The sequence below is a fragment of the Ostrea edulis genome, chromosome 8, assembly GCF_947568905.1.
Source record: "Ostrea edulis chromosome 8, xbOstEdul1.1, whole genome shotgun sequence".
Classification (NCBI taxonomy): domain Eukaryota; kingdom Metazoa; phylum Mollusca; class Bivalvia; order Ostreida; family Ostreidae; genus Ostrea; species Ostrea edulis.
This window is the reverse complement of record NC_079171.1, coordinates 10,292,935-10,437,113: the sequence shown is the minus strand read 5'-3', so window position 1 is coordinate 10,437,113 and position 144,179 is coordinate 10,292,935. Positions and strand designations below refer to the sequence as shown.

Below are 144,179 nucleotides of genomic sequence, written 5' to 3'. Positions count from 1 at the left end.
ATATATACCAACAACAACAGGGTTCGAATTGACTGGCTACCTAACATGGCTATGTCAACAAATGAAATCATTTAAAGCTGGGAGTCTCCGGGTCGTATGGGGCTTTAATGAATATTTGAAGGTATATTTGGACACTAGTATAGTAGGAAAATATGTTAAGAATTTTTTAATATTAAATTTATGAGACAGCATCTCAAAAATACAACAATATAAGGCCTCAACCATGCACAGCTTTTTGTGCACCGTAAATCGAAGATTTTTTACAAGAGGTGGATCTGTAGCTCTCTGTTCCGTCATTTTTTTTTCCAGAGAGCTACAGTTCTGCAGCTAAGTCCTTCCCTCTTATGCAGCAACTTTGAAATGAAATTTCTTGACTGTGAACATATATAGTCAATTTTAAAGATACAATTCCTGTCATGCTGAGTGTGTGTTGCACTTAATTCAGCATTGCACAGAGTTTGCCATTATTTTCAATAAAGACGCCAAAACACCTGTTGATAGTAATGTTTACTTTCTCTCTAAAGAGGGATAATCGCGGTTTTTAGAGTGTTCCCAACCTGTTAAATTGGGCATTTTCATACAACTGATTTCATTATCTATCATTTGAGATTTTGATTTTATAAAATATCCTACTATACATATGCCTACTTACATATCTATTTCCTTGAAAGATGGTATTTCTTTCTTCAGCAAGCCTACGTCTTCTACTTTGGATTGAGCCGTTAACCAGCGGAGACCTTTTAAGTTGACTTTCAGCAAACTTTCATGATTAAGATTGCCCAGAGTGCCAAGGTCATTTGCCATATCCTCGTGATCTGCGATTTCTTCGTCAAAAAAAGTGAGCTAAAGAAGACATGAGTTCAATTACGATATTAGACAGTTGTTTATATTCATAACGTATTCCAAGTTTATGAACTAAACTTCTAGTCCAGTCACAAGTCCTAGAAGGGATGTAATTCTCAGTTGAACTGGGAGAACTGCGATTTGGCGAGACAGTACTGTCACTCGATGACTGAGAAGATTCTCTGACTAAACTGGTTGGTTGAGAATCGCATTCAGTCGAAGACTGAGAACTAGAACTTTCCGTCATGTTTACAAAACGTAAATAACATTGTAGCAGAGCAATACCGAAATCAATTGGGCTATATTAATATAACCAAAATATAGCCAAAGAAAACCAAAAATACACCATTAAATACAGACTCCACCCGAGATGACGACTTTAAGCGTGATAGCATTTTCACAACTTCAAACTATGAAATGTTGTTTTTTTTATCATGTATGCGATTTAAGGTAGTTCAGCTGAGCACATGCACAACTGCGCAGAATGCTATAACAAAATATCCACTGGTTTAATACTAATCCCTGAGGTGCAAACATATTGCACATTTATTACTGAATCCTACCCAGTTGAAAAATTCGTTGTCAAGTCAATTTTTGAAAAGGTTTGGCAGGGACTATATATTTAGGCAGAAGAATTTACTAAAGTTTTAAATCTTCATAATTTCAGTCAATATATCTTCTTTTTTTTGTACCTCTAGGGTGGCAGAGTACAGTTTTTTTGGTTTTTCAACATGTGGGAAGGGGGTATACATCTAAGTCAGGTTATGACAGGTTAATGAAAAATCATACTACCCTGTTTTCTCAATATTTGTATTTCATATTAGGGTAGTTATTAAATTAGGGCCCTATATTAAATGTCATCCATACATGCAGGTGTTGCTGCACAAAACATGCCCTGAGTAGGTGCCCCCTTCTTGCTCTGATTTTCTGTCATTTGGGCTAAATCCGCACCACCCCCACACCACCACAGTACCAAGTGAGGGGATATAGATGCTGTGCACAATCAAGAACCCTGTCTGACCTTCTTAAAAATCTACCTTTTATATGGGGCCATCCACCTCCCTCTGAGCTACCTACCTTTTCCTGGACCCTCTAGGTTTTAGTCTGAATTTCTTCAGCTGCTGACCACGTGTCTTAGTTTCGCATTTGCACCCATCTATATACTAGGCATCATGGTGAGTGACACCTACATGTTGCATATCATTTTTTTCACTAAGCACTCAGCTATACACTTGAAATGTATCCTAAAATTATTCTACACATTTTTACACATGTAATATCACTTCAAATATGGGGTTTCTCCATTGTTTAAGAAACTTGACCAGGCCTATAGTGCGAAACTGTCCCCTGCTACCTTTAAAAATCCAGAGATCCCTTCTGATGGACGTCATCTCATATTTTTGAGAAATTTGACTTGTTCCGAGTGAAACTACACCAACCCTGTCACGTCGACTGCCCTAAATCTGTTCGCAATAAACTTTTTTATAAACCCTACATATCTGTGTCTGATGTTGTCATTTTTGAGTGCTGAGAGTGTTCACGATAAGAGCCCTGTGCCTAACAAATTCTGTTACATGTAAATTGTATCTATGGTATAAGTGACCTAACATGTAGTGCTACATGCTGTACATGTAATCATGAGAGCCTGTGTAGAAGAAGATGGACTACAGAAAGATGAAAGGACAGAACTGCTCTAAAAATCTAGAAAATTTCCAACTTCACTGCCTATATGTTTACATATTCTACATGAATGGACCTGAAATAGGCTCTGATTAAGTGACTTACTCTCCAACAAAACTTTCAATCCATTTCATCTTCCTAAATTCTTTTCTAAGCCCTCCTGATGGTGAAAACAAAAGTAGTATGCACAACAGCTAATGGTCAAAGGGAGGTAATTATCAAACAGACCAGAACTAGTGCTCTCACTCAAACTGATTAATATGCTTATCTGAAGGCCTGACTCTGGGAAATGTGTTTTGAAAAGGACAAGTAATGGACATTCTACCTTATCCAGGGGTCAACATTTACGTTTGTCCGCTTGTCCGGTACCAGTGGAAAAACATTTCGGACAAGTGAATATTGATGGGCACTTGTCCGATTGGACAAGTGCTTTTTTATGTAAAGAAGTCTCCAAACAATTTTGTGAGAAGTTTATCGGTAGTTAAGAGTCGGAAGTACATGTATAATGCATGGAAAATGAACTTCGATTGCTTTGTAAACTAGCTGAGTTAAACTCAATTGGGATTGGTGTTCACTTATTGCGTACTACTTTCAATCACTCATTGCAATCTCTTACCAGATAGCGTTACGCTACGCTCCACAATGTAGCGCGCCCTCTGGTGAGAGAATGCATCCATGGATCTTACGAAGTTATTGATTCAAGATGGGAAGTCTAGATAAAATTTCGTTTTTTGCGTTTGTTGTTTTTATCAAGAGAATAAGATAAAAAAAAAATCAATCAAGCAGGTATAAAAATAGACTATATATTAAGTAAATTAAATACAGTTTTCAAGTTGACGATATAATATCCTTTTTAAAAAAAATTCCGGACAAGTGAAGTTGAAGTTCGGACAAGTAAATATCTTTGTCTCTTGTCCAAATGGACAAGTAGGAAAAAAAGTTAATGTTGAGCCCTGCTTATCTCTTGAACAATATTTATACAACAAGATACCTCCCTAACTCACAACTCTAAACAAGAGGCCCACAGGCCTTATCGGTCACCTGAATACTAGTGAAAAAGTATCACTACTTCCATAGGCTATGAAATTTAGAAAAAATTTCCTGTGCTGAATATCTAAGCTAAATTCTAATGTTCAGCAACAGTATAAAACAAGATGTGTTCTTAAAACTTCACTGCCTTCGAAAGTGCATACACTGATGAAAGGCTTTAAATAATAGGTGTATTAACATTAAAACATCAAAACATATGACTAAATTGAACTCATCCTTAAGTCATAACCCTGGGTTTTGATTGAAATTCACCATTTTCTGTCCAGCCTTTTCTGCTATTCCTAAGTATGCATTTAGATTTAATACAGTATCAGCAAACTTAAACATAAAAACTATATACAAAGTGTTGCACCACCCTGGGGTCAGAACCCTTACTCTGGGGATCATCAAATTTACAATTTTGGTAAAAGACTACCTGCTCTATCCATTTTCTTTCAATTTAGTATCAACAGCACTAAAGAAGATGTTATTTAAGTGTTTTACACAGAAACACTACATAACAAGTTTGGCCCTGTCCTGGGGTCAGAACCCCTATCCCGGGGATCACGAAATTTACAATTTTGGTAGAGCCCTTCCTGCTCTCCATCACCATGCATTTAGTTTTTCTTACACATGTGCGGTTCTTGAGAAGAAGATTTTTGAAAATTGGTCAATTTTCGGCAGTTTTTGCCCCGCCCCTAAGGCCCCAGGAATCCTGAAATTTAGTTTATGTCCCCCTTGTTCCAAAGATGCTTCATACCAAATATGAAAAGAATTGGAATGATTGTTATCAAGAAGAAGTTAAAAATGTCTATTGTTCACACATTTAATAACTGACCATTTTGGCCCCTGACCCCGATACCAAAACACCTACCTCTGGGATCATCAAATTTATAATTTTTGTAAAGGACTACCTGCTCTTTCTAAATATCTATTTAGTTTCAATATAGTATCAACAGCACTAAAGAATATGTTATTTAAGTGTTTTACACATGAACACTATATACCAAGTTTGGCCCTGCCCTGGGGTCAGAACCCCTACCCCGGGGATCATGAAATTTACAATTTTGGTAGAGGTCTTCCTGCTCTCCATCATCACGCATTTGGTTTTTCTTACATGTGTACGGTTCTTGAGAAGATTTTTGAAAAATGGTCAATTTTGGGCAGTTTTTGCCCCGCCACTAAGGCCCCAGTGGTGCAGGAATCCTGAAATTTACAATTTATGTCCTCCTTGTTCCAAAGATGCTTCATACCAAATATGAAAAGAATTGGAATGATAATTATCAAGAAGAAGTTAAAAATGTCTATTGTTCACACATTTAATAACTGACCATTTTGGCCCTTGACCCTGATACCAAAACCCCTACCCCTGGGATCATCAAATTTATAATTTTTGTAAAGGACTACCTGCTCTTTCTAAATATCTATTTAGTTTCAATATAGTGTCAACAGCACTAAAGAATATGTTATTTAAGTGTTTTACACATGAACACTATATACCAAGTTTGGCCCTGCCCTGGGGTCAGAACCCCTACCCCGGGGATCATGAAATTTACAATTTTGGTAGAGGCCTTCCTGCTCTCCATCACCATGCATTTAGTTTTTCTTACACATGTGCAGTTCTTAAGAAGATTTTTGAAAATTGGTCAATTTTGGGCAGTTTTTACCCCACCCCTAAGGCCCCAGGGGTGCTGGAGAGCTGAAATTTACAATTTATGTTCCCCCTGTCCCAAAGATACTTCATACCAAATTTGAAAAGAATTAGACTGGTAGTTATCAAGAAGAAGTTAAAAATGTTCAATTGTTAACACACAACGGACGACGACGGACGACAACCGATTGCAATAGGTCACCTGAGTTTACTCAGGAGACCTAAAAATACAAGCATCTCCCCCATCTGCACAGCACTTGTAAGAAATTCAAGAATTAAACATGAGGACAACAAACACCTATTGAAGAAACCGAGGCAAAAAACTAAGCTATTTCAAGCCAGGACATACCTATTTCCCTCAGCATTCTGACGCCCGAGCTGGTGCCCTCCGAGACGTTGATGCACCTGCTAGTTCGAGTACATGTGACCAAAACACAGAGTGGGACCGTATAAGTCTTGATGAATACTGGGATGCTGTGTGTATGTCCACTGAAGATCTCATCCTCCCAACCAAACTGCGACCTGCCAAGCCTGTAAAATCATGTACATGGAATGATGCAGAGGAAATCAACAGCGAGGAAAACATCATTGCTAACGTACATTCCTTAGGCCTACTTCTACAAAATTCTACAGTTCACCAGTGTGCCAGACCTTCAATCACTCTATCAATTTCTAAGAGGCTAGGACTATGTGTGACTGTCAGAGCCATTTGCTTAAACTGCCATTTCCACTCACCAGACATGCAGCTCTACACAACTGTCAAGAAGACTTGAGGACCGGAATCAAGTGCCCTCAATGATGGACTGGTACTGGCTCTCACCAAGTCTAAGATGGGAGTGTCTGATGCACGTTTCCTTATGTGCTGCCTCAACATAAATCCACCTGACAGCCGTGGTCTGCAGCGGAAACTCAATCAGATGTGTGACAGAGTGGAGGAAATCAACGTAGCCTCGATGATCGACAATCAGCGGTATGTCTGACGTGTCAACCAATTTCTCGGTCGAGGAAACGAAGTCCACATCGAGACTGACACCTCTTACAACAACAGGCCACAGCCAGGATTCGAGGCAGCAACCCAGAGCTTCGGTGGAAAACAACACCTCCCGAAAACTGGTTTTGGCCCTCCAAACTGCCAATAAGTTATGCTGCAAGAGGAATTGTGAAAATCATGAACAATGCAAAGAGAACTAGAACTCTGAAGACACCATTGCTTCCAGTGAATCAAAATTGTTAAGAAAAAATTTGGACTTTATTCAAAATCATAACATACTTCAACCTTGTTCCATTACCAGTGATGCCAGTGCTCAGATCCAAAAGACCATAAGGGACTATTCTAGAGAGAATGAAGTACCAATTCAGCACTGCTTCATCCACAAGCTAAGAACCCTGCAAAAAATGTACGAAACATCCGACTAAAAACCATGTTACCCACTGGACAGGACAGAGATGCCTACATGCAGAGACTGGCCACCTGTATCTGAGCCCGGATCCGATGCGAGCTCGTCAAGATTAGGAAACTGTGCCGGACCGACCAGTCTTTCCAGCACCATGCCGAGAATGCAGTCCCTAATGTTCTGCCATGTTTCTCAGGCCTACACGACAACTGTATGAAAATGTCATTTACCTGCACAGCCCATCTCACGGGCTACAGCACCAAGTTCCTTCCACACGGAAAACATCTGGACCTTGACTATGCAGACATGGACAGTATTCAGTCTGTCATCTGTAAACAATTCTGGAGAGAAGGTCTGCCAACTCGCCACAACCAACAAATGTGAGAATCTTCACCAGCGGGTCTTCACTTATGCTCCCAAGAACACAACTGGGGCCAGGAACTTTAACGCCATGTGTCACTCAGCAGTCCACTCAGCATCCCATGGGTCTGGCAGAAGTGTTGTCCTGTTGGCTAAGGAGGTGGGCCTGAAATAGAAATCCAGTGGATCATTTTACAAGAACATGTTCAAGAAAGATCAACAGAACAGGTATCACCGTGAGCGCAAACAAACCAACCAATACCGAGCATCTCGTTACCTGACGAGACGACGAAAAACCAACAAAAAACTCAGAGAACTGTCCCTGTACAACAATGCAAGACACTCCACCTCCAACGAACACTCTTATGGTGTAAATGTGTTACCTCACTGAAAGAGACACGGTCTGTGTGCTCCATGACCAATGCATTGCCCCTCGGCGACACAAGACTTCCGCGAATTGTTTACCGACTGCGGTTCCATGGACAAATGTGATAACTTTATGCACTGTTTGTTATGGCATAAGTGTGATATGTGCATGTGTGTGTCAAAATTATCCATGTTATTAATTTAGAAAATAAATCTGTGAACTGTAACCTTAATTTGTTTTCCTCTAAAACTTGGACGATAAATGCCATAGCCATCCTTGTTGACAGCACCTATCCATAAATGACAAAATGGTCTTAACTGTGTTTTTTGTGTAAAAATGTCTTTAAAATGACTTGTTTCTCTGTCTGTAAGTGCTATTTCATAAATATGTGCCATGGTGTTGTGAATAAGTGTGGTGGTTATGATATTCTGTATTGGAGACCTGTATGAGTAAAATCGGTTAATTACATGTACAACATGTAAATCTACATGTAATCTATATATAAAGTATAGAGGGTATATAAAGTACCTAAAATACCCTTATTTTAACCACTAAGCTGATTTACATGTGACTTTTTGTTACTATGAAACTTGACCAGATTCTGGTTTTCCATACTATATGGCTTAGCTTACCCCCTTGACTTAGTTGACAGCTACTGTGACACTTATGAAATACTTGTATTGAAAAAAAACATGGTATCCAATATGTGATACATTTAACTTTCTAAAATTCATAAATTGGCTGAATTCTAGGGGTTTGAAAAAAATATCATTTTCTTAAAGGTGGCAGAGGACAGTTTTTTTGGGGGGGCGGGGGTTCAACATGTGGGAAGGGGGTATACATCTAAGTCAGGTTATGACAGATTAATGATCAGGATATGGGGCTCACGGCGGATGTGACCGGTCAACAGAGGATGCTTACTCCTCCTAGGCACCTGATCCCACCTCTGGTGTGTCCAGGGGTCCGAGTTTGCCCAACTATCTATTTTGTACTGCTTGTAGGAGTTATGAGATTGATCACTGTTCGTTATCTTCACCTTGCATTAATGAAAAATCATACTACCCTGTTTTCTCAATATTTGTATTTCATATTAGGGTAGTTATTAAATTAGGGCCCTATATTAAATGTCATCCATACATGCAGGTGTTGCTGCACAAAACATGCCCTGAGTAGGTGCCCCCTTCTTGCTCTGATTTTCTGTCATTTGGGCTAAATCCGCACCACCCCCACACCACCACAGTACCAAGCGAGGGGATATAGATGCTGTGCACAATCAAGAACCCTGTCTGACCTTCTTAAAAATCTACCTTTTATATGGGGCCATCCACCTTCCCTCTGAGCTACCTACCATTTCCTGGACCCTCTAGGTTTTAGTCTAAATTTCTTCAGCTGCTGACCACGTGTCTTAGTTTCGTATTTGCACCCATCTATATACTAGGCATCATGGTGACACCTACATGTTGAATATCATAATTTTTACTAAGCATTCAGCTACACTTGAAATGTATCCTAAAATTATTCTACACATTTTTACACATGTAATATCACTTCAAATATGGGGTTTCTCCATTTTTTAAGAAACTTGATCGCGCCTATAGTGCGAAACTGTCCCCTGCTACCTAGGCCTACGTGTATTTCATTTTTCATGGCAAAAGTCATTGAGACTTGGAACTATAGTTCAAATGTTGTAATTTATTAATTCGGTTGATATATATATTTTTCCAAACAGAACACAGTGATTCTTAAAAAAAAAAGATAACATACTTTAAATTTTGTATTAAAATTCAGTATCTTGTCCTATAATTTAAAAATTTGATTTATAACCTATGGGGGCATACTTCTGCCTCCTATTTGCAAGTTATTTTTCTATAGATTATGTCGACATGTAAGATAATTATGTCAACATATGTGCATGCATGCAACATAAATACAAATATATTTATTGATGCATATTTATTTATTGGCACAAACACATTTAGATTTCTAGATGTTCCGTCCCATTATCAATCTTATCTTAGTCGATTCGATCGTCCCATTACCGATCCGTCCCTAGACTATCCGTTCCCTAGTTAATACATCCCCTAGTCAATCCGGCCCAGAAAAAATAACTATGTCTACGTTTTTGAACTATTTTTCCAAGTGTTATTTACAGTACTGAATTGGTTTAATTCATCTGCATATTTCCTCTTCATTGTGTGTGCCTCTGACGTCTTCTGACATCAGGTGGTAATCCTTTTGATATGCTCTCTGGTATTCATGGCTTGACTGCAGACTATAAGATAACATACTTCATGATGAAACAACCATAACGTTATTAAAGCAAGGAAATATAAATAAAATGGTAAACCTTTGTTGCAGGTACGATTGCCATTTTTTCACTTTTCAAACTCTAATGCTTGTTGCCATGTACAGGGTCGCACCTCCCGGTGACAGTACTGGTATGGAAACTCCATTGTCAGAATGACGGGCGTGCCACTTTGAAGATTGGCTTTACGTAGCTCACTACACTAAAGCTTATACTCTGTATGACACCACGTCACAAGATGGTGATTTAAATGTTTTGTGAAATTATTTGTATTAATCGATTTGTTTGTCTATCATCGTAGCTTAGTGGTTATAGCATTGGGCTGGTGAACCGCAGATCTCAAGTTGAAATCCCCCAGACGTTTTCAATCATGTGTTGAAATAATTTGTTTGAAAATCATGTTTTTTTCCAAATTTGTATATTTTTTGCCTTTTTGGCAAATATACTTATTGTATATCATCTTTTATAATTTAATCAATTGGTACTAATTTGAGAAACTATTTCTGGGTGTAGTGAGCCACCTTGAGGTAATCCTTTATTTTGGTAGATCAAAAAATATTCCTACGCTCTGAGCAATTTTTTGAACTTCTGGAGTTTTGTTAATTTAAAAAAACTTCTAATAGTTAGCAGTGTTTGAAATTAACCATAGACCGAGAGACAATGCCTATATGTCAAATGACACTGGTCTATGCCAATTGTAAGTTAGATAGACCAAATTGTGTATGCCGATTTCTAGATTTAAGCAATTATATCCCATAGGACCCAGCATGGTCAGACAACATCTGATAAACGTTATGAGGAAAGGAAATTCTATGCCAATTTGATGATGTCTATGTCATCTTGTTTTGGCATAGACCTGTGGTCTATACCAGTTTTAAACCAATTTCTAACACTGAGTTAGGTTACTGTAAGCTCGCAATTAATGATCGAAGATTGCAAAACAATGCAGTTACATTACAATTGTGTATATAAACTCTAAAATTGTTTTCACTCAGATATGTTTTCATAATGATTAATGGACACACTTTTACATTGATTGCTGTACTAACTTAAATAACAAAGTCTTTACCATAATTAATGAGCACACTTTTTCATAACCAATTGTACTGCATGGTTATTGCACTTCAAACAACAATTATAAAGCCTAAGGGTTGAATTGTACAATTTTATTTACATACCGAACTCCCATAGTTATTTTAATAGTTTGATAACTAACTGCAATATGCATGCAAAACTTCCCTTTTTTTTCTTAATTAAGTAATTAATTATTTATTATATCTTTGATAAAAAAATTTGGAGGAGCCGGATCGACTAGGCAAAATGGGACAAATCGACCAGGGCACAGACCATCTAAGGACTATAGGGATGGACCGACCGTGGGATGGATCAACCTGACGCCACACATTTACAATAATTGGCTAAGGCCCATTGAACATCATTAGATAATGTTTACATAAATATGTCAACATGAAGAAAAATGTAATCAGATTTTCCAAAATTATCAAATATCACCCACATGTCTTGCAACATGGTAGATGCAACTTATATGCTGCGGTGGCCTAGTGGTTAGAGTGTTCTCCCCACATGAGGAAGGCCAGGGTTTGAATCCAGGTCAAGACAGACGTAAGTCGTTAAAACAGGTAGTGACAGTTCCATCGCCAAATGCTCGGCATCGCAGGTGTGAATGTCACAGGTCCTCGGAGATTACCTTAAAAATGGATGCCCCATATGTCACAGTAGGTGTGGCACGCTAAAGAACCCTCACTGCTCAATGGCCGTAAGCACCAAGCATATAAGGCCTAAATTTGAAGCCCTTCAATGGTCTTGGTGACGTCTCCAAATGAGTGAAACATTTTCGAGAGGGACGTAAACAAGATACAATCAATCGATTTGCAACTTATTTATGTTGACGGTGCAACTTATTCTGATGGAGACCAGCAGTTCCTTCCAGACACGGTCAAAAACACCCACGATAACAAGACCAGAGGTTGGCTATGTGACTAGCCTCATCTGCATGGTCCAGGTTGTTTTGAAGGAAAGGACAATTGTGTGTCCGCCAATAGAACATTCCAGGACACCTGGTACTGATCTAGTAGCTCTCTGAAAACAACTGAAAAGACTCAGCTACTAAACAATTCCATTTACAGCATTAGCGCTACTTAATTGTATAGTATAGGGGACTGGTGTTTCATATTACAAATGTAACAGGAAGGGAGAAAATGCAACGGACCAGACCAGGATTTGAACCCGGGCCCCCTGAATTCTCTAGTCAGGTGCTCTACCAACTGAGCTAACTGGCCACCGGCGATCGAACACAGCTGACCGCTACATTCCTCCCTCCTTAAATGTCTTCACACCTGAAGACATCAACCCAGGATCTTTATCCCTTGGCAGGCATTTTCACCTGTCAGTTCTAGGGACTGGTCTACGGCACCAATTTGAAATTAGAATAGGAGAGAGGAAAAAATCTTTGGCTGGACCGGGAATCCAACCCGGGACCCCTGCATTACTAGTCAGGTGCTCTAACCACTGAGCTATCCAGGCCGATATCCACAGTCCATTTAGCCCTCTTTACTACATTCCTCCCTCCTTAAGTTGTCTTCGCCCTCGAAGACACACACAACCCAGGTTCTTTTCGCCCTTGACAGGACCTTCACCTGCAAGACCAGGGGTGGTCAACGGCACCAAATGTAACAGGAAGGGAGAGAATGCAACAGACCAGACCGGGATTCGATCGCCGGTGGCCAGTTAGCTCAGTTGGTAGAGCACCTGACTAGAGATTCAGGGGGCCCGGGTTCGAATCCCAGTCTGGTCCGTTGCATTTTCTCCCTTCCTGTTACACTCAAATGATATAATGTCCTGTAATGTTAATATAATGTTCACTATAACAAAGTAAACTATCACCACATGCTATCTGTCAACATGTATGTAAACGAAGTAGTTGAACTGCTAGAATATCATACATAAACATTTCAATATCAAACGCTCAATATGACAAATTTTACTAGCAAAATGGTTCTGAATCAGATATTTGAATATATCGTAAATACACGTTTTAAACGCTCAACACAACAAATTCAATAATATTGAATATATATACCATAAATACACATTTGAATATCTAACGCTCAACACGACATATTCAATGGCATAATGGTTCAAATGTTGGAATATCATAAATACATGTGTAGCGGTCAGCCGGGTTCGATTGCCAGTGACCAGATATCTCAGTTGGTAGAGCACCTGACTAGAGATTCAGGGGGCCTGGGTTCGAATCCCGGTCTGGTCCGTTGCATTTTCTCCCTGTTACATTTGGTGCTGTGACCAGCCCCTGGAACTCACAGGTGAAAATGCCTGCCAGGGGTTGATGTCTTCTGGTATGAAGACATTTAAGGATGGAGGAATGTAGCGGTCAGCCAGTTTCGATCGCTGGTGGCCAGATATCTCAGTTGGTAGAGCACCTGACTAGAGATTCATGGGGCCTGGTCTGGTCCGTTGTTCTCCCCGTTACACATGTGTAAATACTAAATTCTCAACACAACATTTTTCAAAATATGACAAGAAGTATACAGTATATCATCACGTTTGCAAATATTGCAAAAATGCTGGATTTACCTGCGATGCTAATATCATGTAACCGAGGTATTACATGATGTAATGGTAAACACAAGGCATAAAAATAATGCCTTACCTTAAATGTGGCAAAGCTTCAACCAAAAAACATAGAAAACAGGTAAACATCTTGACAGGTACAGTGCAGTAGGCCGACTGCTGGACAGGTAGGTAGACAAGGCTGTGTGAGCTGGAGCTGGAAATTGAAAACTTTCAAATTTATTATATTCAGTAACCCCCTATGCAGTTTTAGTAAAAAGTAATCTGGGGAAAAAAAATTAAAATCCTAACTCATGGACTTGAACTCACAATTAAAGGCATAATTAAAACAGAAATTAGCAACTTCTCCCAATTTGATATTATGGCAAAACATTGCAGATACAATATTTTTAGATGTTTCACTTCAAGGTAAAATGAAAATGAAGTTTCAAAAGGTGACACATAAGTCAATTTAAACTATTTCAGAAAATGTTTACAATTAATTTGCCTATTTTTTTTGTTAATATATTTTTTGTTAATATAAGTATATTTGTTGATCAAAACTTGTTACACATGTATGCTAGGTTAAATTCCAATTTATGATAGGAGTGAAATAAACTTAAATCAACAACAACTTCATTATCAAACCAATAAATAGGAATTATGAATTTATAGGTGGGACCGTCACATATTTAAAGTTGTAAACATGCCACTGTAGGAGTTGCTTATCCCTGTTTATATATGTATCTGTCGCAATCTACAGATCAGCAGTCGATCGACACATCAACTGACTGAGCTATACCCAGCTTAAGGCAAAATTTTAAAGGAATATAGTATTACAAATATTGCTGATGTTTACATTTTCATTCATGTTTAAAAGATCAGTCAGCCATTATGATGCTGTAGTATACTTCTTAAAGATCTGGGTTAGAATAGGTCCTTAGTACCCCCTTGCTTGTCATAAGAGGCGACTAAATGGGGTGGTCCTTCGGATGATATCGCAAAAACCAAAGTCCTGTATCACAGCAGGTGTGGCACCATAGAGATGGTGATGTCTCCATATGAATGAAAATATTCTCAAGCGGGACATCAAACAATATACATTCATCCTTTCAGAAATGGTTTCAACTACAGATGGACAGACTGACAGAAAGTACCAAAACAATATGCCAAATATAATATATTTACAGTATAGGACTGCCAGAAAATGGCCATTTTCTGGAAGGAGTTATAAACTTGATGAAAAGTTGTACAGAAACATGACAGACACCTGACAACAAACAGTAGAAACACTAAAATCAGCATCATAAAATAACAAAATATTTTTAAAGAACATAATACTTGTAAGTTCAGGTGAACTGAATATGTGGTTTTGTTTTACTAACATTGATCGATACCATGGACACTTTTGGCCATGAGTCCCCCAGCAGCAGGAAACATTAAGCCATTTAAAATTTACGATTAACAAAATAAGTACTAGTATACCATTTTTCTATTTTGTGTGCAAACCATTTGACAACTAACATTTAAAGTAGTTCCATCCTCATGGAACATCAATAGATTTAAGCATGATAAGAACATAAATTTTGTTCAGTCCTTTCTGATAGGTATTGTAAAAAAAAATCTTGTTAAACATCTAAAAATTCTAAGTTATATCCTATATGATATATGGTTCAAAATATTGAATCCAAGGGCAATAACTCTGTTTTCATTCATTCCTTTATCAAGTCCATTATGTGATAGATTTTATTTATTTTTCAGAAACATTCTTAAAAAATATTTTTGAAAAGAAATAGTTTCATGAAATTGATATGAATAATATCATATATATTATTACCACTTTTTATAAAATTTTGAAAATGCTATTTAAGGATAATTACAATTTTCTGATGTTGATATTTACGATTCTGTTTAGGCCACATTTAAAAGAATTCTGTTTTCCCTCCCCCGGCTCTACATATTATGTAGTTTGTATAACAGCTAGACCTGCAGGTAATGTTTTTTTTTCAACTGGATGTTTGCTAATAATATGGATGTATATGCTTCGACATGATCACACTATCTAAATAGATTTTTTATGCTATCATCAAATTGAATGCATTTAGATCATGAACCCTTTTGCTTTCAAGTGCTACTGTCCAAGAGTAGACTTGTATCATATTATGCTGCATTATGTATGTCTCACATCTTAAAAAGTGCAATAACCTATATATTTTCTTTGACAATTTATTAGTTTTAACCAAATACAAATAAATTCTATACTTTTATCAGGCAAGTATGGAGTTACCTTAAGGATTCTTTAATTACTAGGTTTTGTTTAAGTGTACACCTTGACAAATATTTGTAGTGTAGAAAAGTGATGAATATTGGACTATGTGAACAGATGTGGATTACTAAGTTTCCTCAATTTAAAAATAATCTGCATGGTATTGTAATCCATTTCCTCATTATATTTCATAATTATGTTTTTTAATATCTATTTATCAATGCAAAAAAGCTTTCCCACATTTTTTAAAAAATTCTTATATGATTTTCATATTCTATAAATAGTCTCTAAATATTTAAACTAACAATTGCTTTATAACGTAAACCCTTTTTCAAATATATTGATACCTAAATTTGCACAAATTCAGTGATATATATAATTACTTTAACATTTGATCTCCAATCAAATCTAATATTAGGTATCAACTAATTGGAAGTTTCCATCAACTGTATTATCTGCTCTTAGGCAGGGGTTTCACCCAGAACCTCTGGGCTCATTGTAGCTCATTTTAAAGTATCCATGTACAGTTACATAATTGCATGGTACATTATAATGAGTAATATAAAATGTGTACTGTACAGAAACTTTACAAACATTGGTAAAAACCTTATCTTCTCACAATATAACTTTAACAAGATTAGTTAAACTTTCACATGACTAATAAATCTTTCCTTCTTAAAATCATTCTCAAACAGTACACATTATGATTCCTTTAACTTAAATTGCTAATCTAATATTAAATAGATGTTTTGGCATGGCACGAATTGCCTCACCTGCAGTAAATTCAAATGTAGGAAATTCATCAAAGTATAGCATTGAATGTGGTATTCAGATTGTATGTTACACACATTTAGTGCAATGAAGATTTCAACAATAAGCCTTCATATGTTTTAACAGTCATAAAATAAATTAATTAATTTTTCTAGGTTAAAGGGGCACCACTCCATCAAAACCAATGAAAAGGAACAAAACTCAAACTTGATCTGTAACTCAGTAATACACATCTGCATGCAGGCATACAAAAAATCAGTTCAATATCTCACAGCATATAGAAAAAAGTCTAAAAAATTTAAGTTCAAGGGGCACTACTCCATCAAAAATCAACGAACCGGAGCAAAACTCACACTTGATCTGTAACTCGACATCAATATACACCTGCATACAAAACATCAGTTCAATATCTCAAGGCATTTAGAAAAATTTCAGAAAACTGGTCCTAACATTAATTTTTCAAACAGGGCACAACTCCATCAACAAGAGACCCACAAGCCTTATCGGTCAACTGATTAATTGTCTACTTAAAAGTATCTCTAGTCCCAAGGGATATGAAATCTAAAAACAAAATCCTGTTCTGAATATCTAAGCTAAATTCTAATAGCAACAGTATAAAATAAAATGTGTTCTTAAATCCTCAATGCCCTCAAAAGTGTATACACTGATGAAAGGCTTTACATAATACAAGAGGTCCAAGGGCCACATCGCTCACCTGAGTCACCTTGGCCCATATTTAAAGATTTTCCCTATATATTCGCATATACAACTTTGATCCCTATTGTGGCCCCATCCTACCACCAGGGGCCATGATTTTACAAACTTGAATCTGCACTATGTCAGGAAGCTTTCATGTAAATTTGTACTTTCCTAGCCCAGTGGTTCTTGAGAAGATTTTTAAAGATTTTCCCTATTTATTCCCATGTGAAACTTTGATCCCCTATTGAGGCCCCAACCTACCCCTGGGGGCCATGATTTGAACAAAATTGAATCTGCACTGTGTCAGGAAGTTTTCATGTAAATTTCAGCTCCTCTGGCTCAGTGGTTCTTGAGAAGATTTTTAAATGATGCCACCCTATTTTTGCATTTTTGTGATTATCTCCCCTTCGAAGGGGGCATGGTCCTTCGTTTGAGCAAACTTGAAAGCCCTTCACCCAAGGATGTTTTTGGCCAATTATGGTTGGAATTGGCCCAGTGGTTCTGGAGAAGAAGACGAAAATGTGAAAAGTTTACAGATGGACAGACAGATGACAGAAAATAGGCGATCAGAAAAGCTCACTTGAGCTTTCAGCTCAGATGAGTTAATAATATGCTAGATGAAATCCCTTGCAAACGCGGGAAATCACAATTAAATAATATTGCATAAAGGAAGGACCATATGCATGCTTGAATTGTTGTGCACATGAAATGAATAAACACTATATACTACGTTTGGCCCCACCTTGGGGTCAGAACCTACCCTGGGGATCATGAAATTTACAATTTGGTAGAAACCTTCCTGCTTTATATCTTTATGCATTTAGTTTTTCGTTAGTACGTGTGGTTCTAGAGAAGAAGATTTTTGAAAATTGGTCAGTTTTGGGCAGTTCTTACCCTGTCTCTAAGGTCCCAGGGGTGCATGCAGGTATCCTGAAATTTACAACTTATGTCTCCCTTGTTCCAAAGATGATTCATACCAAATTTGAAAATAATTAGAATGATAGTTATCAAGAAAAAGTTAAAAATGTCTATTGTTCACCCAATTTAACAACTGACCATTTTGGCCCTACTCTGATACCAAAACCCCTACCTCTGGGATCATCAAATTTACAATTTTGGTAAAGGACTACCTGTTCTTTCTAAATATCTATTTAGTTTCAATAAAGTATCAATAGCACTAAAGAAAATGTTATTTAAGTGTTTTACACATTAAACACTATATGCCAATTTTGGTCAAAACCCCTACCCTGGGGATCATGAAATTTACAATTTTGGTAGAGGCCTTCCTGCTCTACATCATCATGCATTTAGTTTTTCTTACACATGTGCGGTTCTTGAGAAGAAGTTTTTTTTTAAATTGGTCAATTTGGGCAGTTTTTACCCCGTCCCTAAGGCCCCAGGGGTGCTGGAGTCCTGAAATTTACAATTTATGTCCCCCTTGTCCCAAAGACGCTTCAAACCAAATTTGAAAAGAATTGCACTGGTAGTTACCAAGAAGAAGTTAAAAATGTTCAATTGTTAACACACGATGGACGACAAACAATTGCAATAAAAAAGTCCAGAAAACTGGTTGTAAGAGTAATTTTTCTAAGTTAAGGGGGCACAACTCCATCAAAAATCTAGGAACCAGAACAAAACTCAAACTAAATCTGTAACTCATCAATTTACACCTGCACACTAAAAATCAATTCAATATCTCTAGGCATTTAGAAAAAAAAAGTCCGAAAGAAGGACGGAAAAGGGTAAACTATATGCCCCAACCATGTTGTGGCGGGGGGCATAAAAAATGATTGTACAGGAAGTTGTTTTTGTTTATGGTTACAAGCCATAGTAGTCATGCAAGTATGAAGAATGTAGTGATATACCAATAATGCACAGTGATTCCTATGCTATCTGTGTATGTAATATCAAAAGCAATTTAACTGCCATTTTGTATCAAAGTTATACGACTGGTAAAGTATGCTTAAGGTAGCTCATTACACCAAAATTTTTATTAATGGTTCTTTAAAACACCTCTTATGAAGCATGATTTCTCTATCAAAAGAGTGAAACAAGCAATTTCGTTGTTTTCTCCCAGGCACGAAAAATTACGATATCTAATCCAACATGACATTAAATACATCTATAACAAACTCCCTACGTTGCAGTAACAAATGGCCTAAAGTCTTTGTCATAACATTTTTGATGAAGTTTAACATACATGGTCTATCAATAAAATGAATTCACATCTAAAGCCTGGTTTACATAAATTTGTCCTTTGATATTCCCATAGATTCTGTCCATATACAATGCTGTCTGGTTTCCATGCGATGGCTGGTGGCAAATGCGAGATTTTCATCCGGAATTACGAACTCTGTGGCCTCTATGATATTGTTAAGTTTAAAGTTTTCAAAATTTTAAGAATCGTAAGTGCATAGCCTGTGCACATGACGTACAATGTATTCCACAATCTCTCCATGGTCATTTCACAGAATTGCCCTGATCATGGAAATTTTTATTTTCTCATAATTTGCAGTATTCCATTATAGTTTATAATAAACTACATCCAATTTGCATATCCAGTGTAAGCAGTATGTCTAACTGGCAGGACCTATTGTCTTGTTGGTTGGAAGTTTTCAAGAACTGACTTCGCACAGCCTATAGCACGAGAGTCGTGAGGGCTCCATACAATTTCCAAGAGAGAATTGTGGATATCTAGCAGAGACTATTACATAAAATGCACAATGTTAAAATAATTTCCATATAGTCAATGTATGGATTAACCTGACCTCTTTGGAGGAGCTGCAAACAATGTCATGATAACAGATGTCCATATTTAATGTAAACATGAACACCATGGCCTCTTACAATGCTCTATAAATCTCATGGACATTCATACATAAATTAATCGGACGGTCATCGTAGTTAACGTAAACCAGGCTTTAATCACATTTCTTACATATATAGAATAATCTGGATTAAAGACAAAATAGACAAAAAGACTGGAATTCTATTATGAATAAATGCTGATTTGATGGTTACACTTGTATAACTATTGCATTAGGCGAGTACTTCATGTACAGTGTATGCACTGTACAGATATATCATATAACATACAAAACAAATTAAATACCGACTATTTTTTTAGGTCCATGGTGATCCATTGTAGACATCCATTGTAGTCCATCCAGCTATAGTTTACCTTCCTCCACTGGCTGCTTGTGATTGTTGTTCATGGTCAACTACTATGTACTTCTTGTTGTAGTCTATGGTCAAATCTGTGCAATTAGTGGATGTAGTCTTTGGTCAACTCTGGTCACTGCTTGAAGTCCATGATCATCTCCTGGAGGCTTGTGACTGTAGTTTGTGTTTACCTCAGGACATAAATGAAGCACTGTTTCTGCGAGGTGATGTAGGTTGGTTAGGGTAGTACCTTTTCAATCTTTCTCGGTTCTTTCTTGTGTTGGGTACAATTACATGAATGTGGGTTTTTTGTGTATATAAGGTGAAAATCTGTCCTAGCTTGAGTGGTCATGTTGCTGAGAAGATATTTTAGATAGTGCTGTTTCTGTAAGGGGATGTGATGAGTTTTAGATAAGAGTCTGAAATGTGAGTGTGGTGTGTGGACCAGTGTAGAACAAAGGTACTACAGTACCCGCAACGTTATTCTTGACATTCCTATCGTGCTCTATCGTGCGTGTATCCTATCGTATCGTGCGTGTATCCTATCGTATCGTGCGTGTATCCTATCCTATTGTGTATCAGGTTTTCTGTTTTCTATCATGTTTTGCATTTATCAGGTCTATCGTGTTTTGCGTGTATCAGGTTTTCCGTTTATCGTGAAAATCGTTTATGGTGTAGCTTCGGAAACTATCGGGATCGTATATAAAATCTAATGAAAAAGTATGATACTTTCCGAAACCTTTATTCGTTTTGTTAAAGAAGCTATTTTTAGGAATCGAGGAAAGACGGTATATTTGAAGGAGGACATAAAGTTGTCGATTTTAAGGCAGAAGAAGAGCTACATGTATTTGTCTGTCCAGAGAGAGTGAAAATTTATCACAATTTAATTCTAAGTAGTCTGGAAAGTAGGCAGTGGTCTGTCAAGAAAACCGAGGACAGTAAATCTGAAAGCTCCTTCATCTGAAGTTCATAAACATTTGTTTGTCTAGAAACAATTATTGGTAATTAACACTAACAGAAAAATAGGGAGTTCCGATTTGAAAGGAAAAATCAGTAAATTACATTGTTTATCACATACATGTATATTTTAATAATGGTTCTTTTTCTTCCGATTTTTTTCACTTGTATGCTACTTATACAGCAACTGCTGAACTTGTGCGCGTCCTTATATCTGATTTTGTGTATCACCCGTGTTTTGACAGCTAACATTCTCAGAGACATTGTATTTCACCCATTAGAAGATTAAGTTTTAAAAGGGTGCAAGGGTGTTGCATCCCCCAAAATTCTGCTCAAATGGGCACAATTCCGCTGTCATCGTTGTTTTGTTTTTACTTTGTACATGTACCAATAGTCGTACGTGTAGATACTGGAAATTTATGTTGGTTTTGATGATTATTTGAATTTTTTACACACTAAGAGTTTCAAAATTGTGAATTTAAAACAAGCGGGGTTTTGTTTATGCTTTTTAAACAGTTTATTTATGTTTTGTTAACAAAATATCAATTCAAATAACTATGTTCCAATTACTTATGACTATCAATTATCATTCATAGTGTAAAAATATCTAACAGGTGTAGTGCGGTTGATTTTTTTATGAAAATAACTTGAGATGTTGAATGAGCCGTGAACTTAGAGCTTGATGCAAAATAACCCCCTCCTCGCTACACACAAAATATTACTTGGTTTTATTTCATATTCAAGGTAATATACATTAGCATAAGAGAGCTACGGAAGCATGATACCACTACATTATATTACATTCAGTGAATTCCCTGTATAATTTATATATTAAACATTAGGTGACGTACAATATAAGTTTTAGAATCATTGGCTGAGAAAATTCATATAGATATCAAATAATGAATTCAATGCCGTATGCATTTTAGTTTTTTTATTTTAGCTGTGATGGCATAAAAAACATAAATAATAATAATAATAAAAAGTACGACCTTGGGTGAAAGAAATTATATGGTACAAAATCGATCAATGTTTTAAACAAATGTTACCGCGACGGGAACAGGTAACTGATAGTCATCCCGCGATGAGAACGCGGTTTTCCTGAGTTACCTATAGATTTTTCCAACTGCAAGAACGCAGAAAACAAAAAATCTGCATTGTCCGTAATGTAGGTATATAATGAACATTGAAATCCTTCAATATTATTATCAACATAATGTAATTATGTTGTAGGTATCAAAATTTCGTTCTGTCTAACTCGTTTCTAAATTTACAACATTCCTATCAGGTTTTCCGTTTATCATGAAGATCGTTTATCATGTTTTGCGTTTATATCAGGTTTATCGTGAAGATCGTTTATCAGGTTTTGCGTTTATCCTATCGTATCATGCGTGTATCCTATCGTATCGTGCATGTATCCTATCCTATCGTGCGTGTATCGTGCTCTATTGTTTATCATGTCAAGAATAACGTTGCGGATATACTGTACCACTCCACCTACACCCAGATTTCAAACATCTACAAAACTTAATGAGGGCATGTAGATGTGTTGCTGAATGACTTTTGTTACAGGATGTTTTTGTGCTGCTGTAAAAATAGTTATTGTAGTATCTTTTGTGAGAAATTTTTGTATTTTCTTTTTGAGAAAAAAAATCTTCTGAACTTATGGTTAACAGTGTTTTATAGTACAATGAAAACATAAAGGTATAAATAGAAAAACTTTATATCTGAAAGAATGGTGTGAAAATAATGTATATACAGTTAACTCATTGTTAGATGAGAATGGAGATATCATGAATTATAATCAATTCATGGAAATGTATAAAGTAAAATCTCATTTTCTGGTTTAAGACAAGCATTGAAGAAAGCAATGAGAGTTAATGGAATAAACCAGTTTATAAAAGTTCAAGAACCTACTATTCCTCTACATATAGCCCCTTTCATGTATTTTAAAAGAAACAAGAAAAAACTACCAAATTTTTAATTATTGTGAAGAAAAACCTACAGGTCAAAAGAAGTGGGATATACAATTTGATATCTCTCAAGAAGAGTGGAATACAATTAATAAAAATGTTTTTACTATTACAAAGGATACAAATATCTACAAATGTAGAGGTACAATATCGTATAAATCATAAAATTTTAATCACAAATCATTTTTGTTAAAAATAAAGAAAATAGACAACGATTTATGTTCGTTTTGTGCAAAACAAAAGGAATCAATAGAGCATGTTGTGTATGACTGTGAAAATGTTGTTTTATTTTTCAAGAATGTGCAGTCCTGGTTTAGGGATTTTTTTTCAGTAAATATTGTTGTTGATAAAAAAAACTTTTTGCTGGGTAGCTCAGAAAATGAAATGATCAATTTGATTAATTATTATTTAAAATACTTTGTGTATAGTTGCAAATGTAGAGGCAATTCGCCTTTGTTAAATAACTTTGTTACCACTTGGACAAATGTGTACAAAGTAGAAAAGCATGCAAAAATTATTATGTAGATGTTTTTAGAAGAAATGGAATACATTAGCCTATGTATATCATTGGAAGTTATTATCAATGTCATAACAGTACATCATACATTGACTTGGGTGGTAATGTGTTGCTGAAAAGAATAGTGCCGTTTTGTATGGAGACATGGTGATATACATGTTTCAGATACACAAATTGGAAATGTAAGTTGTGTTCCTTTGGGTAAATATACAATAGCTTGGCATTTGTTTTGCTGAAAAGACTGTTTATATAGTGCTGTTTGTGTAAGGGGATGTAAGAGTCTGAAATGTGTGTGTGGTGTGTGGACCAGTGTAGAACAAAGGTACTACCACTCCACCTACACCCAGATTTCAAACCTTTACAAAACTTAATGAGGGCATGTAGATGTGTTGCTAAGACTGCTGTTGAAAGATATGCCACTGAGAAAAAAGTATTTTTTGTCACCATTAAGATCTTTGCGATAAAGAATATCTGTGATGCTTTTAACATGTAGTTGTTTTCTTGTGTTTGTTAGACAAAAAGTGTGCTGCTTTGAATCAACTTGCTTCTTAGAACAAAGGTACTACCACTCCAACAACACCCCATGTTTAAACTTTCATGAAACTTGTAGATGTAGAGCTGAAATACATGTTCACTTTGTCAACTTTTTAAATGATGACTCCATAATGTAATTTTTTACTGAGCAATGTTTCCAAGATTGTGGAAATACACCTCTCTTTTCCTTCTTCTGCAGTTTAAAAGTTTCACTCTGATCAGGAATTTTTGTTTAGACACTTCATAGTCCTTAAGAAATTCTGGATATTGCTGAATAAAGCTCTTCATTTTATTTTTGACTGTAAAATAAAAGCAAATAGTTCTTGCTCTGATATACTCCCAGCTAAATATGAAATGCCATAATAAACAACCTGTAATAACTTTAAATTTCTAATAAAGTATATGATATGAAGGTTTTTATGAATAATATTATCTAAAATCTCAGCTTGCATTGTCCTTCGATTTTTCATCCAAAATCACAACTAGTCTTCCATTTTCATATATCTTAACACTGCTTTAGTTTTATTTAAATCCAGGTTGTAAAACTAAAATCATCTAAAAATCACTAATTTTTTGATAGACACAAATATTGACCAAAACAAAAAACACAAGAGGCCAAAGGGCCACATCGCTCACCTGAGTTACCTTGGCCCATATCTGAAGACTTTCCATATATATTTTCATGTAAAACCTTAGTCCGTATTGTGGCCCCAACCTATACCCCTTGAGGCCATGATTTTTACAAACTTGAATCTGCACTATGTCAGGAAGCTTTCATGTAAATCTCAGCTCCTTTGTCCCAGTGGTTCTTGAGAGGATGATTTTTAAAGATTTTTCTATTTATTCCCAATTTCCCATGTAAAACTTTGATTCCCTACTGAGGCCCCAACCTACCCCCGGGGGCCATGATTGAACAAATTTGAATTTGCACTATGTCGGGAAGTTTTCATGTAAACCTCATCTCTTCTGGCTCGTTGGTTCTTGAGAAGATGATTTTTAAATATTTTTTCTATTTATTCTCATGTAAAACTTTGATCCCCTATTGTGACCCCAACCTACCCCTGGGGGCCATGATTTGAACAAAATTGAATCTGCACTATGTCAGGAAGCTTTCATGTGAATTTCAGCTCTTCTGGCTCATTGGATCTTGAAAAGAAGATTTCTAAAGATTTTCCCTATATATTTCAATGTAAAACTTTGATCCCCTATTGTGGCCCCAACCTACCCGGAGGCCATGATTTGAAGAAACTTTAATCTGCACTATGTCAGGAAGTTTTCATGAAAATTTCAGTTCCTTTGGCCCAGTGGTTCTTGAGAAGGATTTTTAAATGATGCAACCCTATTTTTGAGATTATCTTCTCTTTGAAGGGAGCATGACCCTTCATTTGAACAAACTTGAAAGCCCTTTACCCAAAGATGTTTTTGGCCAAGTTTGTTTATAATTGGCCCAGTGGTTCTTGAGAAGAAGATGAAAATGTCAAAAGTTTACAACGACGCCAACAGACAACGGACAAATTTTGATCAGAAAAGCTCACTTGAGCCTTTGGCTCAGGTGCGCTAAAAACAACAAAAACATATTGAAGTTGAAATGTTTAAATTTGGGGGGCACTGGTTACAAGTGAGGAAAGGGTCAATATGGTAATTTGTTATGCCTAAAAACAAGAACAAATTGTATATCATTTAATTTAAGTAAATTCATTCATATGTGAAAAACTAATATTAAAAAGTTTCTTACTGTTTAGTGCTCCCTTATTTCCTTTTTGTGTTCCATCATTTATTTCCTCTGTGAAAAACTGTTACAAGTCTGTCCTCTTTTTCCGTCCAAGTGTGCCGCTGACCTGCATGTGGAGAAGACAGTTTCTTACAATACAAACTTTAAGGATTATTTTCATTTGAAGAAATTCCCAAATGCTTCAAGCAGCACAATATTGCTTGCATACCAATATAGCAAAAGTACAATGTGACTTTTCTATACAATTTACACATAAATTAGAGTTTCTCCATTGATTCTTCATAACACTGTAATGGTTTCAAGGGGGTACTCTACAGTGTCATAATGGTTGACTTCCTTTCAAACCATGAGTGAAAATATGATTATCAGCAATATAAATTTTGTCCATTCATTTCAAAGTTCATCGCCTAGCTCGCATTAGCATGCTGTTTGCTGATCTGTATGTAGACTGCAGGTTCGAAACTAGCTGCAGAAACGTAGCTCTCTGAAAAAATATTTTGACGGAACGGAGAGCTACATATCCGCCCCTTAGAAAAACCTTCGATTTACGGCGCACAAAAAGCTGTGCACGGTTGAGGCCTGATATTGTTGTATTCTTGTGTTGCTGTCTCATAAATTTAGTATCAAAAAATTCTCAACATATTTTCTTACTATACTTGTGTCCAAACACACTTTCAAATATTCATTAAAGGTCATAGGAGACGATTTTCAAAAAAAAAATTGTTTTGCACAAAAATGTGTTAAATTCTTCTTTAATTACTTAACATATGTAAATATGTCATTCACAAAAAATCGTAAGGTAACCGGCGCTACAGACCGTCAAATACTGCTGTGGTGTGAAGTATCAAAATAGTAAGGTGACTTATCTCCCTTTTTTGATGACGTCAAAAGAGACCAGCCTGACGCAAATGTGTATTTGTTTATACTAACAACTGTGGGTTTAGCCGTCAAAATGTTCAATGTGATTACATTCAACTATAATGTAGCAAGTCAGGTATTTCTATATATACTTTTGTCTAAATGATCCTACGTTTAGAAAGATCTGGTACGTGTGAAATCTACACAGAGAACACAGAACTGGAGGTTGTTTGACAATCATTTTACGTGATTACGGGGGTTGATGAGGATCAGTTTCATTATTGTATATACTCTACTTTGGCAAAAACTAATGGGTTTATGAAATTAAATCTTCGACCAGATGCAGTTGTAACTATTTTCGACTACAGACCAACTGCAAGCACGGCTAAGATGAGAAAATCCTGCAAAACGTTGACTGATGACGGTAGTGCAGATATTCATAATTTAGTATAAACATGATCTGATTTGTTTAAAAATGAAATAGTCATATGAAGCTCTTCTGATCAGAATCTTTAAGTACATGTAAATAAATTGAAGATGAATAGGTCTAACTTTATATGTTGAAAGTTGCATTATCAGACCCCCCCCCCCCACTCTTTTCTGTTTGAAAAAGAATGTTCAAAGCAAATGGTGGAGCGATATTGAAATTACAAGTTTTTATATTAGGTGAAATAAACCAATTTTTACAGTCATGCAACAGTTGGGGGATGATTTTTCTTCTTCTTCAAACGAAGCACTAATTTGCACGTTGGTTTCCTTATTGGGGTCAAAATTTAAAACAAAAAATAACGTTAATTAAAGGCCAAGGATTTTGAACAACCGGTCAGTTTTCCTCAGGGCGGGACTAATTTTAGGCAGGTGTGAAGCCCCAATCCCAAGGGAACCCTGCTAGCTTGTATATACCTTCCCAAATACACAGGATGTTTTCTGTGTTACCTGCATTACCTGTACGTTTTTGTAAATTCATGGTAGTCATTTTTCTTGACGTGCAGGTTAATCGAAACGTTGATAATTAAATCCAATGAATCAACACATAAAATTAAAGCTCGATAAATTTATTTTGTGTAAATGAGAACTTTGGCCATTGATAAATTAGGCAGATTATTCTTTTTTCTAAGTTTTCACATATCCGTTTAACTGCCTTCGTCGGATACCCAGTATCCGACGATGTATGACTGCAAACATACAGTTTCCAACCGGGGTTCCTGCGTACTGTGGAGATTTTCTGGCTATGTACAGCTTATGAACCAATCATCGTCCCACACCCCACAATGACTCAACATATTCCAAAACTGTTTAGAAAGTTTTATTCTGTTTGAATTAGTTTTTCTGGACCGCACACCTGAATTCTTTGGCTACCTAAAGTTGTCTGTTTGACTTGTCCATAACTCATGGCCTACAAAAACAGTCAGGACATTCGGATTTTTCGACAAATACTTCAATAACTGGTCCAGACGAAGAATTTGTTCTTCCTCTGGCTTCCATGCAGTTTCAACCATTATACGCAAGAAAGAGCCCTTATAGCCAATCTGATTAAAATAAGATCTTTGATTTGCTCCGTTATTTTTATGTCGCTATACACAAAAGAATGTTGTAAAATTGTAAAAGAATGTTAAAGCCATTTATATTTAATATTATATTTACCTGCTAAACTAAAATAGCTGCACACAATACTTGTAAAAATCAATAAATTCAAAATACGGCGCTCACGATGTGTGCAAAGGAAATTCTGATCTGGCTATAAAATATATCCAAGTCAGGGTGGGACTTGGACACATAAAACCAAAGGGGGATGAGGGGTGCCCACCTTTTTTGTCAGTCAGCCTTCAATTTGACAACAACAACAACCCCCACCCCACCCCCCCCCCCTGGAAAAAAACCTGCATCACCGTGTCTGCAAGGGTTAGAAATAGCGCAAGTAATAACTATCTATATTTCTCTTATTGTCATCAGAGAATGTACTCTGAAACTATCATACATTTATCATTAACCAGTCAGTATTATTTCAACCTATTCGTAATAAATAGGACCTTGATCGATCTTCTTGTTCGTCCTCCGATGAAAAATCGTCGATGTGGCTGGTATTTGCATTAATTATGAGTTCAAAGTGATATCCTTGTATAACAAACTATGGTTCCCCATTCAAAAACTCCCCCAGTTGCAAATAAATTGTTTATGGGTGTGCTTCTGTTTTGATTCACAAATCTGAGTGTGGTCTCTTAATTATGACGTCACAAATTCAGGAAATCAGGAACGATAATCGGGTAACGATTTTCTATTCCAACTAACTTTGCATCTCAATTTCTTAGAGTTCATATCGTTATTAATCTTAAAAAGGCATTTTTATGAGGAGGCTATGAAATAAAGTTGATAATTATGGAGAGAAAAGGTATTGTTAAAAACCGTCTCCTATGACCTTTAAAGCCCCATACGACCAGAAAACTCCCAGCTTCAAATGATTTCGTTTGTTGACGTAGCCATGTGAGGTAGCCGGGTCAATTTGAACCCTGTTGTGTTGGTATATATTCATAAAATTCGTTTTAAGTTATATATTCGTTCTTCATTTATTATCAAAACGAATAATTTATAGAAATTGAAAAATATAGTTTTTCTAAAGGTAAAATAAGCTCTTGATTAATGAAAATGCTACAGAAGTTCTTAACACTCGTGTGGCCATGTGACAGGGATGGAGATCGGATCAGACTAATGACAGCCGCATTGCCGTGAGTTTAGCTATTTGAATAATCATTATTTAAAGGAACTAGGATGATATACTATCTAAAATATTTAGCTAAAATATTTGTGGGGATATTAGTTCACATCTAGACATTATTGTGCAAGTATGGAAATGAACTGGGATTCGAACTGACTGGCTACCTAACATGGCTACGTCAACAAATGAAATCATTTGAAGCTGGGAGTTTTCGGGTCGTATGGGGCTTTAATGAATATTTGAAGGTATGTTTGGACACAAGTATAGTAGGAAAATATGTTAAGATTTTTTTTACTACTAAATTTATGAGACAGCAACACAAGAATACAACGATATAAGGCCTCAACCATGCACAGCTTTTTGTGCACCGTAAATCGAAGATTTTTCTAAGGGGTGGATCTGTAGCTCTCTATTCTGTCAAAATAATTTTTCAGAGAGCTACAGTTCTGCAGCTATTTCGAATCCAGCAGGGGTTTTAAATTTTTTCCCAGATTACTTTCTACTAAAACTCCATTTTCTGACTAACTAAAGTAAATAGATATCTTTGTACATATCCTCCACTTTTCATCTATATCAAACCCTGGTGTATTTTTATAAGTATATATTTGAAAGTAAAACTTGTTCCCCTATTGTGGCCCTGGGGTCATCACTTGAACAACTTTGAATCGATGCTACATCAGGAAGGTTTCATGTAAGTTTCATGTTTTCTAGTCCAGCGATTCTTGAGAAGATTTAAAATCATCTCACCTCGTTTTTACTTATTTTTGACTATATCCACTTAAAAGGGGGTATGACCCTTCCTTTGAAAAATAAAATAAACAAGAGATGTTTGTAAAACACATATGCCCCCCATGGTGCAAAATTGAAAAGGATTATACACACACACATCATTTAATTGAGAGTAGTATCATCAATTCAAAATATTGAGCACACAATATCTTCCTATGTCAAGAGTGGATTGACCATGTGACCTAAAAATCAATAGGGGTCATCAACTCCTGAAGATGTACCAGTGTACCAAGTTTGATGTCTGTCAAGCAAAGGGTTCTCAAGATATTGAACGGACAGTATATTCCTATGTCCAATTTGACCCGTGACTTTTGACCATGTGACCTTAAAATAATTAGTAGTCATCTTCTCCTGAAGATGTACCAGTGTTCCAAGTTTGATGTCTGTCAAGCAAAGGGTTCTCAAGATATTGAGCGGACAGTATATTCCTATGTACAGTTTAACCCTTGACCTTTGACCATGTGACCTCAAAATCAATAGTGGTAGTCTTCTCCTGAAGTCGTATCAGTGTACCAAGTTTGATGTCTGTCAAGAAAAGGGTTCTCAAGATACTGAGCAGACAGTATATTCCCATGTCAAGTTTGACCCTTGACCTTTGACCATGTGACCTCAAAATCAATAGGGGTCATCAACTCCTGAAGATGTACCAGTGTACCAAGTTTGATGTCTGTCAAGCAAAGGGTTCTCTAGACATTGAATGGTCAGTATATTCCTATGCCCATTTTGACCCTTGACCTTTGACCATATGACCTCAAAATCAATAGGGGTCATCTACTCCTTAGGATGTACCAGTGTGCCAAGTTTGATGTCTTTCAAGCAAAGGGTTCTCAAGATATTGAGCGGACATTATATTCCTATGTCCAGAGTAGATTGACCCTTGACCTTTGACCTGAAAAACAATAGGGATCCTCTTCTACTCATAACTAACCCACATATGAAATATCTTTATCATCAAGTGAATGGTTCTCAAGATATTGAGCGGACAACACATGGTCTACAGACCGACCGACAGACAGACAGACCGACAGGTGTAAAACAATATGCCCCCTCTTTTTCAAAGGAGGGCATAAATATTGAAGCTTCTTCAGTCAAGGATGCTCTCTACCAAGTTTGGTAGAAATTGACCCAATGGTTTTGGAGAAGTTGAGAATGTGCAAAGATTACAGATTAACCTCTCAATGGACAACAGACAGAATGATCTATATAGACAATGAGCGATTAAAAAAGCTAGCTCAGGCAAGCTAATTAAAATGAAACAAATGAAATTGTTAAACAAATAGCTTACTTTTAGGCTTACAGGTAAAATGAAGCTCACTGCTTATTTCTTTAATGGCTTCAGGATCAACATCAATTGATGAACCTCATTCACTCTCCTCATCTAGTAGTCCCTTTCTTGGTTTCTGAATTTAAATATGAACTAAAATTGTAACTACACAAACTGGAATTATAGTAAAATTACCTGACAACTTGAAAGAAAACATGAGGAGTGTGGTTCCAAAAAAATTTCTTGATAAGTTATTCATGTACATGTACTCAACTTGTTGTTCATTTATATGACCTTTTCTCAGTACTTTCCTTGGACCATGAAGACCTTTCTTGTCACTATCATATATACTTGCATTTAAGTCAAGTAAGTATGATTCTGAATATATGTCAAAGTTATCATTGCATACTACTACTGAAAAAAATTTCTTGCTGCAAAATCGCAAAATTAGAAAATTTCAACAATATTTTAAGTTATTAATTTTATGGACCAAGCTAGTCACTCAATGTCATTTAAATGCATTCTTTCCCCATGAAAAATATTTGTGAATAATTACATGCTGTCTTCTGAGTATAAACAAGGATAAATTCAATATAAGAGTACAAGTCTTAACTCTATCATTCCCTACCAACACACTTGCAAAGAGAGTATTAAAGTATTAATTACTACCATGTGTTTGTGTGCTATCTGAAATAGTGAGATGAAATTAATAAGAGGCCCATGGGCCACATTGTTCACTTAGGTCATCTTGGCCCTGTCATTGTTCATGTGTTGTGATTTTTTAAAGATTTCTTTTATCAATCTTTATTCTTATAAAAAAATTTGACCTCATATTGCTTCCCAAACATAGCCCAGGGTTCGAAATTAACTCATGTCCGTAAGTCCGAGACTAGTAGAAAACATGTCGGACTAGTGAACTCTCTATAGCACTAGTCCGTACGGACTAGTGAAAATCCGGAAATCAATTTTGAATTGGTAAAGATTTTAGCAAGATTTGTCTGAGTCTCTTAGATGTTTGAACTTATGGTTGATTACCTGCATGGTCAGGTGTTTGCATGACTATGACAGTCTGATCTTCCAAACACATGGAGTGCGTTTGAGACCGCCGTTCTTCGAACGAGCACACATTGTCAAATTCCTGCCGATTCCGAACGCCGAGTACACATCACGAGAACGTGTTCTAGGTGCAAGAATTGCAAGTAGTGTGGTCTGAGAACATGCACGTTTGTATGCACATGTTCTCGTCATTCGCGACTCTAACACAGTAGTTCATAACACTATAGCTCATGACTTGGTCAATCGAGTGAATTTTATTGACTTTATTGATAAAATTTCGAACTCCTGTGACTCTAAGGTCTGAATACCAAAACAACAGGAACGTCGATCTCGAACGCACTTATGGACGTTTATCAAAGGATTAACTCAATATGGTGGTCTCTTTTTCTTCTATAGGTGTCAGAAATTGAACTGTTTGCAACTGTGATGTGTTTAGTTTGATTAAAATGAAGATCATTTTTTGATATACTGGACGGACTAGTGAAATGCTTTGCGGACTAGTGAACATCAATAGTGACTAGTCCGAACGGACTAGTGCTTGAAAAAGTTAATTTCGAACCCTGTAGCCCCAAACGCCAGATCACAACATAACTGAAAATGAATTCACATGATACTGGATGCCTCAACACCAATATGACTAACTTGATCTTGCTGTTCTGGATAAGACCAAGGTCACAATATCATGGTATGATATGAAAGACCTTGCCATATGAAATCTATATATATAGAATATGAAAGCTTTATCTTAAATATTTCAGGAGATATTAAATACCCTGGTAGGTAAGATTTTTTCTTATTAAAAGTAGACAACTTCCAAGTCAAGGTCACAAATACATCAAGGTCTGCAAGCCTTAATTACCTTGAATAGTTCAGAAGATATTGAATAGGTCAGGGATTTTTTTTTTAAAGTACAGTCAAACCTGTATTAAGAGACTGTCCAATGAAGAATGGAAAAAAGGTCACATATAACAGGCGGTCTCTTAATACAGGTTGCCTATTTCCGCAGTTAATGGATAAAATTTCGCAAATAATTTGTACAATGGAGAAAATTACTACATCTATTTGGAATTTATCATTAAGAATATCAAGTACGGTTTTAATAGTTGTAAAATAAAATTAATAATACACTGTAGTTAAAAATCTAGAAAACAATGTGTTGTATCATGATTTATTATTCATCAAAAATTACATTTAATCTGTTTAAAAATGATAAACATGCATTTCATATTACACATTTACATGAGATTTAAATCTCATTCATGAACTGCATGTAAATTTTCTAAAACTTATAAACACTTTGTTGTAAAGAGTATTTATGTATAGCCGTCCCGTGGGGATTCGGATTAGAATAGGTCCTCAGTACCTCTTGCCTGTTGTAGAAGGCGACTAAATGAAGGACCTTCAGATGAGACTGCAAAAACCGAGGTCCCATGTCACACCAGGTGTGGCATGATAAAGATCCCTCCCTGCTCAAAGGCCATAAGCGCCGAGCATAGGCTGAAATTTTGCAGCCCTTCACCAGCTCTGGTGACGTCTCCATATGAGTGAAATATTCTCGACAGGGACGTTAAACAATATTTAATCAATCAATCATGTATAGCCTACTTGTACAGTGTAACTAAAAAATGCAATACTTGTGGTAAGAAAGCAAATGATGAAGTGTTGTGTCTCCTTTTGTACAATACATGCTGGGAATATGTTATTCAATTTGAGAAACATTAAATAAATCAACATATCCATTGTAAATGCACAGCAAATCTTTTAAGCTTTGAACTAATGCAGGCAACTGTCTTGAACTCGGACGTGTCAAATATTCGGGACATCTCGAAGTGAGCCACTAGTTCTGGTCATTATTCTGGAAATTAATTCAGAGGGCCTACTAAACAAGATCACCGCCAAACTATGCGTTATAAAATGAAAGTGTTAGGGGCGATAATTCCCAGAATAGTCGTGCATTTGAAAATGAAAGTGTAGGGGCGATAATTCCCAGAATAGTCGGCTCAACCAAAATCAAAAGTATTAATCGCGTTGTAATGGAAAAATGTACAGTCGTTAAATAAAGGTAAAATTTCGTGAAAATACACGAAAAGGTTTTAAAAATCATGGTCATTGGTCACATCAAGACAGGTGGTCGTTTAATACAGGTACAATATATAGAGCAACTTCTTGGGGGGGGACTTTTTATGGTCACATACGACAGTGAGTCGCTTAATACAGTGGGTTGCTATGGCAGTTTTGACTGTAGGTCAAACTCCAATGTCAAAAGATCAAACACCATTGTGTACAAGGTCTTGCCATAAAGAATATATATACAAACTAGATGCGATCTCGTTGCGAGCAACGAGTGGGTCTTCCGTCCAATTTTAGATGTGATGAGATAAGAATTTGACCGAGATTTTTGTTCATAAATAATGATACAAAAATAATGTATAGACGTACAACTTATCTTCGGTAATGTTTTACAAATATTGATCATTTAAGTGTTATAAATTAAAGACTCTCTGCCCCTCTCGACCATTAATGAAAGGGGTCAGCCTTTTTCGAGAAAAAAGTTAATAATATTATTTACTGCAATACAAAATCGACTGATCAGGCGAGTCATGTCGCCCGGAGGCCTTTTTTTTTATATATCATTCTAGATATATCTCGCAAAACTGAACAAATTTTGTTCTACATGTCCTATCAAAATTTTCTTGAGAAAAGTTATTGATTGCAACATTTATCAGACTGTTAAGGAGAGTCATAAGGCCCATGGGCCTTTTTCTTGATATCGTTTGAAAGATCTTGCAAAACTGAACAACTTTTGTTCTACATGTCTTATCAAAAGTTTCTCCAGAAAAAAGTTATTGATTGTGACACTAATCAAACTGTTCAGGTGAGCCATGAGGCCTGTTCGCCTTTTACATGATGTTGTTCAAAAGATCTTGCAAAACTGAACAACTTTTGTTCTAGATGTCTTATCAAAAGTTTCTTGACAAAAATATCATAGATTGCAACGATAACCCAACTGTTCAGGTGAGCCATGAGACCCGCAGGCCAATTTCTTAACATCGTTAGTTAACGCTTGCGAAACTGAACAACTTTTGTTCTACATGTCTTGTCAAAAGTTTCCCGAGAAAAAAGTTATTAATGTTATTAATTATGATACAAATCCGACTGTTCAGGCGAGCCATGACGCCCAGAGGTCTATTTTTTGATATCATTAGATAGATCTTGCAAAACTGAACAACTTTTATTCTACATGTCTTATCAAAAGTTTCGTGAGAAAAAAGTTAATCATTGTAACAGAAATTCAATGGTTCAGGCGAGCCATGAGGCCCATGGGCCCATTTCTTGATATGGCACGAAAGATCTCAATAAACTGTACAACTTTTGTTGTATATGTCTAAGCAAAATATTTACGAGTTAAAAATTCTGATTTAAAACGTGGAAAAAAATTGGGCACTTTTTTAAACTCCATTTTCGACCCCTACTGAGCTTCCATACTAGGCACTTCCGGAAATTTTGAAAATCCAGGTGCACAACTACAACATGTCGTCTAACATCACTGAAAATTTCAGCACTCTAGCTTTTATCGTTTTTGAGATTTTGGCCACACAAAATGATCATCTAAAAATCGATAAAAGGGGGATAACAGTCTTCACACTTAACTTTTTAACTTACAGGCCCAGTGGGCCTGCAAGTTGGAAAATTTACAGGCCCACCATCAATTCTACAGGCCCGAATTTGGAAGTCATATTAAAAAACTTATCTTGATTTGAAAACCACATTAAAAACTTCATGCTGTACTAAATGTTTGTTATCATGTCAATCATACTAGTGCAAGGGAAAAAAAGACATTTTCGTCAAACCTCAACCAGGAACGATTTATCAACCATTGCTTTTGAAATTTTCTTTCCCTTTTCAGTTCATAGTTCTGTTTAGAGTTTTTCTTCTCTTCTGACGTTGGGGTCGTTTTTTGTCTTTTCCCCGGTTTGGCACCCTCGACATATTTCAAGAAGTTCATGTTACAGGGAAGTTTTCATACTATCGGTTTGTCATTGATAATCTGTTAATATTTTCATCTTGTTTTTCCGTTTGGAAACGGCATAGGAACAAACGCGTAAACGACTTTGACATTACATCTGGTTCCCTGTAATCGGAAGTGCGTAATTTAGGTCGGGACTGTTTCTTCGGGATCAGTTCATGTTTTTATTATGTAACATAATGACTTGATTTCACAGAGTGAGACACGTATTTTTACAATAACGATTTCGAATAAAATAATATGATTTTGAAAAGAGGGGTATTTATTTTCCACAGGCCCGACGGGCGCTTGAAGTTCAACGTTTTACACGCCCAACTGTTATTTTACACGCCTCGGGCATCGGACTACCGGCTAATTTCGAAGACTGGGATAACTTTCGACCGGAAGTGAATTTTCAAAAATAAAAAAATATGTATCAGGTTTAGATCATGATACATCATCCCTAAAATTTTCAAAGAAATCCATCCAGCCATCTCTGAGAAATCGTCTGCACAAAATGTGTAAAGAGAAAAATATTAATAATAATAAAAGAAGTGAAAAATCAACAACAGAATAATAGAAGGGTCTTCCGTTGGAGACGGAAGACCCTAAATATGAAGCCCTATCTAACATAGTTCCAAATATATTTAATATGTCATGTTTTCTTAAAAGTAGGTCAAACTCCAAGTTCAAGGTCACAAGGTCAAAAATCATGACATGAAAGGAAAGGTCTTGCCATAAGAAATACAAATACAAGATATGAAAGATCTACTTTAAATAGCTAAGGACATTGTACTACAGTGGAGCCTCGTTAATCCGGACACTTTGGTTCCCAGCAAAATCGTCCGGATTATTGAAGCGTCCGGATAACTGAATTACATATTTTCTATCTTAAATTTACATAATAAGTAACCACTTACTTTATTGATGCGTAGTGAATTAAATACATTCTTTCATTGGATTTAACCATTTGCATTAGTAAATAAATTACGATAACAGGGATTTTTTTAGGGTCTGTAGAGGGCCAAAATTTGGCCCCATTCCCAATGCTGAAAACCAGGTGTTTTTCCCAAAATGATGCCTAAAAATTCCATATAATGGATGCTTTGATGAAAATATGCCATGAGGGGCCATCCAACCTTAGTGCGACTCTGTTGCAAAATAATTGACAGTTTTTTCTCTGCCAAAGACCAGAAATTAAAGCATGCTTAAGCCAGCCACATTGATAATAAAATATCAAATGGTTAATTTTTTTGCTTATTTTTCTTATTTATCTGTATGAAACAAATTTCCCAATTTCAATCAAATATCTCTGTTTTTCCCAAACTTGAAGGCCCTGGCCCCTGAATTCAAGGGGTAAAAAATCCCTGGATAATGTCAACATTTCCATGCATTAAAAGAAAAAAAAACCATTTACATGCATTTCAAAGCTCTAAAATTGAAATATACATGTACAGTGTATTTGCCTATATGCTTACATTGTACATAATTGCATATTAGCACTACAAATAAATATACAAAACAGTGTCCTGCATGCACTAAAACAGAAAATGAAGCACTATATGTAACTATAAATAATATTTCATCACACTTTTACTTCTTAAAGGGGCCGGTCATTCCGTCTGTCACAATTCACGGATTCAGTGGTCTGTTAAAACTATCTTCATCGTCGAATGTTGATTTAAGAATTTCATCTTTATCATGTCAGTTGACAACATTCTTTGACCAAAATTCCATCTGCCAGAATTTATATTTCTGATTCTATAATTATCCAGGCCAATATTGGAAGAACAAAATCATGATATCGTAATATTAAGGCGTACTACTGCTTTGATCTACCATACGCACCAAGCATTTTCATCACGCGATATTAATGAAACAAAACTCAGATGAAACCAACATTACGGGTACATACAAAATTTAATTGTCATTTTCCTTAAAATGGTAATGTTCTCACTTCTACCCAGAGTCGAAAAATTTAAAAGCAATGAAGCTCTACAACATCACAACAAGAATCAATCATACATAGGTACACTCTCACATGCCTGACATTTTAAACACTAAAAATTTACTACATGTACATATACATGCATGTGCATGCACATACATGCATATTTCACGCCAATCAACAGTATAAAATCCAGAATCTAGAAGTACATTCTGCACTCTTTAGATTTAAACAAGAATTCTGAGAGTATTGCATGGCAATACATAGTCCCCTACCGCTTGCAAAAATTACTGTACCACAAAATTATTCAAAGTTCATTATGTATGTAGGTTATGGTAAAAGGGAAAATTGGGGAACCAGGATAGGAAATCAACTATTTGAGTAGAGACTAGACCAGGGGAAAAAAAGAGAAATTTATAATTAGGTTTATAATTAAGTCTTTAAACTACTAGATATTAATACCTTATTTTGTTTACTAAATCCACATAACCTTGTATCTACAAAACAAACCTGTCTATACATCAGAGACTGTTTTAATGTTAGAAATAAGTTTTCAACAGTTTGATATTTTGTAATGTATCAATATATATGTGTATCTATGTATGGCTAACAACACATTCTTATATAATGTGCTTTAGTGCCAATAAAGAATTGAATTGAATTGAATTAAAGGACGTACATCTCATGTTTTCAAAGTATACAAAATTATATGCATTTTGTCTTCTTTATATGCTTATAGTAATTAATTCTAATAGTTCGTTCACCGAAATTTTGCGATAAATTAACCACAAAACAGACTTAAATCTAAGCCCTGATTTCAAAAGTCTAGTTAATTAGGCAGGTAGCAGAGCTGCCAACATTATAAAATGGAAAATAGTAAGGTGGGGGTCAGGGGGCTGCCTAGACCCCCTGCCGCTGGAGATTTTTTTATGAATAAACATGTAACCTGAGCAATTTTAGGCACATTTCAATTCCAAATTTAATGAATTTAGACATACTAATTGTTATACATTTTACAATTTTACTGCAAAAGATCAAATACATCTTTTATTGATTTTACTTTCTAAAACTTGGGTAAAAAATAGTTACATTAGTATATTGCATAATTTTACAGTTACTGTGTCAGTTATTCTGGCAAGTTTTTATATATTATATATATAATTTTAGTTACTGAATCAGTTATTCTGGCAAGTTTTTTTTATGTCATTTTCGCTGCCGTGAGAAATGTTGAAGATTTGAAACGAATACCGTATTTTGCCGAATATAATACGCAGTGGTGTTTAATATGCACCCCCCACTTTGAGCCTAAAAGTTGGTGAAAAAACGCACTTCGGGTGTATAATACGCAGCAAAAATTTTGACCAAGCGGTAATCTTTATTTTATACTTGGTGTTAATTTTCACTTAATATTTTTGCAGAAATAATGAATTCTAAACAACGCACAATAATTTGCAAACTTTTTGAGATGAGGTCTACATCGCGGTAATCTTCAATGAGAATCTTCAGGGAAATATCAACCCGGACAAGCCTGTTCATTTCAGCAAAGCACGAGATTTTGTAGCATTAAAGTCTTAACTGACTCGATATTTCCTTTGTTGAAAAATAGCCGATGTTATAAAAATAAAATGAAACAATTAAACTATCGCTTATTTTACTGTAATCAACACACCATGGTAGGTACAAAGATGCAAACTATCAACTCCTCGTTAACTACGATGACTATTAAAATGTGTGGAAAAAAAATTTGTTAGGTATTTCTTTACCCGGAGGGGGTATCTAACAAAAGCAGTGTACACAACAATGGCTTCGTAAAACACACGCTTTTATGCAAGAATAGTTATTTCAAAGATTCAAATAAGTATTTCATTAAAAATTAGGCCTATTCATAAAACTTACAGTAAACAAACTTTTAGCAAGTGACAAAATTATTTTCCAACAATTTTAGCACGTGTCAAGGCATTATTGTGTACACATGCTTTCAATAATGGCGGCATGCGATGTAATGAATAGTCAGATCCAATGCAATTTGATTGGCTGTTTGTTTCGTGATAATTGAGTTATTTAGATATTGTACGTATAGATATCACATTTTTATCACATTTTCTGTAATTTTACGTTTCTGTAGTAATTTTCTTGAGGTCGAATTTTCTACTTAATAAATAGGTGAACGTGAAAAGGCGTACAGTATCCGAAGCCTTGGTCTTTGAGTGAAATATTACACTACTTAATCGCCGAGTTTCATCTGGAAAAAAAGGTCAAAAACCTATTGTGGTATATAATACGCACCCCTTTCTGACACAAAAATATTCTCTAAAAAAAGTGTGTATTATATTCGGCAAAATACGGTAGATGATTACAGTGTACTTGCATATTGTTCTTTGAATTTCTAGCTCATTAGGCTTTCTTCTTTGGGGGAGTATTGTTGTTATTTCCATCAACACATGCTTTACATTCAGTAGCAGCTGCCATATTGTTTATTTTAAAGCATTAAAATGATCTAGACTCTATATAGATATAGACTATGCAAACAAACGTAGTAACGACTATAGCTTGCTTATTATAAAAGTAAAAACCAATGACGGACAGCTCTAAAAATTTCAAAATGTCAAATAAGCGAAAATCGAAAGATGTACAGTGAAATCGTAAGTCATATTTTCGGCCCTAAAATCGTAAGCCTTACGCCAAAATCGTGAGGGTTGGCAGCTCTGAGGTAGCCACGTGGTACAGTGACGTCACATGCGCCCTTCGGATTGTGAAAGTACTATGAGGTATTACTAAAAACTCAGATTTTAGGGGCCTAATTTATTCACCATGGGCAACATTTAAATCGAAGTTGACAAATTTCCTGAGTTTTATATCTTATCGCCACCAGTGCATACAAATAGCTCAATGTAAATACCCAAATATAGCGAGGAAAGCAAGTATGAAATCAGCAATATTGCGAGTAAATAATGTTCATAGGGGTCACTGTCTACAAACTGTTCAGTAATGTTATTCCTTTATACATCTGTAATTGGCGCTGTTTTTCTAAAATAAACAGTGCAATCATTATTTATTTTTGGATTAGACCAATTATAATATGTTACATTGTTGACAACTATGCCCTAGGCCAAGCTACTAGCTGTCACAGGTGCATTTCACAAAGAAAGAAAAAGAAAAACAAGAGATGTTTGTAAAACACATATGCCCCCCATGGTGCAAAATTGAAAAGGGTTATACACACACACAAATATAATTGAGAGTAGTATCATCAATTCAAAATATTGAGCACACAATATCTTCCTATGTCAAGAGTGGATTGACCATGTGACCTAAAAATCAATAGGGGTCATCAACTCCTGAAGATGTACTAGTGTACCAAGTTTGATGTCTGTCAAGCAAAGGGTTCTCAAGATATTGAACGGACAGTATATTCCTATGTCCAGTTTGACCCTTGACCATGTGACCTCAAATTCATTAGTAGTCATCTTCTCCTGATGATGTACCAGTGTACCAAGGTCGATGTCTGTCAAGCAATGGGTTCTCAAGATGTTGACCGGACAGTATATTCTTATGTCCAGAGTAGATTGACCCTTGACCTTTGACCATGTGACCTCAAAATCAATATGGGTCATTTTCTTCTAAAGATATACCAGTGTACCAAGTTTGATGTCTGTCAAGCAAAGGATTCTTGAGACATTCAGTGGTCAATATATTCCTATGTCCAGATTGACCCTTGACCTTTGACCATGTGATCTCAAAACCAATAGGTGTCATCTTCTCCTGATGATGTACCAGTGTACCAAGTCTGATGTCTGTCAAGCAAAGGGTTCTCAAGATATTGAGCGGACAGTATATTCCTATGTCCAGAGTAGATTGACCCTTGACCTTTAACCTTTTGACCTAAAAAACAATCGGGGTCCTCTTCTTTTTATAACCAACCCACATATGAAATATCATTACAATCAAGTGAATGGTTCTCAAGATATTGAGCAGACAACTCATGGTTTACCACATGGGGTTAAGACCAGCAGTTTGACCTTGACCTTTGACCACGTGACCTGAAAATCCATAGGGATCATCTACTCTCTAAGGAAAGCCTCTGTATCAATTTTGGCTATTATAAAGCAAAGGGGTCAAAATATATTGAGTGGACAACACATAGGCTTAAGACCAGAGGTTTGACCTTGACCTTTGACCATGTGACCTGAAGGTCAATAGGGATCATCTACTCTCCAAGGGCAACCCTTGTACCAAGTTTGGTAGTTATCATGCATAGGGGTCAAAAGTTATTGAGTGGACAACACATGGTCTACCTCATGGGGTAAAGACCAGCAGTTTGACCTTGACCTTTGACCATGTGACCTGAAAATCTATAAGGATCATCTACTCTCCAGGGGCAACCCCTGTACCAAGTTTGGTTGTTATTAAGCAAAGGGGTCGAAAGATATTGAGTGGACAACACATGGTCTACAGACCGACCGACCGACAGTTGCAAAACAATATGCCCTCTTTTTTTCAAAGGGGGGCATAAAAACACAAATCAATAACTATAATCAAATTTAAAGTGGAAATCACATTATTTTATTTTAATAAAGCAATCTTATTATTATTTTTGAATTGCGATCAGGACCTCGATAGGAAGCGGGAGCACAGCATTATACTGATGCACTCTTGAAAGATTTTATGAGTTCAATGAGGAAATAATTTTATAATTATAATTTTAGGAACTACAATAGTCTATTATTTTTACAATTAAAAGTTCAATTATTTTGTATCATTAAATTTTTCGTAAATTTACCAGTTGGTAGAAACTGAGAGCACAAGATACATTGTATATGTTGTTACAAGGTGAAGGTCAGTTGATCCGAGTGTGTATTGAATTTGAAGACCAAAACAGAATGTATGCTGTAGGCCTACCAGTGCTTATAAGCTTCCATATATCCATTTTCTTGCAGCTTATCTGGGTCTCTGTTCAAGTGGTTTTTGAAAAAGTGATTGGGTGTTTGTTTTGATTTGAATTTCATCGCTTTCAAACTCCAAAACTACGCAAAATATTTCATATAAAACACATTTAAAGTAGTTTAAGGCATGAAAAGAATTAATTTTGATGAAAAAGTTTAGAAACATGCGTTGAGTCCTTTAACCATATCAATAAACTGTGACATGTAGGTGATCAAGAATAATTTAGCTATATTGTTGTATTACTATGCTAGAAGTTTTAATGAGTGTAGTACTCTTTTCTACAGAGATAAGAAACTAGGATGTAAACTAACAATTCATGCTATTTTTCTATGTTCAAGGGCCATAACTTAATGAAAAATCAACAGACCGAGACAAAATTCGAACTTGATCTGTAACTTGTTATGGCAAAGTAAGGTACTAATTATCAAATGAATATCAACTGAAATGCAAACTGAACTTGTATTCCTCTGAGAGGAAGCCTTTGACTAAATATCAGGGCAATATCTGTATCTGTAAATGAAAAAGTCCGGAAAACTGTTTGACCTATTTTTTCCAAAACACAGATCAAGGATGGACCAATCCAGCTGAAATGCACATTGAACTTGTATTCCTCTGAGAGGAGGCCTTTGACTAAATATCAGGGCAATACCTGTATCCGTATGAAAAAAAGCCCGAAAAACTGTTTGACCTATTTTTAGCTGAAAAGTAGTTCAAGGATGGACCAATCCAGCTGAAAAGCAATCTGAACTTGTATTCCTCCGACAAGAAGCCTGTGACTAAATTTCAGCACAATATCTGTATTCGTAATGAAAAAAAGGCCCGGAAAACTGCTTGTCCTATTTTTAGCCCCAAAGTAGGTCAAGGACGGACCAATCCAGCTGAAATGCAAACTGAACTTGTAATCCACCAAGAGAAAACCTGTGACTTAATTTCAGGGCAATATCTGTATCCACAATGAAAAAAAGCTCGGAAAACTGTTTGACCTACTTTAAGTCCTAATGTACGTCACGAACAGATGAACCAATTCAGCTGAAATGCAAAGTGAACTTGTATTCCTCTGAAAGGAAACTTATGAGTAAATTTCAGGGCAATATCTATCTGTAAGAAAAAAAGTCTGGAAAACTGTTTGACCTACTTATAGCCTTAAAGTAGGTCAAGGATGGACCAATCCAGCTGAAATGCAAACTCACTCTTTCAAAGTTGTATATGCATCTGTTACGGGAAAAAGTCCGGAAAACATGACCCCGGACGGACAGCCAGCCAGTCAGACAGACACATGGACAGCATCATAACATAATACGTCCCGTTCAGTGACCGTCATATAAAAATGTGTAGATCTATAATGGTGGGTGTTTTCTGTAATCAAAACAGTGCCCTTTGTAACATTCTGAAATACTGTATAATGGTATTTTCTGAGGATGTCCATTTTTTGCAGATATAAAAAAATCTGCAAAAATTACAAATGCAATATATATATATTATTACTACAGTAACTTGATCCAAAGAGTCGGATCACGTTGAGTTGACAGGCGCAGATCATCAGATCACACGAGACGCGAAGCGTCGAGTTTGATCTGATGATCTGCACCTGTCAACAAGACGTGATCCGACTCTTCAGATCAAGTTACTGTAGTAACAAGATGTACCGTGAGCAATGTTCACTAAGAATACCCTCCGCTCACCCCAATCTCCCAAAGGGTGTTGTAAATAGGTATAAATTACCTCTTTCCTGAGTGTAAGAATATGGTATGCCTTTGTAGAAGAAAATGGAAGATATAGTCCGAACACAAATCCATGGCATAAACCTATAATTTTGACCTTGAGATCAAAGGTCAAGGTCATAAAAAGGTCATGAATGTACATGACACATAGTCTCTTGGTGATACACCCATGTCTTATGGTATGACTATGTCAAAACCCTATAATCAATTTTGACCTTGAGGTCAAAGTTCAAGGTCATATACAGGTCATAAAGGTACTCCACACATCGTCTCATGGTGATACACTCATGTGTCAAATATGATATGCCTGTGTCAAAGAACAAAGAAGTCATGGCCCTGACACGAATCCATTGTAAAAACCTTTAATTTTGACCTTGAGGTCAAGGTCATATGGAGGTCATGAAGGTACATGACACATCGTCTCATGGTGATACACTTATGTGTCAAATATGGTATGCCTATGTCAAAGAACAAAGAAGTTAAGGCCTGGACACGAATCCATTGTAAAAAACCTTTAATTTTGACCTTGAGGTCAAGGGTCAAGATCATATAGAGGTCGTGAAGGTACTCGACACATTGTCTCATGGTGATCCACCTGTGTGCCAAATATGGTATGTCTAAGTCAAAGAACAAAGAAGTTATGGACCGGACACAAATCTGCAGACAGACAGACAGACAGACGGACGGACAGAAAGACAGACAGAGTGATTCCTATATACCCCCCCAGAACTTCGTTCGGGGGGGTATAATGATAAATTTATCATATACCCCCTTATGCATTTTAAATCCACATTTATAAGATAATAAATGTAATCCAAATTATCAAAAACACAGACATACCATGAAATTATGTTTTGTGTACGCAGTTTCGTTTGTGACGCGGTCAATATTTTCCACAAATAACGTTGCGCTGATGCATTGTGACGGCATCGGTTTCAGAGGATACTGATACGGAATCAGAAAACCAGTATGGTTATCCGGAAAACCAGATCACACGCTGTGAAATCCACAGTATCAAAGAACGATACATTGATGGGTATAATATATATATATATCTCGATACATATAAGTATATAGATAGGTATAATGCAACCACATAAATTGAACATGCATAATTTTAGAGATCCATGCAATTGCAAAAATGTCCACAACAGAAAATACCCATTATACAGTATTGCAATTATTAATTTACCTTTGTGAATTGAAGTGTACAGGAATCTTTTTTATTTCGTTTCCTTTCTGCATCTAGAAAAGATATATTTTCCCCTCATCAATAAAATAGCAATACATAAACAAACAATGACAACATAATCATTGGAATTTTTTGTAAAAATTCAATGACATATTGTCTTTGCATGTTCTCACTTTACATACATGTAACCTTAGGTTGTATGGGTTTCAGCTCAATTAAATTGGTATATGAAAATAATCACTTACATGCATATAAATTCTTGCAACTTCTTTACCAATAAAGACAATTAATTAATGTACATGCAGTTGTGTAAGTATATTCAATAACATTACCATTTGTTGACAAATCCTTTTTCATACTAAAATAGTCACAATCTTTTTCCACTTCTATCATGTCTATATCATTCTCATTATCTGAAAACAAAAACCTGTTTTTTGTGATGAATCCTATAAACTGCACTAAGCATCCTAAATTCATGATTACAAAATCTGTAAGACAAATAATTTTAAATCAATGAAAGGTGTCAAGTAAGTCTGAAATAGAAGGGGGGGGGGTGGATTGCAACAAAACTTTCCTGATACAGAAACATTGATCTGTATAGAAACATTAACATACAGCTTTTCAGTTTAATAAAATTGTAGTTTTAAGGCAGTGATTGCAAGGTATCACGTGGTTTCTTCATGTATCTAAAAAGAGACTATTTTCGTATCCGGAATACGTCAATCGCTTAAGCATCAGTAATATTGACAGACGATGGAAACAATTTAAGACTTAATTGTCAGCTATAACCAGACACAGGGTAAAGTGAAAATATGTTTAGAAATATACAAAAAAAAAATTAATGAAAAATCCCTTATGTTTTAATTATCTTTTAAATAAGAGTCATAAGGCCCTAAGTCTCCATGATACATCCCCCCCCCCCGTTAATTTTCAGTCTTACAACACATAAATTTAATTCACAAACCACTAGGCCTATTAAAATCATAATATTATACAATAATATAAATTCTATAACATGTATATGATGTTAGTGCACATAAGTCTAAAATGCTGGCTTTGTAAAATTCAAGGGAAACTAGGGGTGGGACGATACAGCATAAAGCCGATACGATATGTATCACGATACCATAGACACGATACGATATATATCGCGATACTTTTCATGTTAGTAAAAGACTGTAAAAAGAGTTTCAAACTTTCAAATTTAATAAGGGAAAAACAAATTCACATCATAGTTTTGACTAGAAATGAAATAGCACCATAGTTACTTGACTACCTTTGATTTATCTGTGGTTCGAACCCCATTTTTCTCATAAACAGGTAGCCCGAATGAGTCCCAAACCGCAGATTTAGCGCCAGTTGTATTACTAAGAACAAGGTACGGTTGTATACATAAAAAGGCCCAAAAAATTTCTCTCTATAAAATGTGTCTGGAATTAACCTTAATCAGCGTTTTAAGAAAGTAAAATAAATGCCAGGTATACTATGTCAACAAAATCAGAATGATAGTCCTAAATGGATAGCATTATGACATCATGAATAAGACATTTCCCGCCTTTTCTCAAAATAAGCCTGAAAACTGTCAAATGTCATACAAATTATTGCTCAGGAAAAGATGTGCGCATTTGTCGAGCAAAATGAAAATGATATATATTGTGTATTATTTTGAGATGAAAAACATGCTTCAATATGAATTTGCTCGACGCATGCGCTGTATGTTTTTTAAAAGGAAAACCACCTGAATTTGTGGATATTTTCATTGAAAATGGCATTTTTGCAATTTTATGCCAACTTCAAGCTCTCGTCATATGACACAAATCATTTTGCTGATCAAACTGAGTGAATTTTGGGTTTGCTAAACTATTCCTTAATTGAATGCCAGGATTTGAGCTCAAGTGAAATCATCAATATTTTGGGCCAGATGACTATAGAAACTGTACCTACTTCTTTGACGAAGTCCTGCTTCGCCGCCATTTTTGACAATCATATCGTACTTTTACTTTCACTTTCGAGTGTAAAATAACTGAATTCTTCCGTTCAGATTTTTTTGGATTAAATGGAAGTATCGTTATTTCAGTGGGTGTATCGATACGTAGATCGTCAGAAAAAATATCGCGATGCATCGGTGCACCGATGTATCGTCCCAACCCTAAGGGAAACCCTCAGGCGGAGAAAACACAGGATATGTAAATGCATCATTTTGTGCACAAAATATTATATTACATATATACACACATGAAACAATGTAGTGTATTTGGGGGGGGGGGGGGTTATTATTCTATATTTAAGCTCGCGGGCTAGAATGCCCATTTATCTATCTCTCTCTTCCCGCGTGTTCCGACTAGTTGGACACCATATCAAGAGTTCAGCAGTATTAATCTGTATATTGTTAGTTTATTGTTGGATCAGTGATTTATTATATATGATTCCCACCTAATACGATTTGGTTGTTTTTACTGTTTGGGGAAATCACTTCATTGGCGTCGCCGATAGGATATATGGCGATCTTTTGAGACCAAAGCGATGCCTATATAGGGAACACCACGCTGTTTGGCCACATGTAATCAATTTTGATTTAATTCAATTTGATTTTTAAAGCATTAAATGAGTCGTTATGAATTTAGTATGAGTAAATTTATGCAATTTCACATATTCATTTTCCTGTTGATCTGATCTTGTGCTAGGCCCATAGTACAGCAGTATGTATTTGCATTTGTTTAAAGTTGTCAGGCAGGAACAATATCAGTATGAGCCAAAAGCAATGGTCATTTAGTTTGGGTAGGGGGAGTCCCAGGCTCATGAGTGGCATGGGTGTCCTGGAGGGTAATGTGGCTAGACCGGGTGGTTTGGCAGTACTGTGGTTGGGGAAGTAGATATGTCCATCACCCAAGGGAATCGAATTCGATCTCTGCTATGGGGACAACTGGGAATGAACAAAGCCAAGGGCTGGGAGCTGCACAAGGAAATGATCAGGTCATGACCATGTTGGGGGCATTAGAGACCACTCAGACCATGATGGCATCCAATTTAGCTCAAATGACCCAAATACTTGCGGATTTGTCAGATCTTTCAGGGGGTAACCGCTCCCAGGAACCCAGTTCCAAGGAGGATATCGGTACTAGTAGTAATACTGTGAGCAGCCCAAATATGACTAGCTCGAGTAGTATTACAGGGAATCTTGGGTCGGATGTTCCCATTTATGCGACCAGTATCCCAAGCAACACTTGGGTTGCCCCCTACCAGAGCAGTACAGCTTTCTCACAGGGGTTCAATCAAGACAAGGGACTACACAAGACCCACCCAGAGTCCCTGTTTCTAGTGGGTTTGGCAGTAACCCGGGTGTAGTATCTCCCAGTCAAAGTGTTAGTGGGGGGACACAGTGGCGAGACAGTAGGGGGGTTGTGCCCTGGGGGAAGCCCCTCTACAGTAATGTGAGTGTATCAACCCCTGATATGTTGGGCCACCCTATGCACCCAGGAGCACATGTGCACACAAGTACGGAATCCCTCAAGGCCCAGAGCCACCCATGTTCTGCCCTGGGGCAGGGATATAGGGGTCAGCCCACTAGTGGGTCTGTGTCTGTAGTCACTTTCAGAAATCCAGCAGCTGGACTGGGTTCAGTAGGCAGTGAAGTTCCATTTGCACCAGAGATGGGGCGATTACATTGTAAATGTAATTGATTACGATTACGATTACTTTGAAAATCTATGATTACGATTACGATTACGATTACACATATTTTGAAAGTAATTGATTACAATTACGATTACTGTGAAAAGTAATCATGATTATATGCTTTTGAACAAGAAAAACAACAAATATTTACTGGTTTTATTAATAAGAGGGTATACTAGTTCAGATTATTAAGTTTAATTTAAACAAATTTAGACCTTAGTTGAATACATGCAAATACTGTTAGTATAATATCATATAGATATGGATAAATCTTATGATGGCACACATAACATACATAAGCTCTAACTGTTATCTATTAAATAATTATTTTAATATAAATATAAAGTAATCATTGTAATCATTATTGTAATCATAAATTACGATTACTTTGCCAAAGTAATTGATTACGATTACGATTACTTTGCTTCAAAAACAAATGTAATCAATTACGATTACGATTACTTAAAAAAATGTAATCGATTGTAATCAATTACGATTACTGATTACGATTACCCCATCTCTGATTTGCACCCCCATCAGTTAGGGAAAGTACTTCTCTGGGGACCTCAGAGAAGTTCTCTGGATCAACGCCCACATGGTCATCTCGTAGTGATTCATCTAAGCCAAGGCGCAATATTCCAGCTGAGGCTAAAAGCCTCAAGTATACTAGTGGCCTTGAGTGGGGTTTGTTCTATGCCAAGTTTAGAACATTAGCTCGCTACTATGGGTGGAATGATGATGACAGCTTATTGGCCCTCAGCGTCTCTGTTGAGGGGCCTGCACTAAGGTATTTTCATCTCCTCTCATCACGTGGGGAGGACATGACATTCCACGAAATAACTGCCCGATTCAAACAGCGTTTTAGTAAAGGCACCCTGCAGGCAGCCTCGCAGGTCGAATTCAACTCCATGATTCAGGCGGCCAAGGAGAGTCTAGAGCAGTGGGGGGACCGCGTCATGGAAACTGCACAGTGTGCTCTAGGGGCAAGGGTCCCTGGTCAAGTGCTCCAGGAGCAGGCAGTCCTGCGATTCGCGATGGGATGTTTAGATGTGCGAGCAGGCCCGAGGTTGATCGACAACCCCCGTTAATATTGATGAGGCTGTTCAGCAAATAAAGACATACCAACTTAGTCGCCAGGCCTTAGCCCACCATCGTAAAGGGGTGCGTTCTATTTCATGTGACAGTCGGTCATCAGGTGGGGAGCAGTCTAGGTCTCCTTCACCAGCTCAACGTAGAGCTTCTTATGAAAGTTGGGGTCAGGCGAGCTCACCCAAATCTGGAGAGGTGCCCCGGGATAGATCAATGCGTGGTAGTGAGAGTAAGGTCACTCAAAGTAGGCAGGGAGTTTTCCCCGAGCCCTCATCGGCGCCAACAGGGGTCTGTACTTGTCATCTGCATGGCTAGCAAAGATGACGCATGCGGATGGGGTTCAATGTTTTGAGTGTCATCAGTCTGGGCATTATCATCGCAAGTGCCCTAACCGACCTAGGTCCGGGTCCCCAGCTCCACCAAACTCCCGCCAAGAGAAGGAGGCATAGGGTAAACGTGCGTTTTTCAAAATCCCCAACCGTTGGGGCTGCAACTAGAGTTACACCATCTGTGAGGTCTGGGGTGGTTGGATGTGGGGAAAGTGCATGGTGAGTACCCGTGTTACGGCACGATTGGTCGCCTGGCGACGATACGTGCGGCACATTTGGTTGCTGACGACCATTCGTGCCGCACATTTCGTCACCAGCGACCAAACATGCCGCATGTATCATCGCCCAGCAACCGAATGTGCCGTGAGGGTGGACACTAATGGTCTTCAATTTTAGGCCATACCCTAGCAAGAATGGTCGCCATCCAAGCCCCCTGTCCCAAACATCAACTTTGCTTTTGTTTTGCAAAAAGGGTGTGTGTTCATGTGTGTCTGTATTCGTTTGTGTGTGTCTGTGTATTTGAGTGACAGTGTGAGTGTGTGCGTGCATACACGTGCATGTGTGTATATATTTGTGTGCATGCATGCATATGTGTGTGCATTCATGTGCAATAAAGTTTGTTTTGCATTACACACAGACATACCTGCACACATTTGTGACTCAGGTCAAGTACGATACAAAGTCAACAAACAAAAAAGCTGGGCATTTCTGGATGGAATTTGATGTGAATTTATTCTGCAAACACACGAGTTGCAACATTTTAGCAACACAATACTCTTCCATACCATCCTTGTGGCATGTCATTTTTACATTTATTCCTCTGAACAGATAACTCACAAATCTTATAAGACATCTTATATAAGATATAAAATATCTTAATATGTTTTTTATACAAGATATCTTATATAGTATATAATATATCTCATAAATTGTATAAGATGTCTTATTAACGTTTTTTGATTTAAGATATCTCATTAACTCTTATAAGATATTTTATAACTGTTATAAGGTATCTTATAAAAGAAATTTTACAATATATCTCATATATTTTATAAGATATCTTGTAAAACATATAAGATATCTTATATGTTTTATAAGATATTTCTTAAACTTTATAAAATATTTTCTATTTCTATAAAATATCTAATAAATGAATTTTTATAAGATATCTTATAAACTATATAAAGTATCATATTGTTGTGTAATACAGTAAAATATCTGTATCTCGAATATGGTTTATCTCGAATACCCCGCTTGAGTCGAAGTCGACCGCCGGTCCCGGCCGTTTTCCCTATATAAATGATTAAAAAAACTTATATATGATATTTCGAAAACGCTAATCTCGAATACTCCGATTATGTCGAAGTATTTTCAAGGTCCCATACCCTAAATTCACCTGGTTTATCTCGAAGTACAGTCAATTTTATGCTCTGCTTACCATACCTGGCGTCGTTAAGTCACACATTCACACCCGCGGCTACATCAATTATAATCAATTATAATTAATGACCGCTAATCCACGCTCGCCTTTTCCGGGTAAACCCAGGTCGCAATAAATGATTCAACAGCTTGGGTGATTAGTGAAGCCTTTCAACATTACGGCTAAAGTTCACCGCCAATTATGAACTAACACACCCGATTCCAGGGATGTTGTTTTGAATGACACACGCTCTATCATTAACATGTGGGTTAGATAAACGCACAAAATCATCGAAGTACGCTTGAAGGTAATGCTCTTAGTATAGATAATGCATTTAATAGTATACGCTTCATCATTAAAACTAGTACAGAGAAAACACGAAAATTTATTTAATAAACATTTAAAAGTTTGATTTTTTTAAAAATCCGTCTTTTTTGTTTCTTACGTGATAGGTTCTTTCATTACAGCGCAATAACTATACATCCCAGTCGAGCCTGGACATCAGTAAACTTAAAGTAAGCATTCAGGCACGATCATCTTAATTTTGAAACACATTGTGAATTCAATTGGATGTTTATATATATTAAAAAAAAATAAAATGTTTGTCTTTGAAATTCCACAATATTAATTTATCAACTTGTATTAAACTATAAGAAACGGCAACAGGGTTTTTGTTTATAATGCAAATCCCATACTATGCATCAAATATCCTCCTTCAAAAAAATATCCCAGATCGATTTTGGATATCTCGAACCCCCGGATATCTCGAAGTTTTTTCGAGGTCCCTCGGACTTCGAGATAGAGATATTTTACTGTACTTGTACTTAGAGTGAAATCTGTGACCTAGTTTGTTCTAAAGTTCAATGTTTATCACGTAATAGAAAGATGACGAACTGTCTTTCAAGAATGTACCAGAAAATTTATTCTGATTATATGAATGCAATGTGAATTTAGCCGATAAGCTCTGGTTAGACAAGCACTTTAGGCATTTTGGATTATGCTATAACTGGAACTAGGACTTAGGAATTTTGTTGGAAATTAACAGCTGATTTGTGATTTGTTTTGTATACAGATTCAACTCGGCACGCACATTGTTAATTGTTCACCTATTGTAAGTTAGTACTTTGTTATTATTATAATTTTCTTTCAATAATTGCAAATAAATATCATACTTGTTTGACTGCCTTTGTTAGTAAATTCTGCTGCTGGGTAATTCTGACCCATAACAATATGAATTTACTTTTATAACATGTATAAGATATCTTATAAAACATATTTGATATCCCGTATATTTCATAAGATATCTCATAAAGTTGATGAGATATCTTAAAAAATTCATTTATGAGATATCTTCTTATAAAACATATGAGATATTTTAGATATTTTATAAGATAGCTTAAAAAAATAAATTTATAAGATATCTTCTATCTTTTACAGATATATCATAAACTTTATAAGATATCTTGTTTAATATACAAGATATTTTATAAAGTTTATGAGATATCTTACAGTCCCTGAAACGTTCTACTTTACCATTTTTCCGTTCGCTCACCGCTCGTTCACCGTTCGTTCAGCTTGCTTTCACCGTGCGCTCTCCGTTCACAGTTTTATCTTCCGTGCGGAGGGTGTCGTTATTGCCGAAGGGCTCATGAGCGATGGCATGAATTCTTTGAGGAGGTAGATGATATAGAGCCGCTTACCTCTCTATTCTCAGAGAGTAAAATTTCAAGACAGCTCTATGCCCTTTGTCAAAGAGAAATTGGAGTCTCTATAGCTCCGTCTGTGAACCGGTTTCTTGCAGCTGGGCCGCTCTAGCAGGCATACTCAGGGGTGAACCTCAAAGACGGACGGTTACCGCAAGTATGTATGACTGTTGTGTGCGACTCTCATTCGGCGCTGCAATGTTTGGTTGAGGGCACCATCCAGGATGAAAATCTTGCCGTGCGACAGCTGTCGGGGGACAGTGCGGTTTCCACAGGGAATGGGTCGGATTTCAAGGGTATTTCATTAGCTTCGTACGACCCAGAAGAACTTGCAGCAAAGCAGCACGCTGATCCAGCTTTTCGTTTCCTCATGGACTTTCTAAAATCAAGGTTAACACCGAGGGAAAATGAACTAGTCTTGTCAGGGCCTGAGGAAAAATGCTATTACCTAGAAAGTAGTCAATTCAAGTTAGACGATAAAGGCGTGATATGGAAAGTAAATGCCCCTGACCCAGACCGACTCCTGGTCCCGAGGAGTTTACGTAATGAGGTTTTGTCTTTATTGCACAATATCCCGAGCTTGGGGCACCAAAGGGTGCAACGCACAAAGGGCAGGGCTCGGGATAACTTCTATTGGTGCACTGATATCAAAACCTATGTGTTTAGGTGTGACATTTGCTGTTGGAACAAACGTGGTTCTCTGCCCTTGCGATCTGGGCTCAAAAGTTATCAAGCGGGAACCCCAATGGAAAAGGTTCATTTGGACTTTCTGGGACCACTCCCTCGCACTGAATCGGGTAATGAGTATATGCTCATGATGGTGGATAGTTTCACCAAGTGGGTCGAGTGTGTGCCATTGCTCTCCCAGACCGCTGAGGTGACCGCGAGCGGCAATAAAGGAATTTTTTGTGCGGTTCGGGTATCCCATTTGAGATTTTCACCGACCTGGGCTGAAACTTTGAGAGCGAGTTGTTCCGAAAGGTCTATGACCTGCTTGTCATGCACAAGTCACAGACTACGTCATACAGACTCTCGGGCAATAGGCAGGTGGAGCGTTATAACCACACGCTTATGGATGCGGTCGGTGCTATGTGGACAACCACGTTAAGGCTTGGGACAGTCACTTGGGTTTGTTGGCTGGGGCACTGTGCTCCGCAATCAACCGTCATACGGGGTATACCCCCAATCGTCTCATGTTAGGGCGAGAAGTGAACAGCCCTGCCACCCTTGTGTTTAGGCCTCCCCCAGGGGAATCCTTGGTAAATGGGGGGAGGGGTAGTTGACAAATATGTTTCGGGACTTGAGGGATCACTCAGGTTGTCCCATGAAGTAGCACGGAAAAAATTGTGTGCTGCTCAAAAGTTGATGAAAAGAGATTATGACCTCCATCTTCATGAAAGGAAATATAAGGTCAGGGATTTGGTGTATTGGCGGTGGAATGTTGGTAAGGTCGAGTCTGTATGGTTGGGCCCTGGCATGGTGGCTAAAGTAAAGTCTGACACAACTTATTTAATCTGGAGACGTCGCCAAAATAATATTATGCACCATGATAGGCTCAAGTCGTGCAACTTGCAGCAGATCCCAAAATGGATTCGAGACTATAAGGATCATGAGTACAAGGAATCTGTAAGTGGGGAAGCTCAGAATCGGTTGCCGAACAACGCCCCTAAAGCCTCTGAAAAAACGGGAAAAGGGGCTAGTACCAGCGATGGTGCACCTTACCTGAGGACACGAAGTCGAACTGGGGTGGATCGACTTGGAGCGGACTCGTTGAATAAACCCTAGGACTCGGCAGATCAGAGGCGAAAGAGGCCTGGTGCAGTCGCGATATTGGTACTGCCTGTGCAAGTACACAAACCTCTGTGGTTTCATGGTGCAGTGTGAAACTTGCAAAGACTGGTTTCATCCGGCATGCGTGGGGGAGACGGAAAATAACATCAATCAATTTACAAGTTATCACCGCCCTGATTGCAAATTGGTGGGGGTGTAAGGAGGGAGCCATACTGGGGGGTGGTCGTAAGCAGGGATTAGGCAGAGATAAGTCCTCCACTGTAAGTGCGGGGGCATTGTTATTTAAGTTTGTTGGAATGTTTCAGGGAAAGGAAAGAGAAAAGAAAAGGAGGCGCCAGCGGGGTTTTCGTCACTACCTTTAATGACGGTGGACCAGCAGTCCGGCATATACATGATGTACACTGCCCAGCTGGCATTGAGGACCCAGCGAGGATGGTCGAGTTCTTCAGGACCATTACCCGCTTTCTCCATCTGCCCCAGGAGGGCAGGGATGATGAGCGGGCACTCGATGAGTTAGGGGCGGTTGTCCAGAGGGGCTTCGGGCCTGTATTTGCTGGTTTTGGCACCAGATGGCATGACATGGCCAATAACCTGGCCGAGTACCTTGGGATGGATCCCCTGACGGCTCTTGACCTAGAGTGGTTACAGCATGTGAGGATATTGGCTCACCCACGCGTCATAGCAGACCTGCTGAATCGCTTGCAGCCAGACATGCGCCAGCCTTGGCAGGATAGACCATACCAGCAAGATGCTGTAACCTAGCCTGCGTGAGGCGCAACAGGTCCTCGACTTCAGTCCCGACTGCACAACGGGCATCCCCGCAGCCATCGGGCAACAGAGTTTACCCATTCCACAGGAGGACTGGGAGTGTGTTGACATCCCGAGTCCTGTTCATCCCATCCAACGGGAGGACTGGGAGTCAGAGTGTGTTGACATCCTGAGTCCTGCCCATGAATGCAAGGCACCTCCAGTCCCAGCAAGGATCCAAGTCATTGATGCTCACTGGCATCCCACCCGAATGTCAGTGAGGATGGACTTGGTTTCCCTTATGGAGGGATTTGCATACCTCCAGATTTCTAAGGATATTCCTGTCCAGGTCATTGGGTGTGTGCTGTCTATGTTGATGGCCCAACACCACCTGCTGATTTATCCCAAGAGCCTGGTTAGGTAACTGCTGTTGGCTTGCACCCGACACACGTTGCAGCGGTAACGTCTGACACCATTGAGTTGCTTGTGAATCGGTGTATGGAGAGTGACTGGGTGATTGGGGAGGTGGGCCTCGATTACTTTAAGGGGTCAAACTGGGGTCACCAGGTGGGTACTGAGTGAGTTTTGCCGGCTGGTCACTCCTCTCACCCCCTTGGTGCTCCATCTCTGGGGGGCTGCTTCTGACCCAATGGGTCGGGAGCCACTACTGGACTGCCAGAACATCTTGGATTGGACTCGTACCCCCGTGGGTGCCACTGTACCTATATTCTTTTACTGGGGGTCCCTCCCAGGTGGAAGAGTGGATAGCTACAGGGAGGGTTGTATTTTTTGGGGTCAGCGGGCTCATCCAGCACTTCTCCCAGGAGCAACTCCAGGGAGTAAGTCGGATCCCCGCTGATCGCTTATTGGTCGAGACGAACAGCCCACAACTCAGAGTTGGCCAGAGATGACTCCTGGCCAAATCGGGGTAGTTTACCAAAGGGTGGCTGAGGTGCGCCAAATAGGTTTTGGACTGTTGGCAGGACTGGTAATACGAAATTTCCGTATCCTGTTCAGGCAACAGTTGTGGAACATTCCATTCCCCTGATGCTCATTCCATTTGATTATGTGAGCTGCTTAAGTGTTCCAGCGTTCCTGGGTCCAGGAAGGACTAGGCCTGCATGTTGCTGAGGATCGCCTGGCATGAAGCAGTCATTCCAGAGGAATTGGACTTAATGTCTAACTTTTTATCAATCATACCTGAGTTTTATAATTTGGACAGTTAATGTTAAATAAAATTATTGTATTTAGATACCTTGTAAATCACAAGAGGTTTATTATCATTATATTTCATGTAAATGCTTTATATAGATATTGTGTAATGCAAATGGCCTCCACCTTGTTGGGATTGGGACATTCCTCCACAAAATGGGGGGGGGATGTAGTGTATTGGGGGGGGGGGTATTCTATATTTAAGCTCACGGGCTCGAATGCCCATTTATCTCTCTCTCTCTTCCCGCGTGTTCTGACTAGTTGAACACCATATCAAGAGTTCAGCAGTATTAATGTGTAAATTGTAAGTTTATTGTTGGATCAGTGATTTATTATATATGATTCCTACCTACAGTGATTTGGTTGTTTTTACTGTTTGGGGAAATCACTTTAATAACAATATTAAAGGTGCAAGCAGTAACTCTGGAGCAAGCGTTTCTCAGCTTATAGGCAAAGTTTTATTGACTTATAAGCATAGATATTCTGAGTGATCTTAACCTTTCCAAAATGACCTGATTAGTGACCTTGGTCCAAAAGATCAATAACTGTAGAAATATTGTTGAAATGAAGGGTTTTTCCCCATATATAAGACATATGTTCTAGGTGACCTTGACATTTTTGAAAAATTAACTTGAGAGACCTTTGTCTGAGAGCCTTTTGCCTGTTACTTATTTGTGTGATATAATATATGATCATTACCTATTCAAAAATTGTTGACTATTGAAATGAGGATCTTTTTAATTTGATTTAGTAATGCAGTTCTTTATTTATGGAGGATTGTAAACAGCCCTAGGGCAAAGAATATGCTCTCCTGGAATAGGAAGATTTTCCTTGAATAAGGTATGCATTCAAAGTAACCATAACTTTTCAAAATGACCCTACTCCAAAAGTTCCTGTCCCAAGAGAAACAGTGGAGGGGGGGGGGCATAAAAAAATTGCATTTCAAATCTCAAATATAAAACATGATTTTTCACAATATCAAATATAAAACATGATACATGATTTTTCACAATATTATGAAGTTTAAACTTGGCTTGTCAAAAATCAGAAGAAAATTTTTTGCAAGCATGGCACAAGTTTTCTCAATCAAAAGACTGCATATACACTTATAGAAATATTGTGAAAAACAGAAACATATTTACCTGATCAGGATATGGGGCTCACGGCGGGTGTGACCGGTCAACAGGGGATGCTTACTCCTCCTAGGCACCTGATCCCACCTCTGGTGTGTCCAGGGGTCCGTGTTTGCCCAACTATCTATTTTGTATTGATTGTAGGAGTTATGAGATTGATCACTGCATGTTCGTTATCTTCACCTTGCATTCTTACCTGAACATGAATCGATCTTTGAGAGGAACTTTCCTATAGTCATCAGTTGACTTATAGCAGGAGGACAATGGTATACATTTTCATTGGTACATCTTGAATGCCGTTTCTGTATAAAAAAGTCTCTGTCCTCCTCAGAAACGCATACATGGGTGTTGATTTTTTTCTTGAAAGATATTCAAATTAAAAAAAAAACTTGTAGATCTTAATTATTTACAAAATCTTTTACCATGGCGAGTAGAAATTTGAAAATGGCGACCAGAAATATTTCTAGGTCGCCATTTTGCGACCTGATAGCAGATGTGACTTGGAGTACTGATATATATTTCTATGTAAAACTATGATCCCCTATTGTGGCCCCACCCTACCCCTGGGGTCCATGATTTTAGAATTCTAGAATCTGTACTATGTCAGGAAGCTGTTCGCTTCAAACAAGTGATTTGACTGTTATACTAACTCTCCATAGAACTATTACTAACGTCTAAGTATGTAAATTCCATAAAATAAACTATATCACTAAGTTTCCGTTCAAATGATGACTTCCATGGCGCAATATTCTATCTCCCGAAATTGAAGAGTTCCAATAGTTTTTTTTTAAATTAGCGAAAGACAAGATGGAATGTGTAGATACAATGTATCAGTAACTTGATAAGAACTAGACCAGACTAGGGCTGTCACGGTTTCAAAATTTTTTGAGTCGAGTCAGTTCAGGATTTTAATTTGGGATCAGGTATTGGGTCTATATCGCTGTTTCAAAATCTTAATACATTGTACAAATGTATATGCATTTAAACTCTCCAACACAATTTTTTTATCTGAATAATATCTTAATAGCTAAAACCTATGATAACAGACATGTTGTCTTGCTGGAAACAATCATTTACAGTTAAGTATATCAACCTTAAATGTCTACCTGTGACATTTCTGTTTTCATTTTTCCTGGTTACAGGACCTTCCAGTCTATCCCAAAAGCACCGGACCATCAGATACAACCAATGAGAATTGATTTGGACCGATGTACTGGTTGGTAAAATCGGTCAGTATGTCCGAAGGTTGTACAACATCGGTTGGGTTTCAAATCTTATTTTCCATATTTTATCGTTTAGACGCTTTCACATGAAAAATCACCGAAGCTCATTTTAGAGAGTTTATTATTTGTTTTGTTTTGTTAAAAAAGAATGTGGTATGCTATTGTTTACAAAATTTTGGAAAGAAATGGATATCAATCTAAGTTTATTATATCTTTCACATTTCAAACAATTTTTGGGGTAAAGTTAAAATTTAATTGTGACTATATATATGCATATTGAAAATTAAGATTTATTTTACAGAATCAATATTTCACTTGTTTAAATTGTTTGTTTACATAAAAAGACTCGAGTCTTTGTTTACATAACACAGATTTAAGGCTAAAATATTGCTTTTATTCTTGCATTCAGAAGGTCAAATTTTGGCTGTCAACATTAAATAAGTTATAAATATTTTTAATATTTAACATCAAAAATGAAAAAATATTTTTATCAAAATTTGTGAACCAGTCCCTTTAACAAACCTTATTTAGGAACGTACATGTGGTTGTTTAGAATGAGAGACTACATTTTATCAACTAGATAAAGCCAAGGGGGTTGACCTTGCCTGGCACTTGCTTTTAAAAACAATAAAGCAGCCAAGAATTTCACAAAGACAACAGCTAAGGCAGAAAGAAAAATTGTAATATCTGTAGACTTGGCCAATTATTCTACAGTTATGATGGATGGGTCAACATATCAATGAGGATGAATATTTTGAAGACTAACTCTGTCTGAAGAACTGAATTGGATGAAAGCTTGTAATTTCACAAGAGAAGAATCAAGTTCTGTAATTCATTTTATGATAATGATTTTTTTTTTTTTTTTTTTTTTTTTACAAAATAACAATGAATCACTATATCATGTATATCATTATGATCAATATTAATGATAAAAGTTTTGGACTGGTGAAAATTCATTTAGTCCTGTGTAGTGACATAGTGTTTTCGATTATCTGTTCGAAAGTCCTACATGTAGTTTTATTATACTTTCATGTAAAATACTCGAACCTGATTGGTCGAGAAACATTTGAAAAAACATATTGTTACCCTCTGAGAACAGAAAGCACGCGCCCCAGGGTGATAGTATCTAGCAACGGGTAACAGTACTTGACAACGGGTGATATTATAAAAAATTATCACATGCGTCAAATTTATGCGCATACGGTTCGCCGTAGATTGCTAGACGACGTCGTTTGAGCGTTTGTAATAAACGCAAGTACCCGCATCGAAATACGAAATATCGCACGACAGTGATTGATCAAATGTCAACAGACGTAAGTTTTTCTGCTTTCCAGTTTACATAACATTCAGTATAATAAAACAAATATTGCATGTATTTGAGGGTAACATTGAAATTTTCACACCTCGAGAACCCATTGTGAACCTCGGCTACGCCTCGGTTGACAATGGTTTTCTCGGGGTGAAAATTTTCAATGTTACCCTCAAATACATGCAATATTTATATAATGATGATTTTTCTTTTTTGCAAAGACTGACCTTCAGAACCATTACCATAGGTCCTGTGAAAGTCACAATCAGTTACTGCAGTAATAAGTTTGTTTATCCTACGTGAAATATTTCATGAACTACGAGTCTGCGACTCTTCTGTTTTCAGAGGTAAATTTGCGAGAAATACATTGAGCAGGTGTTTTGGTGTGTTCACGATTGTGCGTGCGAATATGGGTGCAAGGAGGTATGTGTATTATTTACATGTGAAATTGTTAACTACTAGTATTTGTAAATTTGATATGAACTGTTTTTGATACCATTTCACATGGAATTTATGAAGTCATGGAAGTTAGAGATGATGCGTGCGAGATTATATGTGCGTGACTGTATGCATTGCGTAAACACAACAGATGAATAAACTTCGTAATATTCCCTAGTTTGAGCTCCGCCTATATTTTAAATACTGGAACACATCAGAATACTAACCATCACAATCAGTTATTGGGATAAGTACGCACCCTGTGCCATAGTCGCATTAAATCAAACAAGAGGCCCATGGGCCACATCACTCACCTCAGTCACCTTGGTCCATATCAGAAGACTTTCTATATATATTTGCATATAAAACCTTAGTCCTTATTATGGCCCCTGGGGGCCGTAGTTTTTGCAAACTTGAATCTACACTATGTCAGAAAGCATGTAAATGTGAACTTCTTTGGCCCAATGGTTCATGAGAAGAAAATATTTAAAGATTGTTCCTATATATTTGTATGTAAAACTTTGATCCCCCCTTGTGGCCCCATCCTACCCCCAGGGGCCATGATTTGAACAAACTTGAATCTGCACTATGTCAGAAAGCTTTCATGTAAATATCAGCTTTTCTGGCTCAGTGGTTCTTGAGAAGATTTTTAAAGATTTGCTCTATATATTTGTATGTAAAACTTTGAACCCCTATTGTGGGCCCATCCTACCCCCAGGGGCCAGGATTTTAACAATTTAGAATCTGCATTATGTCAGAAAGCTTTCATGTAAATATCAGCTTTTCTGGCTCAGTGGTTCTTGAAAAGAAGATTTTTAAAGATTTTCCCTATATATTTGTATGTAAAACTTTGATCCCCTATTGTGGCCCCATCTGACCCCCGGGGGCCATGATTTTAACAATTTAAAATTTGCACTACCTAATAAAGCTTATCTATAAATTTCATTTTTTCTGGCCCAGTGGTTCTTGAGAAGAAGATTTTTTAATGACCCTACCCTATTTTTACCTTTTCTTGATTATCTCCCCTTGGAAGGTGGCCTAGCCCTTTATTTTAACAATTTAGAATTCCCTTTACCCAAGGATGCTTTATGCCAACTTTGGTTGAAATTGGCCCAGTGGTTTTTGAGAAGAAGTCAGAAATGTTAAAAGTTTACAGACGGACGGACGGACGGCGGAATACGGGTGATCAGAAAAGCTCACTTGAGCTTTTAGCTCAGGTGAGCTAAAAATGGTGCACAGAATATTGAAACACTGCGCCGTTGTGGCGCATATCATTGATATACCTAGTCTGAGCTTTTCCCCACTGACTTCGTAGATATACAAATTTTTCAACTTTTGAGCTAATCTCCCACTTAATCTATATCGATTAAGTGCTTGAAAAATCTTCATCGCTGTTAATACTTTAGTAATAGTGTCTAATCAAACAGTAAAAAGTTATCTGATTGGTTAATACCGTTAAAGTGAAATTTTAATGCGCATGGACTGGAGATGCCACAGAATAAAAATTCTTAAGCCTGACAAAGGACAAACTGACTTTAATTTTTGCCTGAATGATAAGCCAGTACTGGCAGTAGACACTGTAGGAGCAGAAGGAGACGATGATGCACAAACGTCAAAACAGACAATCACGATGAGAATCCTTACTTTAGCAAAACGTAAATTTAACACTAATAATAAAACTAAAGTTACCTATGGCAATGCAGTTTAATTTAGTGTTTTGATTATAATTTACTGATCTCTCAGATTCATCATTTTAAAATGTCGCATAAAAATTTCAATATGACGCATTCATTTTAGAAATGTCACATTGACACTAGCTGGTAATGCGCCATTGTCACATTTAGCAATTTGCTTATCCCAATCACTGCACATTGACAAATCATATGGTGAAACATCAAAGACTAGCCAAGAATCAGAATCCAAAGTTATGTGCTAAAAGGAAATTCTCTCTTATCTCACTTTTATATACTTACCATCCTTTGTTGGCATCCAAGTCGTGTGAATTGAACTGGCTCTGATCTAAATAAATAAAAACAAAATGTATAGAAAATTGTTCCCCTTATAGCGAGATGAATATTTTAATATTGATATGCCTATAAAGTAAATTAATGCAGTCTTCAGGACATTAGGATATCGGTGATTATTGCAGGGTTGTGGATAATCACTCGCCCACTCACAAGTAATATTTGCTGTGGGCGACTAAAAATATTAAAAATCACCTTGCCCACATGATGACCAAATTTTCTCCCAGAACATTTTCATTTTATGATGTACTTTCCTATTGAATTCGATAAAAGTCATACTAAACAAGATTGTGTTGTGTGCAAAGCAGACACTAAGCACAGTTACGTCAAGCATATAAGTGACCTAGAAGAGCCATGTATAAACAATGGGGTTTCAAAACCCCAGGAAAGAAATACTAACAGGAACCATTACTTCCATGAATGTGAAAACAACAATCTAGATCATTTTTGCAGAAAACGCTTAATAATCGGCCATGACTGTTGGACACGGCATGCGGAATGTTTTCACTTTTGTCACTAAAAAAAATTCTTATTTGGTCTTTACTGGTAATTGACATACAATGTGGGCCCTTTGATCAAATTGTGGGCACATAAACTTATAAAAATCAGGGACCCACAAGCCCCCATGGTTTAAAATGTTTACCACAACCCTGTTATTGTCTGTATGTTTGTTTGAAGTTGAAAACTTCATGTATAAATCCCTAAAAATCACCAGCTTCAAATTAACTTCAAATCAATGAATGCATTTCCTCTGACTTACGGTATTTCCATTGGCACAAATTTTATTTGCTAATGACTATATGCTTATGTGTACAATGAAGAATCTCAGTATGTTTTTTTTACTGATGGAGAGTTTCATGCTTAAGTCTGTCAACGTTCTTATATCATTAAATTTCTCAGTTGCAACAAATGAATCAATGCAATATTGATCTTTGAAAAAAATACACCATTTATTACAGCAATACAGAAGTAAAATATATGTTCATTATTTATGCACACACATGTACATGCAGTGTATTACCTTCCAATTAGAAATTTCTTTTGGATATTATACATTTTAGATATAAAGTTATGAATAATGATATTCTTTAATATCATCATTAACATAATTGATAAAAGTACAATTCTTGTTGTAGCTAGGGGGTGAAACAATGCATCATGATGCGGCCGAATCGCGATGTAGTAGTCTCGATTCGATGTTCGATTTATTCGGGGTCTGTTTCGGTTCGATACAGTTCTAAAATCATTGCACACATTGCTCTTGATAACACGGTTTCTGATTAGCCAATGGAATTGAAAATTGCCCAATCAACATACGAGTAAACTTTGCTGTATCAAAATGGATGCAGTCTAGTTGAAAAATGCACCCCCAATGTTTAAATCCTGAGTATGGCGACATTTCGGCTTTAGGACAAGTGATAAAAGTGTTGCTTTATGTTAAACGCTTTTATATTATGTAGAATTTATTTGCAGAGAGCAATAAATACAACGAAACATAAGAAAATCTTAGCATTATAAAGAATTTGGTACATGCTATTGTATCGAATCGAAAATCATCGAATCGAGACTAAGTATCAAAAATCGAATCGAAAATGTACTGTATCATTTCACCCCTAGTTGTAGCTATCAAAATTTCGTTCTGTCTAAATTGCTTCTAAATTCACAACATTTCTATCAGGTTTTCCGTGTATCATGAAGATCATTTATCGTGTTTTGCATACATCAGGTCAATCGTGGAGTTTGTTTATCATGTTTTGTGTATATTGTGAAGATTGTTTATCGTGTTTTGCGTTTATCAGATTTATTGTTTATCGTATCATGCGTGTATCCTATCCTATCGTGCGTATATATATATCCTATCCTATCATGCGTACATATATCCTATTCTATCATGCATGTATCGTGTTCTATCATTTATCCAGTCTTCACGAAAACTCAGTGGTCCAAAGACCGAGGCCAGTGAATTTTACGATCGGGTCAGTAAAAATTAAAGATCAGGAAGTCCGATGGGCTTGTAGACTTTTTGTAAGTCACATTAAATATAATGTTGGATTTAGATATTCTAAATGTCTTAATTGCTTAAATTTACTATCAAAATAAAAATAAATTAAAAAACAGCACATAAAGAAAGTGTTTAATGTTTATTTCGTAAAGAACGATAACTATACTTGTCATTGTCAAGATAACTTGTACGTTGATCATGTGAATATTAAATGAACAACTTGTTGAAACAACAAAAATGGCCACATTCTGTATCGCACAGTATACCGGTAATTGCTGCTTTATTGCATTGTCCAATTAAAATGAACTTCATCAAGTGCAGTTATCTCTGATTTTATGCAATTTCTATAGTTTATAGAATTAATCATTTGCATTTGATGTTAGTAGAGTAGGCTACTTTGATGATGGTAGAGAAGGCTACTTCCTAAGGTGCACTCAGGCTGTTTTCATGTTTGTGAAAAATATATGAAGTTGTAGTCTTGCTGTTTGCAGGTGAAGAGAGAGAAAATATCATGTACGGTGTTGTTTTTCTGGAATCGACAGAAAGGATGTCTTAGGGTGGATATAAATATGAGTAATAACCATAGTTTCAGTAAATTAATTGTACAATTTTAAAATGCATTCCATAATGTATGTGATAAACATATGAAAATTTAGGGGGCCAGTGAATTTCACTGTGGGAAAGTAAATTCAGACAGTTCACTGGTCCGACTGGCCAGCAAGTTTTAAATGTTTTCGTGAAGACTGTTTATCATGTTAAGAATAACGCTGTGGGTACTGTATACGGGTAATATCGCTTAACTCTAACACAGATCCACAGGATTCCTCCGATAAAATGTACAAACTTTCACTTGATGTATTCAATCCAAAATGAAGTAAACCTTTAGGCCAAAAAAAAAAAGACGTGTTTTTGGTTACTCAACTGACTCCAATTTTCCGGATAAATTTCAGTCCTTAATTTACGTACACTTCATTTCTCAAATAAAAAAATCTAATAAGTTCGGGTTCCATATTCAAATTATCAGAAATTTTCAAACTGGCATCCTGCATGCTTTCTGCTCTTATACATTGGTTAGGTTTATGAATTTGTTTCCTATGGTGAAAGCAAGAAAAAAAAGAATAGAATTTAAAAGCTTAATTAAAATTCAACTTTTTTCCCAGGATAATTGTTTTATTAATATTATTTACAACATACTGTCACAATCGGTGAGAGAGGCGGGGGGGGGGTCCTAAAATGACAAAGCCAAAAAGAGGATGGCACCCACAGCACTTGTTTAATGTTTTTCAAAATAAGTTATAACGATTTTAAAATACATGTGCATTTGCATGAAGTAAATGAACCAGTGGATTCTGACTAGTGATGGGCAATCGGGAAAAAAAATTTAATCAATAATCGGATTAATCGGATGTACCTTTTCGATTGATCTAATTTTAATGATTTCAAATTTATGGCATAAATATATTAAATTTACTTTATGTTTTACCCTAGATATTAAGTTAATTGGAGACGTCCAAAATCATAATTAGAACTTTGAAGTTAATCCATACTTTCGATTTTATTTTCCCAGGATAGAGATAGATCTCTCGACTTTTGTTGTTCTTATGGGATCCTGGTTAGAATAGAGCCTCATTACTCCTTGCTTGTTGTAAGAGGCAAAATCCGAAGCCCCGTGTCACAACAGGTGTGGCACAATAAAGATCCCTCCCTGTTGAAAGACTGTAAGCACCGATCACAGGCCTAAATTTTGCAGGCCTTTACCAGCAATGGTGACGTCTCCATGTGAGTGAGAGTCTCAAGAAAAACGTTAAACAATATTCAATCATTCAATCTTATCGGATGATTCACAGGAGTCGGCAATTTTATCAATAAAGTAGAAATATATGAGAAATGGGCATAAATACTACCACTGAGCTTCGCGAGCTCGCTACACTCACGAAGCTCATTGGTAGTATTTATGCCCATTTCTAATATATTTCTACTTTATTGATAAAATTGCCGACTCCTGTGGATGATTCGGCTTCGTCAGCCATTTTTGATTTTAGATAAGTCGCCGCAGGAATATTCGTATTATTAAAAAAAAAAATCCGACGTCGGCGATTTTCGATTTTCAAAATGACAATCAATTATTCACATCGTTTCTGTTAGAGCGACCGACAATCGAAAGTCGGCCACAATCGGTACATCACTAATTCTGACCATGACTTCCCATTTCTGCTTCACTTGTACATAAGCCTTTTGAATTTACAAAATGCTGACCTCCTCAAAATATTATTAGATTTACCTGACTTCTATGTTTTTCATTTTCCGTTCCACATTTTGCAAGATCTGTACGTTTCTAGGGGCTTGGCATGAATGTATTCATGTGGCATGATTTTGCACGAAACAATTCTTGCATGGACACAGGACCACATGCAGGCACCTGAATTTCTGTCAATAAGTCGCTCAATAAAGCCAAATATTGAAAACTCCTACCCCTTCTATATATGAATATATATATGCATTCGTATACATGCCAACTTTCCCGATTTGTGCGGGATTCTCCCGATTTGAAGCAACTGAAAAGACAAATCCCGATATCCCGATTGGGATTGCAAAAATACCCCGAAATCCAGATTTTCTAAAAATATCTCCCATTTTACGACAAAAAACCCCCATTTCCAACCGGAATTTGAAATCCCGCGTCATTTCTGAACTGGCCAATCAGAAATCGGGACAATAGTCAGCCATTGCTGTTTACCTGTGTCGCATAGTGTCGGGTTGGTCTGCCTGTGTCGGGGTGTTTATTGGACAGTACGAAGCATGTTTTGATAGTAATTAATCGGGAAGACGGATTTCAAATTGGCATATCCTTTACACAAACGTGAATGACAACGATGATAGTGTCACCACCAAACAATCGGACATTCCCGATTTTTGCCTCTCGCTGACAGCATTCAAAATTTGCAATAAGATACGTCAAATATATATTTTTTCCAACTATTAGAATATAGGTTATCCAAATATATCTGTCTGAAGCGATGTATTATATAATCTATATAGTGTAGTATTCATTAAATATACTTTGTGATGTGTAATTCGCATAAGTCTGTACTGAATTTTATATTTAGCAAGTAGCCTTAATTTACAAGTAAAATCGTATATTTTGATGTGTTTTTTTCCTGGTAATTATTTCAGATGTCATGGGTGCAAAGGTTTTGTTCGCAAACTTCATAGCAAGGCAGATCACTCCTTTTCTGGTTGCAATGCAGATTAACCCACCAGACTCTGCAAGCCCATGTTTACAGACAAGCAAGATTGCCTTTGTAGTCATACCTAAATGCATGTGCTTTAATTCAAATTTTGATACATAGACCAGCCAATGTTTATTGTATGGTGTAAAAGGATGCAACCTAAAGTATTATTTGATAATATGTATGCGACTTGTTGTTGGAGAGGATTTTTTTTGCTGAATAAATGATTTTAATAAAATATTTATGTATATCTTTCAAAGTTTTTTTTTTTTATATAGTTAATGGTCAAACACACTTGATGTTGTATTAATATATGATACATTTACAATGATTTTATTGATATTTTATTTCAAAAGACAAATATTTATTTTCATGCTTTAATGTCATGAATTTTGAGCTTTGAAAAAAGGTTGTCGCGCGCAAAATCTCCCATGGGGATTCTTAAAAGTTGGCATGTATGTATTCGTACTCATTCATATACCCTCGAGTGCCCAGTAGTCGTGCGCTTAAGAAAATATTCGTTTCAAGAAATAGTAAAATGAAATATTAGCTAATCTCACATGATATTTTAACTTACCATGTTAAAATCTTACTTTCTCTTTATTCAAAATATTCCAAAGCAGTTTATCAAATGTATTGTTGAGGCACAAAACAAGTGAAGTTCAACGTCGGCCATATTTGTTTAGGACCAGTAGTCGTGCACCCGGATGTAGCAGTAAAATGAGGCTAAGGAAACACATTTTATTGTTCAGCAACGTTTTTACCACATTCCTTTTATGCATTTGCACTTCCATACAGTGAATAGAGAAAAATATTACATTAAATCAAATAAATCCCATAGTGCCCTTCTCCATGTGAACATTTCCTTTCCACGTGAAAAGGTTTGGATGGTGACACTAGGCGTATACTTATTCGCTGCCTTACGGACACTAATGCACACATCCTTCACAGCCAGATAGACATTGATAAGTCGACTAGGACTGTATTGTCTCAACTTAACATTTGATTTTTTTTCTTTGAAGTTTAAAAACATTAAAAGAGATAACTTGTATGGCTATGCACTAATTCCCGACATTTTGAGCAACATTCCAAATGCATAAGGACTACCAACTTTTCAATAAACGAACAAATAAAATGTTTGTCCTTATAAACCAATCGAAATACACCACAACCTTCACATTGGATTATGCTAATTAGCCATGTGCTTGGTACGGCCACCGGTTGCGGTTCAGCATGATTAACACGTGCTTTCACAGTCAGGGAAAAAAGCATTAACAAAATGGCGGGTATTTTGGGTGTATAATTGTATTATTATCAATCCTTCCTGTTTGCTTCCCATATTTCACTCATTGTAAAAATATGGATGCTCTCTTTAATTATCTTAAAAAATCAGCTCCTCATGACGTAATATTTAGGCATGGGCCCCAACAATGACAACAAACAAAATGGCGCACGACTACTGGGCACGCTCGACTTTAGGACCTTCAGCCATATAGAGGGGGTAGGAGTTTTCGGTTTGCATGGAACGCTGAGTGTTTTGCAACAGAACGCTGAAATATTAAATATCTAAACACATTACCGTAATCTGACCCAACATAATCACTAATCATGATGATTACTTGATCACAGTAACTCTTGGATTCTCGTTCAAGTCTCACCGCCAAACTAAGTTTGCAATATAAGGTATGCCGAACCCGACAGCACAAAACTTGAAATGTTTTCCACTTTGAGATAGTATATAATATCATATGTAATATGTATGTATACATTCATCTTTTTTTTTTCACTCCAAAGACAATTGCAAAAACAAATTACTTTTCTAAGATAAAATATATATAAATCATTTAGGACCTACAGCAATTTTTTTAGGAGGTGTGAAATTTCACATTTTCTGAATTAGAATAAAACAAAGTGGCGACTTCAAAGGGATTGAATATTTTCACCAAAATGTCATTATATATGTACGTGTTATTTTGGAATATCTATTTCCCCCCGCAACATCTGTACATCACTGAAAACAACTCCGAGTCAGAAAGAAAAAGTCACAATCTGAGGCCTTATTTAACAGTCGATGTATATACCTATGGCACGCCAAATTCACTAAATGAGCTAAACATAGTTTCTCGACTGTAAGCTATAGTTTACGGACCGTAAACTATAGTTAACGATTCGTTAACTATAGTTTTCATCCGTAAAACTATATTTAACGGTTGTAAACTATAGTTTACAATGCTAATCCAAGTTTATCTGTCTTTGAATAAACGTTAACAATAGATTTTGTTGATAAATACAGATTTACATTTATAAACTATAATTTACATTCGTTAACTAAGTTCACAATTGCTAACCCTAGTTTCACAAATTGTGATACTATATTTATCAAATAAACTATGTTTAACATTCGTTAATTATAGTTTTTGATCGTAAACTATAGCTAACTGCCATTTTTACTCATAAACTATATTAAACAAAACTGTGTTTATCACTTTTTTGTGAATTCGGCGCATTAAATGACTATAAACTTACAAACCGTAAACTATCATTTACATTCGTTAATAATAGTTTAGACTTGTAAACTGTAGTTTACAATCGTGAAACCGTATTTATCAGATAAACTATGTTTTGCAATCGCTAATGATTGTTTTCATTGTTAATTATAGTTTACGCTTGTGAAACATAGATTATCTGTTTACTATGGTTTACAGATGTGAAATATAGATTAACGTCGTTAACTATAGTTTACGGTCCGTAAACTATATAGTTTACAGTCGATAAACCTAGTTTATCAACTGTGAAACTATGTTTAGCTCATATTTGTGAATTTGGCGTGCCATATATACCCCTTTTTACCTAAATTGTAAATTTCATGGCTCCTAATTGCTGTGTGCCCGAGGAGGCCCTAATTTTGGATAAGTCATAACAGAATGTTAAAATTATTAATATGCTTCAAACTTCCATTTTTCTCCTGTAATTGAATAGGAATTGTATGCGTTTTGAAAGATAATAATTTATAAGTGCCCAAAAGACTATATTGAGGCTTATACGAGGGATTCTCTGTATGGGCTTTATGAGTGACTTATTGACAGAAATTCAAGTGCCTGTGACAGGACAAACACTTCATGGACACCTTCTCAAATATATGCATGGAGTAGAAAAGATTTTCTTACATTTGATACATTTTCACCATGTATGGCCCTATAGCGCCTGAACCCTTGACTATGGATATCACAATTTTAATAGAGGGCTTCGTGTACATATCATAACAATCAATGGCGGATTTAGAGGGGGGCGCACCCTCGTGAAGTGGCGCCCCGGGCCCCGTAACCGCAATTCCTGGATCCGCCCCTGACAATACATAGAAGAGTTGTGAAAATATAGACTTTTCAAGCATATCTGGCCCCGCCCATTAGACCCCAGGGGTGGTAATGTCATTTTCACATTTTTTTTCCCCGGACATATATCCATATGAGTGAAAGATTCTCCAGAGGGGCGTTAAACAATATACAATCAATGCTCTTATGCTAGAGGTGCTTCAAAAATGATAACAATTTCAAGAAGTTATAAAGATGCTTTGTTAACGGACGATGGACGACGCTCGACACACGTCGACGGACGAAGACCAATGTCAATAGGTCACCTGAGCCACTTAAAAAAGAATAAAGTGTCAACATTTACATTTGTACAAGGATTTAAATTTTACTATTAACTCCATGATTTATTTATCAAATCAAGGTACAGCGATTGGTAACCATCTCTCTCTCTCTCTCTCTCTCTCTCTCTCTCTCTCTCTCTCTCTCTCTCTCTCCCCGACGTAATCTCTTAGGAAAGAATAGGCACGTGTGTTATCGTTGTAAAGACAATGAAAAGTACTATTTTACGTAGCTATAGACACTCTTATAAAAGTTTACCCAATATTCTCTTTCGAATTTGAGAAAACACACCAGTTCAGGATACATTTGCTGCCTTTTACATTCTGTGCGTTAAGTTTATGGGAGTATCATTTTCTTCATCAAAGTGCACAACGCGAGTCAACACATCATGGCTGACTCATTCCACAAAGTGAGATAAACAATTCAGGAACCTGTGCACTGCAAACGCTGACAAAATTTATGAGATTTAATTCTTGGGATAATTCAGCGACACACATGTTGGGAGGAATGAAAATTATTTAAACTAAACGAAGTTTAATAGGGAGGGGGGGGGGGTGTTCTATGAATGGTTATTCTTGACGAGGGGTTGAGGTGGGGTGGGAGCAAGCGTGAAATAAAACTTTTCCAACTACATTGTAATGGTTCTCAAGGGGCAGCAAGAAAATACATACAAATGTATACATATATCAACAAAGAAAATGGAGTGATTATACGACACATTATAATTTAAACACTATGTCACTGTTATTAGTTGCATATATTGTTCTAGATGAATTTCCCGATTAGATTCAACATAGGTGGCTTTTCAGAACACAGTATTTGATGATTTTTTCATCAGTAAGCGTATTAAAAATCCGTACAGTTTCTCCTTTAATATCACGAAAGCTTTTCTTTCGTTAACAAACCTTTTCACATTTAATTTTAATTTAACAACAAATAATGAAGTTCCCCTCCTAATGAGCCGGAGTTAATTGCCATATTTCAAAATTAATAAAATAATTGGTTTTATTGTGTGCATGGGCAAAAAGATGAAATGCATGCTTGTTTGAATTTCTTTGCTAAACATAAAAAGTTGGGTGGGTTTTTTTTTCAATTTCTAAAAAACTTTCTTTCTTTTTTGAATTTCCTTCTTTATAAACTGTCTTACTGTTATGCCCTCTGGGCCCAAAATTGGAATAAACCTATCTTATCTTATAGTTCAGATTTAATGTGTACTAAAACTGCCAGATGCAGAAAAAAGGTACCCAAGTACTTATATAATAGGGTGTATATTTAACATGATTGTTCTAGAATCTAACCTCTCCTAGCCTTTTTCGAGACAATGATTTTTGTTTTCTTAACACCAATCATTACAATTTATTTCTGAATATCTATTCTCTGTTGTAAACCTTCTGCTGATGTTGACATATTACTACATCGTCTCATACATTAAACAATTTAAATTTTCATTTAGAAGTGATACGGTATCTATATACAGTTTTGAGATACAATGGATATTGCATGCTAGCTACTGCATGGCTTTGGTAGAATTTTAGTTCATCATTAGAAATTGATCGAAGAGAAACTGTACACTAATCTATCAGGCAGGATAATTGAAGATCATATTTACTGACAATTAGTAAACGATAGTGAAAACCCATGGATACACTAAAGGATTACCCCCCCCCCCCTTAGGATTTTGAGCTTTGGATTAACATAAGCCTTTTACATGTATGTTTTTTTAGGAGTTACGGGGTGTTGGGGGGGGTACCCAATTTCAACACATCTGAAAAAATCCGGGATCCGCGCATGAATTGCTATAGTCAATCGATTTTGACATTAAATGACCCATTAACGGTTATATACATGTACGTAGCTATGGTCATGCAGTAGATATTTACTTAATAGGAAGATAGTTTGAATTTCTTATCATAGACAGTATTCACAGATTTTCTAAAGCTTATTAATTGTGTCTGATTCTCATAGTAACATTGACAGTATAATAAGAAATTACTTGATCACATTTTCTATATAGCAATTCGATGGATGTTGAGCTCGTAATGTTCTTCGGGATTTTGATAACTTTTTATCTTGTTCTTTCAAACAACGGTAATATAAATGTGTAACTCGGGATTAACTAAGAAACTATGCTGAGATATGTTACAATGTGAATAAGATAACAAATATTTCATATTTGTTCAGCAAGTGTAGTTTAAATTAAAGTTTCTTCACCAAACTTGGGTCACTAAAGTTTTAAATATTTTTTCTAATAAGATCCAGATTATCAAAACCTATTCTTCACTAGGATGAAGCCATGTTCTATTCTCAGAGCCTCTGTTTTATCACCCTATAGCTCCCCACATGGGCCTCAAACTCCAAAACTTTCTCTCGCCAAGCTCGACAACATGTTTCGAAAAGTATCAAATTTCTTATCAGCACCTCTGTATATTGTGCATTTCGTTCTTGAGCTGATGTATGTGGTGGATCCAATCATTTGTTGCTGAATGAAAAAATTCCTAAAATGTTAACGTCCTTAAAAATAGATATATTTACGTGTATTTAGTCTCTCTCTCTCTCTCTCTCTCTCTCTCTCTCTCTCTCTCTCTCTCTCTCTCTCTGAAATATGAGCGAGAGAGTTTGGTTTAAAGTAGCAGGGAGCTGAACCCTTTTCTTAGAAGTGTCGTGTACATAGAGGGAATCAGAGTGATTGTTCAGGATTTATAATTAACTGATTCGATTGCCTTCTGTTTATTTTATATATGTCTTCGATGTTACTATATAGACACTTTGGCACATGATAACAGGGATCTCAATATTCTTACTTATTGTATGATCGGAAAAATAAGATTTGTTTTCTACAAAAGATATGCACCAATTACAGCTATATGGTGCTGCAATGGTTGTCTGAAATAGCTACAAGTTTATATCTTAGACTATAGGAGCTTATTTCTAAGCTCTCATAATTATTATAATGCATATTTTCCTAGCTTGAACAACATTATTATGGTTACACAATTCTTTATCATATTGACTTAATTTATAAAATTAAATTTGAAAAGCAAATGTCTAGCTAATAGTTTTCTTTTGCATCCAGCACAGTCAATGTATAATTCACATGCTACCAAATTTTGTGAGATGAACACAAGAGAGCATGAATTTGGGTCTTGGGTGGAGAGAATGTTCTGTGTGAGAGAATCAATTAGGAGCTAGCACCTCGTGAGAAAGGAGAGATCGTGTTTGGCAGTGAAGATGTAAAAGTGATTCACAAGTAGAAATGTAAATAAACTTGTATTAAAATAAAGCGATGGTATATTTTTAACACTGTTCGTTATCTTCAGTTTTTTATACAACCAGCACCGTCATAGAAAGGATCATTGTGACACAATGTCTTGGTGAAAATATACACATGTTATGCTATTGTAAAAGAAATAAGTATTTCTTATTGCATCAGGAACATCCACAGAGGTTTATCCAATACTCCCTTTCGAATTGTAGAAAGAGAGAGAGAGATTTCAGTACGGGCATATCCCCACAGCTAATCAATATATATGGGGAATATAACAGTAAGAACAGAATATGCATGTCTACATAACAGGGCTAACCCCCCCCCCCCTCTCTCTCTCTCTCTCTTTTTCTCTGTCACATCAATCAAATTTACAAAGTTGGGACGTTCTTACAATGTTTGTGTGAGGAAAAGTAAAATAACAATGACAAGGGGAGAAATAAATATATTGTTGTTATGGGTAGGTCTGTCTCATAGTGTAATTTGCAGGTAATCAGTTCAATAAATGTCCTCAGTGCATGGTAGGGATTTTCTTCCTTCCTTCTCTCCTTTCTTTCTCTCTTTCTTTCACTTCATTTCATATTCATTGAAAATGTCATCAATATGTAAGATACATTTCAAAAAGTATATTAAATATTGCACGATTTTCCAAAGTGAAAAAAAAACACCCCACATTTGTTAATATATAAAATAAAAAGTAAAACGACACTAAACAAAATTAGAATAAAAGATTGCACCATGAGTTGAAAATAGAGAGATGTCCCCCTTTACTCTCTTCATTTCTCTTGCTCAAGTTTATGCGTAGAATGCGAGGACAAGAGTTTATTAGTTTTAGTATAGCTGTACATGGTTACATGTACAATCATTGATGTCACTAACGATTACAGATTAAGTACGTGTGTAATTTTAAACTCACCCGATCTGAGTTCTCTGGTTGCTGGATGCTCTTTCTGCCATCTGTAAGATAATAAGCACTTTATCAATTAATATTGAAAAGTGTCGAGAGGACCATCAGATCTGAATATTTATTTATTGAAATTTTCTTACCGTTTCCAGAAATAAAGAAATCCCAATTGAAAAATAAATCACAGAACGAAGAAAACAGCAAAAACAACCACTGATATGTAATTTCACAATAAAAGCACACATATATTAGCACAATTTTAAAAGAAATATATATCCAAACTGAAATATAATGGAAATGATTAGTAAACAAAAGCAAAAATTGTTGAAGACGATTGCGATTGCACTTGTAAGATGATAGCTTAGAATTTTCACTGCCGTCGCTTTTGGAGCAAATTAAGTGAAAGGTCATTGAATATTTGGAATTTCCTGTTCAGTCACACATCCTCAACGCATGCGCCTTGAATGCATTTGGAATTAAATGATAAGTTAAATCTCCCCCCCCCCCCCAATCTATCTCCATTTTCAAATTTGTTTTTGGGACTAGCTGTGTTTTCATTTGATATTGCTAAACAAAATAGCATATATCATTTATTAGAGATAGGTTTGCCTTTATATTAGATAACTTTATCCTTTTAGTTCTTAATAGCTGTAACACAATTCATACACTCTAGGCCTATATGTTTCATTCAAAACTAAAATATTATAAACTGTATTTTTCATTTATATAACTTTAATATACGTCCATTATAGACGATATATAGCATGGAGGATCTAGCTGTTATTTCCTCTATCTGCTCGTACTTTGTGAATCAGATAAAGCAGAGTTCTTATTGAGCTAGGATCATAACACTCGGTACATATATCTTTCCCATAACTATGGAAGGTCAAAGGCTATTGTCAAACTTACAGACGGGGATAGTTCTATATCACAAGCACGAAACAAGATAGAAACAGTACTAGCAAGGCTATTATAATTAGACCTGATACACATGTTCAAACATCATAGTCTATATATGCGTCAAATATTAGAATTCTATTAGCACAAAACAGATTGAAACAATACTAACAGGGCTAGAAAAATTAAATGCACCCCCATAGACGGACTGTATGATACTAGTATTATGATTCTCTCTCTCTCTCTCTCTCTCTCTCTCTCTCTCTCTCTCTCTCTGTATGTGTGCGCGCGTGTGTTCATCTATCAGAACATTGTGGGAAGGATAAAAGAGTATTATACAGGCAAAAATAATCAAACCTGATACACATGTCCCTTATGGTGAGAGGAAAATGCCTTAACTTCTCAATGTCAAACTTTCATGGTTAATCGTGGCGGAAAAAGTTAAAGTACTAATGAGACTATGATTACAAAACTTGGTATACATGCTCCCCGTGGTATTATTGCTAAGATTGTATTTTCGCTTCTCAAGTTGTACTCTATTCAATTTAACAAATAACACTGAATGCATTGTACAGGTGTATTTTGCAGCGTAAGCATAGAGTTTTATTTTTAAGGTCTTCCGTCGAAACGATAGAGCTTTCACGTGAGCTTTTCAAATCATAGTTCGACCGTTTGTGAAAAAAGATTTCGATAGGAATACAATTTTGGCTCATGTGATGTTTTGTTTTTTTCTTTTTTGAAAACAATCTTAAACTTATTTTCATAATTTCCAACGTTTGCAGTTGTGTGCTTTGTGTTTGTTTTCCAGAAAAAACATTAAGATAACATTGAAATACATGACAAAAAATATATGGTACCCTCCACCAATTTAACTTTGCGTATACGGGAAAGTATTGGATGCTTTATGTTGTTAGCCTTTCTATTTCCGTATTATCATGTTGGTACTCAATGCAACACGTATCTAAATATTAATGTTAATTTTGCGATTATATGAGTCATGGTGATTTCGTACAAAATTAAAATTCAATTCGTTAAAAAATGCACGTATCTAGAAAAAGTTAAAAATATTGTTTCACACTATAACACATAAATATAAATATATATAGGTTTGTGATTGATTGATTGAATATTTTTAAGGTCCCTCTCGAGAATAATTCACTCATATGGAGACGTCACCACTGCCGGTGAAGGGCTGCAAAATTAGGGCCTATGCTCGACGCTTATGGCCATTGAGTAGGGAGGGATCTTTATCATGCCACACTTGCTGTGAAACGGGACCTCGGTTTTTGCGGTTTCATCCGAAGGACCGCTCCATTTAGTCAACTCTTACGACAAGCAAGGGGGTGCCGAGGACCTATTCTAACTCGGACCCCCACGGGCTTATACATTTGTGAGTGTAGGTCACAATTTCAAGGTCTTGGTAGGGTCAAAGGTCAATAACGACTTTTTTCTGCTACCGAAACGTTTGGAAGCATAGCCATCAATTAGTGTTTTCAAATACTATTTTGGGGTGGGTGTTTTTTTTAAAATATTTTTTTTTCACTTCGCCAAATTTTATAGGAGACTCAATACATACCTAAACCAATTAATTGTGCACAGCAGATCAAAACAATAAAGTTAACGTCAATATTAATTTTATAATTATACATGTGTTATTGTGTGTATGTTAGTGTGTTCGTATGTGTGTGTGTAACACTGGTCTTGTAGACACTCTAGAGGCCATATTTTTGCTTGGTTGAGTTGATACTTTACATGTAGCTTTGTTATCAAAAGAGGTAGAAGACCGTTGATTCTTGGGATCAAAGGTCAAAGTCACCACATAACTTCATAGGAAAAGCTTTTCGACACTCTAGAGGCAACAATATTTTTGCTCGACTATGTAAATTTCTTATCAACACAGGAAAACCCCTATATGATCTCGGGGTCCAAAGGTTAATGTAACTACCGGACATTATGAAAAAAGCTTATAGACACTCATTGAGAGGGGATATACCCCCTCTTGCGGAACTCTTGTTGACCTAGATAATTCTGGAATAAGAGGTCCTTGACCCAACCTGTCAAAAGGACACCTGCATTTCTCTCCGTTCATACGAAACAGGGACAGTTAAGGGGATGTTTTCTACATCTGGATATAGAGGGAAAATAATTGTGTAAGGTTATGGAATCTAGCTCATATTTTTGATGTTGAAAATCCCTTTGTGACCTGCGACTACCTGAAGTTAGGGGAAGTCTTGCTCATGCTTAGTCCTGGGAATATGCAGTTACCTGTTTGCATGACTAACACTCTATATGAGTACTTGATAGAGCTGCTGTTGTTATTTTATATCCTTTTTTTTTTTTTTTTTTTTAATTTTCATTGTATTGAGCGTGGATTGTTCAGCAAATAACCGGATACCTTGTAAATAGTACACATTGACGTGTATAGAATGTTATTCTATATATGATATCTATATACATATGTTTACTGCAGGAGTTTGTTTTATATACCGGTATCTCGCTGTTATTTCTATATTAATGTAAATAATATATATCTAGCATAGATTTTACAATAGAGCATAAACACTTTTCATGGAATTCTGATGGTCTTCATTACAAGAATATTTTTAGATACCTTTACAATATTAAAAATCTGCGTTAAAATTTTACTCTTTAATAGTATTTTTACATTTTTTTTCCCGTAAATTTAAATTCTGAAACATTTTTAGAATGATCAATGATATGCAGTTTTTCGCTACAGTCCTCACAAATGGTTTCAGTTAGGCCCTTCATATATACCTTAATGACGTAACTATTATATGTTGGTCATGGGGAAAAAAGAAATATGATAAAGGAGACGTTATTGAATATTACCAACTACACTTATAATCTAGTTTCTTATTTACCGATGGACCAAAAATCGGTCCTATCGAAACCTCTTCTTTCTCAATGTTAGACTTCTTCGTAAAGAACAATTGGGCCAAATTTATCCGAGACACTGAAGAAAAATAAGTTGACACCTTTAATGCAGTTATTTGTCAAAACACAGTGAATGAGTGATGACACAGTAGAGCTTCGATATTTTGATAAATACATGTAATACATACGGTATATATAGTCTTTGGAAATCAGGTCTTTCAATACCCGGTTCGATCTTTTGCTAGCTAAGTTATTTCAATGTTATCGAAGGGCAAAAAAGGGTCCATAAGGCTGTTGCATGAAGGAAGGAAAATTTGAAGTGAATGATGTCTGATTTGTCGACCACAGAGGGTATCATTCATGCATTCACTCGCTGCATCCTTACAGACTCGAAAGGAGGCTTGGAAAGCATTATATTTATATGTTTTTCTCAGAAAAAAATGTCTTTGACAAAATCATATCTAAAAGACTATATATACCGTACTTAGCTAAAATTCTGAAATATGTACGGGTGACTGCTTTTAGCTAGACGGGAATGGTGCACAGGTAAGGGTGTCAAAGAACAAAGGAAAATAATGACAGGTAACCTATAATCTGTTTTGTAACACATCACAGGTAATTTGGTTTAGTATTAAAATTGGGCAGTAAAATTCCATTTCAAAAAAAAAAAAAAAAAAGAAAGACGTGAGATTAATTCTTTAGTTTTATACATGAAACACATTTAGAAAAGGACAAGGGACATTTTTGGCCAAAATTGGTCGCGCTTCAAAAACCGATCATATTTTGCAGGTAGAAAGGTGATAATTTTCTCGTTTCATTCATATATAACATGTACCATTTATTTGTTGCTGATATTGAGAAAATAACGTTACAATATTGCATTGTTAACTTTGACGCTGTCTTCCGACGGTCGCTTTTTCGGAACAACGTCATCGACTTCATATGATTCTTCTAGAATATTTTTCTAAAAGTTATAATTCTAACTTTTCATATAAAAATACTAATTGAGATCAAAGACTTAAAAACTGGCATGCTATGGAAAATACATTATGCATTTACATGTAACTTTATCGTGTTCACAATCTAATTAAAATTAGATCTTCCATCCGCTCCCCAGTTTTCGATACGTCGCCACGCGACGTATCGAAAACTGGGGAGCGGATGGAAGATCTAATTTTAATCAGATTGTCGTGTTCATAGACATTTTGCGACAGAATCTTGTGTTAATTAGAGTGAGGAAAATAATGCGTGTATTTGCCAAAAATTTATGAGTAGAACGCAATCATATTTTCGAAGGCGCTGTTCGATGTCTTCCTATTCAAATGAATTATGGAAAATAAAATGGCTTGGTGATAAATATAAACATTTCGATTGAAAACGTCGATTGAGTCGGATAAAATTACTTGTTATGTCATGTACACCAAGGACTATATATAACAGGTCTGCTTACACGTGTATGTAATATACATGTACATGTTACAATACATACGAATATAATATGTCGGCCTGCATGCTGTGGGTATTTACAAAATACATTGAATAGAGGTACTAAACGATACAAATTTATGTTGCATGAATGGGATATAATTTTCTTGGGTACAGCAAAACACGTCAAGTAATATGCATGTAACTTCAGATGGTATATTTTATATAGCAAATATATTTTAAAACCTCACAAAAATGCGTCTGTGTTTATATCGTTACATTCCCCTAAATCGTCAACAAAGAGTAGTTCTCTCTCTCTCTCTCTCTCTCTCTCTCTCTCTCTCTCTCTAGCATTGCGTAGTTTTACTGATGTAAACACATCAAATGTGTATGTATATATTTAGAACATGTATCAGTTATTCTTCAAATGGACCCTGAGAAGTTGTTTCAGTACGTTTATAGACAATGTGGTATATTTAACATAGTCCTTGAAACGTAGGGCGTCCTGGCCATCATCATCTTCCAGCGCCTGAAACCACACATCCTCCACTTGGTGTTCAGGAATCAGAGGGAGAACAGTTGCTCTTCTAACGAAGCGATCTCATAAACTAAGAGAGAAAGAGAGAGAGAGAGAGAGAGAGAGAGAGAGAGAGTTTTAAAATCCATGGCAGAAGTAATAAACCATTCATGGACTAAACATTTCAATGTTCTTGAATTATTCCATATTCTAGGATGTTCAAATTTTTGTTTAAAGTGTTACATAGTGAAAATCATATTAGAAATTGCTATGATGAATCATATTGCAAATGTGATAGAATGAAAAATTATAACAAATACTGGGCTTATTGTGTGAAAGAAAAATAGTTTGAGATTGGTCTAGGGTAAATATTTGATGTGAACAAGAAAATACTACATTTGATTTGGAAAAAATTGAGTTATATAACTAAGTGAAAGATTTAATTAATTCGTCTTCAAAGTGTATTGTTTACAAGCATGTCATAGATCATTTTTTTCTTTACAATATTACCGCGGTGTAAACATATACATAATGATTATTTTATCTCTTGCCTAAATGTATCTTATTCATATTGTAAATTTGACACTTATTCCTATGTTTTATTTTGAGTCAACCTGCCCTTTGTTTACATGCACATTGTACATATTCATAGTGTTTACATTTTGTAACATGTGTGATCCAAATTATTTCAATTGCAATTACAATTAGTAATCATTCCACATTCCAGTTGAATCACTTTTATTTACTGAACATTGTTCATTTCTTGTTTTACACACTTTATTCCTGTCAAAACGTGATCGCCATTTGTAAGTTACAATAATATAAGTGCATATGTACTTATTTTCCAATATCAGCAATTTGAATGTTATATATTTAACCATGCTCTTGTCTCTTTGAAATAAAATACAGTTTACACTAAACGTACATAGATAAGCATATGTTAAACCATCAATGAATTACACTATCTTATCCTTTAAAAATATACTTATATTTGTACACCTCTAGACAATGTCATTTATATATTAAAACATTATTTAAATCTTTGTCATTTCATACTGATAAGAAGAGATATACTTATAATATACTGTACATATATGTATATGATTTGCTTTCATAGGCCTGACTGATAATTACAGGTAGTTAGTCTAAAACAGACCATACCCAGGAACCACTCAGGTGTGAAAATCACAGTTTTAGCTAAGTGGGAATAACAATTTCAGAATTTTAGCTAAGTGAGAATGAATCCGTAATAATCCTACAGACAGATGGGCTGACAGACGAATGGACTGGTGATTCCTTTATACCCTCTCCTTATCTAATTAAGTAGAATCTGTCAGAGAACAGATTGTTACAAATTCTAAAAGGAAATGACAAAGTCTATAACTTTAAAAATAAAATACTTGTAAAATAAAAATATCTGTAACTTCATTGAATCTAAATAAAAATGACGGGTGCAAAATTTCTATTATATACTTAATATACATGTATACAAAAAGTTTGAATCAAATCTGTTAATTTTTTAAAAAGATAAATACTCTGGACAATGACATCAACCCCTGAAAATAGAAAATATACATGTATATACATAACAAAATGTGAAGATACTAGTAGTCGGAGCCAATGGAGTATGAACTTTTAGATACTAGATTCTCCAAAATGCATTTTTTTCTGGGATTGTTCTTTGTGTTGTTGTCGAAGAAATCGCTTATTTTTAGCTGGTTTTGTAATATGTTTCTTTTCAACACATCTTTTTAAATCGGATAGTCATGAAAACAAAAATAATATCTAATAAATGGGACACTCACAAATCAGGCATTTTTAGATTATACCAGCGTAGAGAGTCGCATACCCTTATATGTTTCATTTCTTGAATAATTACATTTTCATTGTTTTCGCCTTTGGTATCTTTACAAATAGTAATGATAGCCATTTTCTCGTGAATGCAATGCATTTGTTAACAATGCACGCATGGATTTTGATAAATACAGTATGTCTATTTAACGGCTTGGAATTCCGACAGAAAAAAAATGAAATGTAAATAAAGAATTAAATGCTAACATGAAGTATGCCTGTGTGAAGCATCGCAATTCATACCCTCGTGTATTTCCAAAAACTAAATTCATTTCTTGACTGAATCTGGACAGTCTTTTCAAAGACTCGTAATTCACAAACTAAATAAACCAAGAAATCATTGAAGGAATGTATACACACTTCATAAAACGTTCTTCTTTCCCGCTTGAACTCTGAAAGGAAAGCGAACGATGAACGAACACAGAAAGAAGGAAGGACGAATTCTTATATAAACAAGATTTAGAAGAAGTAATCACTATCGAGATAGGCAAAAAGTATAGTGTACCCAAAAATCTGTACTTTATGTAAGAATGATGTTGGAGATACCATGACTTGTTCAGCTTTAAGTGAGAGTAGAAAAAATACTTACATTTTAAACATACAAACAGACCAAATGTCATAAAAGTCTTTACTTTGTTCCCATGTAAAAAGTTATTTAATATGAGTAATCTTACCAAATTCATAAATGCATGTATCATTCACAAGAAAGTTATCCTTCCAGGTTAAAACAATACAAATTGTGCACTCTTGAATGCATATACATTTCATCAATTATTTGATTAACATTGTGTGTATATATGTATCTTCCTTATGGTAATTAGTGCAATATGAGAATAAATTGAATTGAATTGTAAAATGTTCGTTATATAACGACCTAGTTCGTCAATACAAACTATCTTTGGGTCAAATGCTGTCTGACATGTCTCATACCGATTGTTAAGCCGGGTTTTTTTTTTGGCACACTGATTTTGACTACGGATAACTCCGTTTACCTGATCAGGATATAAGGCTCATAGCGGGTGTGTCCGGTCGACATGGGATTCTCACTCCTCCTAGGCACCCGATCCCACCTCTGGTGTGTCCAGGTATCCGTATTGGCCCAACTCTCTATTTTGTATTGCTTATGGGAGTCATGAGATTGACTATTCGTTATCTTCATCTTTCATGAAAGCATTTGCACTGACCGTTTATAAGTTGTGACCAAGGTCAAAGTTGGTCAAACTCCAAAGTATTTTTCTTTCAGGGTCAAAATATTGCTACTCGAAGAAAAATCTGGTCTCAAGAAATACAATATACACTTGTGAAATATGAAAGTCCTATCATCATCCATTCAAAAGTTATGACCACGGTTTAAGTTTTTGCAGACAAACATGCCAAAAACCGATTACAGGGACAATAAATAGAGACTCATGCAATTTCGTAAGAAAGATGGTACATATGTACATGTACTATTATATGCATTTATATACCTTACGATGTAAATACTGGTTTTTGTTTTTTTGCACTTATGCAAGATAACTTACAACACTGTCTTTTATACTGATGGTAATACTGTTGAATATTTCCTATGCGAACAAAAATAGTAAACAATTGATAATAAGAAAATCAAATGACATGGAAACTTCAAGAAGATGTTAAGCATTGTTTAATGACGATCACTCATAGAAGTAACAAAATTCATCAAATGCCGAAGAGCGACTCGAAGTCACTCTCTGTATCATTTTATATTTCGTCAAAACAATTTTTACTAGTCAATCAAAAAGACCCTAAAAGTTACACTTATTTCATAATTTATTTGCCCCCCCCCCCCCCCAATATATTTCACAATACATGAGAAAGATACAGAGAAAGAGAGAGGTTAATAGATTTGTATAGGACTTTTACTCCTCGTGAAAAAAAAACCCTGTTTGTTATTTTCAAGGCAATTCATTTGTTAGTATCATACCGTTATAAGAATGTTATGGAGGATATGAAACCCTTTCAAAAAATTATTGTATGCACACCTCACATTACATGCATAAGTAAAATAGCAATAAGAATCTTTACTTTCTCTGACTCAGCATAGGCTTAAGTATAAAATCCTTCTTAGAAAAAGCAACATGACAATAGATCTTCAGAAAGCAGAAAACAGCAAAGTCCTCTTATAACAATCATAACTACTTAACATTCCATTAAAGGGTGTTCAATATTAATAGTTTCGGTTTTATTGTACATACAATTTCATTTTTAATCAAGAATACTGTTTACTTAGAGTATCGTTTGTCTTCTATCAAACTGTTTTAGAATTTTATGTCAACGACTTGCTCAGGAACATATTTCCCAATATACCCAATCTAAACAAAGTTTATATTGCAATGTAACATTTCCGTGTATTATATGATGTGGTAAATTCAACACCATCGGTACATGTGAGAAGCATGCACAAATAAAACAAATTACATATATACATGTACTATGCACGCTTTCATATGTACAGATACATGTACATGAAAAAGTAGATAAAAGTACAAGCATAGTATCATATCCTAACATTTAGAATTCTTTGTATTTTCATGATAAAAGAAAATTGTGGAATCATGATATCAGATTTTGACTACTGATACATAGATTTAAGATTTTAAAAGTTATTTGATTTTTTTTATGCATGGACGCGTACGCATATTTGAAAAAAATAAATGGATTATTAATCTCGTCATTAGATTTGTAGTGACCTCCAGAATTTAAAATTCACGGTCTCTGCCTAAAGAATATCAGCAATTAACAAACAGTCCAAAGAGTTAAGATATATACATGTACATACACAGTCAACTAACAAAGAACATTATAAGTATCCTGTATCAACACCCCAATTTTGGAAAGTACATGTACAAATAATACCTCCCCCTATAATACAAAGTTATATTGTTCATTTCTAAAATATATTCTACAACCACTATTTGATTTGACCTTCAAACATATACAATCATATTAGTGTTTGTTTCTATATACTGTACTAGTATTTAAAACAGTATGATGCACATATATAATGAAAATGTATAAGAGATTATACGATTAGAAAGTTTCAAAGATATATATTATTCTGCAGCCTAATGATTGCATAGTTTGGTAATCATAAACAGTCCCCTTCCCTTAGAAATTTGAAAAACATTTGTCGTTCGTCCTTCTTATAATCAATTATATCCCCTGTCAGATAAGTTTAATTGCAAAGCCCAAATTAAAGATGGAAAAAATAAAATATCCCCAACTGCGAGAGAAAAATATGTACCGTAACAGAGAGAGAGAGAGAGAGAGAGAGAGAGAGAGAGAGAGAGCAATGTTCTTTTAATTAGCAGAATTCTGAAATTACTGTTCTGGATAGGGGAATTGGGTGCAGGTTGAGAACAATAGAATTTATTCATTTGCAACGAAAGGTGAAGATAATGAACAATTATCAATCTCATAACTCCTATAAGCAATACCATATAGAGAGCTGGGCAAACACAGACCCCTGGATATACCAGAGGTGGGATCAGGTACCTTAGAGGAGTAAGCATCTCCTGTCGACAGGTCACATCCATCGTGAACCCTATATCCGTAATAAAAATCTGTGTTTTACTAATTACCATGGGTAGTGAGAAATATAGATAAGAGATTTTCATCAAATCGATTTATAAATATTTCAGATTTTCCATATATCGTATACCAACGTATTTTCGTTATTTCCATTTATTTCTAAATTTCTAAACGTTTTGATCATTTACTCGATCTTTGTCAAGCTTTATATATCAAAACATGTTAAGCACGTTTTCTTTCATTTATGGGTTAATCACATCCACCCCTGCAATGCCCGAATATTATTTCTTCAATAGATATGAGTGTTCACGAAATAAAGAAACAGTAAGTTTATGCCTGAGAAATCACATATTGCAGTGTTAAAATCGCAATTTTGGCGAGGTGGTACAGAGATGTAGAAGTTTGGATGTAAAGTTGGAATGAACCTCCATGTATGAATTTATTGATGAATGAGAAAAAATATTATTCGGCATACATGCATTATGTTCAAATTTAAACTCCGTAAACCTGTAAAATTTTAATGATATCGATATCTGTCAAAAGACATTTAAAGCCTTCCATGACAATAAATGAAAAGTGAGTTTAATTAGATTTGGTGTTTATCCTTAATATATTTACAGCTTGTACATTTATAAGATTAAGAAATAGAGCTGATAGATAAAACAGTTAACTGAATGACATTTGTAAAGATATCAAAACGAATTTTGATACAGAGAATTACATATGAATATTCCAAAGTGTGATAGATCTACACCTGCACAGATGTAGTGTAATATCAATTACAATAGAAACGGACGGGCATTAGCCGATAGATCATGTATTATGTCTTTGCACCATAATATAATTATATACATCATGCAATAGTGAGTTTCCCCAAATCGAAGAAAATTGTTCACTACCATTGGATGTAACCCCACATAAATAATATCTAAGATTGATAGTATCGTTTTTTTCCCCAACGAATTCTTAAAGACCAATGTAATTAAAATTAGATCTTCCATCCGCTCCCCAGTTTTCGATACTGTATCGAAAACTAGGGAGCGGATGGAAGTTATAATTTTAATTAGATTGCTTAAAGACGAACTGCAAAATTTATACGTTCAACTGTGATGTACAAAAAACTGGAGTGCTATTCCTTTCTAATCTAGAGTGACGTATATGTCCAATGCATCCGGTGTTTGATTTTGTATTTAATTATAAAATTGTAATTACCATAACAGCATATACCACATATCGTAACAGCATGCACCATTTATGTAGAGAGAAAAAATTACAACAGTCTAGGGGGAGATAACTTATTCCAAATTTGTTGTTTTCTTACATTTTATCATTTAATAAATTTTACAAATGTATTTTGAGTATTTGCTTTCCCCTTTACACAAACGAAGACAATTAAATATTTTCTTAAACTACCTTTATATGCTTTTCAATCGCCACCAGCGTAGAAAACGGAAAAAAGAGTATATTTAGTTGAATATTTTTTGAGAAATATGTTATTGTTCCAGGAACATACAATCATATTTCATTGAATTTTGAGAAGAATCGGCCTTTTTTCAGAAGTAAAGTTCGGGGTCATCATGACCACCAAGAGAGCATTAATGGTCCATGCATGGTTCTGTGATTTAAAAAAAATGGTAGCACTCTTCAAGAAATTCTGAGCGGATAACTATATAATGAATACAATGTTAAAATTGATCATCAGATTTTTATTTTTTATTAAAATAACAGTTTAACAAAAAACGTTCTTGTGGATAAGATGATGATTAAAAGTAGCAACAGAAAGTAGTACAAGATCAACATGGTTTTGATTGTCAAGACTGATCATATACTTCAATCAATCACCACAGAGTCTTCAAGGAAGGGAACTGCAACCTGAAAAATAAACAACACAATAAACCATTAATCTAAATGCAATTTACCAAAAGTTAAAACATGTAGATTGAGGATATGTCCTTTGATATTTTACTTTGGAAACATGCTGCTACATGTAAACCTTTAGCACCCATGGTTGCCAGAGCTGGAATTTAACTTATCAATTTACAGTGTATAAATAATTCAGATCAAAACACTTCTTACCAGTAAAGGAGAGGGGTGTGGGTGGGTAGAACATTACTGATATATTGATGTTTTCAAATACATACAACATATTTTCTAGAGTATACTTTTCCCAAGAAGTTCAATGGTTCAATTTTGGGGTTTCAATGCAATTAAGCATTAACTTAGCAAATTAATTCTAAATGTAATGTTAAAAGAGCTCAAAATTAATTTTTAGAATATTATGCAAACATCAAGACAAGAGGATAAATTTAAAACGACCAAATAAAGATTTATGAAAAGCTTATACAAATTTATAGCAACATAGTAATGATTGCTCAATAGGGTATGGAAAGTAACTCTTCAGAAAATTTCCTTTGTTTACAATTTATTTTTAGACAACATGTTTACATTCCTTAGCCAGGAACAGCAACTCATTGGAATCCTTTCTTTGTTCTCTCAAAATATTATCAATTCTATTTTTTTGTATTATGAGAAAAAATTGTTTAATGATCTTGTGTTATTAAATGTTGAACATTAATTTTTATTTCCGAGATTCTCCTCCATATACTACATGTGCTCGTTCATCATCTTATAACTTGTACGTCTCATGCGGCACTTAAATTAGTGAAATAAAAGTTTTCACATCTTTCTAAAAACTTTAAAAATCAATCTAGAGAGAAAGAATTGGAAAACTGATTATGAATAGAGAAGACTGTGGCTCTTCAAGATAAGCAAGTGTTTTTAAAAAAAATGGTTGTGTGTGTATGAGCAAAAGAGAAAACGCTTGAGATATCATGGCTATGCGTTTAAAAAAATCGTTTGGTAATATGTATTGATTCTTAATGTGCAATATCATTTAGTACTCTTACTGACTCTTCAGTGTAACATAAGAAATATGTGCTTCATGTAACACTGCCAGACTGCATACCAATTAAGCAAGGGTGAAGCACGGAAGTATCTTTTCAATTCCGATTGGGAATTACATAGCGCACATCTACATGTATTATAGATAATACTGAATAAAGATATGTCCTTTTTATAAGTAATTCATTAGTTATAATATCTGATCAAAGAGTAATATCTGCATACAGAAAATAAGTGTAAACAAAGACGAAGGTAGCTGCAGAGAAATGGTGAAATGTAGGTGTTAGAAGGGATACTGTTGAAAAATATTTGATAAATACTTACGATGGCCTGTACATCCATTATATTGTTGTGTTTAAATAATCCTAAATGCTCCACAAAACCAAAGAAATACAGATAATTTCATTCGAAGCGAACACTGTCCGCCATTATTTTCTCTCCGAAATGAGTGACTGACGTCACAAAGTATATATATTGTTCAGATTGCCGATTTTTGTAGCCTCGGCGATAGAAAATCATCGATAACTAAATATCTTCTGCAGAAATCCCGGAGATAAGATCAGAACTTTTAAATGAAACAATCCGTAACCTCATGCACTCTTTCGTTTTTCTATATATACCTAATTTTAAAAAGATAAAGCCAAAAAACCGGTGTGTCGACTTTGTATCTGAGATTCTCAGGTGGATATATATACTTTGAAAAAGGGTCCTCTTTATAAATGATCGATACTCGTTAAAACAAGACCTTTATCCACTAAATGTATGTTTAAATAGTCCTAGAAACATTGAATTTTTATAGAATGATAATGAAATGGCCATTCATAGAGTAATCTAAAAGTTATAGCCATTTAAAAAAGTGCAACGTACAAAGTCGACACGAATGTGTTGACCTTATCCCGTGTCGACTTTCTGCTGGTGAATATCAGGCCTCGTGTTGACTTTATGCGGGATTTTCGTATATATATATATATATATATATATATATATATATATATATATATATATATAATTCCAATGATAACCCCATGCAAGCTCGAAAACTTATTTCCAAAGGGCGCCTTTGATGCACGGTTGTTTTCGCTCTGGGGTCATTTATGTGGGAGGAAACCGGAGTACCCGATGGAAACCCACGTGTCCGAGCAGGCGACTGTCATACCCTTTCATACCCTCCCACATACAACCACTGCCGATCACGGGGATCGAACTCGGGTCGCAGCGGTGAGAAGAGAGGGTGCTACCTCTGTGCTACCCTGGACACCTCTTGACCCAAATGTGCCACTCAAATAAGATTTTGATAATAAATATGCTATAAAATTTGCATATTAAATTGTTTACAAGTCTGAAAAAGTGTCTGTGTCTTTTTTTCATTTGTCCGAACTGGCGACCTACAAGGTCATTGCGCATCGGAAATTACGAACAGGAATTACTGTCAGGATAACAATAATTCATAAATTGATATTGTCTGGTGATTTGGCAGGTTTATTGCTTTGAAATTATATCTTTCTAATAAAAAATTTGTTTTTCTGTTTGTTCTAGTATTTTTCACTTTATTTATCGTTAGTTACAGCTTGTATTGTTTTAAATGCTATGTACATGTATTGCATTCATATACTAAATCTGTTATTAAAAGAAGAGATAGTTATAATAAGTCCCTGTCTGTGGAGATCCTGATAATAATATGGCCTCGGGACCCCTTGCTTGCCGTAAGAGTGGATTGAATGCGGCGATCCTTTGGCTGAGACCTTAAACCGAGTCCCAATATCACAGCAAGTGTCCTGTCATATGTTTGAATCAACTTGCGAAACATTCTCTTTCTATACGAATTACATATGTACGAGTTAATTATATAAGAGAGGATGGAACTCTTTTGTATTTTGAGTTAACGCACGTTTTTTTTCTTCGCGCCAGCAATGTTTAGAGCATTCTGTGTATTCATCTTTTCTTTTTGGTTCGCCACGGTGTAAGTATTTACATTTATTTGTAAATCATTTGTACTTATCGTGCTGATATATTTGTATTTTCAATTATGATCTATTGTTTACATTTGCACATTATTGCACATCGAATTGACTTTGATCCCCTTTTGTGACCCCAATCTACCCCCTCCGGGGAGGGGGGTGGCGGTGGAGGGGGGGGGGGCGTGATTTGAAAAAAAAAACTTAAATCTACACTATATTAGAAAGCTTGCATATAAATTCCAGCTCTTCTGACTCATTAATCCTGAAGAAGAAGATTTTTAAAGATTTTCCCTATACATTTCTAGGTAAAAATTATATCCCCTATTATGTCCCCAACCTATCCCTAGGGACCATGATTTGAACACACCTGAATCTGCACTATGTCAGAAAGCTTTCATGTAAATATCAGCTCTTCTGGCTCATCGTCTCTTGAGAAGAAGATTTTTAAAGACGTTCCCATATATATATATATATATATATATATATATATATATATATATATATCTGTAAAAATTAGATCTCCTATTGTGGCCCTAACCTACCCCCAAGGGCTTGAATTTGAACAAACCTGAATTTGCACTATGTCAGGAAGCTTTCATGTAAATTTCAGCTCTTCTGACTCATTAGTTCTTTGGAAAAAGATTTTGAAAGATTTTCCCTACATATTTCTATGTAAAACTTTGATCCCCTATTTTGGCCCCATCCAACCCCAGGGGCCCATGCTTTGAACAAACTTGAATCTGCACTATACCAGGAAGCTTTCATATAAATTTCAACTCCTCTGGCTTATTGGCTCTCGAGAAGATTTTTAAAGATTTTACTTATATATTTCTATGTAAAACTCGTCGACGACGAATTTTGATCAGAAAAGCTCATTTGAGCCTTCTGCGCAGTTGAGATAAAAATGGAAGGGGATGAAATATATCTGTTAACAGAGAAGGACCTTCTCCACCTATTCTACGTGCCTGCATTCTTTGGTCAAACAGCCCAGGTACCGTGAAACCTCATAGGCATTACTCTCCAAATTATTTCTCAGTAGACGTCGCACAGTGTATGATCGGAACTTCTTCAGACAACGGTTTGGATGTGAGACACACCAGCGAAAAAAAGCGACGGTGCAATTCTGTATGCACGATCAAGACGAGGGAGTGCACGGGTGAAATGTTCACCTCTGTATATGTGTATGTTTCCAAACATACCACGTCGATTATGTGTTACTCCAAGACAAGTTGTAATGATATTGTTCTTTGCTGAGATCCAGAATATTTCTCATTAATTTTTGAATGTTTTTAAATTTCTTTCGACTATGTATGCCATGCAAGGTGAAGATAACTAGCAGTGATCAATCTCATAACTCCTATAAGCAATATAAAATAGGAGGAGTAAGCATCCCCTGTTGTAATAACAACATTTTGTATGTATGCATTATTTTTATAATATAAATAGAAAAAATCTGGTAGCACCTGATTTAGATCATCTAGTGCTGTAAATATACTAGCGGAAAAAAGAAATTGTGCACCATTTGATATATGGAAAAAAATGATAAAAAATAACAAAAAACAAATGTTTACTTCTTTAAAAACATTTTCATTACGCAATCCTTTGTCTTTTTAGGCTATTATATAGGGGAAAGTCCACTTGTAATGAAAATGTTACCTGTAGGTGTCCAATAAGTTGACAATTGATGTCCATTATTTTAAAGAATTGACAGATACTGTCCGTTCTTAAAATTAATGGACAGTAATTGTCAACTTATTTGAGAGTGTCAGGTAAACCCAATAACTTATTAGACATCTACAGGTAGGCTGAAAATAAGAGAAAGATAATACATTTGTCAAAGAGATACAAATTTAATTTTATATTCCCTACAAGTAAGAAGCAACACAGATATAGGAAAAATCACTGAAACACTTAAAACGACATTTCCCCTTAGTATAATTATCTGCTTCAACTTTAAGATTCACATTTTTTTTTAAATTCCATTGGTCATTATTATATCGCATCAAAACTTAAATTTGAAAGACATATTTCCATACTGTCTTTGATTTTCGCTGGATTCAGAGGCACATTCCAAAACTTCTTCACAACGCTTTTTATGTTTTCTTTATTAGCATATCCTAATTCTGAATCATTATTTTCGCTCTCATGAATAATTTCATTTCACGAGTTGGGCGTATTGAATTCTTTTGGCTGGCGTTAATTATTTCCCCATCCAAATATTCGAAAACACGATGCTTTTTAAATCAAAATGTGGCTCCATAACTTTCTCACCTTCCATATTCAGAATATAACACTCATTAAGATAATATTTGCACTACTTTCATTAAAATCCTTAAATTTTGATTGTGCAATGAAAATGCTCTCCCCATCAGAGGAGGACATGTTTATATGACTCAGTACTATACAGTGAGTGATATAAAACCTGCAGTACAAGACTACTTACATGACACTGTCCAATAAGTGAACAAAATAAACACACTCCTACGCAAGACTGGTTATATTGTCAGACTATTCAAAAATAGCTTTATTCATAATCATCATTGTCAATGAGTTTACCTGAGACTGTCCATTCTTAGAACAAAAGATGTAATGTATTAAGTAGGATATATGCCTCAAACTGTCCATTCTGTGAGAGAAAGAACTAATCTCAGCTCCTATGACTCAGTGGTTCTTGATTAGATTTTTAAATGACCCACCCTATTTTACATTTTTTGTGATTATCTCCCTTTTGAATGGTACATGACCCTTCATTTGAACAAACTTGAAAGTCTTTCACCCAGTGATGCCCTATGCCAAGGTTGGTTGAAATTGGCCCAGTCGTTCTGTAGGAGAAGATGAAATTTTGAAAAGTTTACAATGACGACGCCCACGATACCGACGACAGACAACGGACAAATTTTCATCACAAAAACTCACTTGAGCCATGTCGTCTGTTCACACATTTTATAGCCGACCAATTTGGTCCATCCTGATACCAAAAAACCCTACCCCTGGGGTCATCAAAGAACATGACCCACAATATGCCATTTTTGGCCTACCAAATTTGGAAAAAATAAAGAACACTTTAGAATAAATCTAAGATTATATTTTTTATCCATAACATGAGCCAAGTTGTATTGCGCAATCGTTTCCTCACACCGGATGTTTAAAGCACTCAAGTAAATGCCCAAACCTACCGCAGTTTCACGTTTTCCGGGAAAATCGCATAAATTTGCCAACTTCAGTCTATAAATTCACATGGGCCGCATTAGTCACGACTAAATTTTGTAAACTAAAATTAAAATGCAAAGTTAGATTAACACTTTCCATTAAAAAAATTAACTCGTAATCAATGCGGCCATGTCGAAAAATAAATAAATAATAATAACAAAAGTGTCGTCTGGAAACGTCAGATTCCAAAGAAGTCAATACATACATCTAACGCAGTTTATACGACTAAAAAAAGAAACAGCAAAGAGGTGAGTTTTTATGTTGTTATATATTTTTTTAAATAAAAAATCAATATCTAAACGAGTAAATATGAGAGTCATGGCCTATGGTAAAAAGGTACAGGGGAGGGGAGGGGAGGGGGTTTCCACCTATCGTGTATGTTTGATTCCGAAGTCCGTTCTGATGGCTTTAAAAGTACCGATTTCCCTACCTTTTGTTACTTTAAAAATGATATTGTTCGAAACAGAATGAATGTTCGAATCAAACGTACAGTACAAACTTATACGGCCATACGGAATATCCTAGTTAGAATAATCTAACTGTGTCTCGGGACAGGCCCTCACCACAATCGGTCCGTAGGACATTATCATTTTAACGGTAGAACATTCTATCTAGGAATACACCAGTAAACATTTCAATTACACAGGCCCAGCATGAACACATGTATTACGCATGGAGATGTGCGATATATATTCAGAAAGTATGTTCTATCGTATGAATTTGTCCATTGGTTCTCACAATTCTTATAAATTTTGTACGTTTAATTATCATAGGCTACAGTTCAAAGTTTCTTATAAAATATGAAGTATGTCAATCGTAACTGTAAAGTTGTAGCAACGTGTTACACTAACAAATGTCCGTACATTACGGCAATGTCATACACGGCTATTAGCTTTATCTATTTTACATTTGTACTTAAGAATTTGAACGCACATTATTCATACATCGAACGGAGAATAAACTGTTATTGTTTTGTTTTCAGTTTCAACTATTTAAGTTCGTAAACTCATAAGTCCCTTGTATATACGTGGAAAGAAACCTACAAAAACACACAGAGAGTATGTTTTTAATGAAGTAGGTCAATTTAAATACATATCAAAGTATGTCTTGTTAAATAATATTTGACATAACTTGTGTTGACATGTAGAGTATTCACTTAATTATATTTACTTTTTTTCGATTGAAGGGCAATAACTCTAAATGGAAAACATAGTTTACTAATGGTGGATCCTAGTTTTTTCTTTTTCGTTTTGTTTTATATATACACACGTATATCAAATGCTTTAATTGATTTTAGAATTTTTATAGACATAATTGATATTGAAAAGATATGTTTTAAATGTTAGGAAAAAAAAACAATCTATAAAGGTGAAACAGCAAACCCCCACCCCCCGAAAATGCATTACAATACTACTGATAATTTTTCTATTATTTATATTATTTCATGTATGGAGATGTGCATGGTTTTTGCACCAGTTTTCTTATTGGATTAGGAAAATGGTTTACTTTTTCCTTAAGAAGGGACTTTGGAAGGGTCCATTAAACAGACCCAGGTTTCAGGCTCTCATTTAATTTCCGTGGAAACGAGGGGGTTATTTGTATTCGGTCTTTCCTACCCCGGGATAGGAAAGACCGAATATAAATAACTTCCTCTTTTTCACAGAAATTTACATGGACTACATAATAGAAATAAATTAACCATGTAATATACATTGTTGTAAACCTCATACCCCCTCTATATTTCACACTGATATTAATCAACAAAACATATGAAGATACACATTTTCAGTTTATTAGTGAAAAAAAAATAATTCCAAGTTTTTGAATACAATTTATTAATTGATTCACCAAGCATTTATTAACAAGTTAATTGATTTATAATTAGATTTTAGGAAAAATAACTTAGGCTAATGGGTTCTAACATGAAGATAAGATTTTCATCCAACCCAAATTGTATAATTTCATTTACATGTATATGACATAAATATTTCAGATATGCCAAGGAGTGGTCCCAAATTCTTTCTCTGTTTCAATTGTCCATGGAGAGTAAAACCAAAACACAGATCCATGATTTCAAAGAAATATAGGACAGTGATCACCACTCTGATAGGGAGGGCACCATCTGATCATAATTTTCTGTGCAATAGATGCCAGAGTGTGTGTGTTGCTCCCATATTAAACAGAAGAATATCAAGTCGGTTAGGCCATAGATTCAAGACAGTCCAGCACCACCACCACCAGCAGCAGTTCTTCCAATTAGTCCCCCTTCTGTATCACTCCCATTCTCATGTACATCAAGAGGGCACAACTTCATGTTGTATCTACGAGTGACCAAGTCCAAAGTTAGTTGTAGTCCCAGTAGGAGTAAGGCATGAAATCTTCATTTCAAAAGAGGCCATCATTCCTGCCAGGGCTCGCTTCTGTACAAATCACCTACAACAAGACATAGAAGAACTTGAACCTATTGCTGACAACACCATGTTCAACAAAACAGGAGTGACATAATTAATCAATCAAGTTTTTGAGAGCTGAAGTTTTGAGAAAAGAGAAAATAAGGTTGGATTTTGACAACAGGGAATGTCTAACAGTGAGCATCAGAATCTCCTGGGAACCCCTAAAGCTGCTTTTGAGGACTTGCTGACATATGTAAATCTGTAAAATATGGGAACTTGTGCTAGATAAAAGCTTTATAACTTTTCTACCAGTGATGTATTTGTTGACAATAAAAGGGGTATTTGATTTTAACAGAATAATTACTTATTATAAACTACTAGTATTATCATTATGATACTTAACTGGCAAATAACAAACAACAAACATGATTTGTAAATGTAAATCCCTATTTTGGGAACATTATGAAAATAGGCCAATTTAGATTATTTCTCATTCTGTGGCATTTACAAGCATGTATACATTACATATAAATGCAATATAATCCAAAGAATTTAAAACTACAGTGCCTTAGGATATATTCTATTTCAAATATGTATCTAGATGTAATTCTATTCAAATCTATATTAATGCCTGAGAGATTTTTAGATCACAGCTCATGAATTACGTTCTGTCAGTCAATAATGTATTGCACAAACATTTTAAATTGTTGGTTAAAAGACCTCAGTATCTTTACATGATTAATACGTATAGGAATATACAATTATTGATCAAGATAAATACAGTAAAATTTATACAGTATCATTTCTCAAATCGTATTTTCAGAGTCAATAATATACTGACTCTGATCCCCTATATCGGTGTTGTGTTGTTATCATTCACGCTATGAAATCTACATGTACATGTAACAAAAAAGATCATTTGATACTTACTATTAGGTGTCTACAATAATTTTCCTTTAATCAGGTTTCACAGAAAATGCTCGTTGAACGTGTAATTTTGAGTAAATTCGAATTAAACATGTTTTGACGAGACGCGGTGTCAACTTATTTCGTTACCATTGATATCGATACTCGGTCGTTTTAATACTGAAAAAAAAAAACCAAATAAAAAAAAATTAAAAAGAAACTATGGAATATGATATGAAACAGAATTGTTCCATTGATTCACTTCTTTCACTATGTAAATAGACTACATACTATATTTATTCTTCTTATTTCAGTATTTCAAAATTCAAGTAAAAATAATTTAAAAGTAAAGTTGAACAATCACGGCTTTGAACATCATTTCCAAAATATTTCTTATTTCTATTTCCCAAATTTGGTCAAAAATGCTTATTATGATCATTGAATAAGCCATTCTAGCTATTTGAGTGCATATAACTTGATATATTCAAAGATTTATAGGTTCATGTACATTGTACATGGTCATTGGAGGTTTATTGTTGTGACGTGTTTCCCGAAATGTTAATTTTTTAACATTAAATACCACAATATTCAACGTCATATTAACAAAAAAGTATAGAATATATGAAAAAAAGAAAAACATTTCTAGAAAGCCTATATCCCGAAGATTATTATATACAGAAATTATCAATATCCCAGGCTAGGCCATTTTTCATGGTTCGTGGGTCGTGTTCTTTACAATTTTGGTAAAGGACTACCTGTTCTTACTAAATATCCATTTTATTTCAATTTAGTACCATTACCACTAAAGAAGATGTTGTTTAAATGTTTTACACATAGACAATATATACCAGGTTTCTCCCTACTCTGGGGTCAAAACCCCTACCTCTGGGATCCTCAAATTTTCAATTGTGGGAAAGGCCCTCCTGATGAGCATCACTATACTTTTAGTTTTTCTTTCACGTGTGCGGTTCTTGAGAATATTTTTTAAAATGTGTTCAATTTTGGACAATGTTTAACCGGCCCCTAGGTTCCCAGGTGTGATGAAGCTCTGAAATTTACAATTGATTCCCCCGTTGACCCGAAAAATGTTTCATACCAAATTTGAAAAGAATTGCAATAGTGATTATGAAAAAGTTAAAATTGTTGAATTGTTAGCACACGACGCACGTCGCACAACGACAGATGACAACCAATTACAATATGTCATCTGAGTAAACTCATGTGACCTAATAAAAAATAAAATACCTGCTTGCCTCATCAAATTTGGTAAATTTTGGTCCGAGAAACTACTTATAATTTGTTTTTCCGTATGTAAAATAAACATTTGGCTTCTTGACCCCACATCCTATCATTATTAATCTGTTGTATAATTATATAAAGAGCGTATAACATAATCTTTAAATGATAGGATTTAAAGTCATTATTATAAAGTATTCTTAACGGAAAAGTATTGCTGCGTTTATGATACTTTCCGGTTAAGACGTCTTTACAAATTAACAACCACATCTAACAGTTAAAGCATTTGTTAAAGACTCTTTGCGAAAATATACACATGGTTAAATAGCAGAGACGCATTATGTTTCTACCAACATTGGCATAATAAATTCAAATAACACTTGATTTTTACATGACAATATTGTACTCTGGTGTAACAGTATTTAGACAATGCAATGTTAAATAACTGCTTTACAGGAAACTGGAGATCAAAGTGTATCAACATTTCTGATACAAACATGAAACTAAATGTACTACTATACAAAACTGATACAAACATCAAACTAAAAATAGTACTACACAAAATTTCTGATACAAACATTAAAGTAATTGTTTAATATTCAAACTTTCTAATACAAAAATCAAACTAAATGTAGTAATATAAAAAAAAAATGAGTTAGAAATTCATTTCAAACTTAAGGATTATCTTCCTCACGCATAGCTCTTACCCTTAGACGAATTTGACTCCACTTTTTGGCATATTGTTTTTGACCTATAATAGCTCTAAATCTTCATTGTTATTTCGGATATCAAACATTTCGGTTGGGCATCACTGAAGAGACATTATTTGTCAAAATGCGCATCTGGTGCATCAAAATTGGTACCGTATAACTTTTACATTATGGCCCCTGGGTCGAGGCCTCTGCTGTTGGACTGTTAGTCCCCGAGGGTCTCTACAGCCCGGTAGCTAAGTACTTCGTTACTAGCTTGAAAATACGGATGTATATTTAATTGCTTTGATAAAATTTAGAAATTCATTTCAAAATTCAGGATTATCTCCCTCACGCATAGCTTTTATCCTTAGACGAATTTGACTCCACTTTTTGGCACACTGTTTTCCCTATAATAGCATCATTGAAGATACTTTATTTGTCGAAATGCGCATCTGGTGCACCAAAATTGGTACCGTATAAGTTTTACATACAATTATCAAATAACATGTAGTACTATACAAAATTTCTGATACAAACATCAAACTAATTGTTTAATATACAGACTCCCTGATACAAAAATCAAACTAAATGAAGTATTATAAAAAAAAATGATACAAACATCAAACTAAATGTAGTTAAATACAACAGTTCTGATACAATTATCAAACATAACGTATAAATATACAAAATTACTGATATATATATATATATATATATATATATATATATATATATATATATATATATATATGTATATATTTATTGTTTTCGTGACAAGTATGTTGCACGCAAAAAGCTAAATGTATATACAAATTTTCATACAAACATAACATTATTTCACAACACGTGTAGTGCACACTGGTGTCAACGGTTTCCTTGTCCTCATCAATATACAAAAAAGACGATTATGATTGTGAAATTTGATCCATGTCCTGAAATGGATTTACTCAACTTAAAATAAAATCCCAAACAGAAATATCCTGCCTGCCCGTACTATATAGCAATGTTAAAGTTCAAAACATTTGTCATTTCAGTTTATGATAGGAGATCATCTTCTTTTATGGTTCATCATGAATTTTGTCTGGGGACACAGGTGGATAGTTGAAGATTATGTGGTGACGAGCTGTCGGTGGTCTGTTAACATCAATATCTCAAGTGTCAGAGGTGGAGAGTGGAACATTGTATGATGACAAGGCGTCGGTGAACCGTTAACATACATTTCACAGCAATCTCCCTGTTGGTGATAGTAGTGCTGAGATTAATCGCAGTTACATCAAACTCCTTTGTTGGTGCTTTTAGTGGTGACATGTATGAAACATTGTCACAACATCACATGTGTGTTTTGATTCAAGAAACATCATTTTCACTACCCCCCCCCCCCCAAACAAATAACAATTTCAAGAAAAGTCATGAACTTCAATATGTAAAATTCTAATAGAGAAATATACTCAGGTGACATAAAAATGCATGAAGTTCAGGACCAGAAATGACTTATTGGACCTAGTCCTTCCCTACAGACAAATCAATATTATGTCAATGTAATTACCCAGACACATGCTACTGCTCTTCATTCTCACTGGCTTCCTTTAAATTTTATCATCGCTGTTTTCCTCTACTTCATTATCTTCATTGGTCCCTGATTGAGGAGTATCCTCGTCATCAGGGTCAGATTTCTCACTGTTATCCTCAGACTTCAGATATTTGCTGTTTTCTTCGGACTTGGACTCTTCACTGATTTCCAGCTCTGTTCAAGATTCCTGAACCTCCTCATCATTTGAAGCTTCTGTGATCCGCTCATCTCTGTCTGGATTATCTGAAGTTTTAGTAGAAAAGGGAATGTAATCAATCGATCATAGATCCTACGTTAAAAGAAACTTGAATATAGACAATAAAGCTTTTTGTTTAGTGTATGTAGAAGTTTGAACCGTTTGTACAGCATATAATTATCTAGAAGTGCGCCCAGTCTACCACACTGAGATCTGTATGCTTGTAACATTAATTGCAAATGCCGTTACCATGCATTATGTGATTTGAAAGACTTTACAAGAGACCCCTTTACTGGAAGTGGGTCTTGTCTAGCACACACAATAACATTACTTCTAAATACTCATGAAATTAATTATAAGTTCAAAAATGAACTGATTATGTATTCTTTTGAGAGGAAAATCCGACGAAATTTTAGGAAAACATAAAGGACAAAACCTGGAAAATGAAAACAAAGTGTTTTTTTTTACTAAGTGATAGTATAACCTTAAGCAGCACATGCGGAATATGTGTAACAGAGAAGAAGCGTTTAAAGTGCACTAATGAAGACATTATATTTATTATATATCATATAATTTATCAAAACAACTAAAAAGTAGCTGGTAAATTGAAGTACACAAATTTAACCACCAGAACTCCGTAAACCTGATGTGAATCAATATAAGAACTTGTGGTGTAAAACACTTTTCATCCAAACATTTTACTTCACGGATCTTAAAAAAAACATGTTTACTTAGTATTCAATCTTCAATACTTGTTTACTTCATTCGTTAGTATAATTATTCAAATTGCAGTCAACACTATAAGTTGAAATAAACAGTGTCCAATTAAAATCCAAATTATTATTAGAACTAAATATTACTTCTTATCATAGCCAACCTTGTAATTGTATCTGTAATGACTACTTCTAATTATAACCCACATTGTAATAGAAATATAATTCCTCATCTAATCATAGCCAATATTGTACTTAAAATTAATTACTTAATTTAATCATAACCCATATTGTATTTTAAATTAATCAATAGTTCTAGTTAAAACCCAAATTCTAATCAAAATAAATTGTTATCTCCAATTCCTACCCAAATTGTAATGAAACTTAATCGGTACCCTTAATTACAAACCACATTGTCATCAGAATCAATCATTGACTGGTAATTAAAAGCAAACACGGTACATGCTGTAAAAAAAATAATTATAACAATGAAGTGAAAAATGTCCTTCTGTTCTAAATATAACACACATTGTAATTGAAACTAATCACTAGTTTTAGCTATTATTAGAATAATCAGAATTACTAAACATGAAATGTGAAGATAACAAACAGTGATCAATTTCATAAAGCCAACAAGCAATACAAAGCATACAGTTGGATAAACACGAACCCATGGACACACCAGGGGTGGAATCAGGTGCCTAAGAGGAGTAAGCACCCATATCAACCGGCCACACCTGACGTGAGTCATATATCTTAATCTAAGGTGTAATTTAATTTATGATAATGATTTAAAAATGATAAAGATAACAATGCCATAACAATAATCTATAATGGATTCCTGTGGTAGAATTTTATGTAATTTGTACCAACTGATAAACTACAATAAACCACAATACAACTAATACTTATCAGTCAGAGAATACCTCCGCTGTATATATCTGATATAGTACAATAAACTAGAATACTATTAGTACCTCCACTGTATAGATCAGATACAGTTCAATGAACTACAGTAATACTAAAACTTACCAGTCAAAGGGTACCACTTCTCTATATATCTGATATAGTACAATAAACTACAGTACTATAAGTACTTACCAGTCAGAGAGTACCTCTATATAGACCTGATATAGTACAATCAACTACAATACTACTAGTACTTACCAATCAGAGATTACCTCCTGTGTATATATCTATATACAGACACTGTGTTGGTGTCCTGTGATCCGACCCAGAGAAGGTGAGTTTTATCATCATAGTTCAGACTCTGTGGTTTGTTTATCCCGTGTTGTCGTGTCAATAATAGAGACAGGAAGTGACCGTCCTTGTCAATCATCTGTACTGTGTGGGTGTTACTATCACACATCAGGATGTGTGACAGCTCATCTGTACAAATTCCTACTGGTGATAGTGATGATCCTGATGGAGGTCCTGTGTAGGAGAATCGATGTCTCCCATAGCGCTCTGTCACCACTACAGCACCACGTGACCTGTCAGACACAATAATATCACCGTTCTCATTCTCTGTGATATAATGAGGACGACTATACAGCGTGTGATGAGTGTTATCGTGGCGTGTGGTCAGGATGTGTTGACCACTGCTGTTGTACCGGGTTATCTTGCCTGTCCATGTATCATAGTTCCACATCCCAACCATCAGATCTGTAGTGGACGGGGAGCAGTACATACACAGTGGTCTCCATGGTGCTGGTCTCTCTATCAGTGTGGTGACTGTTTTATTGTTCAAAGACAGTTTGTTTATGTTATATTCCCTGTCTATATAAATCATTTCACCAAAACTGTTCACTGTGTGTAGTCCTCCTACATTATACAATGTTGTTATACCTGTCACACGGTGTCTAGTGTATCCTGTTGTGTCTGTCAAAATGAGATTGTCTCTATCAGAGACCCAGACACGATCTGACATCACACGAGATATGTGATACACACAACTAACACCTCTCACACAGACATAACTGTGTAACATAGACGTGTGTAATGCAGGTGTGGACGTCTGTTTCACACACTCGTCTATTCCTACTTGTCGTTTTCCTGTTGTCATTTGGATTTCTGGGATTCCCCTCAATAACTGATTGACATCCTCCATGTTGAATCCCTCAGACAGGGACAGCATCAGGTGTTGTGAAAGTTTAGGGGTGTCCTTTATCTGGGGGACACGACTGGTCTTTATAAAGAAGAGGAATTGTACCGCTATGTTTTCTGATTGTTCATATATGTCTTCATAGTTCTGTATGTGGGTAAGGTGTCTGTTCATTTTTCTCTTCTGTTGTTGTATTCTATCAATCAATAAACCTCGATATCTTCTTTTAACATCACATACCGCAGTGTCAATCATATCCTTCAGTCTCTGAGCTTTTGTTGACATTAGCTGTGATTGACGGTGATAGATTTGTGGGGGACAAGTTTTGATATCAGTTTGGATTCCTGCCAGGAGAACACAACATTTATAGAGAGTGTCACTTCTGATGTTGTCAATGGTTTATCTGTGTTGTTGTCGCTTTGTTTGAAAGATTCTTCGTAATTCCTGAAAGCTATGAGTTCTATGTTCACTGCAGGCAAAACACACAGGGATTTCACATGCTTCGCAGAACATTTCATATTTCCAGCCCGGATGTCGGAAACAGTCACCATTACTTGGAACATACTTAAACTTCTCACGGTAAATCACAACATCATGGTATATGGTATGTAAATCAATGATATGTTTCTCTTTACACTGTAAACACAGATCACGTTTACATGTATTACAGTAAAACTCGGTGTCCCCCTGACATTGAGACCATTGTCGAACTTTTAGGTGAGTGCTGAATCCTAGTGTGTCCATGATGTGGAGGGTCTGAGTCTTTAAGAACACACTCTACTTAATTAATTATATTTCTTTATATTTTAAGCTTCAAAGCATATAAAATATCAACATATTCACAATATACATTTATTTGATACATTCAAGTTATCTACATAATTTACATTTTCTGATTGATTTCAATTGACATGTTTTTGACAAGTACATTTCTTGAATGCTAAGACCAAGTACATAAATTTGTCTGCTTCCACTAATATCCAAGTCAAAATTAGGGCATGTTCGTAGGATTTAAGGAATATTTTCTGTGGTCCACAACGCCCACCCGAGTCATCTTGCTGATACAAAGATGTGACTGATCAGCTTAGAACACTGATAGTGGGACAACAATGATTCAAGACATGTCCCTAGACAACTGTATACACTAAATGTATTTTTGTTAATTAGGGCTTTTTCCTTTGTCTATGCAAATTATGTGATTTTTGTATGTCTGAATAGGACTTTTGTTGACCTTTGACCTGGGGATATGATATCTGAATGTTTTTTTTTTCTAAGCTAAATTATCATACCCAGCAGCAGTGTAAAACATGGTATGTTCTTAATACACAAATGCCTCTGAAAATACTAATAATGAATGAAGCAGTTAGATGTTATATTTAACATTAAATGACTGCTTGGGATCCAGCTATGATTCAGAACCCTGGGGTTGTGAAATTTACAAATTTGATACAGTCCCATTTTGCCTCTTCTAAATTTGCAGTTAGTTTTGATACAGTATCAGCACAATTCAAGACGATCTCACAATCGATCTATGAAACCAAAACCCACACCCCTGGGATCATGGGATTTACAATTTTGCGAAAGGGTTCCCGCTAAATACTTACTTAGTTTCAATGTAGTCTTAGAAAAAATGAAACATGTTATTCAAATGTTTTACACATAAACACAAGATGCCAAAGTTTAGCCCCACCCTGGAATCAGAAACTTTATCCAATGAAATGGTGAAATTTACAATTTGGGTAGAGGCCTTCCTGCTCTACACGACTATGCGTTAGGTTTCATTACAAATGTGCAGTTGCAGAGAAGATTTGAGAAATTTAGTCAATTTCTATCAGTTTTTGCTCCACCCCTCTCTTTCTACCCTAGGGGTGCTAGAATCCTAAAATCTCCCATGAATCTCCATCCCCTTGATGCTTCATATCATATTTAAAAGAATTGGCAAGGAAATTATCCACAAGTTGAAAATTCTCAATTGCTAATGCACGACGATGGATGCAGATCTTCAACAATAGGTCACCTGAGCAACTCAAGTGACTTAAAAATGTCGTTTGTACAACAGCAGTTTAGTTTGATCTTTGACCAACATGTTGCCTACAACCTTAGACAACACATTCATTCTTGAATCAAACATACATGTGTTGTTCTCAGACCCAGTCAGTAAAGGTATAATTGTAAGTCTTCTTGACTGTTAAGAAATCTGCATGTACAACATAATATACAAACCTATGCAGTAACTCGTTTATGGCCCTAACGTTTGTCAGAACAGGAAGTGAGATTTGGATTAACGTTGAATCCCCTCTACTCAAACTGATGCTGAAGGCGGAAATATGAAGAAAAAAAAATCCCAATGAATGATAAACAGAGAAAATTGGAATGAATATGCTCACGCGAATTTTCAACTCCAGGAGTTGAAACACTGTGAACCTAAATAGAGCAGTATTTTTTTCTTTCACAAGAACAAGTTAAATGTTTTTTTTTTATAACAAGAGGCCCATGGGCCACATTGCTCACCCGAGTCACCTTGGCTTTTATGTAAATTTCTGCTTTCCTGGCCCAGTAGGTTTTTAGAAGAAGATTTTTAAATATGTTTCCTATATTTTTGTATGTAAAACTTTGATCCTCTATCGTGGCATCATCCCACCCCCGCGTGGCTTGATTTGAACAGACTTGAATTTACACTTTGTTAGGATACTTTCATGTAAATCTCAGCTTTTCTGGCTTAGTGGTTCTTGAGAAGATTTTTAACCCCCTTCCCCACAATCACGCACTTTAACGCATATACCTTTGCCCCACAATCATTCACTTTAACACATATACCTTTGCCCCACAATCACGCACTTTAACGCACTTTCAATGCGCATTTGTTTTGACTGCGTTTTATCGTTGTTACAGCGAAAAGTGTTATATTTTTGGTTTAATAGCTTGGGTTGTAAGACAAAATGATAATAAAATGAGCCATTTGCCAGATTTTTTTGATATAGTTCTAAAAGTAGTAAAGAGATAGATTAGGGGATACACTACTGCAACGCAGCTCCAAATTGTTTACTGCATAACGGGAAAAATCTAACGCGGTATTGCAGAAAAATTATTCATGTTAAGTTTTATTATTTTATTTGATTATTTCAATTTATTATATATTTACAGGGTTATGAATATCACTGATCATCAGGAAGATTGTCATTTTATTTTGAAGTAACATTAGAAAGGGGGGAGGGGTAAAAACCCATCACAATTTACATCATCAATTTCCTGGTATGCATAAGTTGTGTATATCAAGCAAAGTATAAAAAATGGGCAAAATATTTTCTAAAAGACAAGTATATGTATCCTCCTGCGAGGTTAACACAACAACATTCTTATTTTAAATGAGAGAGGAAATGTGTGTACATTTTCAATTTGGTCATTTGTAGTGTTGATACAGATACCCAAGTCAAACCCGTGCCTTTCAAAACTCGAACGTACAGATTACGCAACCTTAAAAAATATACGACATAAAAATTTACCGAAACAAATGAAGTCAGTAATGGACACGAAATCTAACATTTCATTATATTTTAAATGAAATGATTGGCAAAATGAAGTATATGTGTAAGGGTCGAGATTTAAAGATCGATGTCGGATAAAAATCTAAATTCAAATAGTGAAGGGGAGGGGGGGGGGGGGGTGGTGGTGGTGAAAACTTCCGCAAGTTTCTGTCATCCGACATCGATTAGATATTAGTGGAAAGAGAAAAAAAAAACCAAGTGACTGTTAAAAACCACATGATAATATTACATTTTAATTAATATTTTAAAATAGTTTTAATGTACACTTTCTTTTGTGAATAAACAGTGGAAAAGGTATACAGAGTGTTATCTGTTAATCGATTAGTTTCAACAGTCATCATATTTAGTTTTATGGGAGGGGGGGGGGGTATTGTTAAAAACTATGTGGATTTAGTTTTTTGTCAGCCATTGGACTTTTGATCTCGCCCCAAAATCTTTTTTTGTTTATCATTATTTTTCGCAATTGAATTCATTGATTTATTGTAGGTTTGGATCTTGGCAATTTTTATTTCATTTCTAAAAAAATTTATTTTGCAATAAATGAAAGATGAATAACAGAATAAGTAACAATTCTTAATATAAGGGGGTGGGGGTGCGCCTTCAATTTGGCCAAGTTTCAGGTAGAGTTTGCAGATAGACCATGCCGCTTCGAACTGACAATTCCTCGTAAAACCCGTGCATTTCAAAACTCCGATTGAACACGCGTGAAGACAAGAAGTATTCAGTAACCATAACACCACACTGCTTACAAAACACAGCTCTCGACGTTTTAATTCTATGTATAAAATGAAAATTAAATGTAACGAGAAGAGTAAAGCCAAGGATGATTTTTTAAAAAATTACATTTACCATTCCAAAGAATAAAACGGTCTATGCAACAGGAATCTGCTTAAAAAAAAAACCAAAAAAAAAAAACCCAAAAAACAAAAAAAAAAAAAAAAAAAAAACAAACAAAAAAACAGAGATTCAAACGAAGGCTAGGATTTAATCATAATTTCATCAATTTACCAAATTGTATTGAAGACTGGTCGAGTTTTTGTTAAGATATATTCATTTAGTATTTTATTTTATTTTTTAAATTGAAGATTCAATAAAAAACAAATATATGTTTAAGGAAAAGACACCAGTCCATCAATTTTAGTCCCAATAAAATGTATTTGCCAATCTGGCCACATGTAGTTTATCAATTGGTAATACATTTCGTGTAAGTATTAACTTTACTACCTATATGTATTTAACATAACTCAACACCTAAGTACATAGCATACAGTCAGCCGTCTATGCTGGAGGACATCCACATTTCTCATTCAGACTTACACACAAATGTGAGTGAAAATACTATAAATATACTAGTACGATTGCATTTAATAGTACATAAACCCCATTTGTGAACACCAGAGTCGGCCAGGAAAAACCTAGAAATAAAACGATAATAAGCGTGAAAAACTCTAGGAAACCTGGATCTAATGTCATTGCTCCATGATGCAGGGAGAGCGTGACGAACCTCACACTTTACAAATATATAAAATGCTAGATAAAAACTGAAAATAGCAAAATTTGTCCTATCTGCATGAACACCGGCTAGAAAGTGACCCGCCTAACAAAACCCGCTTACTCCCCGTGACAGTATACTACCCGCTATTGGTAATTAATGGAACAAAACAACTACATCAAAACACGCTACTATAACGTGAATACATCATTTTCCCGCTTTTACTAGCGAACCGCGGGATAATATATTTATCAAGACTTGGTCGCACTGGGAGACGAGAAATATTGCGCACTCATACATAGATACACTGTAACAAGGCAAATACACATATGCAAATATTCTATCATTTAATTAAGATACAATTACCAGTAAAATGCGCATTTTCCAGCGTATAAAATGATTTCCAAATGAATGGTGTCAAAATAAACACGAGAGTCAAATATCTAAACCCTTGGTTTTAGTTTAGATTTATGTAATCATTACTTTTAACCAATTCTAAGAGTGGGTACACTAGCTAGCTGATGTGTATGTTAAATGTAGATAGACAATATACTTGCTTATAATATTCAGTGTTTTACTGGATCAGTTGTTAAGGACAATGTGCATATGTAAGTATTGATCAAATAATTATTTTACCAGAAATTTTATATTTTCTTTTATCACATTATGACTGCTTGACATGGGCCGTTTCATCCAATTTTTAGAATAGAAGGAAAACAAGTGTAGTTTTAAATTCATTTTAATAGAATTACAAATGCTGTGATAAGTTACGATATGTTCTTATTTCTGTTCAGACCAATCATTTTTTTTTTCGAGGCATTAACATGTTTGATATACACACACTATCTAATTAATCGAAGTCGGGCGGAGATTGAGGCAGATAAAGATCTTCCCTATATATTTGTATGTAAAATTTTGATCCCCTATTGTGCCCACATCCCACCCCTGGAGGATATGATTTTAACAAACTTGAATCTGCACTATGTCAGAAAGAGTTCATGTAAATCTCAGTGGTTCTTGTTGAAAAGATTTTAAAAGATTTTTCCTATATATTTGTATGTAAAACTATGATACTCTATTGTGACACCATACTACCGCCGGGGGCCATTATTTTAAAAAAAAAAGTCTGAATCTGCACTATGTCAGGATGCTCTGATGTAAATTTCAGCTTTTCTTGCCCAGTCGTTCTTGAGAAGATTTTTAAATGACACCACCTATTTCTACATTTTTGTAATTATCTCCTCTTTGAAGAGGACATGGGTCTTCATTTGAACAAATTTGAAAGCCCTTCACCCAAGGATGATTTTGGCCAAGTATGGTTATAATTGGCTCAGTGGCTCTGGAGAAGAACTCGATAATTCAAAAAGGTTTATATTTAATTGCTGTTATAAAATTTAGAAATTCATTTCAAAATTAAGGATTATCTTCCTCATGCATAGCTCTTATCATTGGACGAATTTGGCTCCACTTTTTTGGCACGCTGTTTTTGGCTATATTTAGCTCTAAAACTTCATAGTTATTTCGGATTTCAAACATTTCGGTTGAGCATCAATGAACAGACATTAATTGTCGAAATGCGCATCTGGTGCATCAAAATTGGTACCGTATAAGTTTTACATTACAGATGGACAGACTGACAGATGACGGACAACAGGCGATCAGAAAGCTCACATCAGCTTTCAGCTCAAGTGAGTTAAAATATATTCCCCCTCGTATGGCTGCATTAAATATTTGTAAATTTCACAGAAATACCACAACACCAATATGACTAACATGATCTTGCTTTTCTGGAGAAGGTCAAGGTCACAAAGTCATAGATCATGGTATGATATCTTACCATACAAAATTTTAAGTCTAATAATTATATCTCAACTATGGATACACACATAGAGTATCAAGGTGTACATTTTTTTTCACATCTTTTAATGTTAGAGTACCTGACCATTTTTTCAATCCTTGATATGTTTGAATTCATGAACACTAGAGTATGGAGAGAATAAGTAATGCCCCAGCGTACCCTGACTCAGGTAGATTAACACAGATTATTTAACATTCGTATTGTTTTATAATTGTTTTAGAAGTATGATCAGCTGATTTTAAAACACGAGAGATCCATGGGTTTGTGATTTTTAATTCATGTAAAGAAACTTTTGAGGAAATTTCCACTTTTCTGGCCCTGTAGTTTTTGAAAAGAAGATTTTGTAAAGCTTTTCCCTAAGAGCAGGGGTCCCAATTAATCCAATAGCTCATTTGTCAGAGAACAAATATCAAATTAGCCGACTGAACTCGTATGTAAATATTTCATTCCCTATCATGACCATCTTGAAGATCATGATTATTTTTCAAAAACTTGAATTTGCAATATATTAAGAAACCTTCGTGTAAATTTTAACTGGCTAGTGGTGTTGAAGAGATTTCCCTATATATTTGTATTCAAAACTTTGATTCCTGATTGTAGCCCAACCCTGTACCCAGAGGCGATGATTTTAACAAACTTGAATCTGCACTATGTCTGAAACTTGACTTGTTCCTGTTTGCTACATCGGGAACATAGAACCGCATAATGTCTGAAAGCTTTCATGTAAATATGAACCTTTCTAGCACAGTCATTCGTGAGAAGAAAAAAATTAAGGATTCTCCCTATATATTATCATGGAAAACTTTGCTCCCCTACTGTGGCCCCATTGTGGATGGTTTGTATCAAGTTTCATTGAAATTTGCCAAGTGGTTCTAGAGAAAAAGATGAAAATGTGAAAAGTTTATGGACGGACAGACGACAAACTGAAGGTGATCACAATAACTTACATGAGCGTTTTGCTCATCAGCTCAGGTGAGCTAAAACAAGTTCACTTATTCAATTATTTCTCAGCAGACAGACAGACCAAAAACAGTTTCAATGACATCCAAATTCAGACACAATTATGTGTAGGTGTAGGTATATGTAAGAGCCATTGCCTTTTCAACATCACCTCTCTGTCCTCAGTAATGCAGGACCTCTTGAAAGTCCAGTGTGAACCTGAAAACATCAAGGGGTCACATTTATTTCAATATCACCATGGTGATAAATTCTCTTTGATCTGAAACATTTTTTAAGAAAACAAATTCCTGACCATCCTCACTGTTATTCATGTACTCCATTGAAATTCAAATTTCAAGTTAACAAGAGACCAATGGGCATTAACGGTAACCTGAGTATCATATATGTATATATGACAGTGTTGTCTGTTGATGGGGGATTCTTTTAACAGACGAACCGAATGAGCTTCAGATTTTATGATCAATCAACACATATCTGTTCAAAAGCCATATTTGTCATGTCCTTTTATTGTCTTCTTATTATGAATTTGTCTACTAGATGCAAAGTAGGAGGGGTGGGCAGAAGATGGCTGTGTAGACATATACAGTAATTTTTTCAATACCTTCTAACCCTAACCTGCAGGGACTAATACTATGAACTTCATTTTGTTTATTCTATGTTTAGTTTGAAAGGTAACATAAAGATAATTGTTTTTAATAAAGTTGGCTGCTGTCTAAGACTGTATATCAAGAATTTTATTGAGGAAACACTGCCTATTTAATATACAAAACAGCTCTACCCTAACAAACAAGTCCCTGACCCAAGATTATGAATGGTTGAATATTAACTCCTAAATATCAACAATCAATGTAACTCAGTGGAAGAACATTCGCGCTGTGATCCGAAGACCAGAGCATGACAAGGAGGTCGTGAATTTGAGTCACACTCTTACCATAACCACTTTAAACTGAAGGAGAAAACATAAGTAGTGATTCCTCTTTTACCAAACACTCTTGCGAAGTAAGAGTTATTCCAATTTTCAGATATAATCTTTAAAACAGAGATCCCGTGTTGTGACAGACATTGACATGTTAAAGAATCATTTCTGTCACAGTACCGAGTACTAAGCATTGGTCTAGATTTTTGGTAATTCATTTACACCTGGTGATGGCTCAGTAAGAGTGACCATTTTTTAAAAATGAAATAATGCATCACGTGGGTGCAGGATTTCTGAAATTTACAATTTTTTTCCTTATTGTCCCAAGAATGCTTTATGCATTTTTTTTTATTTCTAGCACATGACACACGACGATAGACGGAAAACAATAGCAATAGGTCACCCAAGTCACTCAGATGACCTAAACTAGCCAATATTATTAAGTTGTGCTATATATTGATATCCTCCTTAAAGTACTCCAAGGCATTCGTACAGAGTGTTACAAATACAGGTAAAATATGCATGTAATAAAGAAAAAATTATAATACTACTCCGCTTTTGTCTTTTGTTTCTATTTTAAGCTTGTAAATGTCCTGGGGATTCTGTCAAAAGTTATCTAAGTTGATAACAATTTCATAATTATATAACATATGTTACAATTCTAACATACCTACATTATTTGTGTGAGTTAATGTGGCGTGATGGACAAAGTTAGTTAAAGTTTGAATCAATGTGGAGTGATGCACAATGTTTGTTAGAATTTGAATCAATGTCGAGTGATGAGCAATCTTTGTTAGAGTTTGAGTCGATGTGGAATGATGGACAATGTTTGTTAGACTTTGAGTGAATGTGAAGTGATAGAAATTCTTTGTTACAGTTTGGGTCAATGTGGAGTGAGGTACAATGTTACAGTTTGGGTCAAAGTGAAGTGATGTACAGTGTTTGTTTGAGTTTGAGTCGATATGGAGTGATGGGCAATCTTTGTTTGAGTTTGAGTCAATGCGGAGTAATACCCACTGATTGTTATAGTTTGAGTCAATGTGGAGTGATAGACAATGTTTGTTAGAGTTTGAATCAAAATTAGGTGATGTGCAATGCGTGTTAGAGTTTGAATCCATGTGGAGTGATGGACAATATTTGTTAGAGTTTGAGTCAATGTGAAGTGATGTACCATGTGTGTTTGAGTTTGAATCAATGGGAAGTGATTTACAATGTTTGTTAGAGTTTGAATCAATGTGGAGTGATGTACAATGTTTGTTGGAGTTAGAGTCAATGTGGAGTGATGGGAAGTGTTTGTTAGAGTTTGAGTCAATGTTGAGCGATGGACAATATTTGTTAGAGTTTGAATGAATGTGAAGTGATGGACAATACTTGTTAAGAGTTTGAGTCAATGCGATGTGATGTACAGTGTTTGTTTGAGTTTGAGTCAATGTGGAGTGATGTACCATGTTTGTTGGAGTTTGAGTCAATGGGAAGTAATGTACAGTGTGTGTTTGAGTTTGAATCAATGGAAAGTGATATACCATGTTTGTTGAAGTTTGAGTCAATGTGGAGTTATGTACCATGTTTGTTGGAGTTGGAGTCAATGTGGAGTGATGGGCAGTGTTTCTTAGAGTTTGGGTCAATATGGAGTAATGCACCATTTCTGTTACAGTCTGAGTCAACGTGGAGTGATGTACAATGGTATTTTTGAGTTTGACTCAATGTGGAGTTATGTACAATATTTGTTAAAATTTGGGTTAATGTTAAGTGATGGACAATGTTTGTTAGAGTTTAAGTCAATGTGGAGTGATGCAGAATGTTTGTTAGAGATTTAATGAATGTGGAGTGATACCCACTGATTGTTACAGTTTGGGTCAATCTAGAGTGATGTACAATGCTTCTTTGAATTTGAGTCAACGTGGAGTGATGTACAATATTTGTTAGAGTTGGGTCAATGTTAAGTGATGGACAATGTTTGCTAGAGTTTGGGTCAATATGGAGTGATGTACCATTTCTGTTACAGTTTGAATCAATGTGGAGTGATGTGCAATGGTATTTTTGAGTTTAAGTCAATGTAGAGTGATGGACAATGTTTGTTAGAATTTGAGTCAATGTGAAAAGAATGGAAATTGTTTGTTACAGTTAGGGTCAATGTGGAGTGATGCACAATGTTACAGCTTGGGTTAATGTGAAGTGATGTATAATGTTTGTTTGAGTTTGAGTCAATGTGGAGTGATGTACACTATGTGTTAGAGTTGGGTAAATTTTAACTGATGGACAATGTTTGTTTGAGTTTGAGTCAATGTGGAGTGATGCACAATGTTTGTTACAGTTTGGGTCAATCTGGAGTGATATGCAATGCTTTTTTGAGTTTGAGTCAAAAAATGTTTGTTAGCTTTTGAATCAATGTGATGGACAATGCTTGTTAGAATTTGAGTCAATGTGAAAGTAATGGAAATTGTTTGTTACAGTTAGGGTCAATGTGGAGTGATGCACAATGTTACAGCTTGGGTTAATGGGAAGTGATGTATAATGTTTGTTTGAGTTTGAGTCAATGTGGAGTGATGTACACCATGTGTTAGAGTTGGGTCAATTTTAAGAAATGGACAATGTTTGTTTAAGTTTGAGTTAATGTGGAGTGATGCACCATGTTTGTTACAGTTTTGGGTCAATCTGGAATGATGTACAATGCTTTTTTTGAGTTTGAGTCAATGGGGAGTGATGTACAATATTTGTTAAAGTTGGGTCGATGTTAAGTGATTGACAATGTTTGTTAAAGTTTGAGTCAATGCAGAGTGATGTAAATTATTTGTTCATGTTTGGGTCAATGTGCAGTGAGGCAAAATGCCAGAGTTTGGGTCAATGTGAAGTGATGTAAAATGTTTGTTAGCTTTTGAATCAATGCGAAGTGATGGACAATATTTGTTAGAGTTTGAGTCAATGTGAAGTGATATACCATGTTTGTTGAAGTTTGAGTCAATGTGGAGTTATGTACCATGTTTGTTGGAGTTGGAGTCAATGTGGAGTGATGGGCAGTGTTTCTTAGAGTTTGGGTCAATATGGAGTAATGCACCATTTCTGTTACAGTCTGAGTCAACGTGGAGTGATGTACAATGGTATTTTTGAGTTTGACTCAATGTGGAGTTATGTACAATATTTGTTAAAATTTGGGTTAATGTTAAGTGATGGACAATGTTTGTTAGAGTTTAAGTCAATGTGGAGTGATGCAGAATGTTTGTTAGAGATTTAATGAATGCGGAGTGATACCCACTGATTGTTACAGTTTGGGTCAATCTAGAGTGATGTACAATGCTTCTTTGAATTTGAGTCAACGTGGAGTGATGTACAATATTTGTTAGAGTTGGGTCAATGTTAAGTGATGGACAATGTTTGCTAGAGTTTGGGTCAATATGGAGTGATGTACCATTTCTGTTACAGTTTGAATCAATGTGGAGTGATGTGCAATGGTATTTTTGAGTTTAAGTCAATGTAGAGTGATGGACAATGTTTGTTAGAATTTGAGTCAATGTGAAAAGAATGGAAATTGTTTGTTACAGTTAGGGTCAATGTGGAGTGATGCACAATGTTACAGCTTGGGTTAATGTGAAGTGATGTATAATGTTTGTTTGAGTTTGAGTCAATGTGGAGTGATGTACACTATGTGTTAGAGTTGGGTAAATTTTAACTGATGGACAATGTTTGTTTGAGTTTGAGTCAATGTGGAGTGATGCACAATGTTTGTTACAGTTTGGGTCAATCTGGAGTGATATGCAATGCTTTTTTGAGTTTGAGTCAAAAAATGTTTGTTAGCTTTTGAATCAATGTGATGGACAATGCTTGTTAGAATTTGAGTCAATGTGAAAGTAATGGAAATTGTTTGTTATAGTTAGGGTCAATGTGGAGTGATGCACAATGTTACAGCTTGGGTTAATGGGAAGTGATGTATAATGTTTGTTTGAGTTTGAGTCAATGTGGAGTGATGTACACCATGTGTTAGAGTTGGGTCAATTTTAAGAAATGGACAATGTTTGTTTAAGTTTGAGTTAATGTGGAGTGATGCACCATGTTTGTTACAGTTTTGGGTCAATCTGGAATGATGTACAATGCTTTTTTTGAGTTTGAGTCAATGGGGAGTGATGTACAATATTTGTTAAAGTTGGGTCGATGTTAAGTGATTGACAATGCTTGTTAAAGTTTGAGTCAATGCGGAGTGATGTAAATTATTTGTTCATGTTTGGGTCAATGTGCAGTGAGGCAAAATGCCACAGTTTGGGTCAATGTGAAGTGATGTAAAATGTTTGTTAGCTTTTGAATCAATGCGAAGTGATGGACAATATTTGTTAGAGTTTGAGTCAATGTGAAGTGATGTACAATGTTTGTTTGAGTTTAAGTCAATATGGAGTGATGTACCATTTTTGTTGGATATTGAGTCAACTTAAAGTGATGGGCAGTGTTTGTTAGAGTTTGAGTCAATGCAAAGTGAGGACAATTATTTGTTCATGTTTGGGTCAATGTGGAGTGAGGCAAAATGCTACAGTTTGGGTCAATGTGAAGTGATGTAAAGTGTTTGTTAGCTTTTTAATCAATGTGAAGTGATGGACAGACTTTGTTAGATTTTAAGTAAATCTGAAATGATGTACAATGTTTGTTTGAGTTTGGGTCAATGTGGAGTGATGTACCATGCTTGTTGGAGTTAGAGACAATGTGGAGTGATGTACATTGTTTTATTTGAGTTTGAGTCAATGTGGAGTGATGTACCAATTTTGTTGGATTTTGAGTCAATTTGAAGTGATGGGCAGTGTTTGTTAGAGTTTGGATCAATATGGAGTGATGCACCATTTCTGTTACAGTTTGAGTCAATGTGGAGTGATGTGCAATGGTATTTTTGAGTTTGAGCAAGGTGGAGTGATCGACAATGTTTGTTAGAATTTGTGTCAATGTGAAAGTGATGGAAATTGTTTGTTACAGTTAGGGTCAATATGGAGTGATGCACAATGTTACAGCTTTGGTTAATGTGAAGTGATGTATAATGTTTGTTTGAGTTTGAGTCAATATGGAGTGATGTACACTATGTGTTAGAGTTGGGTCAATTTTAAGTGATGGAGAATGTTTGTTGGAGTTTGAGTCAATGTGGAGTGATGCACCATGTTTGTTATAGTTTGGGTCAATCTGGAGTGATGTACAATGTTTTTTTGAGCTTGAGTCAATGGGGAGTGATGTATAATATTTGTTAGAGTTGGGTCAATGTTAAGTGATGGACAATATTTGTTAGAGTTTGAGTCAATGTGGAGTGATGCAAATTATTTGTTCATGTTTGGGTCAATGTGGAGTGAGGCAAAATGCTAGAGTTTGGGTCAATGTGAAGTGATGTAAAACGTTTGTTACCTTTTGAATCAATGTGAAGTGATGGACAATATTTGTTAGAGTTTGAGTGAATGTGATAAAATGTAGAAGGTTTGTTAGAGTTTGAATCAATGTGAAGTTATGTACAATGTTTGTTTCAGTTTTGGTCAATGTGGAGTGATGTACCATGCTTGTTGGAGTTAGAGTCAATGTGGAGTGATGTTCAATGTTTGTTTGAGTTTGAGTCAATGTGGAGTGATCTACCATTTTTGTTGGATTTTGAGGCAATCTGATGTGATGGGCAGTGTTGGTTAGAGTTTGAGTCAATGCCAAGTGAGGAAAATTATTTGTTCATGTTTGGGTCAATGTGGAGTGAGGCAAAATGCTACAGTTTTGGTCAATATGAAGCGATGTAAAATGTTTGTTAGCTTTTGAGTCAATGTGAAGTGATGTACAATGTTTGTTTGAGTTTTAATCAATGTGGAGTGATGTACCATGCTTGTTGGAGTTAGAGTCAATGTGAAGTGATGTACAATGTTTGAGTTTGAGGCAATGGGGAGTGATGTACCATTTGTGTTGGATTTTTAAGCAACTTGAAGTGATGGGCAGTGTTTGTTAGAGTTTGTGTCGTATTTGGAGTGATGCACCATGTTTGTTACAGTTTGGGTCCATGTGGAGTGATGTACAATGTTGTTTTTTTGTTTAGTTTGAATCAATGTGAAGTAATGTACGATGTTTGTTGGAATTTGAGTCAATGTGGAGTGATGTACAATGTTTGTTTGAGTTTAAGTCATTGTGGAGTGATGTACAATGCTTGTTGGAGTTTGACTCAATGTGGAGTGACGTACAATGTTTGTTAGAGATTGAATGAATGTGGAGTGATGCACCATGTTTGTTACAGTTTGGGTCAATCTGGAGAGATGTACAATGCTTTTTGAGTTTGAGTCAATGTGGAGTGATGAAAATTATTTGTTCATGCTTGGGTCAATGTGGAGTGAGGCAAAATTGTACAGTTTGGGTCAATGTGAAGTGATGTAAAATGTTTGTTAGCTTTTGAATCAATGTGAAGTGATGGACAGTATTTGTTAGAGTTTAAGTCAATGTGAAGTGATGTACAATGTTTGTATGAGTTTGGGTCAATGTGGAGTGATGTACCATGCTTGTTGGAGTTAGAGTCAATGTGGAGTGATGTACAATGTTTTATTTGAGTTTGAGTCAATGTGAAGTGATGTACCATTTTTGTTAGATTTTGAGTCAATTTGAAGTGATGGGAAGTGTTTGTTAGAGTTTGGGTCAATATGGAGTGATGCACCATTTCTGTTACAGTTTGAGTCAATGTGGAGTGATGTGCAATGGTATTTTTGAGTTTGAGCAATGTGGAGTGATCGACAATGTTTGTTAGAATTTGTGTCAATGTGAAAGTGATGGAAATTGTTTGTTACAGTTAGGGTCAATGTGGAGTGATGCACAATGTTACAGCTTTGGTTAATGTGAAGTGATGTATAATTTTTATTTGAGTTTGAGTCAATATGGAGTGATGTACACTATGTGTTAGAGCTTGGTCAATTTTAAGTGATGGAGAATGTTTGTTTGAGTTTGAGTCAATGTGGAGTGATGCACCATGTTTGTTACAGTTTGGGTCAATCTGGAGTCATGTACAATGCTTTTTTGAGTTTGAGTCAATGGGGAGTGATGTACAATATTTGTTAGAGTTGGGTCAATGTTAAGTGATGGACAATGTTTGTTAATGTTTGAGTCAATGCGGAGTAATGTAAATTATTTGTTCATGTTTGGGTCAATGTGCAGTGAGGCAAAATGCCAGAGTTTGGGTCAATATGAAGTGATGTAAAATGTTTGTTAGCTTTTGAATCAATGTGAAGTGATGGACAATATTTGTTAGAGTTTGAGTCAATGTGAAGTGATGTACAATGTTTGTTTGAGTTTTGGTCAATGTGGACTGATGTACCATGCTTGTTGGAGTTAGAGTCAATATGGACTGATGTACAATGTGTGTTGGAGTTTGAGTCAATGTGGAATGATGTACCATTTTTGTTGGATTTTGAGGCAATTTCAAGTGATGGGCAGTGTTTGTTAGAGTGTGTGTCGTATTTGGAGTGATGCACTATGTTTATAACAGTTTGGGTCCATGTGGAGTGATGTACAATGTTTTTTTTTTTTTGAATCAATGTGAAGTAATGTGTCATGTTTGTTGGAGTTTGAGTCAATGTGGAGTGATGTAAATTATTTGTTCATGTTTGGATCAATGTGGAGTTAGGCAAAATGCTACAGTTTGGGTCAATGTGAAGTGATATAAAATGTTTGATAGCTTTTGAATCAATGTGAAGTGATGGACAATATTTGTTAGAGTGTGAGTCAATGTGAAGTGATGTACAATGTTTGTTTGAGTTTTGGTCAATGTGGAGTGATGTTCCATGCTTGCTGGAGTTAGAGTCAATGTAGAGTGACGGACAATGTTTGTTAGAATTTGAGTCAATGTGAACGTAATGGAAATTGTTTGTTACAGTTTGGGTCAATGTGGAGTGATGCACAATGTTACAGCTTGGGTTAATGGGAAGTGATGTATAATGTTTTGAGTTTGAGTCAATATGGAGTGATGTACACTATGTGTTAGAGTTGGGTCAATTTTAAGTGATGGACAATGTTTATTTAAGTTTGAGTTAATGTGGAGTGATGCACCATGTTTGTTACAGTTTGGGTCAATCTGGATTGATGAACAATGCTTTTTTTGAGCTTGAGTCAATGGGGAGTGATGTACAATATTTGTTAAAGTTGGGTCGATGTTAAGTGATGGACAATCTTTGTTAGAGTTTGAGTCAATATGGATTGATGTAAATTATTTGTTCATGTTTGGGTCAATGTGCAGTGAGGCAAAATGCTACAGTTTGGGTCAATGTGAAGTGATGTAAAATGTTTGTTAGCTTTTGAATCAATGTGAAGTGATGGACAATATTTGTTAGAGTTTAAGTCAATGTGAAGTGATGTACAATGTTTGTATGAGTTTGAGTCAATATGGAGTGATGTACCATTTTTGTTGGATATTGAGTCAATTTAAAGTGATGGACAGTGTTTGCTAGAGTTTGAGTCAATGCAAAGTGAGGAAAATTATTTGTTCATCTTTGGGTCAATGTGGAGTGAGGCAAAATGCTACAGTTTGGATCAATGTGAAGTGATGTAAAAATTGTGTTAGCTTTTGAATCAATGTGAAGTGATGGACAGTATTTGAGTTTGAGTCAATGTGGAGTGATGTACAATGTTTGTATGAGTTTGGGTCAATGTGGAGTGATGTACCATGCTTGTTGGAGTTAGAGTCAATGTGGAGTGATGTACAATGTTTTATTTGAGTTTGAGTCAATGTGGAGTGATGTACCATTTTTGTTAGATTTTGAGTCAATTTGAAGTGATGGGAAGTGTTTGTTAGAGTTTGGGTCAATATGGAGTGATGCACCATTTCTGTTACAGTTTGAGTCAATGTGGAGTGATGTCCAATGGTATTTTTGAGTTTGAGCAATGTGGAGTGATCGACAATGTTTGTTAGAATTTGTGTCAATGTGAAAGTGATGGAAATTGTTTGTTACAGTTAGGGTCAATGTGGAGTGATGCACAATGTTACAGCTTTGGTTAATGTGAAGTGATGTATAATTTTTGTTTGAGTTTGAGTCAATATGGAGTTATGTACACTATGTGTTAGAGTTTGGTCAATTTTAAGTGATGGAGAATGTTTGTTTGAGTTTGAGTCAATGTGGAGTGATGCAAAATGTTTGTTACAGTTTGGGTCAATCTGGAGTCAAGTACAATGCTTTTTTGAGTTTGAGTCAATGGGGAGTGATGTACAATATTTGTTAGAGTTGGGTCAATGTTAAGTGATGGACAATGTTTGTTAAAGTTTGAGTCAATGCGGAGTAATGTAAATTATTTGTTCATGTTTGGGTCAATGTGCAGTGAGGCAAAATGCCACAGTTTGGGTCAATGTGAAGTGATGTAAAATGTTTGTTAGCTTTTGAATCAATGTGAAGTGATGGACAATATTTGTTAGAGTTTGAGTCAATGTGAAGTGATGTACAATGTTTGTTTGAGTTTTGGTCAATGTGGAGTGATGTACCATGCTTGTTGGAGTTAAGAGTCAATATGGACTGATGTACCATGTGTGTTGGAGTTTGAGTCAATGTGGAATGATGTACCATTTTTGTTGGATTTTGAGGCAATTTCAAGTGATGGGCAGTGTTTGTTAGAGTTTGTGTCGTATTTGGAGTGATGCACTATGTTTATTACAATTTGGGTCCATGTGGAGTGATGTACAATGTTGTTGTTTTTTTAATCAATGTGAAGTAATGTGCCATGTTTGTTGGAGTTTGAGTCAATGTGGAGTGATGTAAATTATTTGTTCATGTTTGGATCAATGTGGAGTTAGGCAAAATGCTACAGTTTGGGTCAATGTGAAGTGATATAAAATGTTTGATAGCTTTTGAATCAATGTGAAGTGATGGACAATATTTGTTAGAGTGTGAGTCAATGTGAAGTGATGTACAATGTTTGTTTGAGTTTTGGTCAATGTGGAGTGATGTTCCATGTTTGCTGGAGTTAGAGTCAATGTAGAGTGACGGACAATGTTTGTTAGAATTTGAGTCAATGTGAACGTAATGGAAATTGTTTGTTACAGTTTGGGTCAATGTGGAGTGATGCACAATGTTACAGCTTGGGTTTATGGGAAGTGATGTATAATGTTTTGAGTTTGAGTCAATATGGAGTGATGTACGCTATGTGTTAGAGTTGGGTCAATTTTAAGTGATGGACAATGTTTATTTAAGTTTGAGTTAATGTGGAGTGATGCACCATGTTTGTTACAGTTTGGGTCAATCTGGATTGATGTACAATGCTTTTTTTGAGCTTGAGTCAATGGGGAGTGATGTACAATATTTGTTAAAGTTGGGTCGATGTTAAGTGATGGACAATGTTTGTTAGAATTTGAGTCAATATGGCGTGATGTAAATTATTTGCTCATGTTTGGGTCAATGTGCAGTGAGGCAAAATGCCACAGTTTGGGTCAATGTGAAGTGATGTAAAATGTTTGTTAGCTTTTGAATCAATGTGAAGTGATGGGCAATATTTGTTAGAGTTTGAGTCAATGTGAAGTGATGTACAATGTTTGTTTGAGTTTGAGTCAATATGGAGTGATGTACCATTTTTGTTGGATTTTGAGGCAATCTGATGTGATGGGCAGTGTTGGTTAGAGTTTGAGTCAATGCAAAGTGAGGAAAATTATTTGTTCATGTTTGGGTCAATGTGGAGTGAGGCAAAATGCTACAGTTTTGGTCAATATGATGCGATGTAAAATGTTTGTTAGCTTTTGAGTCAATGTGAAGTGATGTACAATGTTTGTTTGAGTTTTGATCAATGTGGAGTGATGTACCATGCTTGTTGGAGTTAGAGTCAATGTGAAGTGATGTACAATGTTTGAGTTTGAGGCAATGGGGAGTGATGTACCATTTGTGTTGGATTTTTAGGCAACTTGAAGTGATGGGCAGTGTTTGTTAGAGTTTGTGTCGTATTTGGAGTGATGCACCATGTTTGTTACAGTTTGGGTCCATGTGGAGTGATGTACAATGTTGTTTTTTTTAGTTTGAATCAATGTGAAGTAATGTTCGATGTTTGTTGGAATTTGAGTCAATGTGGAGTGATGTACAATGTTTGTTTGAGTTTAAGTCATTGTGGAGTGATGTACAATGTTTGTTGGAGTTTGACTCAATGTGGAGTGACGTATAATGTTTGTTAGAGATTGAATGAATGTGGAGTGATGCACCATGTTTGTTACAGTTTGGGTCAATCTGGAGAGATGTACAATGCTTTTTGAGTTTGAGTCAATGTGGAGTGATGAAAATTATTATTTGTTCATGTTTGGTTCAATGTGGAGTGAGGCAAAATGCTACGGTTTTGGTCATTGTGAAGTGATTTAAATGGTTGTTAGCTTTTGAATCAATGTGAAGTGATGGACAATATTTGTATAATATTTTTTTTGAGTTTAGGTCAATGTGGAGTGACGTACAATAGTTGTTAAAGTTGGGTCAATGTTAAGTGATTGACAAGGTTTGCTAGAGATTGAGTCAATGTGGAATGATGTGCCATGATTAATAGAGTTTGATGTCAATGTGGAGTGATGGAAATTGTTTTTTCAATTTGGGTCAATGTTGATTGAGGCAAATTGCTACAGTTTGTTAGTGATGTAAAATGTTTGTTTGAGTCAATGTGGAGTGATGTACATGGTTTGTTAGAGATTGAATCTTTTTGGTGAAATGTACAATTTTTGATATAGTTTGAATGAATGTGGGGGGATGTACAATGTTTGTTAGCTTTTGAATCAATGTGAAGTGATGGACAATATTTGTTTGAGTTTCAGTCAATGTGGAGTGATGTACCATGTTTGATGGAGCAGGGACCTATATACTGGTCCCTGGTTGGAGTTAGAGTCAACGGGAAGTGATGGACAATATTTGTTAGAGTTTGAATCAATGTGGAGTGATGCACCATGTTTGTTGGAGTTGGAGTCAACATGGAGTGATGCACCATGTTTGTTACAGTTTTGGTCACTGTGGAGTCATGTACAATGCTTTTTAGAGTTTGAGTCAATGTGGAGTGATGTACCATGTTTGTTGGAGTTTGAGTCAAGGGGAAGTAATGTACAGTGTGTGTTTGAGATTGAATCAATGGGAAGTGATACACCATGTTTGTTGGAGTTGGAGTCAATGTGGAGTGATGGGCAGTGTTTCTTAGAGTTTGGGTCAATATGGAGTAATGCACCATTTCTGTTACAGTCTGAGTCAACGTGGAGTGATGTGCAATGGTATTTTTGAGTTTGACTCAATGTGGAGTTATGTACAATATTTGTTAAAATTTGGGTTAATGTTAAGTGATGGACAATGTTTGTTAGAGTTTTAGTCAATGTGGAGTGATGCAGAATGTTTGTTAGAAATTTAATGAATGCGGAGTGATACCCACTGATTGTTACAGTTTGGGTCAATCTTGAGTGATGTACAATGCTTCTTTGAATTTGAGTCAATGTGGAGTGATGTACAATATTTGTTAGAGTTGGGTCAATGTTAAGTGATGGACAATGTTTGCTAGAGTTTGGGTCAATATGGAGTGATGTACCATTTCTGTTACAGTTTGAATCAATGTTTAGTGATGTGCAATGATATTTTTGAGTTTGAGACAATGTAGAGTGATGGACAATGTTTGTTAGAATTTGAGTCAATGTGAAAATAATGGAAATTGTTTTTTACAGTTAGGGTCAATGTGGAGTGATGCACAATGTTACAGATTGGGTTAATGTGAAGTGATGTATAATGTTTGTTTGAGTTTGAGTCAATGTGGAGTGATGTACACTATGTGTTAGAGTTGGGTCAATTTTAAGTGATGGACAATGCTTGTTAGAATTTGAGTCAATGTGAAAGTAATGGAAATTGTTTGTTACAGTTAGGGTCAATGTGGAGTGATGCACAATGTTACAGCTTGGGTTAATGGAAAGTGATGTATAATGTTTGTTTGAGTTTGAGTCAATATGGAGTGATGTACACCATGTGTTAAAGTTGGGTCAATTTTAATTGATGGACAATGTTTGAGTTTGAGTCAATGTGGAGTGATGCATCATGTTTGTTACAGTTTGGGTCAATCTGGAGTCATGTACAATGCTTTTTTGAGTTTGAGTCAATGGGGAGTGATGTACAATATTTGTTAGAGTTGGGTCAATGTTAAGTGATGGACAATGTTTGTTAAAGTTTGAGTCAATGCGGAGTAATGTAAATTATTTGTTCATGTTTGGGTCAATGTGCAGTGAGGCAAAATGCCACAGTTTGGGTCAATGTGAAGTGATGTAAAATGTTTGTTAGCTTTTGAATCAATGTGAAGTGATGGACAATATTTGTTAGAGTTTGAGTCAATGTGAAGTGATGTACAATGTTTGTTTGAGTTTTGGTCAATGTGGAGTGATGTTCCATGCTTGCTGGAGTTAGAGTCAATGTAGAGTGACGGACAATGTTTGTTAGAATTTGAGTCAATGTGAACGTAATGGAAATTGTTTGTTACAGTTTGGGTCAATGTGGAGTGATGCACAATGTTACAGCTTGGGTTAATGGGAAGTGATGTATAATGTTTTGAGTTTGATTCAATATCGAGTGATGTACACTATGTGTTAGAGTTGGGTCAATTTTAAGTGATGGACAATGTTTATTTAAGTTTGAGTTAATGTGGAGTGATGCACCATGTTTGTTACAGTTTGGGTCAATCTGGATTGATGTACAATGTTTTTTTTTGAGCTTGAGTCAATGGGGAGTGATGTACAATATTTGTTAAAGTTGGGTCGATGTTAAGTGATGGACAATGTTTGTTAGAATTTGAGTCAATATGGAGTGATGTAAATTATTTGTTCATGTTTGGGTCAATGTGCAGTGAGCCAAAATTCCACAGTTTGGGTCAATGTGAAGTGATGTAAAATGTTTGTTAGCTTTTGAATCAATGTGAAGTGATGGACAATATTTGTTAGAGTTTGAGTCAATGTGAAGTGATGTACAATGTTTGTTTGAGTTTGAGTCAATATGGAGCGATGTACCATTTTTGTTGGATATTGAGTCAATTTAAAGTGATGGGCAGTGTTTGTTAGAGTTTGAGTCAATGCAAACTGAGGAAAATTATTTGTTCATGTTTGGGTCAATGTGGAGTGAGGCAAAATGCTACAGTTTGGGTCAATGTGAAGTGATGTAAAAAATTTGTTAGCTTTTGAATCAATGTGAAGTGATGGACAGTATTTGTTAGAGTTTAAGTCAATGTGAAGTGATGTACACTGTTTGTATGAGTTAGGGTCAATGTGGAGTGATGTACCATGCTTGTTGGAGTTAGAGTCAATGTGGAGTGATGTACAATGTTTTATTTGAGTTTGAGTCAATTTGGAGTGATGTACCATTTTTGTTAGATTTTGAGTCAATTTGAAGTGATGGGCAGTGTTTGTTAGAGTTTGGGTCAATATGGAGTGACGCACCATTTCTGTTACAGTTTGAGTCAATCTGGAGTGATGTGCAATGATATTTTTGAGTTTGAGCAATGTGGAGTGATCGACAATGTTTGTTAGAATTTGTGTCAATGTGAAAGTGATTGAAATTGTCTGTTACAGTTAGGGTCAATGTGGAGTGATGCGCAATGTTACAGCTTTGGTTATTGTGAAGTGATGTATAATGTTTGTTTGAGTTTGAGTCAATATGGAGTGATGTACACTATGTGTTAGAGTTTGGTCAATTTTAAGTGATGGAGAATGTTTGTTTGAGTTTGAGTCAATGTGGAGTGATGCACCATGTTTGTTATAGTTTGGGTCAATCTGGAGTGATGTACAATGCTTTTTTTAAGATTGAGTCAATGGGGAGTGATGTACAATATTTGTTAGAGTTGGGTCAATGTTAAGTGATGGACAATGTTTGTTAGAGTTTGAGTCAATGTGGAGTAATGTAAATTATTTGTTCATGTTTGGGTCAATGTGGAGTGAGGCAAAATGCTAGAGTTTGGGTCAATGTGAAGTGATGTAAAACGTTTGTTAGATTTTGAATAAATGTGAAGTGATGGACAATATTTGTTAGAGTTTGAGTCAATGTGGTAAAATGTAGAATGTTTGTTAGAGTTTGAATCAATGTGAAGTTATGTACAATGTTTGTTTGAGTTTTGGTCAATGTGGAGTGATGTTCAATGTTTGTTTGAGTTTGAGTCAATGTGGAGTGATGTTCAATGTTTGTTTGAGTTTGAGTCAATGTGGAGTGATGTACCATTTTTGTTGGATTTTGAGGCAATCTGATGTGATGGGCAGTGTTTGTTAGAGTTTGAGTCAATGCGAAGTGAGGAAAATTATTTGTTCATGTTTGGGTCAATGTGGAGTGAGACAAAATGCTACAGTGTTTGTCAATGTGAAGTGATGTAAAATGTTTGTTAGCTTTTGAGTCAATGTGAAGTGATGTACAATGTTTGTTTGAGTTTTGATTTATGTCGAGTGATGCACCATGCTTGTTGGAGTTAGAGTCAATGTGAAGTGATGTACAATGTTTGAGTTTGAGGCAATAGGGAGTGATGTACCATTTGTGTTGGATTTTTAGGCAACGTGAAGTGATGGGCAGTGTTTGTTAGAGTTTGTGTCGTATTTGGAGTGATGCACCATGTTTGTTACAGTTTGGGTCCATGTGGAGTGATGTACAATGTTTTTTTTTTAGTTTGAATCAATGTGAAGTAGTGTACCATGTTTGTTGGAATTTGAGTCAATGTGGAGTGATGTACAATGTTTGTTTGAGTTTAAGTCATTGTGGAGTGATGTACCATGTTTGTTGGAGTTTGACTCAATGTGGAGTGACGTACAATGTTTGTTAGATATTGAATGAATGTGGAGTGATGCACCATGTTTGTTACAGTTTGGGTCAATCTGGAGAGATGTACAATGCTTTTTGAGTTTGAGTCAATGTGGAGTGATGAAAATTATTTGTTCTTGTTTGGTTCAATGTGGAGTGAGGCAAAATGCTACGGTTTTGGTCATTGTGAAGTGATGTAAAATGTGTGTTAGCTTTTGAATCAATGTGAAGTGATGGACAATATTTGTACAATATTTTTTTTGAGTTTGGGTCAATGTGGAGTGACGTACACTATTTCTTAAAGTTGGGTCAATGTTAAGGGATTGACCAGGTTTGGTAAAGTTTGAGTCAATGTGGAGTGATGCACCATGATTGATAGAGTTTGAGTCAATGTGGAGTGATGGAAATTGTTTTCTGCAATTTGGGTCAATGTTGAGTGAGGCAAAATGCTACAGTTTGTTAGTGATGTAAAATGTTTGTTTTAATTTGAGTCAATGTGGAGTGATATACATGGTTTGTGAGAGATTGAATCTTTTTGGTGTGATGTACAATTTTTGATAGAGTTTGAATGAATGTGGGGGATGTACAATGTTTGTTAGCTTTTGAGTCAATGTGGAGTGATGTACCATGTTTGATGGAGCAGGGACCTATATACTGGTCCCTGGTTGGAGTTAGAGTCAACGGGAAGTGATGGACAATATTTGTTAGAGTTTGAATCAATGTGGAGTTATGCACCATGTTTGTTGGAGTTTGAGTCAATGGGAAGTAATGTACAGTGTGTGTTTGAGTTTGAATCAATGGGAAGTGAGATACCATGTTTGTTCAAGTTTGAGTCAATGTGGAGTTCTGTACCATGTTTGTTGAAGTTGGAGTCAATGTGGAGTGATGCACAATGTTTGTTACAGTTTGGGTCAATGTGGAGTGATATGCAATGCTTTTTTGAGTTTGAGTCAAAAAAAATGTTTGTTAGCTTTTGAATCAATGTGAAGGACAATGTTCGTTAGAATTTGAGTCAATGTGAAAGTAATGGAAATTGTTTGTTACAGTTAGGGTCAATGTGGAGTGATGCACAATATTACAGCTTGGGTTAATGGGAAGTGATGTATAATGTTTGTTTGAGTTTGAGTCAATGTGGAGTGATGTACACCATCTGTTAGAGTTGGGTCAAATTTAAGTGATGGACAATGTTTGTTTGCGTTTGAGTCAATGTGGAGTGATGCACCATGTTTGTTACAGTTTGGGTCAATCTGGAGTCATGTACAATGCTTTTTTGAGTTTGAGTCAAGGGGGAGTGATGTACAATATTTGTTAGAGTTGGGTCAATGTTAAGTGATGGACAATGTTTGTTAAAGTTTGAGTCAATGCGGAGTAATGTAAATTATTTGTTCATGTTTGGGTCAGTGTGCAGTGAGGCAAAATGTCACAGTTTGGGTCAATGTTAAGTGATGTAAAATGTTTGTTAGCTTTTGAATCAATGTGAAGTGATGGACAATATTTGTTAGAGTTTGAGTCAATGTGATGTGATGTACGATGTTTGTTTGAGTTTGGGTCAATGTGGAGTGATGTACCATGCTTGTTGGAGTTAGAGTCAATGTGGAGTGATGTACCATTTGTGTTGGATTTTGAGGCAATTTCAAGTGATGGACAGTGTTTGTTAGAGTTTGTGTCGTATTTGAAGTGATGCACTATGTTTATTACAGTTTGGGTCAATGTGGAGTGATGCACAATGTTACAGCTTGGGTTAATGGGAAGTAATGTATAATGTTTTGAGTTTGAGTAAATATGGAGTGATGTACACTATGTGTTAGAGTTGGGTCAATTTTAAGTGATGGACAGTGTTTGTTTAAGTTTGAGTTAATGTGGAGTGATGCACCATGTTTGTTACAGTTTGGGTTAGTCTGGAATGATGTACAATGCTTTTTTTGAGTTTGAGTCAATGGGGAGTGATGTACAATATTTGTTAAAGTTGGGTCGATGTTAAGTGATGGACAATGTTTGTTAGAGTTTGAGTCAATATGGATTGATGTAAATTATTTGTTCATGTTTGGGTCAATGTGGAGTGAGGCAAAATGGTACAGTTTGGGTCAATGTGAAGTGATGTAAAATGTTTGTTAGCTTTTGAATCAATATGAAGTGATGGACAATATTTGTTAGAGTTTGAGTCAATATGAAGTGATGTACAATGTTTTTTTGAGTCAATATGGAGTGATGTACCATTTTTGTTGGATATTGAGTCAATTTAAAGTGATGGGCAGTGTTTGTTAGAGTTCGAGTTAATGCAAAGTGAGGAAAATTATTTGTTCATGTTTGGGTCAATGTGGAGTGAGGCAAAATGCTACAGTTTGGGTTAATGTGAAGTGATGTAAAATGTTTGTTAGCTTTTGAATCAATGTGAAGTGATGGACAGTATTTGAGTTTGAGTCAATGTGGAGTGATGCACCATGTTTGTTACAGTTTGGGTCAATCTGGGGTCATGTGCAATGCTTTTTTGAGTTTGAGTCAATGGGGAGTGATGTACAATATTTGTTAGAGTTGGGTCAATGTTAAGTGATGGACAATGTTTGTTAAAGTTTGAGTCAATGCGGAGTGATGTAAATTATTTTTTCATGTTTGAGTCAATGTGGAGTGAGGCAAAAGGTTGGAGTTTGGGTCAATGTGAAGTGAAGTAAAACATTTGTTAGCTTTTGAATCAATGTGAAGTGATGGACAATATTTGTTAGAGTTTAAGTCAATGTGTTAAATGTAGAATGTTTGTTAGAGTTTGAATCAATGTGAAGTTATGTACAATGTTTGTTTGAGTTTTGGTCAATGTGGAGTGATGTACCATGCTTGTTGGAGTTAGATTTAATGTGGAGTGATGTTCAATGTTTGTTTGAGTTTGAGTCAATGTGGAGTGATGTACCATTTTTGTTGGATTTTGAGGCAATCTGATGTGATGGGCAGTGTTTGTTAGAGTTTGAGTCAATGCGAAGTGAGGAAAATTATTTGTTCATGTTTGGGTCAATGTGGAGTGAGGCAAAATGCTACAGTGTTGGTCAATGTGAAGTGATGTAAAATGTTTGTTAGCTTTTGAGTCAATGTGAAGTGATGTACAATGTTTGTTTGAGTTTTGATCAATGTGGAGTGATGTACCATGCTTGTTGGAGTTAGAGTCAATGTGAAGTGATGTACAATGTTTGAGTTTGAGGCAATGGGGAGTGATGTACCATTTGTGTTTTATTTTTAGGCAACTTGAAGTGATGGGCAGTGTTTGTTAGAGTTTGTGTCGTATTTGGAGTGATGCACCATGTTTGTTACAGTTTGGGTCCATGTGGAGTGATGTACAATGTTTTTTTTTAGTTTGAATCAATGTGAAGTAGTGTACCATGTTTGTTGGAATTTGAGTCAATGTGGAGTGATGTACAATGTTTGTTTGAGTTTAAGTCATTGTGAAGTGATGTACCATGTTTGTTGGAGTTTGACTCAATGTGGAGTGACGTACAATGTTTGTTAGAGATTGAATGAATGTGGAGTGATGCACCATGTATGTTACAGTTTGGGTCAATCTGGAGAGATGCACAATGCTTTTTGAGTTTGAGTCAATGTGGAGTGATGAAAATTATTTGTTGATGTTTGGTTCAATGTGGAGTGAGGCAAAATGCTACGGTTTTGGTCATTGTGAAGTGATGTAAAATGTTTGTTAGCTTTTGAATCAATGTGAAGTGATGGACAATATTTGTACAATATTTTTTTGAGTTTGGGTCAATGTGGAGTGACGTACAATATTTGTTAAAGTTGGGTCAATGTTAAGTGATTGACAAGTATTGCTAGAGTTTGAGTCAATGTGGAGTGATCCACCATGATTGATAGAGTTTGAGTCAATGTGGAGTGATGGAAATTGTTTTTTGCAATTTGGGTCAATGTTGAGTGAAGCAAAATGCTACAGTTTGTTAGTGATGTACAATGTTTGTTTGAATTTGAGTCAATGTGGAGTGATGTACATGGTTTGTGAGAGATTGAATCTTTTTGGTGTGATGTACAATTTTTGATAGAGTTTGAATGAATGTGGGGGGATGTACAATGTTTGTTAGCTTTTGAATCAATGTGAAGTGATGGACAATATTTGTTTGAGTTTGAATCAATGTGGAGTGATGCACCATGTTTGTTGGAGTTTGAGTCAATATGAAGCGATGCACCATGTTTGTTACAGTTTTGGTCACTGTGGAGTCATGTACAATGCTTTTTAGAGTTTGAGTCAATGTGGAGTTATGTACAATTTTTGTTTGAGTTTGAGTCAATTCGGAGTGATACCCACTGGTTGTTAGAGTTTGAGTCAATGTGGAGTGATATACAATGTTTGATAGAATTTGAGTCAATGGGAAGTGATGGAAATGTTTTGTTACAGTTAGGGTCAATATGGAGTGGTGCACAATGTTACAGTGTGGGTCAATGTGAAGTGATGTATAATGTTTGTTTGAGTTTGAGTGAATGTGAAGTGATGTACACTATTTGTTAGAGTTTGAGTCAAGGTGAAGTAATGGACAATGTTTGTTAGGGTTTGAGTCAATGTGGAGTGATGTACAGTGTTTTTTAGAGTTTGCATCAATGTAAAGTGACGGGTAATGTTTGTTAGAGTTTAAGTCAATGTGAAGTGATGTGCAATGTTTGTTCGAGATTGAATCATTCTGATGTGATATACAATGTTTGTTACAGTTTGGGTCAATGTGAAGTGATGTACAATGTTTGTTTGAGTTAAGTGATGTACAATGTTTGTTAGAGTTTGAGTCAGTGATGAGTGATGCAACATGTTTGTTACAATTTGGGTCAGTGTGGAGTGTTGTGCAGTGTTTATTTTAGTTTGACTCAATGTGGAGTGATGCACATTTAAAATATTTCTAAGAGGTTAATGGGAAGTGATGTATAATGTTTTGAGTTTGAGTCAATATGGAGTGATGTACACTATGTGTTAGAGTTTGGTCAATTTTAAGTGATGGAGAATGTTTGTTTGAGTTTGAGTCAATGTGGAGTGATGCACCATGTTTGTTACAGTTTGGGTCAATCTGGAGGCATGTACAATGCTTTTTTGAGTTTGAGTCAATGTGGAGTGATGTACTATGTTTGTTAGAGCTATTGTGGAGTGATGTACAATGTTTGTTTTAGATTGACTTAATGTGAAGTCATGTAAATATGTTTGTTCGCGTTTTTCATAAAATGCTTGTTTACTGCTCGTCAAAAAACTGCATTGTTTGAAAGTCCAAGGGATATGACTCTGCTAAAATGTGTTTACTTGACATGATAGGTAGTCTTTTCGGTTTGACTTTAAAACAGGGGCCACGGTTGGTATTACTATGATAAAGAGCCCTCACTATGACCTTAGCCCACATGTATAGGTCAATATGTTTTGTCATTTAACGTAAAGTTGGTGAAGTTTTAGTAGGAGTACAACAATCGGGATTGGGAAACAAAAGAGCATGTATTCTTAAATATTTCATCTTGCATTTACTATTATCAAACTTATACAAATAATTATCTTATTAAGTAAATATCTCATCTTGTTTTCACTATTATCAAACTTGTACAAATAATCCTCTTATTGCGTAAATATCTCATTTTGTTTTCCTTATTCCAATGTTATAGAAATTATCATCTCAGTAAAAAGGTAGGGAGTAATGAACAGGTTTTTTTCAACTCCCCACCTTCCCACCCCCTCTATCCCAACTTGTGGCAATATTGAAAAAGATCATTTCGAATTTCTGATTGATATTTGTCTGATAATTAGTAAACATGTGAATAGTTAACAGAAGACAAATATGACAAACTTTGATCAGGAAAATTCAGCTGTAAGCTTCAATCTATACTGGAATAATATAAACTGAGTTGTGAGTTTAAACATGTTTAACCTGTTCTGATATTATAACATTTGGATAGCAATGTTACAACTGTTACCAGCGCCCGTTTTCTGTCCTTCTGTCTTTGTGAGTCTTTTCGTCTGTCTTTGTGATGCTGATATATCCAGCTTTATTATCTGTGGAAACAAAAATACACAGTTCATCATATACTAGTATGAGATACAGCTATTGTATTGAAACATATTCAGCAAAAAGAGTCACAATGGCAGATCAGTCTTTGAAAATTCCTGGAGCCTAATACCCGGGGTCTGGTAGAGTTAGGAGTGGAGATTTCATATTCACAAGTCCAAGCAGAAATTGCTTTGATTAAACTTGTTGCTGTGATGTTTCTATTTTTTTTTTTCGATACAATAAATCCATACAAGCGATGGATACACCTTCCTAAGTGGATGTGTTAAAAAAATGTAAAGACTGCAATGGTTCACCATTGACTGGGAAGAAAGCGAGGTATGTGGGCCACAATCACTCACCTGCGTTACCTTGACCCTGCTGTTGTTCAGCTATTGTTTGTTATTCTTGAGGCAAAGGTCACAATGTCAGATACATACAAAGTTAAAATGTCAACAACCATGGTATGAAATTTAAGGTCTTGCCATAATGACCGATCAAGAATAGTTGTTGAGAGGAATATTTTCTATATTTCCCCATGCAAAACATTGATACCTATTGTGAACCGACACTATCTATCGGACTCTAGATTTGAACAAACTTGAATATAAACTATCTATGAATCCCGGTATATAAACAACACAGTACTATTCAAACCCCTGTTTTTCTTGAGAAGGTTTTCAAAGATGTTTGTTATATATGCTCATGTAAAACTCTGACCCTGGCCACTAAACAGGTGCTGTTGGCCCTGAGTTCATCCTGATGGATGATAACGTCCGTCCTCATCGCGCCAGGGTGGTGAAGCAGTACCTTCAGCAGGAGACAATTGTCCGTATGGACTGGCCAGCGCGCTCGCCGGACTTGAACCCGATTGTGCATGTATGGAACATGCTGCAGGTTGCCCTTTCACGCTGTAGAGCACAACCAACGCCCTCGTGGAAAAGTGGAAGAACCTTCCCATTGGAAACATCCGGGTGCTTATTGACAGCATGGCTCGACGTTGTCAAGCCGTCATTGATGCAAGGGGAGGCTCTACCCGGTCTTGACACTTCATCGACTAAGTTTAATGATGGACTATCCCCCAAAGCTGTGTATTTTTTTCTCTGGTTTGCTGTTAACTTTTTGTAATGAGATGCCTTTTGGTGTTGTTATCAGATTTCAAGCATTCCGTATTGATAAAAGTTCATAATAATATTTTCATAGCATATTTTAAATGAACCGAAACATATTGAAGGGTGAGGGAACTTTTTGAACATTCAAATTTAGGGAAAATGAAAACAATAAATGTAGCACTTATATTACGACTTATGTTATGTTCTATATATTTCAAATCAAATATATTTTAGTGTAGACAAATAATTTTGCATTGTGGGGTCTTTATTCATTTTATATGTAATTCACGGACGATTCCCAGATACATTGACCAAACATAGCACAATAGGAATCATATTACAAACCAGAAAGAAAAAAATCGTTCTGTACACCATCTTATTGCGCCTGAGGAGCATCAGTACTATTAATTTAAAAATATCCGCTGTAAGATATGCATCAATTCTTTCTCGGATGATGTCATGGTATCTAAACTTCATTTCAAAACTCCAAAAAATAATAATAATTGCTGTAGTATAACAAAAAAATTCTGACGAGTCTTAACTAAATAAAATCCTGCGACAGCAACTTTACTATGAAATATTTCATTCTTACGACTTTTATATATAGCTAGAAATCCCAATCAATGTTATTGCTCGGCTCGTAGACAATTATCATAAAAGTTTATCGGACTCGTGATAGTTCTACTTCTAAACCATGAGCCCAGGATTCGCTTTGAAAAAATACTAGTGACACCCCTTGTGTGTGGCATGAAATTAGAAGACCTGTGATAAACAGGCTGTTGATTAGAGGTGCGATGGTAAAGATACCTATATATTGCATCATATGTCTTACGTAACTTAGTGACCTGTCCAAACGATGTATCTTGCGCCACTAGGCTCAGTATTGATGGATGAAATCATTGATTTAAAAGATATATGAAAAAAGACCACTGCTTCATTATTTTTATTTTAGCTTGTAGGTTTTCATCTTAGCCTATGAAAGATGACATCATAGACAGTTGCTTCTTCAACAAAAACGGAAAACGGAAATATTCATATCTAGTGATCAGTCATTCAAAAACTTACTCTGTTAAACACCACTCTGATTCCACGCACAAGTACTCTGAAGTTGAAATAAAAAATATGCTAAAGTTCCTCATTGACAATATCTTCGTGGTCTTTGGTGATCAGGTCTTCCAACAGTCTGTTGGAATTCCAATGGGCACGAATTGTGCTCCTTTGTTAGCTGACCTGTTTTTATATTCATATGAAGCAGAATTTATTCAAAAACTTCTACGTGAGAAGAAAAAATCTCTCGCTCTGACCTTCAATTCGACTTTTAGATATATCGATGCCGTTCTGTCTATTAACAATGATAGTTTTCATTCATATGTCGATTTAATATATCCCTGTGAGCTCGAAACAAAGGACACCACAGAGTCGTCCACTCCTGCTTCATACTTAGATATTTTATTGAAAGTAGACATTAACGGCAAACTAACAACTCAACTGTATGACAAACGGGATGATTTCACCTTCTCCATCGTCAACTTCCCACATTTATGTAGCAATATTCCATTATCACCTGCATATGGTGTTTATATATCTCAACTGATTCGATATGCAAGAGCTTTTTCTGGGTATAGTCAGTTTTTAAATCGAGGTAAGCTACTGACAAACAAGTTGATGGTACAGGGATTTCAACAATCTCGATTGAAGTCAGTATTTCGCAAATTCTATGGTCGTTATAACGATCTAGTTCGTCAATACAACCTATCATTGGGTCAAATGCTGTCTGGAGTGTTTCATACCGATTGTTAAGCCATTCTTGGTACACTGATTTTGCTTGCGGATAACTCCGTTTACCTGATCAGGATATGGGGCTCATGGCTGGTGTGACCGGTCAACAGGGGATGCTTACTCCTCCTAGGCACCTGACCCCACCTCTGGTGTGCCCAGGGTTCCGTGTTTGCCCAACTATCTATCTTGTATTGCTTGTGGGAGTTATGAGATTGATCATTGCTCGTTATCTTCACCTTGCATATATATAATATTTGATTTCAAAAATTTTATTTGGGATGTATAGTTCTATAGAAAAGTCGTTAGGACGAAATGCTCTATAGTAACTACCGCTGTAGTACACATGTTGAATGGAAAGAAGCTCTTGAGAGAAACGGATTTTGTAAGAAAACTGATGTTACAGAACATGCTATGTAACATGACAGTAAGAAATGCAGGCAGAGATAGGTACAGAAAAGTAAATTTTTCACACTGTTAAAATGTGAATCCCACATTGAAAATAGAAAAAAGAAAGACTAAAACATGAAGAATCATGGACAGTTTAAAAAATATATAAACTTTAAATGAATTCAATGTGATACAAGGAAATAGAAGAATGGAACATTGATATCGTAGAATATATTCGTCATGGTTACACGCAAGCTTTGAAATATCACTTCCGTGCAATCAAAATGAACTCCATCAGTCGTATACCCATGTATATATGTCAAAAATGTGTTGTTTTTCTCATTTCCCTTATTTCTTTTCTCTTAATTGCTGTACCCCTGTTTAGGAAATTATCTGCAATTCGTAAAAATAATCAAGTGGTTAGATGGGAACTATTGCATGTTGATAACTTAGGGTACGTTCTGGGTGCACTCAGGCTGCTTACACACATCTGAAAATACGATTCAAGGGTGGTATTATTTGATATTTAACACAATGAGAAAATACCATGGAGAATGTTTGTTTTTCAGCGGTCCGCAAAGAAGAAACGTAACATAGAACATTTTTGACTGTTTTATCTGCAATCAATTGGCCAAACTCATTATAATGAAATTCATTTACCTCAATATATAGTGAAAATAAATACCGGTATGACACCATTCATATCATCCCCTAAACCGTCAAGCACATTCTGGACTTTGATAATGAGATTTGCGTTTCTCCTATGTGCACACATAATTATATTCGAATGTCATTAGCAATCATAACACTGTTTTATGTCTGAATATCATTTGGAATCAGAACATCATTTTGTTTTAATATTATAAGCAGTCAAAACACCGTTGCGGGAACATGTGCCGTAAATAAGCGAGTTGCTTCGATTGCTAATATTGCTAATTCACCGTATTGACCTCAGTCAATAATTATACATCTGTATATCATTATTGGAATTATAACGTTTGAACAATAACATACCTTAAATAGTTGTACGCCTTGCTCCAGTTCCAGTTTAAAAAAAAAATGATTGTCTTTTGAACTAATTTGAATGAAACAACACTTGTATCCTGCTTATACAGTTGTTTCTAGTCAATAGGCAGTCTCAAATCAGTATTCTCAGATTCAGCCTTTTTTTAAATAAACCGATCGTTTGAGAGGACTTTAGATAATGATTACTATCCTCAGAAAATAATACATTTAAAATCTCACACTGAAAAGGATTAAGTCAAAAAGCTGGTCTTTGTAATCAAAATAGAGTGACAAATCTGTTTGATTTTTTTTTAAATTCATCACCACTTCTACCAAATTAAATCTATTGTTTATTAAAGTTGTGTATTAAAGTTTAAATGCCATGGTATGATCAGTAGAAAGAATCGGTGGATACCTTACAATGACGATGTTTAAATTAACAGCAATGATGCTCCCCAGGCGCATTAAGATGGTATGTTAATGATATTATCTTTCTGAGCTGTAGTGTGACTCCTATTGTGTTATGTTTAATCTATTTATCTATGAACCGTCCGTGAATTATACATAAAAAGAATAATATCCCTACATTGCAAAATTAATATCTTACACTAAAATATATTTCATTTGAAGTAATATAGGATTGTGTGTTCCATCCATTGTTTTTATTTTGTTACATCAACATTTTTTTTTTCTCACTTAAAAGGTGCCATGAAAATGAAATATATGTATTCTATAGAAAAGTCGTTAGGATGAAATACCCTATAGTAACTGCCGCTGCAGTACAAATGTTGAATGCGCAGATGCTCTTGAGGGAGATTTATAGGAACGAATTTTGTAAGAAAATGGATGTTACAGAAAGTGCTATGTAACATGGGGAAGATAGATTCAGGCAGAGATAGGTACAGAAAAAAAAATATCTCACACTGTTAAAATCTTCATCCTACATTGAAAATAAAAAAAGAAATAATAAAACCCGAAGAATTCGGAATAGTTTTAAAGATTAAAAACTTTAAATGAATTAAATTGTCAAAATCCTTAAAGGAAGAAAATACAAGAATGGAAAATGTAGAATGCTTCCATTATCGTTACAGACGAGCTTTAAAAGATCATCCCCGTAAAACTTCAATCAGAACTTCATCAGTCGTATACCCATGCGTTAAAAAAAATAAGACGCGACTGAATTAAGGCTTTCCTCATAAATACCAGTGCTGTAAAAGATGTACTTTACCGCACTGGCACATTACATGACGTCCCAATGAAAAATACGTCATGATGAAGGTCATGACGTACATATCTACATTCTTTTTGCGTTTGAAAATGTCAAAATAGTTTTTCGTTATTTAACACCGCTGTCAAACAATAAGCCACACTCGTGTAAAAGTTTCTGTCAAATGGTTTATATTAATTCTTTGATATTGAAATATTTTCAATTTCTTCTTTATATAACATACATGTTAAAGTAATATCCATATAATATTGTGATCTTGATATCGCCCCTGATCTGTACGTATATAGTGACTTTCACAATGAACTCACTTGCATAAACAGGGTTTTCGTCCATACAAATTTTATCATAGGCACGACACCCCGAGGTTTTTGAGTGAAAGATGTTTGATTTATGTTACATGTGAAATTCGGTGCAAAAGGAAAGTTAGGGGAGCAAGTTGTAGCTTCAACAGAAAACATGTTTTTCTGGCTAGATTCAACTTGGTAAATGCAAAAATCGCCATATCTTGCATATTTAATGCAAACATTCGACATGTTACAAGTCATGATAAGCTTGCTTTCATCACTTTTTCAAATTAAGAAATTAATATATTTTGAAGTTATATTAACTCCAACTTGCATTGATATCTGGATATCGTGTCAATGGAGAGATTTATACATACACGGTATGATTTTATTTTGATATTTGATCACGTGATATATAGCTGATGTAGAGACTGTCGGTCTGGTGAAAAAATGTATGGGAGGTCAATATGCACTTAATTATTTATGCATGTTTTTTATATATAAGGGTTGGGTGTACGTAATTTGTCAAAATTTGATCTCTTCATAATACGTTTTTCCTCTGGCATATTTCTATGGTCCTACTTAACACAACTGCGGAGGTGTTTCTCTAATTTCGCTTATTTCTTTTCTTTCAATTGTTGTACCCCTGCTTAGCAAATTGTCCGCAATTTGTTTACACGATCAATTGTTTAGATTGGAACTATTGCATGCTGTAAACTTAAGATACGTTCTGGAGTGCACTCATGCTGTTTACATACATGTATAAACACTATTTGATTTATTGATTGATTGATTGATTGTATCTTGCGTAACGTCTCGTTCGAGATTTTTTCACTCATATGGAGACGTCACCAAGACCGGTGAAGGGCTTCAAATTTAGGCCTATACTCGGCGCTTACGACCATTGAGCAGTGAGGGTTCTTTCGCGTGCCACACCTACTATGGCACGGGTCATCCGTTTTTAAGGTCATCTCTGAGGACCTGTGGCATTCACACCTGATGCCGAGCGTTTGGCGATGGAACGGTCACTACCTGTTTTAACGACTTAGGTCTGTCGCGGCCGGGATTCGAACCCTGACCTTCCGCATGCGGGGGGAACGATCTAACTTCTAGGCCACACTATTTGAGGGTGGTAGTATTTGCTATAAAGTGTTTGTTTTTCGGGTGTAGACAGGGGTGACAGGTAACATACGGAGGACAATTAAGGTAACGAATGAACTCGGTATGATAATGATATCATAATGAGCTGTTACGTCATGACAGTTGCCACGCCTTGATCAATCAATATTTGGATACACATACACAAACTCTATTCTTAGGATCATATAAAAATATATGGAAATATTGCCTTTATTCTACGCTTAAAATAAGTCAAATTTCCCTGATTTGACAACACATCACAAGGCATTCTGATGAGAAACACCC

General features: G+C 35.6%; 1 protein-coding gene and 2 long non-coding RNA genes across 19 annotated transcripts in view; all 3 read right to left on the bottom strand.

Moving 5' to 3' along the window:
* LOC130049915 (uncharacterized) overlaps positions 1–13,559 on the bottom strand; it is a 46,508-nt gene extending 32,949 nt beyond the window's left edge. The window contains exons 1-6 of one of the 3 annotated variants that reach the window (XR_008798283.1): positions 13,321–13,559; positions 9,475–9,596; positions 6,828–7,123; positions 6,474–6,589; positions 5,939–6,348; positions 5,553–5,734 (exon numbers count right to left, since the gene is read on the bottom strand). This is a non-coding gene — a long non-coding RNA (uncharacterized LOC130049915). Of the gene's footprint in view, positions 1–806; positions 844–5,552; positions 5,735–5,938; positions 6,349–6,473; positions 6,590–6,827; positions 7,124–9,474; positions 9,932–13,320 lie in introns of those variants that run through there. The other 2 variants (XR_008798284.1, XR_008798282.1) reach the window with 2 other exon arrangements.
* Positions 13,560–24,281: 10,722 nt separating this feature from the next.
* LOC130049912 (uncharacterized) lies at positions 24,282–77,951 on the bottom strand. 15 transcript variants are annotated; one of them, XR_008798268.1, is made up of 10 exons: positions 77,607–77,951; positions 77,476–77,516; positions 64,365–64,410; positions 59,431–59,545; positions 46,655–46,735; positions 46,323–46,375; positions 44,600–44,765; positions 31,477–31,591; positions 25,835–25,937; positions 24,282–24,398 (listed from the first exon to the last, which is right to left on the bottom strand). XR_008798268.1 is itself a non-coding variant. In XM_056148159.1 (8 exons), exons 1-6 carry the CDS (start codon positions 77,872–77,874, stop codon positions 44,727–44,729), a joined length of 528 nt encoding a protein of 175 aa, XP_056004134.1. In that variant the 5' UTR covers positions 77,875–77,951; the 3' UTR covers positions 25,835–25,937; positions 31,477–31,591; positions 44,600–44,726. The 15 variants fall into 15 exon arrangements, 5 of the variants coding, with proteins under 5 accessions (XP_056004134.1, XP_056004136.1, XP_056004135.1 ...); XR_008798271.1 differs by having other exon boundaries at positions 31,489–31,591; XR_008798269.1 differs by lacking the exon at positions 44,600–44,765.
* Positions 77,952–98,441: 20,490 nt separating this feature from the next.
* LOC130049917 (uncharacterized) lies at positions 98,442–100,663 on the bottom strand. The gene is made up of 2 exons (XR_008798286.1): positions 99,993–100,663; positions 98,442–99,102 (listed from the first exon to the last, which is right to left on the bottom strand). It is a non-coding gene; the product is annotated as an uncharacterized LOC130049917 (long non-coding RNA).
* Between the last annotated feature and the right edge of the window lie 43,516 nt (positions 100,664–144,179).

Coding starts and splice junctions, on each gene's coding strand:
- LOC130049912 (XM_056148159.1), bottom strand. CDS start 77,874: ATGACCTTTCACTTAATTTGCTCCAAAAGCGACGGCAGTGAAAATTCT. Junction 64,411..77,475: donor AACCAGAGAACTCAGATCGG/GTGAGTTTAAAA, acceptor TTATTTATTTAG/ATCAGAGCCAGTTCAATTCA. Junction 46,376..46,654: donor AAAGGATTTGTCAACAAATG/GTAATGTTATTG, acceptor TATCTTTTCTAG/ATGCAGAAAGGAAACGAAAT.